The 120,607-nt window shown below is 35.4% G+C and overlaps 7 protein-coding genes across 9 annotated transcripts; 3 read left to right on the forward strand and 4 right to left on the reverse strand.

Moving 5' to 3' along the window:
• Positions 1–3,440: 3,440 nt before the first annotated feature.
• On the reverse strand, positions 3,441–11,933 carry LOC129274652 (major facilitator superfamily domain-containing protein 6-A-like). The gene is made up of 4 exons (XM_064108880.1): positions 11,411–11,933; positions 10,116–10,184; positions 5,561–7,102; positions 3,441–4,654 (listed from the first exon to the last, which is right to left on the reverse strand). The coding sequence occupies exons 1-4, from the start codon at positions 11,739–11,741 to the stop codon at positions 4,488–4,490; spliced, it is 2,109 nt and encodes a 702-aa protein (XP_063964950.1). The 5' UTR covers positions 11,742–11,933; the 3' UTR covers positions 3,441–4,487.
• Positions 11,934–12,622: 689 nt separating this feature from the next.
• LOC129274200 (major facilitator superfamily domain-containing protein 6-like) lies at positions 12,623–20,411 on the reverse strand. The gene is made up of 4 exons (XM_064108569.1): positions 19,870–20,411; positions 18,695–18,763; positions 16,473–18,014; positions 12,623–14,799 (listed from the first exon to the last, which is right to left on the reverse strand). The coding sequence occupies exons 1-4, from the start codon at positions 20,216–20,218 to the stop codon at positions 14,639–14,641; spliced, it is 2,121 nt and encodes a 706-aa protein (XP_063964639.1). The 5' UTR covers positions 20,219–20,411; the 3' UTR covers positions 12,623–14,638.
• Positions 20,412–28,459: 8,048 nt separating this feature from the next.
• On the reverse strand, positions 28,460–40,995 carry LOC129274651 (UDP-glucuronosyltransferase 2C1-like). Of its 2 annotated transcripts, XM_064108571.1 has the most exons (3): positions 40,708–40,995; positions 39,992–40,051; positions 28,460–30,250 (listed from the first exon to the last, which is right to left on the reverse strand). In XM_064108571.1, exon 3 carries the CDS (start codon positions 30,211–30,213, stop codon positions 28,603–28,605), a length of 1,611 nt encoding a protein of 536 aa, XP_063964641.1. In that variant the 5' UTR covers positions 30,214–30,250; positions 39,992–40,051; positions 40,708–40,995; the 3' UTR covers positions 28,460–28,602. The 2 variants fall into 2 exon arrangements, with proteins under 2 accessions (XP_063964641.1, XP_063964640.1); XM_064108570.1 differs by lacking the exon at positions 40,708–40,995 and having other exon boundaries at positions 39,992–40,121.
• A 9,053-nt stretch (positions 40,996–50,048) lies between these two features.
• LOC129274650 (UDP-glucuronosyltransferase 2C1-like) lies at positions 50,049–55,193 on the forward strand. Its single transcript, XM_054911421.2, has 2 exons — positions 50,049–50,139; positions 52,678–55,193. The coding sequence occupies exon 2, from the start codon at positions 52,727–52,729 to the stop codon at positions 54,341–54,343; it is 1,617 nt and encodes a 538-aa protein (XP_054767396.2). The 5' UTR covers positions 50,049–50,139; positions 52,678–52,726; the 3' UTR covers positions 54,344–55,193.
• Positions 55,194–58,377: 3,184 nt separating this feature from the next.
• LOC129275158 (synaptosomal-associated protein 47-like) lies at positions 58,378–65,903 on the forward strand. 2 transcript variants are annotated; one of them, XM_064108507.1, is made up of 4 exons: positions 58,386–58,452; positions 61,722–61,814; positions 61,966–63,004; positions 63,585–65,903. In XM_064108507.1, the coding sequence occupies exons 3-4, from the start codon at positions 62,008–62,010 to the stop codon at positions 63,842–63,844; spliced, it is 1,257 nt and encodes a 418-aa protein (XP_063964577.1). In that variant the 5' UTR covers positions 58,386–58,452; positions 61,722–61,814; positions 61,966–62,007; the 3' UTR covers positions 63,845–65,903. The 2 variants fall into 2 exon arrangements, with proteins under 2 accessions (XP_054767921.2, XP_063964577.1); XM_054911946.2 differs by lacking the exon at positions 61,722–61,814 and having other exon boundaries at positions 58,378–58,452.
• Positions 65,904–67,154: 1,251 nt separating this feature from the next.
• Positions 67,155–104,928, reverse strand: LOC129275157 (serine/threonine-protein kinase Nek10-like). The gene is made up of 33 exons (XM_054911943.2): positions 104,866–104,928; positions 97,515–97,711; positions 95,915–95,972; positions 95,071–95,289; positions 94,657–94,694; positions 93,453–93,579; positions 93,226–93,307; positions 92,703–92,770; positions 91,798–91,877; positions 90,657–90,743; positions 89,741–89,870; positions 88,090–88,181; positions 86,446–86,545; positions 85,775–85,814; positions 85,163–85,311; positions 84,398–84,565; positions 84,027–84,155; positions 83,291–83,474; positions 82,790–82,917; positions 82,397–82,499; positions 81,538–81,616; positions 80,893–81,022; positions 79,982–80,052; positions 79,535–79,684; positions 78,882–79,016; positions 78,240–78,346; positions 77,675–77,746; positions 76,847–76,957; positions 75,797–75,946; positions 74,999–75,216; positions 74,362–74,479; positions 73,819–73,942; positions 67,155–73,542 (listed from the first exon to the last, which is right to left on the reverse strand). Exons 2-33 carry the CDS (start codon positions 97,556–97,558, stop codon positions 73,470–73,472), a joined length of 3,564 nt encoding a protein of 1,187 aa, XP_054767918.2. The 5' UTR covers positions 97,559–97,711; positions 104,866–104,928; the 3' UTR covers positions 67,155–73,469.
• A 9,278-nt stretch (positions 104,929–114,206) lies between these two features.
• On the forward strand, positions 114,207–115,229 carry LOC129274649 (mu-type opioid receptor-like). Its single transcript, XM_054911420.2, has one exon. The coding sequence runs from the start codon at positions 114,207–114,209 to the stop codon at positions 115,227–115,229; it is 1,023 nt and encodes a 340-aa protein (XP_054767395.2).
• Positions 115,230–120,607: the final 5,378 nt, after the last annotated feature.

Raw genomic sequence — 120,607 nt, forward strand, 5'->3', positions numbered from 1 at the left:
GGGTATGGTGTGTGACACCCCCAACATTCATGGCAGTCGGCAAATTCATGTACAAGAAAGAAAGAAAGAAAGAAAGAAAGAAAGAAAGAAAGAAAGAAAGAAAGAAAGAAAGAAAGAAAGAAAGAAAGAAAGAAAGATAGATAGAAAGAAAAGAAAGAAAGAGCATTAAAGCATAGAGGAACTACCTTACAGAATGTAGACTTATACGGGGGCGGATCCAGCTTTTGCCAATAGGGGGTGGGGGTCCCGAAAGATGTTTCACCCATATTTTGCCCGATCGGCCGCGCTTAAAGTTGATTTTTGTTTGTTTCTTTAAAGTCCTAACAGTCATTCCTTAGCTTTATTCTTATAAAACAACATAAATTTATAATCTCATAAGCCCTATTTAAATAGGGCGAGCGCGAAGCGCGGGCAATTTTTTTTATACATTTTATGATTTTGTCCTGAAAATTGAACATTCTGGGCAATGTTTTTGATCCTGAACAAGATGCGTTATAACTAAATAATTACTGCAGAAAGTTTTATTATACTTTTTGGCCTTATCGAAAAGGTACCCATGCATGAAGACGATACATATTTCAACAATCAAATAAATAATACGAGCAGGAGCCGAAAAAAAAATGGACATGCTTTCAGCACATTTTGTTATCATGAACAGGAAAGGTATGAAATTTAGACCAAAAACGGGATACCCTATTCATGTTTTGTAAATAATGAAAAGGATGGGTAATTGGGTATCTTCTAACCTTATTAATATAATATTTTTGATATTCTGATATGAAACTCGATAATTTAAGCACGTCTTAAATCAATAACAAGCTGCATGCGTATCTCAATAAACACGTGCGCGTGTTTTTTTATTTATTTAGTCCTAGAATCTGGGCAGTATAAATATATACTCTATCATAAAAATCAATAATGCGAGCACGAAGCGTGAGCTAAAAATATTTGATTTCCTATCTGAAAAAAGGGTCAATTAAAGCACTATTTCAAGCACAGGAGGAAAATTGTGAAGTGGATAAGGATCGCACTCAATAAATGATGCGATTACCGAAGCGCGAGCTGATCTTTTTATTATTATTATTTTGACCTAGGACCGGGACCCTCTAAGGACATTTTGTCATCATATGAAAATTATAACTTTCTTCCTATTCCTAGGCGCGAGATGAAAGTTGTCGATATTCCATTTTGAATAAGGGACAATTTAGTTATTGGCATTCATGAAAATCTTATTTATTAATCTAATAAGCCTAATGAGAGTGCGAAATCTGTTGATATTAAGACATAAGATTTACATTTTAAACACCTTTGCAATCATTTTTTTCTTTCATCCCCTCCTCCTCTTTGTTTTTTCCTTTTCTTTCCCCCTCTTCCTCTCTCACTCTTTTTAAAAATCTTTCTTTGCCCGTCTTCCTCTTTTTTTCCATTCTCTTCCTTTCCCATCTTCTTTTCTTTTTTCTTCTCTTTCCCCTTTTTTCCTCTTGCTTTCCCCCTCTTCCTCCCTCTTTTTTGAGCGGGGGAGGGGGACAAGGCCCCCTCTGCCCCCATGGATCCGCGCCTGAGGGTGGGGTATGGTTGAGAGAGAAGACGAGGAGGAAGAAATAAGAAGAAAAAGAAGATGATGATGAAGAAGAACTTCAAAAATATAAACACCATGATGAGTGCATGACTGTATGTGCATATAAATTGCCAGTGAAAACGGTCAACAATAATCCGTAAACAATCACAATAGTTTTACAGATTCAAGTCCATCACGGGATTGTCCGGGCAGAAAAACACACACTAGTGGTGTTTATACTTTAATAGACATGTGAAGGAAAGAAGCCCTGTGAAATTGATCTTCACTTCGTGATGAATATTCAATATAAAGCTTTTGATATACATAATTTTCATTTGGATTATCTATAAAAATATGCATGTTATAGACAATTCATTTTTCTAAAATATTCCAATAAAATATGATATAATGATACCTATTATTTGTATTTATATAAAAAAATAACTATACATTGTTAGATGATCGGGAATGGAATGTTTACAAATGTGTAATAAAGTTCATTTTACGTCAGCATTACAAAATAACCCCCAAACAGGTGAAAAGGTACAATATCTTTTTTTTTTCGAATGCACATATCAAACATTTATTTTACTTATAAGCGCTTTGGGACTCTTCACATTTTAAAGACCAATGCATCTGTATTTTAAAGGTCAAGTCCACCCCAGGAAAATGCTGACTTGAATAAATAGAGAAAAATCAAGCTAGCATAGTGCTGAAAATTTCATCAAACTCGGATGTTAAGTAAGAAAGTTATGACATTTTAAAGTTTTGCTTATTTTTCACAAAACAGTGATATGCACAACTAGGTGACTCAGTCGATGATGTCCATCACTCACTATTTCTTTTGTTTTTTATTGTTTGGATTATACAATATTTCATTTTTTAATAGATTTGACAATAAGGACCAACCTGACTGAACCATATAGTATTAAACAATGCTAATTCCACATGTTCAGGGAGGAATTAATCATTGTATCACTTGTTGACAATGAGGAGAAAATTGGAATATTTCATATTTCACATAATAAAATACAAAAGAAATAGTGAGTGGGTGATGTCATCGGTCCCCTCATTTGCATATTAGCCAGGATGTGCATATAACTATTTTGTGAAATCAAGCGAAACTTTAAAATGTGTCATAACTTTTTTATTATACATCCGATTTTGATGAAGTTTTCAGTGTTATGCTTGTTGGATTTTTCTCTTTTTATTCAAATTCAACTTTTTGTTGGGGTGGACTTGTCCTTTAATGATCAGTTTCACATTGGATCAAAACCCGTTTGTTCAATTAAGCCTACCATTAATGAAGCCCCTTTCAATTACAGGCATCAATTTGCAGCATCTAGAGAAAGGTTGTCGCGAGTGGTACTGGACCCAAACTAATGAAACTTGTGTCGTGAAGATGGTGGTTTTACACAGCATTGGCGTAACCACCGTTTCCTTTCATCCACTCTTAAGATCAAACTCTATCAAAGCATGAGAAAAGAAAATCAACAAGCCTGTTGAGATCTGGGAGCCCGCATTGCAAAAAGAGTTGTAATTAAATCAATTGCAAGTCAATAATACGCGCATTTAACTGGTTAAAGATCAAGTTGCGATTGATCGCTGTGGTTTATACAACGGACCCACGATCGAGTATATAGTTTGACTAGGGTTATATTTGTATTCAAGTAGGGCATTGCTTTTGGCTTCTACCACTTGTTTTATTTCTCGTCAGATTTCAATATACCAGTCAAAATTTTCCCGTTATATATGTTTCTTAAACTAATTTACTGAGAACACTTTGTCCTTTCTTGCATCCGAATTTCCTCAGTGCGTCATTCAGGGTTTCTAAAAACTCCATATCCTTGGTCGCAGAGACGTCGATCCTGGGATGGGGGGGGGGGGCAGGGGGGCGATCGCCCCACCAATGCAATATTGGGGGGCAAACATATCGTTTTGCCCCCCCCCCAATAATTCCTCATGTGCAAAAATAAAATAAGATTGTAATGTAACACAGAAATCAGCAAGCGAGATTGAAATACACAACTCGTTCTTTATTTAAAATCGTGCTCAAAATGTCTGCTTTTCAGATTGGAATATGAAAATTTTCAGCTCGCGCTTCGCGCTCGCATAATTTCTGTAGCTAAAACCCATACTTTTCATGATTAAATAGGTGAACAGAATGTCCCGTTTTCAGTTCTAAACCTCAAAAGAACTCCCGCTTCGATTTGCAATAATCTTTTGTTGGGTATATATCTTGTTCTTTATATATATATAATATATATATATATATACATACATATATATGACTCCTGAGAAAGAGACACATATCTGACCAACAAATTATATATATGTATATATATATATATACTTTGTTATATGGAATATATTTAACTTAATGATAATATATTGATGTGCAAGACAAACTTGGATGTTGTATCTCCTTATATTTTTCAGACGCTTCTGACGAAGTCTTATTAAAGACGAATGGTGTCCTGCGTCATCTTTTGAGTTGGCCGTATCACAATATGTTTCATACTCACACCTCAAGAGCGTTTGGTACAAGTAAACTTGTCATCACATTGTATGACATTGTATATATATATATATATATACAGTGCGTCCCAAAAAAAAACTATACACTTTTGAAATGGCTGCCAAATGAAAAAAATAGCACTTTGGGGAAAAACACTTACATGTATGGAAGTCAATTAAGTCAACTCTCAAATCTCTCGACCTTTCTTCTTCGAGTGGTGTAGCGTTCTACAGGCATCGTAGGTAAACCCTAATCTTGCTGCGTAGTATAGGATGTGGCATGTATTGCTAAGGTCTAACATAATATAGTCCTTAAAACAATACACCAAACCATTCTATTTCACATTCTTTGCCAATACAACAAACAAATTGCCTCTTGACTCCTTACTCTTCGTCCCTTCAAAAAGTCAGGTTAATGTTCACAGCTTGTCATGGATCTTTCTCGTTTGTCAAGGATGATGTCAATGGCGTAATACAAGATGAGTGTCACGAAAGACAAAATGGCGGATCCCCTAAATAGATTCCTGGCTCCAAATTTGTCGTAGATGACTCCGCCAAGAATGATTCCGACTCCCTTTCCTGTGGATAAAACATACATTTTTATTGTAACAATGGACAAAGGAATAAAATAGTATTCTCTGTTCTCATCGCCGATCTTTCTGGTATATTAAGCACATTTGGTCCTCGACGGGTCTAGCTTTGCTAACTGAAAATTGTAGTTACATATCGGCGTCAAGAGAGAGTTAGGTTTTGCTCAGCGACGCAAGACGATTCCAAAAACACAGTAAATGTATTGCAAATTCTTCTCAAATGACAATGAACAGTTTGAACAAGATGATTCTGTCAGTGCTTTGACTCCGGGGGGGGGGGGGGGGGAGGGCACTTCCATTGGCGAGTGGATACCATGCGTGAACATGGGGTTTCGAAAAGCACCCTAAACAAGTAATTTCCATATTCTGAAAATGCACCCGCGGCCTTAACAAGTATTGGCTTGGGAAAATCCTTAACAAATATTGGAAACAAATCAGCACTCTTGACAAGTATTCCCTGAAATTGACCCCCTAAGCAAGTACAACGATATTTTAATTGTTATGTCACGGGCGTCGGCTGAACCTTAATCGGGTATAGTAACGCCCCACGTCCCCTAAACACGTATACGTGTTAGGGCAAAACGTGCTCATTGCAAGGCTGTCAAACCAATCGGTTTAATCTACAGAACAAGGTATTTTCACCGAATGGGTCCAATTCAGCAATGATAAACAGGGTCAATCTACCTTGATATAACGGTGCCTATACTCTAGGCGGAGGCTGCAGTTATTGTCTTTGCTGTTATGCAGAACGCGAGACAATAACTGCAGCCTCCGGCTAGATTATAGGCTACACATAACCTGGCAAACCAGGCCAAGGATGAAAGATGACCAGGAAACATCTTGACTGACCTGATCGAGCTGATCAGTTCGGCAGTGGGGACCTGACAATACTTACCTAAACCGAACAAGGTGCTGAACGTGAGTGACTGCATGGTGGCCGCCAGTTCGGGAGGGGAGCTTTGATGGATGAAAAAGACTGCAGCCGGCCACATTAACCCATAGGTGATCCCATGAAGAAGTTCAATTGGTAGGACGGTCCAAGGATTCTGCAGGAGCGAGTAGCCGATAGACCTTAATGTGAAGCCGATGAGAGCAATTCGAAGGACAGTTCGGTGACCAATCCTTTCTCTGATCTTTGATGCATACGTCAAAAAGACAACCTCTGATGCGCAAGAAACTGTCAAGCACAAACCCATAACAATTGCCTCTCCACCTATTTCTGCTAGAAACAAAAATAAATATGTCTCGATAAACGCAAACATGACTCCCATTGAGAGCATGACGGTTAAGAAAACGATCACCTTTGGTTTCAAAAGGACATCTTTCGCGTCCCTGGCCAAAGATTTCGTAGTTCGTTGCTTAACGCGGATTGGGATAAGAGAAACAGTTGCTGCACAGAGAGCAAATAGGGTTACAAAGAGAACAAATGCAGGGAGATACAAGTTGAATGCGTTTGGATGGGTAGCAGTATATGCGGAGACAGCGATACCCGAGAACGGTGCAAGAGCGCCATATGCTATACTTGCAAACATTCGTTGGCGCCCGTACTGAAAATTTTGTCCTGTTTCTTTATATTCGTCGATGAGTGTAATCGTGAATGTATCAATAAGAGTTTCAGCTGATCCTTGAAACATTTTACCAATGACGCATATCAGAAACATAATCACAAAAATGTCATAATTTCCCTTCTGGGAGATTATTTCATAGTTGCCTTGATCTAGCAATTGAGTCGTCCCGTTTATTATCACCATTAGTGCCTTGCCGAATGAATCGTTGCAGTTTACTAATATATATTTATTGCACTCTATTACATGTATATGATATTGGTATTCACATGCCTTTGCTAAGTCATCATGAAACATACATATATCGTCTGGAGCAGCACCATCAATGTTCTCATCTCCCCAATTCTCGCGATTAGAATCTGTATCTGTTGCAGGGCCAGTGAATGAACATTCAAGGATATCCTCCAGAAACGCTGCAGCAGTTGATGTATTTAGAATCTTGATATTTGAGGACTTGCAAGCATTTTCAGCCACAAACTCCTTGAATTCCGAGTACGTTGCGTTCTGGAATTTACAAGTAGGAATCCCTGTTGTCATATCAAGATGCTGGCGATAGAAGACACCAAATAACTGTCCTGTGTTAGATGTCGAGTTGGTCGCGTTTAGTTCGGTATGATGTGAATTTATGCCAGTACTGATTTGGGGTGAAAGAAAGGGCATGAAAACAGAATTCCCGTAAGCTATAGCTGTTCCATAGAGGCACATGAGAAGCATCGCTTTGTGCTTACTGAACTTATCCGATATTGTCCCGCATAGCAAGGACGCCACAACGCCAAAGAAAGGTCCTAGAGTGGTGACTTTACCAATCTCTATCACAGAAAGGCCTAGATATGACATATAGACAGGAAGGAAGGGCATCAAGCTCACCTGACCTGGAAAGGAATAAGAGATGCCGCATATAAGAAGGCATTGCGTACGTCGCTGCCGGGCGGGGTTGGAGAGAGGGGGGGGGGGGGGGAGTTGCCCCTCGGAAAGACCTTCTATGACTAAAAATGTGAATGAATAAATCAATCTGCAGAACAAAGGCAAAGATTTCCATTTCCAATGTTTTATTTTATTACATGAGTAATTAATTGATAAATCAGCCATGAATAGCAACTTATATGGCCTTGAATTCATTTACTCAGTAAAAAAACAACGCCATTCTAAGTTACCATGTCAAATGACGACAAGGAAGTCACTGAAGGTTTTATGTATCATCATTCGTCGGTGTAAATTATATTTTAACCCTATCATCGAGGAGATTTAAACCTGAGGAAACGGAGTTTTCTATCTTTTTCCTTCACTATCAATTATCAAATATGATAACTTATATATATATATATATATATATAGGTATATACAATATATGTGCGGGTGTGTAGGTGTATGTGCGTGTAAAAGGGCCATAATTCTTTCGTGTTTGGGTGCAGGCTAACATATATATATATATATATATATATATATATATATATAAGAGTTGCCAAAGAGTTATATTTAAAAGAGTTGCCAAAGCTGTTGTCCATGTATGATTTCTCACATTTATATATATATTGTTACGATACTGCAACAAATAACAATGAAAAAAAATTAGATTTAAACTTTATTCCAAAGTTATGATCCAGATAAAATCCCAGTTGGCTGGCGAAAATTCCTTAAATTAAAGTTCACAAAGATGGCGATGATGAATCTGATGTTGAAGCACGATGAATAACAAGAGTCACTGTAAGTACAAGTTGAAATATCCGTGAAGACGATGTTGATGATGATTAACAGTAAATTTTAGCAATCCATGGGTTGAAAAGCGTTCATTAAAACAGGTTGATGATCTCGATGAGAACTGAGAATTCCTCTCTCAAAGTAACTGCAAACAGTTCAATGATGGCGTGCAAATAATTCCACAGAAGATAAACGTTGTACACCAGTTGGATATTAAACTATGATCTGACATAAAGTCTGGCGTGAAACTCTTAGTTCTGATCTGATGTGATGTTACTGAAGAGACTACCAGCTTATGTACAAATTATTCACTACTCTGAAAGTTTCTAGTATTCACTATTCTGGAAGCTTCTGGTATTGTCTTTAAAAAAAATTCTCCTTCTTTCAGGAGCAGTTAAATCTAGAATGCTCTTGAACGACCTCGGTTAAATTAACAATGGAGGCAAAATAGCTAATCCTATTGTCCATTTTCCACTGCGGACAGGCTCTATTGTTTGCAAATTCCAGAAATAACAAAGATTATTCAAAGATTACTCATGTCTAGCAAACATTCTGGAACATTCTTAATCATTCTATGCTATTAATATCCTTAAAGAGAAAATAACTAAATAAAATGAATGTAATTGCTTTTACAATTCTTCTTATATATAACAATATATATATATATAAATGTGCGAAACTATACATGTACAACATTTTTTAGCAACTCTTTTATTTAAATATTTTGTGAAAGAAATGGATGAAGAGAACAATGGTAGGTGTAGCTTAAATCAAGGTTCCCCAGAGCTGTCTACTCTTTGGAAAAATTGATGATGCCGAAAAAATGTCTCTGCCGGGAATCGAACCCGGGCCCCCAGCTGTGAACTTTAAACGCCGGTACCTGAACCACTATAGACCACGGAGACGGGTAAGTGGCTAGGGCGATCCCGATCCGGTTGACCGTCAGATATACAGTGCGTTTCAGAAAAAAGGTAATCCAAATCTAGAGGGTTGGTAATCGAATCATATCTAATTTAGTGAAATTATTCTGCACAGATGTAAAAGAGAAAGTCATCAGCTTTCCATTGATACCCTATTTGTACCATTTGTGCCACGCAAGACCGAATTAAGTGATGTTGAAGACAACAGGTGCAGATACCACTTTTTCCAAGTTTTCGAAAACTTGATGAAAGGTCAGATGACGATGTGAATACTTTATCGATGCCTGAGCTGGCAAAAAATCTTGATTGGACCTTTTTCTTCCAACGGAGTGTAAGTGGGCGAATGTTCTTGCAGATGATTAACGAGGAGATCGTACCACAGTCGTTGGACCAACAATTTGAGAGGCAGGAGTGTACCTGCATCTTTCGTGGAGTCAGGACTAGCACTCATGTCCTTCAATCCAACATCGTTCGAGATAGACTCAAAGAACCCATTGGACATCAAAGTGTTGCCCTCAACCATGACGTAGAATTGCCACCAAGATCCCCTGACCTCGCGCCCTGTGATTAATTCCTTTGGGGACACTTGAAATAAGGTATTTGTAATTTTTCCTTAAGATCTTGATGATTTGCAGGGTTTAATTCGACAAGAGGTGGATGCTTTTTGTGCAATGATCCGGCAATGGTCAGACGAGCTCTCCAAGATATCCTTCATTCCTCCACGCTACCGGTTTCGTGTGCAAAGGTAAAGAGGACATGTTTCAGAGGAATGTCTTCTTGACTCTTCTTTCCAAAAGTAACTTTTTTTTATATTTCTATCAATCACACATTTCACCCGCTTTACGAAAACTTGGAAAAAGTGGTACTTGCATCTGTTGTCTTCAACATCAATTAATTCGGTCATGCGTGGCTCAAATGGTCCAAATAGGGTATAAAAGGAAAGCTGACGAGTTTCTCTTTCATATCCATGCAAAATAATTTTACAAAATTGAATAAGATCCGAATATCAGCCCTCTAGATTTGGATTCCATTTTTTTCTGAAACGCACTGTATATAACTATATATATATATATATATATATATATACATATATATATACATATATATATATATATATATATATATATATATATATATATATATATATATATATATATATATATATATATATATATATACATATATATATACATATATATATAGAGAGAGAGAGCTTGCCAAAGTCAAGTTTAAATTGACCAAAGAGAAACAAACGATAAGATCTTACCACCACCAAAGAGGAAATGAGTAACTTTTACAGCTAAGAAGATTCTGGTTCCATTTTTCTTCGGCTGATCTATAATACGAATAAAAGAAAAAAAAATGAAAAGTCGTGTCAATAATAATAATAATGATAACGATAATAATTTATTTTGCAAAAAATTGAATGAATTTATCAGAGCGACCAAAAGGGAATACTGAGACAAATAGAGAGAGAACAGTCAAAGTATTTTCTGTCAAAACAAAATACACTATCTGCAGGGGTAATCTACAATCTCCGTGTAAGATGCGCTGTCTCATTTAGCGCGGCCAATTATGATTGTTTTTATTGTCATTTAGGAAATACTTGTTGTTGACATTTAAAAACAACAAAGCCACTTGTTATATATAAGATGAATTGTAAGAGAAATAACATGTATATTCAGTCATTTAACTCTTCAAGATATGTAAGATGTATTATTTTGTCTCGTTTATTAAGTATAAATAATAAAAAGTAAAAATAATCTAATCAAAATTGTCTTTGTTACTTGTTCGGTATTCAATATAGTAATACACTAGAATATACATACATGGCAAAGAAAAGATACAGGCCTATTGAAAATAATGAATAGTGTGAGAGTAATGTCATACACTTGCATTGGCTGACTGAAGTCAAAATTGATAATATGATTATCATCACAATTATTGCAATCAGCATCTCTGTCAGTATTAGCTATATTGCCGCAATCAGATCCCAATCGTGTACTATTTACATTTGTGTCAATTATAATGTGCGTTAAGGCTACCGCACAAAGTACCACTGGTCTACGATTCGATTTTGGAATGAATCGAATTTGCTAATTTTCTGAAACTTTGAATGAAAAGTATCTCTTTAGTTGAGGTTCAAATTAGCTGTAAGAATACTGATATAACAATGTTTGATGATTGCAAGCCTTTATTTTGGAGTACAGGCCAAATTGGTTTCAAATCCTATACATGTATAGCCAATCATACGATTGCTACATATCATTACGACTAGATAATCAATTCGCCTTTATTCTAATAAAGACGATCGCACCGTGACATATTTTAACCTAAATATTCGTACGATGATTAAAAACTTTGTGTAGATGTTCCATGTCTCAATATTAGATATTTTTTTTATCAAGTTCTAGTCCACAATGGGGTCGCAGACCAAATGTAAAGTGTGCAGTGGTTTATCATCTAGACTCAAAATGAAAAAAACAACAACAACAAATGTCTGGATAAAATGTTTAATATCATCCTTGTGAGATATAGCAGAATATCATACCGTCATCTTACCTTCAGAATGATCTACGCCACCATTTTTGCCTTGGTCGTGTTCGTTGTCGTTATCATTGCAGACATCTTCATGAGTCTCGGCTCGACAGCGCCTTCCATTTAATGGTTGATGTAACGGTTCAAGTTCGATAACCACCGCGCTATTGCTTCCGTGGTCATCGTTTTTGTTGACCTGATCGTGGTCGATGAAGAAGTGATCCTCATCATCACCATCAGACGCCTGGGAGGATAGGCTTACTATTTCCGAGTCACCAAGGGTGTCATCCACCCCCTTCTCGTCAAACTTTTTCGGATTAGTCATTTCAGCAGTATCTTCATCAGGCACTATCATATTTACACAATTTTCCAATTGAGAAAGAAAAATCCTACTCGGACTTTTAAGTTGTATTGCCCAACCTATCAAAACGCACCGTCACTGTGTGTGGTTGCTTTATTATTTCTGTATTCTGGACCCTTCTCTCTCTTCCTTATCCTTCAGGAAACACAATACACCATTCTCTCATCAGATACCATCCATGTCACATCCTCACTCATTTAAGAATAAAATATATACTATTTACAAATCTCTCAAATCGACTGTATCAAAAGCAAATCTCTGATCAAGCCGACACGTAAGAGTTCAAGATCACTTTGAGGTCACTCGACAATGGACACGAATTTGATATAGTACTGTAAACAGTAATAAAATCCTTTCGATGGCCATTGTCATAAATGCCAATCGCTTACCAGAAAACTTAGTCCAATATAACTGACCTTTAAACAAATTAAATAATGTTGACCACCCGCCCAAGATCAGGTGATCATTTATATTTTAGGGTCTAAGGGGGGGGGGAATATCGGAAACTCAATGAAAAATAGCAAGTCTTTTAGCATTTTGTTCTAAGAAATACTTTTGAATAAGAATTTACAAAACTTATCTTTCCCCAAACAATACTCAAATTCAAGGGTTGTTTTTGCTAGCTTTCATCCAAAAACGACTGTGATAAGGGATGTTACTCGGAACGCCTGATGATTTAAATAAATTAAAGATTAATGAAAAAAGAACGTTGAAATAAACGAGGTAAGGAGAGAAGAGAGAAAGAGAGAGGGGAGGGAAATGACAGAGAGATAAGAAGATGAGAGGGGGTATAATCAATCATATTTCATTCGTTTCTCATTTTAACCATTTCTTTCGAGACACAAAGCATATAGAGTTACAAAACAAGTTACATATAAATTTGCAGTAAACATCAGCTATAAGTATTTAATCTTAAATGTAATAAAGATGAAATTTCTCTATCGGGTTTAAGCTCTTTGAACATTTGAATTTGATGAACGTAGAATCTAAATCGCCATTTTACATTTAAAAAGTATCTCATTTTTGAACTCGTACACATTTGAATATATATCAAAAGTTCTTCCTTGCATCTTATACATTATATAGGATTCGTATATTGCATACTGTGCAAATATCATAAGCAAATAAACCAACGTTAACTTGCGATCGTTAATTTTGTATCCAATGAACGTCGTTTCGTTAATAAAAATTGTCATTTTAAACATAAATTGCAAAAAATTCTTTATCTTTATCCAAAAATTGGCGACAGGATTACATTTTAACATAATATGAACAAAAGTTTCTTCTGCTTCACAGAACATACAAGATGTGTCATTGGCTAATTTCCAACGACGTAAATTGGATTTAAAGGGTAATAAATTGTGAAGCATTTTCAAGTTATATTGTCGGATCTTTTCATACTTTAAATACTTTGAAGTTTGAAATTAAAAACACTTTGCCATTCAAAGTTTAGTGGTTATCCTAATTTAGAATGCCAGTATTGTATAATTTGTGGATCAGATTTTTTTTGGGTTACAAATAAAACATGAAAATCTTTGATTTCATGTTCTTTGATTTACAATATCTCCTCCACTAATTAAAAAAAAGATCTTCTGGAAGCTTAAAAGATAAGGTGTCACATTTGTCTGTCCATTCAGCTGGGATAACTCTTTTTAGCTTTGAATATTCATTTCATTCCATTTATTTCCATATTCAATTTAATAAAAAACAATTATCATCAAATCACAAACAAGAATATATACATTCAAACTCGACTAAGAGTGATATACATGCTACTAGTTTCTAAAATTTCTTCAGTAGGTTTCCAGGCATGATTACGTAATAATTGGTGAACAGAAAAGATATTGTGGTCGGACCATCTGTTGAAATATAAAAGGTTTCTTTCAAATTACATAGACTGTTATACCATGAAATTTCGTCTTTTATACTATCAATGTTGTGATATTCAGTAAATCGTTTGTCATACCAAGAGCATAATAGATCTGTATAAAAAGATGGGACTTGCTTTTTCGTACATACAATTAACATGTCTTTTTTTCGAACAATTGAAACGGAGACACCAGGGCATCGGTCCTATCTTTGCTGTCCAAAATTTAAACAAGTATGTCTATGATTGATCATTGTATTTTAAATATTTTGAAATCCATGAAAGTTTTAATGAAGATAATTTTGAATTTAAGTCTTTCATATCTAATCCTCCTTTATGAAATGAATTGATACAAAACATTTCGGGTTTTTTTTTCTTCGAGCCCAAATTAAACGTATACATCATGTTCTCTAATTCACCTACCAGGTTATTTGGCACGTATATTACAGTTGCAGGGTAAACAATTTGTGATATTATCAAAGATTTAACTATTTTGCCATATATAGTTAAGTTTCTCATTTTCCAGATGTTCATTATAGATTAAATTTTAACTAATTTTGTGTCCCAATTCATTCTTTCTTTCTTACGTTTATCTGCACCTACAAAAATACCAAGGTATTTCACTGGATCAGATTTCAATAAACCAGTCAATTTTTTCGTTATATATATATATGTTTCTTAAACTAATCTACTGAGAACAGCTTGTCCCTTCTTGCATCCGGATTTCTTCAGTTCGTCATTCCGGGTTTCTACAAACTCCATTATCCTTGGTCGGATCAGACGTGCGGACAGCAATTCGTCGACGACCTTTCTTCTTCGAGAGATGTAGCCTTCTACAGGCATGATAGGTAAACCCTGATCTTGCGGCGTAGTATAGGATGTGGCATGTATTGCTAAGACCTAACATAATATAGTCCTTAAAACAATACACCAAACCATTCTATTTCACATTCCTTGCCAATACAACAAACAAATTGCCTCTTGACTCCTAACTCTTTGCCTCTTTAAAAAGTCAGGTTAATGTTCACAGCTTATCATGGAATCTTTCTCGTTTGTCAAGGATGATGTCGATGACATAATACAAGACGAGGGTCACGAAAGACAAAATGGCAGATCCCCTAAACAGATTCCTGGCTCCAAAGTTGTCGTAGATGACTCCGCCAAGAATGATTCCGACTCCCTTTCCTGTGGATAAAACATACATTTTTGTTGTAACATGGACAAAGGAATAAAATAGTATTCTCTGTTCTCATCGCCGATCTTTCGGGTATATTAAGCATATTTGGTCCTCGACGGGTGTAGCGCTGCTAAAATATAGTAGTTACATATCGGCGTCAAGAGAGAGTTAGGTTTTGCTCAGCGACGCATGATTTCAAGAACACGCAGTAAATGTATTGCAATTTCCCCTCAAATGACAATGAACAGTTCGGAGGCCTTCGCCGAAAATTTGAGAACAAGAACAACAGTTTCGTCCTAAATTTCGGAGCTGACGAACAAAAATGCGAATATGTCGTTTGTCCAGAGTCCAAGCAAGATAATTCTGTTGCTCTGACTCACCAATTTTCGACTTCTTAGTTGCTCTTTGTTATGAAGAACATTTGACAATACATTTTTCTAGGTTCTTGGAAGCCCTCTGCGTCTCGGTACGAAAACTTTCTATCTTAATCGAAATCACTCAGTCGGAATGAATCGGGATAATGAATAATTAACGTACTGGCTGCCTGCCTGCGCATAAGTTTTGGACATGTTCAACTTGATCAGGACGTTCGTCTACGGCAGACGGATTTACAGGTTGGGGTCCCGGCGAGTAACTGGGTGGTGGGGGAAGTGAGCTTCTCCCTCATTTTCAATAAACATGTGCAAAAATGTAAAAATGACCATATGATTGTATTTTTTGGCATGTCATTCCCCACTTTTGATTGACGCGTCCTCCCAATTCCAAAACCGTCGAGCTACCCTTGATTCACTTCCCAGATTAAACGACAAACCAGCCCGAGGAATAAAGAAATATAGCTTTAAATCGTATTAGAGAAGTGAGAACCTATCTATCAAGAGTCTCACCAGAGCGATGTCGACCATCTTCGAACGATCTTGAACAATGCCATTGGCGCTGAATACCAAGATAACCGTTTCTGAACTAAGACCAGGGGCCCGTTTCAAAGGACTTGCAACTGTTGTAACTTTGCCATTATGGCAACTACCATGGTAACCTTGATTCTGATTGGCTGATGAGCCCTGTTACCATGGTAGTTGCCATAATGGCAAAGTTACAACAGTGGCAAGTCCTTTATTAAACGGGCCCCAGTATGATTGGTTGATAATAAGATTGTTGAATGACTGAATACCATGTTTAACCCAACAGCTCATTGCAAGGCTGTCAAACAAATCGGTTTAATCTACAGAACAAGGTATTTTCACCTAATGGGTCCAATTTTAGCAAGATGAACAGGGTAAATCTACCTTGATATAACGGTGATCAACAACGATCTAATTTCCTACTTAAATAATATATCTGACATGCTCGTAATATTTGGGGCAGGGTGAACAGGCAGCCAGACAAAGTGCCAACAAGATAGTACGACGCCGATTGTGATAGCTCGGCCCCGATCTTCTTGCAGAGTTAAACCAACAAGGCCAAAAATGACCCACATAACCTAGCCTATAATCTAGGCGGAGGCTGCAGTTATGGTCTTTGCTGTTATGCAGAACGCAAGCGAGACAATAACTGCAGCCTCCAGCTAGATTATAGGCTACACATAACCTGGCAAACCAGGCCAAGGATAAAGGATGACCAGGAAACATCTTGACTGACCTGATCGAGCTGATCAGTTCGGCAGTGGGGACCTGACAATACTTACCTAAACCGAAGAAGGTGCTGAACGTGAGTGACTGCATGGTGGCCGCCAGTTCGGGAGGGGAGGTTTGGTGGATGAAGAAGACTGCAGTCGGCCACATTGACCCATGGGTGATCCCATGAAGAAGTTCAATTGGTAGGACGGTCCAAGGATTCTGCAGGAGCGAGTAGCCGATAGACCTTAATGTGAAGCCGATGAGAGCAATTCCAAGGACAGTTCGGTGACCAATTTTTTCTCTGATCTTTGATGCATACGTCATTAAGACCACCTCTGATGCGCAAGAAACTGTCAAGCACAAACCCATAACAGTTGCCTTTCCATCTATTTCTGCTAGAAACAAAAATAAATATGTCTCGAAGAACGCAAACATGATTCCCATTGAGAGCATGACGGTAAAGAAAACGATCACCTTTGGTTTCAAAAGGACATCTTTCGCGTCCCTGGCCAAAGATTTCGTGGTTCGTTGCTTAACGCGGATTGGGATAAGATAAACAGATGCTGCACAGAGTGCAAATAGGGTTACAAAGAGAACAAATGCAGGAAGATACAAGTTGAATGCGTTTGGATGGGCAGCAGTATATGCGGAGACAGCGATACCTGAGAGAGGTGCAAGAGCGCCATATGCTATACTTGCAAACATTCGTTGGCGCCCGTACTGAAAATTTTGTCCTGTTTCTTTATATTCGTCGATGAGTGTAATCGTGAATGTATCAATAAGAGTTTCAGCTGAGCCTTGAAACATTTTACCAATGACGCATATCAGAAACATAATCACAAAAATGTCATAATTTCCCTTCTGGGAGATTATTTCATAGTTGCCTTGATCTAGCAATTGAGTCGTCCCGTTTATTATCACCAGTAGTGCCTTGCCGAATGAATTGTTGCAGTTTACTAATATATATTTATTGCACTCTATTACATGTATATGATATTGGTATTCACATGCCTTTGCTAAGTCATCATGAAACATACATATATCGTCTGGAGCAGCACCATCAATGTTCTCATCTCCCCTATTCTCGCGATCAGAATCTGTATCTGTTGCAAGGCCAGTGAATGAACATTCAAGGATATCCTCCAGAAACGCTGCAGCAGTTGATGTATTTAGAATCTTGATATTTGAGGACTTGCAAGCATTTTCAGCCACAAACTCCTTGAATTCCGAGTATGTTGTGTTCTGGAATTTACAAGTAGGAATCCCTGTTGTCATATTAAGATACTGGCGATAGAAGACACCAAATAACTGTCCTGTGTTAGTTGTCGAGTTGGTCGCGTTTAGTTCGGTATGATGTGAATTTATGCCACTACTGATTTGGGGTGAAAGAAAGGGCATGAAAACAGAATTCCCGTAAGCTATAGCTGTTCCATAGAGGCACATGAGAAGCATTGCTTTGTGCTTACTGAACTTATCCGATATTGTCCCGCATAGCAAGGACGCCACAACGCCAAAGAAAGGTCCAAGAGTGGTGACTGTACCAATCTGTATCACAGAAAGGCCTAGATATGACATATAGACCGGAAGGAAGGGCATCAAGCTCACCTGACCTGGAAAGGAATAAGAGATGCCGTATATAAGAACGCATTGCATATGCTGCTGGGCGGGGTTGGAGAGAGAGGGGGGGGGGGGTTGTCTTTCTGAAAGACCTTCTATGACTAAAAATATGAATGAATAAATTAATCTGCAAAATAAAGGCAAAGATTGCCATTTCCAATGTTTTTTTTATTACATGAGTAATAAACTGATAAATCAGCCATGAATAGCAACTTATATGGCCTTGAATTCATTTACTCAGTCAACAAAATGACGACAAGGAAGTCACTGAAGGTTTTATGTATCATCATTCGTCGGTGTAAATTATATGTCAACCCTATCATCGAGGGGATTTAAACCTGGGAAAAGGAGTTTTCTATCTTTTTCCTTCATTATAAATAATCAAATAATGATAAATTATATATATATATATATGTATATATATATATATGTATATACAATATATGTGCGGGTGCGGGTGTGTATGTGTGTGTAAAAGGGCCATAATTCTTACGTGTTTGGGTGCAGGCTAACATATATATATATACATATATATATATATATATATATATAGATATATATATATATATATATAGAGAGAGAGAGAGAGAGAGAGAGAGAGAGAGAGAGAGAGAGAGAGCTTGCCAAAGTCAAGTTTAAATTGACCAAAGAGAAACAAACGATGAGATCTTACCACCACCAAAGAGGAAATAAGTAGCTTTTACAGCTAAGAAGATTCTGGTTCCATTTTTCTTCGGCTGATCTATAATACGAATAAAAGAAAAAAAGTTGAAAAAAATAGTCGTGTCAAAAATGATAATAATGATAACCATAATAATAAATAACTTTATAAAAAAAAATTTAATTGTAAAAAATTGAATGAATTTATTGTCATTTACGAAATACTTGTTGTTGACATTTAAAAACAACAAAGTCACTTGTTATATATAAGAAGAATTGTAAGAGAAATAACATGTATATTCAGTCATTTAACTCTTCAAGATATGTAAGATGTATTATTTTGTCTCGTTTATTAAGTGTAAATAATTAAAAAGTAAAAATAATCTAATCAAAAATTTTCTTTGTTACTTGTTCGGTATTCAATATCGTAACACACTAGAATATGCATATGTGGCAAAGGAAAGATACAGGCCTATTGAAAATAATGAATAGTGTGAGAGTAATGTCATACACTTGCATTGGCTGACTGAAGTCAAAATTGATAATATTATGATTATCATCACAATAATTGCAATCAGCATCTCTGTCAGTATTAGCTATTGCCGCAATCAGATCCCAATCGTGTACTATTTACATTTGTGTCAATTATAATGTGCGTTAAGGCAAACCACACAAAGTACCACTGGTCTACGATTCGATTTTGATATGAATCGAATTTGTTAATTTTCTGAAACTTTGAATGAAAAGTGTCTCTTTAGTTGAGGTTCAAATTAGCTGTAAGAATACTGATATAACAATTTTTATGATTGCAAGCCTTTATTTTGGAGTACAGGCCAAATTGGTTTCAAATCCTATACATGTATAGCCAATCATACGATTGCTACATATCATTACGACTAGATAATCAATTCGCTTTTATTCTAATAAAGACAATAGCATCGTGACAGATTTGAACATAAATATTCGTACGATGATTAAGAACTTTGTGTAGTAAGAAGTTCCATGTCTCAATATTAGATAATTTTTTTTTATTAAGTTCTAGTCCACAATCGGGTCGCAGACCAATTGTAAGTGGTGCAGTGGTTTATCATCTAGACTCAAAATGAAAAAAAAACAACAACAAATGTCTGGATAAAATGTTAATATCATCCTTGTGAGATATAGCAGAAAATCATACCGTCATCCTACCTTTAGAATGATCTACGCTACCATTTTTGACTCGGTTGTGTTCGTTGTCGGTATCATTGTCGACATCTTCATGAGTCTCGGCTCGACAGCGCCTTCCATTTAATGGTTGATGTAACGGTTCAAGTTCGATAACCACCGCGCTATTGCTTCCGTGGTCATCGTTTTTGTTGACCTGATCGTGGTCGATGAAGAAGTGATCCTCATCATCACCATCAGACGCCCGGGAGGATAGGCTTACTATTTCCGAGTCACCAAGGGTGTCATCAACCCCCTTCTCGTCAATCTTTTTCTGATTAGTCATTTCAGCAGTATCTTCATCAGGCACTATCATATCTACACAATTTTCCATTTGAGAAAGAAAAATCCTACTCTGACCTTTAAGTTCTATTGCCCAACCAATCAAAACGCACCGTCACTGTGTGTGGTTGCTTTATTCTTTCTGTATTCTGGACTCTTCTCTCTGTTCCTTATCCTTCAAGAAACACAATACACCAGTCTCTCATCAGATACCATCCATGTCACATCCTCACTCATTTAAGAATAACATATATACTATTTACAAATCTCTCACAACGACTGTATCAATAGCAAATCTCTTATCAAGCTCAGGGGCGGATCCAGCTTTCGCCAATAGGGGGGGGGGCGATTTTTTTTTTTTTACCGATAGTTGATTTTTATTTGTTTCTTTGAAGGGGTAGTCCTAACAGTCACTTGTTTGCATTATTCTCACAAAACATATATTAACAATAATCTCATATATAAGCCCTAATTGAATAGTACGAGCGCGAAGCGCGAGCTAATTAAGGAACTTTCATGTATTTTGTCCTGAAAATTGAACATTCTGAGCAATGATTGTGACCGTGAACAAGATGTGTATGTGACTTAATAATCACTGCGAGCGCGAATCGCGAGCAGAATTTGTTGATATACGATTGGCCTGATGGGAAAACAAACCTATAAGGACTGTTTGCAGTTACCCATGAAAACGATACATATTTCAACAATAAAATAATGCGAGCGCGAGCTGAATTTTTGATATTTTGACCTAAGAATTTGACATTCTAAGCACTTTTGTAATCATAAACAGGATAGGTATAAAATAAACATTTCATGCGAGCGCGAAGCGCGAGCGAAAAAATGAGATTTAGACCTAAAAATGGGACACACTATTCATGTTCCGTAAATCGCGAAAAGGATTACTAATTGGGTATCTTCCTACATTAATAATGCGAGCACGAAGCGCGAGAAGAATTTTTTTTTGATATTCTGATATGAAACTGAATGATAAATGATGCGAGCGCGAAGAGCGAGCTGATTTTTTAAAATTATTTTTTAGACCAAGCACCCGGGGAAATTGCAAGAACATTTGTCATCATATGAAAATGGATATTTTCCTATTCCTCTTTCTAAGCGCGAGATGAAGCTTGTCGATATCGATACTCCAATCTGAAAAAAGGGACAATTTCATTATTAGGAATTCATGAAACTGTTAACTTATTTATTAACCTAATATTAATGAGAGCTCGAAATCTGTTGAATTTAAGGCCGGAAAACCGGACATTTCAAGCATTTTAAAAATATTGTTTACGGCCTACTTGTACGCATATGGTAATCCTCCTCTGCAGAGTTAATCGGCCGTTGATGGAGTGCAGGAAACCCATGTGCAGGAGAATGTCTTGATGCGCAAGCAGTTGCGGTAGCGTGGTTTGCTTACAATTTTATTGTGAACCAACAGAATGCGGTGCCACTGCGAGTAGGCCTGTGGGGAACGGGCCGGTCGTTACGAGGCCGTAAATTAAACATGGGTATATTACCTTATTCGTACTTTCTGTTTTTCAGCGTTTCTCTCAAGTTAAAAGGACATTTTTTTTTTGGTTGCCAAAAAATAGGGGGGGGGGGCGGGGCCGGCTCGGCCCCCCCTTGGATCTGCGCCTGATTAGCTGACATGTAAGAGTTCAAGATCACTTCGAGGTCACACGATAATGGACACGAATTTGATATAGTACTGTAAACAGTAATAAAATCCTTTCGATTGCCATTGTCATGATTGCCAATCGCTTACCAGAAAACTAAGTCCAATAAAACTGACCTTTAGACAAATTAAATAATGTTCACCACCCGCCCCAGATCAGATGATCATCTATATTTTAGGGTCTTAGGGGGAAAAATATCGGAGAGTCATTGAAAAATTGCGATTCTTTTAGCATTTGTTCTGAGAAATACGTTTGAATAAGAATTTACAAAACTTATCTTTCCCCAAACAATACTCAAATTTAGGGGGTGTTTTTGCTAGCTTTCATCCCAAAACGACTGTAATAAGGGATGTAATCTAGCTGGCTTTCTTTTCAGAAGCCCATAATAGGAGGCGAATACATGCTAGTCGATCTGCTGTGCAAACCCTTCACTCGAATTAAGTGGTCTAAATACGCAGCGTCCAATGACTTATGTAAAGAACTCCCTCTCGCTCACTAGTCTTGCGTGAATCAGGGTAGTGCTTGCAGACTTAAAGGGATGGTCCAGGCTGGAAATATGTATATCTCAATAAATAGAGTAAAATTTACAGAGCAGAATGCTGAAAAAATCATCAAAATCGGATAGCAAATAACGAAATTATTGAATTTTAAAGATTTGCATTATTCCGGTGAAACAGGTCTAGGCATGTCTTTATGAATATTCATTAGGTGGGCTGATGTCATATCCCTACTTGTTCTTTTGTATTTTTTATATGAAATTAAGTTTATTCAAAATTCTTCTGCCAAGAACTAAAACAATGGGATTGACAGCTGAATAAGTGCATTCGTTATTTATTGGCGCAACTTATTTCATCATAATGGAGACACATCATTTACAAATGTATGAAAAAATGATATATTTATGATTTCATGTAATAACATAAGAAAAAGGAAATGTTCTCTAAAAATGTTTGATTGATTGATTGATTTTTATTTGTCAGGTAACTATGAACAAGTACAAGAAAATATGAACAGAAGTGTATACCTTGACAGGATTGCCCACGAAAGCCGAGATGGCTTATTTCCAATGGGGTCCTTACATCAGTAATTGAAGACAATGTACATCTATGAAAAAACACCTATAGAAATCTACAAACTACATCAATTAAGTCTAGACCACTAAATTAACACGATGAATTAGTGTAAAACTTAATACATAAAAAGACAAAAACAAATAAGTTTGTCATGAAAAACATTTACGCAGTCAACAAAATATGATTAAAATAATTGTAAAACAGGTTAGTAAACGATCATTACTTCTAAGTTACATATGAGAATTATACTAATAATCAGTTTTTCAGTTTTTTAGTTTAAAAATGTACTATTAGAAACATAATAATTTTGACGTTTTTGTGATATAATTTTAACATTTTCAAGAGGAACACAACAACATTTTATCTTTTTAATGTTATATCTTCGATGTGAAGCATTTTAAACGCATTGTTAGAATATTATGACAGTAGTAATAAACGTTCTGGGCTCCGTAACACAAAGGTTAGCGATTGATCGCTAAATGAAATGGCCTATCAAGATCATCGTTGCATGCGCATTTTACTCAGTAGACTGACTAGCAACCAATCAGAATTGTTCTTTCAAATTAGCGATTAATCGCTAACCTTTGTGTTACGGAGCCCTGGAAATGATTGATTGATTGATTTGATTGATTTTATTCATATATATATATATATATATATATATATTGGCGAAGAAGCTCAAAAAGCATTGAAGCTAGAGACGTAGCCTGGATTTCTTCAACTTTTATTCGTACAAGCTTTCGGCCATTTAGTTCGGCCTTCTTCAGGTATCTGAAGATGTAAAAGACACAATGGCTTTACATGTACCATGCATATATTTTGATCAATTTACTAAATATAGGTATATCTTAAAAGAAAATGTTTTACATCGGTAATGTTTAATTAGGATATATATATATATACATCATTTTCAACATTACATAACATTTATATTAGTATAATCATTCAGGATGAATGGAAATCAATTGACAATGAACTTAAAACGCTTTCAGGGCTTATCCACCATGATTTGGCTAGTAATGTATTAATCCCTAAAGAAGCTGGAAAGCAATATGTGGACATACTTACTGATTTGTTAGTAGACAGGCCAAATAGCGAGTTTGTGAATGACGATGTATATACAGCAACAGTACGTAGAACATCTTCCCAAAACACTTCAGGAAGCGACTAAAATAACAAATAAACTGAGGAAAAAGGCATACAGTAGAAATGGAACAGATGTAGACAGGAAAGCATTCAGACAGGCTGTCAAAGCACACAGCCAATTGAAGAAAATACAAAGAAAAAAGGAAAACATGTCGAATACTCTGAAGCAAGAAAAAATGTATAGGACAGACTTTTGGAAATTTGCTAAAAAGTGTTCAGAAGGATGTCTCGAAAAGTCACCATGTAAACCAACATTCGGAGTTGAAATGGCTACTGAATACTACAACAGAACCTACACATCATGTAATCCTGTTGATTTAAGTAAACTGAATTGGTTTCCATACATAAGAGTAGATGAATCTTCATTCAACTTTGACCCAATAAGGCCAAAGCATGAGAAGCATTCTCCAGTATAAGAAACCAAATTCAGCACCAGGTGAAGATGGTATCATGTATGGGGTGTTGAAGAAGCTACCAAGCTCTCATTTGTTCTTGGCTACTCTTTTTTCCAAACTTCTACGATCGGCAGACCCTCCAGATGAATGGTCAAGTAGTATTGTTACCTTGATCCATAAAGGTAATAGCACGGAAGATCCAAGGTGCTTTCGAATGATTGCACTGACGTCTTGCATAGGGAAGATCTTCCACCAGATACTAGCTGACAGAGTGGAACAGTTCGCAGTTGACAATGGACTTATTGATCCTGAGATGCAGAAAGCATTCCTTAAAGGCATCAATGGTTGTATAGAAAACAATCAAGTGGTCCACGAACTTTTGAATGACGCAAGGAGTCGGAACAGCACACGCGACCTTTTTTGATCTTCAAGACGCGTTTGGATCCGTGGAACATAACCTCCTTCATCATGTTCTTGAGGTTTACAAGTTTCCTGCAGAACTGAGGACATACGTTAAAAACCTATATGGTAGGCTCCAGGGCCAGGTACGGTCTCCGACTTGGAAAACGGCTAAATTTTCGTTCCGCAAGGGTGTCTCCCAGTGAGATCCATTGTCCCCAATAATCTTCCTACTTGTCTTTAACCCTGTGTTGAATCCTCTGAAATCATTGGAAAGTCGCTTTGGATATGATCTTAACGGAACACAATTCATTAGCGTACCATTCGCGGATGATTTCAACTTGATAACTACCAACCAGCGTTCGCATCTACGACTTATAGATGAAATTACTTCTCTGACCAAAAGTATGCATCTCACGCTTAAACCATCGAAATGTTGGAGCATTTCGGTTAGTGTTGGGAAACCAACGAAAGTGGACTTTTCAATCAATGGCCAATGTCTCCAAACGTTCGAGGAAATTCCACAAAAATACTTAGGTTCAACAATAAATTTTCGCATGATGCCTTCAGAATCTTTCCTGTACATCAAGGAAAGGTTCAAAGTTATCTTGGGAAACATTGATTCTAGTCTCGTGAGGAATGAATATAAGGTCTCTGTTCTTACAAAATATTCACTTCCGTCTTTGCGATACCTTTTGACAGTACATGACCTGACAAACACCCAACTGGCGGAATTGGACAGCATGGTCACAATGCAACTTAAGAAGTGGCTGAAAATACCATCGCATGGCGCTACATCAGCGATACTGTACAGCACGGATGGTTTGCAGTTTCGTACTCCATCACAGTTGTATAAAGAATCGCACGTCCTTGCTCATGCTTCTTCACGTTGGCAAGCAGATCCGAAGGTTCAGGCAGCCCTGGACTCTAAAGTTTCTCGTGAATCAACGTGGGTGCGCAAGATGTCCGTGGCTAACGCTGCCGTTTGCGAGGATATCGTTGATCGTTCAAGTGCATGGTGATAATTGGAAGAAAACTAAGAACAATATCAAAGTAACCCTCTCAGATGAAGTCACTGGTTTTTGGCGTGACCAGGTTTCCCCTTTGGTGTTTCAGGGTGATTTCCTTAAACTGGTTGAATTAGAGAAGAGCGATCTCACCTGGAGATCGCTTATTTTTGACCTTCCCAAAGGTGTACTTAGTTTCATAACAAGAGCAGCAATTAACACATTGCCTTTTTGGGACAACCTAAAAAGATGGGGGAAAAGAATGAACACTAATTGTAAGTTATGTGGGAACCATGAAACACTTTGTCATATCCTGAATGCATGCTCCAAAGCATTAGACAGGGAACGTTTTAATTATAGGCATGATAGTGTGTTAGGGTACATGGTATCCATTATGAAGCCTGTGCAACTCTATGCTGATATTCAAGGATATATGATTTATGGAGGCACAATTCCCGCCAATATTGTAGCAACTATCGAAAGGCCGGACATACTTGTCGTAAACAATGTAAGAAAACATGTAACTTTAGGCGAGCTCACTGTCCCTATTGAACCCGATATAGATGCAGCACGGAAAAGGAAAAATGAAAAGTACGCATTTCTTGTATCCGATATTGAAGATAGGGGTTTTAGATGTTCACTAATTTGCTTCGAGGTTGGGTCGAGAGGTCTGGTAACAAAAGAAAACAAAACTCAAATCTCTAAACTTCTAAGGTCAACTGGTCACTCTGTCAAAATAAAGAACCACATTAGATTGATTTCCAAAATTGCAATACTTACCTCATATGCAATTTACAATGCTAGATCCGAGCCAACCTGGACTAAGACAAACTTACTCCTGCCATAAGATGTTCTATTATAAAACCAATTCTTGCCTATTGCAGGAACGTTATTGATATAAACTACATACTTACCCTTTAAACTTATGTAAATTAATCATACCTCATCTTAATAATGTTAATATGTTACCGTTAGGACTTGAATGTAGAACATCCCCCTCGAATTATGCTACCATTAAGCCTTATTCAGCAGCGAATGTTCCTGCACTTACCTTAATATTAATAGCAGATTAACACGTGAGAGAATGTGTATACTTTTAAGCTTTGCCGTGTTCTTATTCTTACCATCTATCTCTTTCTCTAGTTCTCATTCTTACCATCTCTCTCTTTCTGACGTCCCCTTTATCTTGCTCTTGCTCTCTCAATCGATCTCTCTACCTCTCTCCCCCTCTCTCTCTTTCTATCTCTTTCGGTCATTCATTCTTTACCCTTATCCTTTGTATCTGCCGGATGTCGATTTTAACTGTATAATGCAATATGTATAGATTAAGTTTAGATTTGTGATCATTACTTGTAAAAATGTACTCAAATTTATCTGGCTCACATTTATAATTACTTAATTGAATATCAAAATTGTTCAAATATGCAATGAATTTACAGTTTTCCAACGAGTTTCTTCCTGAATTGCGCACTTCACTCATGTTCTGTTATTTGTACAATGTTTATAATTATGTTTCGTTCATGTATAAGTTACAATGTTATGTTCACACCTATGCCATGTTACCCTGTATCTCGTTCGACAAGAACTGATATCCTGGGTTTATTATGTTTATTACCTTTTTTATATGATTTATCAATAAAGAGGTGATTTATAATATATATATATATATATATATATATATATATATATATATATATATATATATATATATATATATATATGAGTGGAGCATCAAAGGTTCTATGAGCTTGAGAACGATGTTCCAAGAAAAATATATAGATACATAAATTATACATTGGCTAAAAGAATACATTCAATGATGCGAACATCAAATAAGAGGTCAGAGAAGAGCAATAGAGATAGAGTGAGGGTGAGAAACAGAGTGGGAGAGAGAGAGAATTGAATAGAAAGAAACATGAAGAAAGTACTAACAATATATAAAATGCAAGACATCATGTTTTGAGAACGAATACTCGTTGATAAGGTATTTTTGTTTGAATAATAATAATCATGATACTATAATAACGTTATATTTACCCAGGGTAGCCACTTTAGTTCCGAAAACTGTTCTGCCAGCGGGCCCTGCTATTATTATTACCCGGCTAAGCTAGGCTACCTATTCAGGTGCACACAGCTTTTAGAGGAATTACTTCCTGCCGGGTGATTCCCATTTACCTCACTTGGGTCGAGTGCAGCACACTGTGGATGAATTCCTTGCTGAAGGAAATTTCGCCATGGCTGGGATTTGAACCCACGACCCTCTGTTTCAAAGTCCGGAGACTAATCCACTGGGCTATGATGCTCCCCAGCCCCCCCCCGCTTCCGCGGCCCCTGATGTTCAATCTCTAGGGTGTAATTTTAACACCTCAGTGTGTGGTCCTCTATTAACACCAACTGGTGTTAGTTTTAACACCACATTTTTACAGTGTACTCGGAATGCCTGATGGGTGGGTGTCACGTTGAACATGCATTCATTATGATTTAAATGAATAAAAGATTAATAAAAAAATGTAAGTTGAAATAAATGAGGTAGGGTGAGAAGAGAGAGAAAGAGAGGGGGGGGGGGGGATAACAGAGAGATATAAGATGAAAGGGGGTATAATCAATCCTACTTTATTCTTGACTTATACTGGGTGTATAAGCGCGCATAATATAAGCATGATAAAAAATATATACATATATTGTATATGGGGATATATAGCATGTAATAGCATGTATAGTAAGTGATATTTATCTGTAATTAATCAATTTTCTTGTTTTTAGATATATTTCGAAAACGATATATATGGATGCATACTACTGTGGTACATTTGAATAAAAGGTAAATAGAAAATATCATAAACACAGATATGAAAGCTATAACGTCGATAAGATAGTACTGGAAAATATTCAAAGAGTCTACAGGTAACTCAAAATTATCAGTACCATGTTTGATAGCGTGGTCAATCCAAAATGCTGCCCGTTCAGCAGGCTTCATTGGCCGATTCCGAAAATTAGCCGACATCCTTTTGGCTGTTTGCATGTATGTCTTATTAGAAGTCACTTCGTAAAGAGCTTCGTAAATCAAATCTGATGTTACTTCTTCTTTATTTAACTTCAGCCCCAAGCCGAACTGTGTGATTCTATTTGAGACACCAAACTGGTCTGCGAAGATTGGCATGACGACTGCAGGAACGCCATGATAGATAGCTTCATAGTAGCTGTTGTGACCACCGTGAAAGAAAATAGCTTTTGTCTGAGGGTGTCCAAGGACATCATTCTGAGGCAACCATGGGACAATCTTAATACTTGACGGGATCGGAAACGGTGGAGATGTCTTCAAGAGCCAGATGACTCTTTGAGGTAACCTAGCGAAGGCTTCCATAAATATCTTCACCAGTGCCATGTTTGATTCGTCCAGTACCAAAAAGGTCCCAAATGAACAGATGATGATACCATCTCCTTCTGAACCTTGAATAAAGGACTCAATGTCTGATGGGAGTTGCTCAGGATCCTTCGCTGTAAGACCACCGACTGGGATGACATTAGGTGGTAATGCACAAGGATATTCTCCTACAAAATCGCTGTTCACAAACCACATCTTTGTCCTCTTTATAAGTTCATATGGGTCTAGAAGATTATATTGATTTGATAATTCTTTGTAAGGTTTAAACGAGAATTGTATTGCCAAGTTGCGATGCATTACGAAAGAAAATGTATTAACTAGGCGTTCTTTGAAAGACATTATGTGGGAGTAAGAGGTCAACATAGACGGTACAAAAGCTGGATTGAAGCCTGAACCTTCACTTGCTGTGTGGAAGCAAGGACTGGGATAGGGAACGACTGCAAAGTATGGAATATTGAGAACCTCTCCGATTATTGCTCCACATGCCCAGGTAATATCATATAAGAGTGACGAGAAGTTTGCAGATCGAAGTCGAGACATGAGCATTTTATCTTCCAGAATGGTGGCACAGTCATTTTGTCGTGTTGCGAGTATCATGAAACTAACTTCCATTTCATTTCCCCTACCAGGTAATGAAAGAGATCGGCTGAAGTTGTTGAACTGCTCATGGATTTCGTCTGCCGGGATGGAATGCTTGAATATTTCATAATGGAACATCTCACCAAAACGACTCTGTCTGACATGGTCTTCGAAGGCGTTACTGACAAGATAGGTTAGATTATGGCCCCGGGTAAGGAGTTGTTCTCCAATGGCAGCTGAGAGGTAGAAATGACTTCCTTTGCCAATGAGGGGGCTTACCAGTATATTGGATGCCTCACAAGAGATGGCAAGTGTCATCCAGAGACTGATCGCTACAATCTTTGCCCGTTCAAACACTGATGATACTCCGACCTTTAGCATAGTCATCTTTGAGACCTTCTCATTCCTAATTGGTACCTGACCTCTGAAAAGAAAGGAAAGTACGTAACAAAGTAAATGAGGATTGGGTGGAGATAAAAAAAAAATAAGAAGAGGAAGAAGAAGAAGAAGGAGAAGGTGGAGGTGGAGAAAGAAGAGAATTAAGGAGGAGGAGGAACTTTGGAATTCCTTTAGTAAAGAATGAAAAAATGTATCAACTGTGAATTGAACCTTGACTTTGGCTGTGAATTCTAATGCTTTCATAGGGCAAAAAAAAAAGAAGAAATTTGTCGAAATTTATAGTCAATGAGATTGTTTTCCATTGACTGCATATATAATTTGAGATTTACTTTCAAATAAAGTATTTTACTTGATCTTCGATTATATTTGGTCAATAGCAAGTTCTTATTTTTTACACTGAAAATGGAAAATTTATTTCAAATTCATTTTAAAAACACAAGACAAACAGCATGAACAGCGAGTTAAAGACCCAGACCGGAGTTAAAATTGAAATTGACAAATGCGAGCCATGTAAGCTACATATTCAGTACACTAATTTGAGTTTTATGCATATTCACCGCTTGAAATCTGCGTATTTTGCTTAAGAAAAACTCAATTAACGAGTTTGACATTAGATTTTATCTTGTTTATCTCGTTTCTCAACGGCCTGAAGTACGTGACGCCACATTACGTGTCAGGTGGGTTGTGATTCATATACTTTTACGTAGAAAGAGGGATTATTATTTTTTTTCGATTTCCAGATTATGAATTCGATTTTATTCATAATTTTCAGAGGAAATATTCGGTGTTCAAATTAATGGATAGAAACCTACAACTCTTCACTTATGTTAAGTGATTTCTTTGTTTGGCTCATAGTACCATGGACCTAGTAGGACAGATGGGCGTTCATTGGGTACGTGCAGTTAGTGAATTCCTCAACATGTAACAAGTAGCAAGTATACTTGAATACATTACCCAGTTACATAAGTAGTACTCACCTGAAATGTAAATTACATCTAACCAAGTTTTCCACCCATTATTACAATTTAATCAATCCAATATTTGTCTTTTCATGATATTTCCCAAATTGCAAATTTCAGTGAACTCATAAAATGCCTTTCATGTTATTTAAATACTCTGTTATGAATTATTATGTAAGATATATTATGTTTATTGTCATGTTCCAAATGTAGATTTCATTGTTCATGTTAAATTTATACAATTGTTGTCTATAATTTTGCACGGCATGTGAACAAGAAGAATTTACAATTATGGACAATAAATAAATACTTATACTTATAACTGTCATTGTCATTTGAAAATTCTATTTATATTTATCTATTGTGATCATATCATGGTCGCCGTCAATGAGGCCATTAGTTAGCAGATTAGACATTGATAAACAATGCACAAACTGTATGTGCGCAGACGATAATAAAGATCACCAGTCAGGAAAATCAATGTGCCGTTCTGGGCCCCGTCTTACAAAGAGTTATCCAATCAAATTCAACTGTATGGAAATCCATCCCTATCATAATTTTTTTTCTGCAGGAAATTAGCAGAATCTCCCTAGTAAACTAGGAGAATCACACTAAATCTTAAAGAGAACGATGAACGATACGTACCTGTTTCACTAAACAACATGAACAACAATGCGACGCGAAGCGCGAGCTGAAATTGTATATAGTGACCCGAAACTGGGACATTTTAAGGACTATCTTATAGAAAAAAATATACATATCTCACCATAGTCATCCAAGGCGAGCACCAAGCGCGTACTGATTTTTTTTTAGAATTACATCTAAACACACGTAGCACTTTGAACATGAGAAGTATCTCATTATTATAATCAATTAATGCGAGAGCATATGGCCCCCATTCCAGAGAGGGGAGACCTTTGAAGGACTTTTCAAAGACCAACATTCTGGGGGGGGGGGGCACGCAGTATATAATGCATAGTGGGCAGTGGCGTACCGTGGGTCACGGCATTGGGGGGGGGCACCAGCAAAAATTTTGAGCCACTTAGTGAGCGCGCTTCGCGCGCTAAGTTGACAGGTATACTGGCCTAATAGAGACATTTTAAGGACAGTGTCATTAAACGGATATGTATCTCACTGATCAAATAATGCGAGCGCGAAGCGCGAGCTGAACATTTTTGATATTCGGACCTAAAAAGGGACATTATAATCAAATTTTTGTAATCATGATACGTACCTCTCTCACTAAACAATGCGAGCGCGAAGCGCGAGCTGAAATTTTTGTTTATACTGACTTCAAACAGGGAGATTTTTAAGGACTATAATTTAGGAATCCATTAAGAGTATACATATCTCACCATAGTCATCTAATGCAAGTGCCAAGCTCTTGCTGATTTTGTTAGAATTACATCTAAACGCATTAAGCACTTGGAGAAATTGTAATAATCATTATACGCATCTCACTAATCAAATATTGCGAGCGCGAAGCGCGAGCTTAAAATTTAGGAAATTCAATCCTGAAGAGGGGCATTCTAAGGCTTGTTTGTAGGAATTCACTAAGACCATACGTATTTCACTAACCAAATGATGCGAGCGCGAAGCGCGAGCTGAAATTTTTTGATATTCAGATCAGAAAAAGGGACATTTTAAGGACTGATTCTAGGAATTCATGGAGAGCAGACATATCTCACCAATCCACTAATGCGAACATTAGCACGGACAGGAAATGTTTTATATTAAGACCTTAAAATGGGGCAGTCATTAAAAAGAAGCATACTCTTGTACATAAAACAATAATATCTCGAAGTGCGAGGAAATAAATTTGGTGTATATTGACTTGAAAACGGGAGGTTTCAGTACAACAGGATTATATATCTCGTTAAACAGTCAATGCGAGCACCAGGAACAATGAAGACATAGGTCCTGAGTGAATTATGTTTCATAAAGTTATGAAAAAAATATTTATTATGTAATATAATGTAATATAACAACATAATTATAATTTAATATAACATCATAATGAACAATAATTTCTTCTTACCCCAGTACGTTTCTCTTCCTTTCTCCCTCTTTTTCTCCTTTCCCCGTTTTTTTTTTTTTTTTTTGGTCAGCCGATTGGGGGGGGGGGGGGGCACGTGCCCCCCATGCCCCCCCCGTAGTTACGCCACTGATAGTGGGTATGTGCCGAGGAGGGGACCCCCATTTTTACACTCAAATTTCCGTTCCAAGGCATAGCATTTTTGTCTTATTGAGAAAAAGAACAAAGAAAGCCGCTACAAAGCATAGCATTTTCTTCTTTTAGTTCCGAAGCCCGTTCCGAGAACCCTCCTTTTTACAATAAGCCCGCTCCAAGGCCCCCGTTTTTTGTCTCGCCCGCGGCACATACCTACTACTTTTTTGGTCGAGTACCCCCCCCCCCGGGCCAACAATTGGCAAGGTCTTACAGCAGTCTCCAAGATCACTGAAATCTGTCATCTCTGTGAAATTGCTAAGAAAGACCCCTCAAAGAACTCTGGATATTTCTTGTCTTACTGTCTGAGACTTGTCCTATAGAGATCTTTCAATGGTCTTTCAGAGATCTTTTATGCAACAAGTGATCTTTCAGAATTCTTTCCATGGACTTTGCCTGGTCTTTCAATGATCTTTCGGTGATCTTTCAATTTTTTTTTTTTTTTGAAACGTTTTTATTTAGTATAACCATCTCATACACATATTACAAAACGAGTTTAATAACCATAAAAAATAACAATGTACAGTATGGATAGGTTACATTTTGATAAAAAAAATACATACAAAACAAAAACAACAAAGGGAAAAGAAAAGAAACATAGAGAAGCAATACAGGTCTGTTCGTCTACATTACCCAAAATCTAATAAACTCCATTTTTTTTAAAATCTATACATAGTAGAGTCCCTATAAGCAATACACTTTTCTGTTTGGTACACTTGTTTTAATTTACTGGTAAACAAGTCAAAACAAGGAAGGATATTAATATATCTACACAGATATAAAGTTTTCTTTGCTACAATAAGGCAATGATTCAATAACACATCTTGCTTGTTTTTAATTCCGAATAAAATCTCTTCATCCTTTACTTGGATAATTTGTTTTTTAAATTTAGTATGCCACCATCTTAGAAATTCATTCCAAAAATCTCGAGTATGCGAACATTCTACCAACAGGTGTTCAATTGTTTCCTGTTCTTGTTTACAAAAAGAACACATCTCATTATCTACAACTTTCATTTTCTTTAACTTTGCATTTACTAGTAAGCATCTTGTATTTATTTTATATTGAAATATTCTTGTTCTTGTATCTGGAATAACTTTAAAAGGCAACTCGTAAATAAAACTAAAATCATCTTCACTTATATCATACCTTGATCTCCAATATATTTCAGAAGTAGGGGTTTGGTATTTATCTTCTTTTATGATCTTGGTTGACAATTTTGATATAAATATTTTTTTATTACCAAAAACTATACAAATATCTAACTTTTTTAACAGATGTCGCCTCTCGAAACAACGAGCTTTAACTGTCTGTGGAATAGCAGAAACAATTGAACGCCAAAGAAGATAGTTTTTAAAGCCAATTTGTTGCCACTTTATAAAAGGGATTAATTGACCATTTTCATCAAATAAATCTTGTATAAACCAAACACCAATATTGAACAATTCCTTCACAAAACAACTGACACCTGCTATTTTTATTTGTCTATTATTCCAAATAATACTTTCATGAGAAAATGCATCATGGTTACTCAGATCTCTTAACTCAAAATAGGCATATAAGACCTCTTTATAAAAAGAGGGTACAAATCTTAGTTTTAAACAATCTTTTTTATCAAAATTACAATAGAGTAAAAAGTGACCACCATATTTTCTTATAAAATGATTAAAATATATCTTCCATGAAGAAAGTCCTTCATCAAAAAATCTTACTATCCATTTTATTTTGAGTGCCTTAAACATTGAACGAATATCGATCATATTCAGTCCCCCTTTAGAATAAGGGGCAATCAGTGTTGACTTTTTTATATAGTTCTTTTTTCCATTCCATAAAAAGGCATGTATAATTTTCTCAAGTTCTTCCACCACATGTTCAGGGACAGACAAAACTGAGGCACAAAATATGAACTTTGACAATGCAAAAGTTTTTAAGATTTGTATCTTTCCTATCAGAGTAAGATTACGTTTTCGCCAAATATTTAGCAATACCTTTACATCCTTGATACATCTATCAAAATTAAGCTTTAAAGCTAAATCAGTATCATAAGAAAAAAATATTCCAAGACCCTTAATTGGGTTTTCTGGCCACTCAATATCAAAATATTTATCTTGAGATTCTCTAAACGAGCCCAACCACATGGCTTTACACTTATCTCTGTTTGTTTTCAAACCAGAAAAAGAGGAAAATTTATCTATAACTGAAAAAGCTTTCTCTGCAGACTTTTTGTCCGCTAAAATCAATGTCGTGTCATCGGCATATTGGGCAAGTTTAATCATATTTTCATTTATAAGAATACCTTTAATATCATCCCTTTGCCTTATCTCACATGCGAAAGATTCAATACAAAGTATGAACAAATACGGGGACAAGGGGTCTCCCTGTCTAACCCCTCTATTTAAATCAAAATATCCCGATGAATGTCCATTACTACATATGCAGCTACTGATATTTGTATAAAAGGACTGAATGTACTTTATAAATTTCTGACTAAATCCAAATTTGCCAAGGGTAGAGAAAATAAAATTCCATTCTAAAGAGTCAAAGGCTTTTTGATAATCTAAAAATAAAAGCAAACCTGGGATATCATTTTCTTTTGTGTAGAACATAGTATCTATGATAGTTCGAATCGATTCACCTATGTATCGATCTTTCATAAAACCTGTCTGGCATGGATGTATCAATCTAGGTAAAACTTTGCATAGTCTAGTAGCAAAGACTTTGGATAAAATTTTAATATCTGCATTAAGTAGTGAGATCGGTCTCCAGTTTTCTAGATAGCGTTCATCTTTTCCCTCCTTTTTAATCAATGTAATAATTGCTTGTTTTTGCGACGTTGTAAATTCCCCCCTATCCAAACTTAGGCTTACCGCCTCTATATAGATATCTTCTAAAATATTCCAAAAAACTCTATAAAATTCGGCTGGAAGGCCGTCATTCCCAGGGCTTTTGTTTATCGACATACTATATAATGCTTCTTTAATTTCTTTCTTATTTAACGGTTTGTCTATAATAATTCCCTCACTTTCATTTAAAGAAGGCATTTGTAAATTTTGCAAAAAATTCTCCGCCTCCTGGTTTGCGTCGTTTTTTGTTCTTGATTTATACAATGTTTCATAAAACTCCTTTTGTATCTTTAAAATATCTTTTTGATTTGTAATCAATTCCTGTGTATCATCCTTTATAAGAGAATAGCATAATTTTCTTGTTTGGTTTCTTTTTTCCAATCCTAAAAAATAATCGTTGCTTTTTTCTCCCTTTTCATACCATCTACATCTAGCCCTTACCATAACACCTTCCATTTTTTTATTTTCAATTTTAACAATTTCTTCTTTTAATTTGTCTATCTCTTGAATTTTGCTTGTATTGTTCACAGTTGTTAGATCCTTTTCGAGGATTTCTAATCTCTTCCGCAGATCATTTTCAACATTATAAGATTCTTTATTTTTATTTTTTGAGTATTTAATTGTAAATGATTTAATTTGATACTTTATCCAGTCCCATTTTATTTGTGGATCCATATGCATAAAGTCTATTTTCCATTCTTTAATACTTTCTGATAGTGCTTTAACATAATTGTCATCCTGCAATAGGGATGTATTTAGCTTCCAGTATCCCTTTCCTCTGGATATTTCACTCAACTTTATTGACATACATACTGCAGAATGATCTGTTCGTAGGGCAGAAGTTATATCAACTTTCTTAATTTTCTGCCTAAGATCACAATCTACTAAAAAATAATCTAGCCTACACTGGACAAAAGGCCTTTTTTGTCTCCAAGTAAAGCAGGATTTATTTACATTCATACTTCGCCAGATATCTATCAAATTGAAATTAATCATAATATCTTTGATCCGTTCAACAACATTTTTTTTACTAGATTTTGTTCCACCCATTTTATCTATGTTGGGGTTTAAGACGCAATTAAAATATCCTCCAATTACTATGTGTTCGTCACCATTCCATTCCTTTCTAATAACATTCAACAAATCTTTATAGAACTGTATTTGCAAATTTTCTATATTTGGTGCATATATAGTAACTATAAGGAAATGTACCTTTCCACAATCTGCATGGATACATAAAATTCTTCCACAATAGTCTTTGTATATTTGTCTAATGTTTATATCTAATCCATTTCTAAAAAGGAAGGCGACTCCTTTGCTATGCGTCGTTCCATAACAAAATAGTATATTGCCACCCCATTCACTTGCCCAGTAGCTTTCATCCTTTTGGCAACTATGGGTCTCCTGCAACATTACAATATCTACGTTTTGGTTTCGCACCCAATGAAAAATACTCCTCCTTTTAATTGCGTTTTGCATACCTCTCACATTTAATGATAACATATTAAGGACATTATCATTCGTCTCAAAAAGAGATCTGCTTTTTGACATATTTTATAACCTGAAAGTTCAAACACGACAAGTAAAAATTACAAGAGAAAAGATAGAAAGAAAAAAAAAACCCATAGAGTTCGGGCAATGTCTGTTTATATCAGCCTGTCCCTTGTCTTGAATAGAACTTGCATGCATTCTTAAGGCCCAGTCAAAAAAAAAATGATCTGTCACGAGTCTTACTGTAATCTCCGCAAAAATCTTGAGAGACTGCCGAAAGATCATGGAAAGACCATAAAAAGACAATTTTACTGTAAGACCGCTGAAAGACTGTTTTGAACCGTTTGAAAAAGTTTTGGGACTAACGAGGACCACGAAGACCATTGAAAGATCCATTAAGAATCGTGAAAGACCTTGGAGATCTTTGAAAGTTCGTTGAAAGACCCTTCAAAGATCGAGCAAGTTTCATGGTCTTACAGCAGTCTTTCAGAGGTCTTGCTCTCTGTGGAATGTTTTTTTTTTAATTGTTTGTAGGAATTCATTAAAGGTCAAGTCCACCCCAGGAAAATGCTGACTTGAATAAATAGAGAAAAATCAAACTAGCATAGTGCTGAAAATTTTATCAAAATCGGATGTAAAATGAGAGTTATGACATTTTTAAGTTTCGCTTAATTTTTACAAAACAGTGATATGCACAACTAGGTGAGTCAGTCGATGATGTCCATCACTCACTTTTTTTATAAATTGTTTGAATTATACAATATTTCAATTTTTATACATTTGACAATAAGGACCAACGTGACTGAACCCTTTAGTATTAAACAATGCTAATTCCACATGTTCAGGGAGGAATTAATCGTTTTATCGCTTGACAACGAGGAGAGAATTAGAATATTTCATATTTCATATAATAAAATACAAAAGAAATAGTGAGTGGATGACGTCATAGTCTCCTCATTTGCATACCAGCCAGGAAGTGCATATAACTGTTTTGTGAAATTAAGCAAAACTTTAAAATGTCATAACTTTTTTATTTTACATCCGATTTTTATGAAATTGTCAGTGTTATGCTTGTTGGATTTTCTCTTTTTATTCAAATCAACTTTTTGTTGGGGTGGACTTGTCCTATAAGACCATACATACACATATCTCACTAACCAAACGATGCCAGCGCGAAGCGAGAGCTGAAATTTTCTTAAATTCAGAACAGAAAAAAAGAACATTTTAAGGACCGTATTTTCGGAACTCGCGAAGTGCAGACATATCTTACCAATCCATTCATGCGAACGAAAGTATATACGGACTGGAAATGTTTTATTTTATATTCAGACCTTAAAAGAGGCCAATAACTTGAAGTCATGAAAAAAGCATGTGTCACTATATAAAATAACAAAAGCTCGAATTGCGAATAAATATGTTTGGTGTATATTGAATTGAGAACGGGATGATTCAGTAAAATTATGTACGTCATTAAACAGACAATGCGGGCATCAGGAGCGATAAACACAGGCCCTACGCAAATTATGTTTCATAAAGTTATGAACAAATATTTCTTATGTAAATAATTATGATATAATATTTAATATGATATAGTATAATATGATTTATATGATATGATATAATTTCCTCTCCCCCTTTAAATTTCTCTTTATTTCTCCCACTTTCTCTCTTCCCCCCGTTTTTTGCCAGCCAATGGGGGTGGGGGGGGGGGGGCACGTATCCCCCCCGTAGTTACGCCACTGATCTGAATGCAGATAGAATTGGAAAGCTGCTCCAAATAAGCGAGAATTAAAATAGGGCAAAAAACAACATGAGTCCAAATCCCGGGCCCAAATCTGTAGATGGTATCAATTCAAGCTTGCAGAAAAGATATTTATGATATAATGTATATGATAGAAGTGAAGAAAATAATCTTAAGACCAGAAAATCACAGATTTTTTATGTGTATAACCTTACCGGCGGTCTTGAGCCTGCATGATGAAAAGCACAAGAAGGCGAATTTTCGAAGCTCAATAATTAGAGCAAAATATTCAGCTGTACGTAAGAGGTGAAAATGCATAAAGCTTGCATTGCTGCAATAAAAGTTAAACCGTTTAACCTTTCGATTGATATAGGGCTATGATTTGTCTAATTCACTTTTGGTCCGGTCTGGGTGACTAGGCCTATAATGTTGCAGCAAGTAATTTAGTCCCACAACTAATCACAATATAGGAAGAATAAATAGTTAAGTATTTTACAACGCTTACCTTTTTATATCTGCTGAGGCATCACATGTAAGTCATATCGTTTCACTCAATAGAACTGCACTGGGGAAGAGATTTTGACGATATTCGTGTTATGGCGAACGTACTGCGGATATGACCTGTTCTGTTGTTCTCGGGACTATTGTCCCTTTTATTTGACTATAAGCTAGAGCGGGTCTTTTCATCAATATCAAATCACAATGGTGCATGTCGTATGACTATCCGCAGACTGCATGGTAAGTTCTATTGATTGATTGATTATATTTATACCTTGGTCACATTTGCTCTACGGCGGCCGTACGGCGAGTCGAAAACAGCCGTTATATTCATTTTTATTCAAACCACTAGCTGGTACAAAAAATGTAAAAACGGCTGTTTTCGACTCGCCGTACGGCCACCGTAGAGCAAATGTGACTGAGGTCTCAGACAAGTATAAAAAAAGCATGTCTCGGGGAGACAACAAATGTTAAATAACCCGTACAGGTGTTGCTCCCCGGAAAACCATACAAAAATGAATATAACATAGATATTTAAAAATACATAAGTAAAACATCAAAAAAGTAAAGCTCACAGAGTCTACAATATTTTATTATAAGAAGGCATATTTTGATTAGATCAGATCTGAGTTTCGGTCCTTCTCTGATGAATTCTTCATCAACAGTCCTGACGCCAAGTCTGTCAATTTGAACTGGGAATCATTGGAATTTAAATTGACATACCTAAAGGAGAATCCCTAGCAAGATGAGCAGTACCAGATTTAACCTGCCTTACATCACTAGGGAAATTAAGAGCAAGATCAGACAGAAGCGTCGTGTATATAATCGTGATCTCAAAAGTCAATCTCAGGAAGATTGGAGCCTCTTCAGGAAGTTGAGATCCATGCAGGTCCAGAAGTCCCTTCGCTCTGCGAGATGGGAGTACCTTAATGACGTCATTGGTCCGATCGAGTCTAAGAGAAAAAACACAAAGGCAAGACTCTACAGGTATTCAGCAACTTCTTTCTGAAGGATGTCTGAAATCTTGCAGCCAAGAAAAGGCCAACATTCTTAGTCGTCCGTTTGAATGGGGTGTGAACCGGTTTTTACTACCGAACCGGATAATGTACGTCCTTCTTCTTATTAAACTTCCTTCCTTCTCGATATCCATCAATTGAAGATATTTCAGTCCATGTCAATCCGGGATGTCAATGGTGTTGAGAAGCTTCTGAGGGGACTAGACACATCCAAAGCCACTGGTCCGGACAACACCCCAACAATCCTTTTGAAAGAGACGGCCTCAGAAGTAAGTCCTATTCTCACCTTCATCTTTAACCAATCATTGAAATCTGGAGTTCTTTCAAAGGATTGGACGAAAGTGCATAAACATGTAGTTCCGGTCTTCAAGAAGGGCGACAAGACGAATTACCGTCATATCTCTTTAACCATGCAGTATAATCTCCAAGACACTGGAGCACATAGTTGTGTCGTCAGCGACGAAGCACCTTGACTCTCACTCCATTTTGTCCCCCTGCCAACATGGATTTAGAAGAAAACACTCTTGTGAGACGCTATACTGTTGCTAACATCACATGACCTTGCTGAATCGTACAGGGGTAAAAAGCAAGTTGATATGATTATGCTGGACTTTAGCAAAGCCTTTGACAAGGTCCCACATAACCGTCTCATCCTGAAGTTGAGACATTATGGGATCCAAGAACGAATGTCTTTCATAATAGGCTATTTACTTTTACTGCTTGGTTGCGGTGGACTGACATGACTTGCGAAAGCCTGTCTAAATTGACAGTTAAAAGCCTCAGCTTTTTTTAAGATCATCAGTAAAAAAAATATTATCCAATCAACATTGTGCGAAAAATTTCACATTCCTGTAATTTTACTTTCAATAACTCATGCCAGACGCTATCAAATGCTTTAGCGAAATCGAGAAATGTGATACGAGTAATTGAGCCTCCTTCCAAAGAACTTGTCCAGTCGTCAATAACTTCTATTAATTGGGTTTCACATGATCTTTTTCCACGAAAACCATGTTGATTATCACATAAAATTTTGTCACAATTAAAACGTTCAAATATTTTGTTTTGTTTACAATTCCCTTTTAAATTTTACATTTGAATCGGTCTATAATTATTATTGTGTCTTCTTTATCACCCTTTTTATATACTGGATATACGTTAGCTCTTAACCAGTCTTGTGGTAAAGCCCCTGTCGACAGAGATAAGGTTAACAGTTTACAAAGTGATGGGGCTATTATTTTGTTCTGCACCTTAACGCGGAGAGATCTCATCATGTCCATGTGTTTTTGAGGTATCTATGCATTTGAGTAATTTCAAAACTTCTGATTCTGTACAATGAATGTCTTTCATAATAGGATATTTACTTTTACTGCTTGGTTGCGGTGGACTGACATGACTTGCGAAAGCCTATGTCTAAATTGACAGTTAAAAGCCTCAGCTATTTTCAAGATCATCAGTAATTACAGTGCCATTTACCCTTAAACATTCAACAGAAATTCTCTCAGACTTTCTAGATTTGACAAATTTCCAAAATAATTTTGAGTTACCTTTTAGACTCTGTCACTCTTACACATATCATTTTTTTAAGTACACATAATTCGATCTAATTTTCTTTTTACTATTTCGTAATCTGACTATACTTTGGCCAATCCGAGTCCTTAATAGACTTTTTAGCTCTGAAAAATAATTTATTATTTTTAAATCGTTTTCAGAACATCTTTTTCGATACCGTGTGGAAAATTATCATCCCAGATTTTGAAAACATTGTGTTTCCATGATAACCAGTCAGGTTCTATGTCATTTTCATTATTAACATATACGAGAGTTGTACCATTTAAATCATTACGGAACTTTTCATAGTTACCTTTTGAATAAAAATATGTTTTGCCTCTTTTATTTTCTTGTAATATTGGATATGTAGAAACTGTAAAATAAAGTGCCTCATGGTCACCCGGAAATAATTAGACATTTTGCACTTTCGAAGGTTAGGTTGAAAAAATCAAATCCAAAGTATTGCTTGTGAATTTGGCAATCCTAGTAGGAAAATACACATGTTGATATAAAAATATATTATCAATTATAGAAGTAAAACAATCCATTAGATCGGATTTATCGGGGGAGACAAAATATCCATCTTACCAGGAAAGGTTTGGGAAGTTAAAATACCCTGTTAAAATAATATTACGTATAAGCCATTGCTTGTTACAAGAGACAAAGATTTATCCAATTCATATATGATATCTAACTTGCTGCTCGGAGGTTTGTAAAAAACTCCAATTAATAACCACTTTTTACATGTTTTATCTTTACTCAATCACCACCTTATTTCACATTCTGTTTCAAAGTCTGATCTATGAATTATAGAAAACTTGTTATTATAATTCAATTCAATTCAATTCATTTATTTGACATCCTTTAAAAACATACAAACATATGTACAAGTATATGATACAACAACAAAGGAGTAAGAGAATTTAAATCACAGTATAAGCAATAAAAATGGTAGAAATATAAAAGAAATGAAAAGAAAATGTAGCGGATGTAGGAAGTCAGAAAGGCCATTGACCTGTCAAAGACGATTTCCTTGATTACTACATTATATGGTACGATTAAAAACACAAATAGAATAGTGGCAAAAAAATATCAGACACGAAGATATCGACATCAACCCCCCCCCCCCCCTTTAGATAGGCAGTTTGAATTTTATCTTAACTATTAGTAGACAGTTGGTTTTGTTTCAATCTACGTTTCAATGATGAGAATGTAACAGACAATTTTAAAGTATCAGGTAAATTATTCCACAAGTTTGGTCCTTTATAACGAATTGTAGATTTAGAAAGTGTAGAACGAAAGAACGGTATATATGATTTGTTTGAATTTCTCGTTACATAATTATTTATACCATGTATACTGCTATTAAATAAAAAATAAGTATTAAAACGAAATGGAAAAGTAGAATTTAAATTGAAATATTTGTACATAAATAAAATAATTTGCGATTCATAAAGTTCATTTAGCTTTAAAATTTTGAGCTTAAAAATAAAATCTGTGTATGAGCTCTAAAAAAGAAATTTGTTATTACCCTTATTACACGTTTTTTAATCACATATATCCTTTGGAATAAATATGATGCACAGCCACCCCAGATAATCAGACAATAATTCAAATGTGGCAAGATCAAGGTATTATGATTATATTTAGAAGGATGCGTAATCATGGTAATAGGCGATAAGAACACCACTGCCATGTCTGTTCCTATATTTTCTTAACACTTTAGAATTATCGGGGAATATTTTGGAATACAAAATATCATCGCATAGAAATGTCTCAGTAAAAAAAGAAAAGATGTCAGGCTTTTCAGAGTGAATTGGGGTACCAATTTTATCAATTTTGTTCACAACACTTCTGGCATTATAATATACAGGATAAATCGTTTCATCATCATTTGATCCATTGCAAAGACCAGAGGCTCATATTCTTCTTGGCCATCATCCTAGAAGTAGGGGCAGAATCACTGGCGGCATTCATCGGGGAGGGGGGGGGGGGGGACGTAATGAGCAGGGCCCGCTGGTAGAACAGTTTTCGAAACTGAAGTGGCTCCCCTGGGTAAATATACCAACCTATATTATTATTATTATTTTAATGAGACAAAGCGCCACCCCCCCCCCCTAATGAATAAAAAGCGCGAGCGGATCGACGCCAATAGACCAGTTCGTAGTTATTACTTCATGGACAATTTTGGTTAAATGACCTTTCATTCCTGTCATTTTGGTAGGCAGATTTCAAAGCAGGATATTACGTATAAGCATGCCTCACATAGCAGGATGAAGAAATTGAATCCCAATTGAATAGACCAGGTGACTAGATTATCACACCAAGGAACAGGGGCGTCGATCCATTTTTCAGATTGGGGGGGGGGGGGCAAAATCATGAATCAACGTTCCAAAGGCGCTCGATCACACAAAACAAACAAACTCACCTACACACACACACACATAGGCCTATATACATACATATATATATATATATATATGACTTATGATATAGAGACACATATCTCACCAACAAATCAATGTGAGTGCGAAGCACGAGCTGAATTGTTTTAGTATACTGACCTGAAAATAGGAAAAGGGTATACCTGTTTAGGACTGTTTGTAGTAACTCATGAGGAGGATACATATCTCACTACACAGATAATGCGAGTGCCGAGAGCGAGCTGAAATTTATTTATATTCTGACCTGAAAGCTTGATATTCTAAGCATTTTTGGTTTCAATGATTAAGATGGGTATCTAAAAGAACATTGGATGCAAGCGCGAAGCGCGAGCTGAAAATTTTGACATTTTGATCTGAAAAAAAATTGACAGCTAGTTTAATGGACGTTTTTAATAAAGAACAAGATATATATCCAACAAAAGATTATTGCAAATCGAAGCGGGAGTTCTTTTGAAGTTTAGAACTGAAAACGGGACATTCTATTCACCTATTTAATTATAAAAATTATGGGGTTTTGCTACAGAAATGATGCGAGCGCGAAGCGCGAGCTGAAAATTTGTATGTTCCAATCTGAAAAGCGGGCATTTTGAGCGCGATTTTAAATAAAGAAAGAGTTTTGTATCTCAATCTCGCTTGCTGATTTCTGTGTAACATTACAATCTTGTTTTATTTTTGCACATCCGGAATTATTGGGGGGGGGGGGCAAAACGATATGTTTGCCCCCACCCAATATTTTCATTGGTGGGGCAATCGCCCCTCTGCCCCCCCCCCCAGGATCGACGCCTATGCCAGGGAACACTCTATGAACATGATAAAGGTATTTGTTGCATTTCTACTTTGAATGCATAATCAGAGCTTGCTGTACAATGTACTTGGTAAACTGTGAAATACCAGTCGTTCGAGGACGCATTGTTGTTTTTTGTGGATGTAAATGAAACACAATAAGAATATATGATTAATCGAGACATCAAAGTTGGTGCTTATCTCATTAAATTTTAAACCATCATGTCACTTTAGTACAAATGACCTTCCTCTGATCATATGCGCAGAGCCCGGGGGGCCACTTCCATTGACGAGTGAATACCATGCGCGACCATGGGGTCTTGAAAAGCACCCTAAACACGTATTTTCCATATTCTGAAAATGCACCCCTTAACAAGACTTGCGTGTGAAACCCTACCCTTAACAAGTATTGGAAACAAATACTATTGGCAAGTATTCCCAGAACTGAGCCCCTAAACAAGTACAGCAATGTATTTTCCATATTCTGAAAATGCACCCCTTAACCGAGTATTGGAAACAAAACGATACTCTTAGCAAGTATTCCCTGAAATGAACCCCTAAACAAGTACAAATATATTTTATTATTATGTCACGGGTCCATCGGTCGTCGATCGGTTTACCTTTAGCCACCATTATTTTGGTTTAGTACGGCCCCAGTCCACACCTCGCGCAAATCGGACTCTAAACACGTAGTGTTGGGGCAAAAAGGACATCCTTTATAAAACATTTTGATTTTGTTTTATCATCCCCGCATATTTGACCCTAAACACGTATTTTTCCGAGCTAAATAGATACCCTTTTTTCAATATTTTTGTGTTTTTGACACCCATATCACGTTACGTACGTAACGTGCCCTATCTTGAAAAAGACATCCTTTTTACGTGTTTTTTTGGTCGCGCATGGTATCCACTCGTCAATGTAAGTGGCCCCCCCGGGGCGCAGAGTCAGAGTGGAACTACCCTTCGAACTGGCCTTTGCGCACCGCGACATCTTGGTACACTCACTGAGCCCATAACCCGGAAACGTATTAAGACCAAGAATGTAGGTCAGAAAATGGGTGATACAACTGGCCCGCTTCGGTCGGGGTTATCCCCCGGCCAACGCACGCGGGGCCCCCATGCCCCCTCGAAAACGCACCAAAGAAAGGGAATTTTCCTCATTTGCGCCCTTTTTCGACCGACTAGCCTTTCAGCATTTACATTTTTCTCATACTTCGACTACTATCACATCAACATGATCAAGTAACTGTGTTAACGAATGAGTAGCTTTTGTTAATCGACGTATATACACAGTGGCGTAACTACGGGGGGGCATGGGGGGGCACGTGCCCCCCCAATCGGCTGACCAAAAAAAAAAAAAAAAAAAAAACGGGGGAAAGGAGAAAAAAGAGGGAGAAAGGAAGAAGAACGTAGTGGGAAAGAAGAAATTATTATTCGTTATAATGGTATATTATATTATAATCATATTATGTTATATTACATAGAAAATATTTTTTATCCTAACTTTATGAAACATTAATTGCTCAGGGCCTATGTTGTCATTGTTCCTGGTGCTCGCATTGTCTGTTTAAAGAGATACATGTATATAAACCTGTTGTACGAAAAACTCCCGTTTCAAGTCAATATACACCAAATATATTATTGTTTTATGCAGTCACGGTGACATATGCTTCTTTTTCATGACTACTTAAAGTGATTGCCCCATGTTAAGGTTTTAATATAAAATATTTCCTGTCCGTGATTACGTTCGCATCAGTGGATTGGTGATATATGTGTGCTCTCCGTGAATTCCTAAAATCAGTCCTTAAAATGTCCCTTTTTCTGATCTGAATATCAAAAATTTTCAGCTCGCGCTTCGCGCTCGCATCATTTGGTTAGTTAAATACGTATGGTCTTAGTGAATTCCTACAAACAAGCTATAGAATGCCCCTCTTTAGGTCTGAATTTCCTAAATTTTCAGCTCGCGCTTCGCGCTCGCAATATCTGATTAGTGAGATGCGTATGTTATTCATGATTACAATGAGTACAAGTGCTTCATAAGTGTTTAAATGTAATTCTATCAAAATCAGCAAGCGCTTGACATTGGCATTAGATGACTATGGTGAGATATGTATACTATTGAGGGATTATTCCTATGATATAGTCATTAAGATCTCCCTGTTTGGGGTCAATGTATAAAAAAAATTCGGCTCGCGCTTCGCGCTCGCATTGTTTAGCGAGACAGGTACGTATCATGATTACAAAGTCGATTATAATGTCCCTTTTTAGGTCTGAATATCAAAAATTTTAAGCTCGCGCTTCGCGCTCGCATTATTTGACCAGTGAGAGACATATCCGTTTAATGGGACTGTCCTTAAAATGTCTCTATTAGGTCAGTATACCTAGCAACTGGGCGCGCTTCGCGCGCTCACTAAGTGACTCAAAATTTTTGCTGGTGCCCCCCCAATGCCGTGACCCACGGTACGCCACTGTATATACATGTAGAATTGTTTGAGTGTAATAGACATCGGCCTATCGTAGATAGAGAAGGTCATTTAATTAATAACTATTTTCTCACAAAAAGCAGGTAGATGATACTCAACCTTGATATGTTGTAGTTGTTTAAACAATAACATAATTATGACTGACTGAATTTTGTTGTTAAATATTATGAGACCTCAATATTCATAACGCATGTTTGAAGGCGATGATCAATAAATGACAGAATGGAAATGTAAAAGTTTCATTCTGGGGGGCATTTCATGAAAGGACTTGTCGGACGTTTTATCCGACAAGTCCCATTTTATCCGACAGTTACCATAGGAACAGTGCCTCTCAGCCAATCAAAATCATGGAAAGATGTCATGAGATCTGACAACTTGTCGGATGAAAACATTGATGAAACGCTCCCCAGGCCTCCATCGCTGATGTTTGGATTGTGATTGAGGAAAACAAATATTATCGAAAACAAATTTTCGTTCAAACAGAAATAGGCTTAAATTTAATTGTTGAAACACTGATATGTTTATTTTTTTACTATCGACGTATATTATAGTTATGTTTCTTTTTTCTTACTGAGGTTTATTAACATTTTCCTTGTTTTCTAATTGATTGTTAATCTTATTTGATAATCTACAGAAGTACCCTTTTAAAGTGATTTTCAGATACTCCCACCAATTTCTTTTTGTCCCAGTGTGATATTGTTTCAAATATTATGAATTAAAAAAATATTTTGTTCATAATTAAAATTACACAAATCAATAAAAAAAATCATGACTTCAAATTTGGGTGATTCCCCAACAAATTGACAAGCGCCATCCCTGCATTTCATTTTCATTTCATTTATTCTGTCCGTTTAAACGGATGATATTAGTATGTACACTTGTCAATTCTTGCTGTACAAAAATACATTCACAAAGTAATATAATAACAGTAAAATCAAGCGAACATTATATAACATGGCCATAATTATACAGGATGATATAATACATGTAATATATGAATTATAATCACTGGCTTTGCTATAAAGGCATGCATGCACTTATGGCTCGTTTGAACGATTTAAATTTCTATTCACATGGATGGTAGGTTATTCTAACAAAAAATAACGATATACAATAAGATAGATCTATTTGAACTTGGTGAAGTAAAGAAAACAATCATAATGTAAGATTTCTAGGCCAAAAAGTAGCTGTATTTTGGTGGACGCCCTGGTGTATTTTCAAATATATACGATAACACTGGCTTATGTGTTCGGGAAACCGTTGTTAATAACAGTGTTAAGTGAGTTTTTGCAAAGGGATGCAAAACGCTTTCAACAACATAGAAAATATATTGTAAAATACACTTCATGACAAAGAGCAACCAAGAAGTTATTTGTCGATTAAAAACAAATTTAATCAGCAGTGTCGTCCTGTATTCTGGAAAAACGACGTAAAATTAGCAATTTTTCGTCAGCTCCGAACCTTAGGACGAAAATGCTGTTCCATCAGTTCAACAATTTTCAATAAAGACCTCCCAGCTGTTCATTGTGATTTGACGTGCATTTGTTACAATCTTGCTCTGTTCTTGAATCTGTTGTATCTACTAGCGGTGCGAAAACTAGTATATTCAATGTCTCCCATTATAATAGAACCAGCCACCAGGCGCGTACGGAAACTGCCCTGCAGCTATTCTTGTAGATCAATGATCCGAAACTTTGAAATGATTTGGTCCAATGACAGTGACCTAATACATGTATCATAACGCAGAGCTATGTTCTAATAGTTGCACCAGGTGAACTAATCTGTATTTGGATATTTTTCGTTAATAAAAAACCCGGCTGAGATACAACACAACTTATGCCTGCGGTTCAGAGTCTTCCGTTGAGTAGATCACTGGATCTGGGTAGGTATCTTTTATCGTTGAGGCTATGTTATAGATGTTATTATTGTCATGATTGTATAGGCTTACCCTTTCCTGTGGAATTATATTTCTAATGCACAAGGAATCCATACGGTGAGTTAAAGGAGAATGGAACCTTTAGAACAAGATAGCTTGTGTGAAAACAGAAAAATCAAAGAAAGAAATCAACGAAAGTTTGAGAAAAATAGGACAAATAATGAGAAAGTTATGAACATTTGAATATAAATGCGATCACTAATGCTATGGAGATCCTCACATTGGCAATGCGGCAAAGATGTGTGATGTCACTTGTGAACAACTCTCCCCATAACTTTAGTATATATTTCACTTAAATTGTCTCTTTTATCACATCTATCAGTAGATCATTGTGTTCTTTTTATAGGAGGGCATGTAATACAGATCTTTAAAGAATACATCATGGATAAAGATTTTGTATCACCATAAGAAAAATAAAAAGAGACATTTTGGGGGTATTCCATAGTCCATCAAAGGGAAATTTATTCCCATGTGACACCACACATCCTTGTCGCATTGTCAATGGGAGGATCTCCATAGCATTAGTGATTGCAATTAATATTCAAATGCTCATAACTTTCTCATTGTTTGTCCGATTTTTCTCAAACTTTCGTTGATCTGTTTCGTTGATTTTTCTGTTTCGACACAAGCCTACTTATTCCAAAGGTTTCATTCCCCTTTAACGATACAACCCTGTGATAATAAAACCAATCATGATTGGAGACTACCATGTATAGGAGACAATTCTTGAGCATCGGCCTACAGTGCATGCTCCGTGCATGGATACGGAAAATAATATCCTTTTTTCTTCTTCTTGTTTTGTTCAACGGGGGAATGATCCTTGATTATTCTTTTCCTAGGGGTGCAGTGAGACAAACGTACTATATTCATGTTACATGTTTTTCGAAGGGATATGTTCATAACGAAATAGGCATTCACAGGCATTTGATTAGGTCGGCCCCGATAAAAATTCCATGTCGCCGCCCCTGATTATTATTTTTTATATAGAATATCCCATAGCTCCCTTCGTTATCACGCGATAATCTCTATTTTGGACAACAGCCATCCTGTAAACATGTTTTCCTATTATCAAAGCTTATAGGCTATATATATTTTTTTTTTTTTCAATATGTTTTTATTAAGGATTTCATTCAAATGAATTACATAAACTGCAGATGTATATACGTATATATATTTTTTTTTTTCAATATGTTTTTATTAAGGATTTCATTCAAATGAATTACATAAACTGCAGATGAATACAAATCTTCATTTCATATCAACAAGGATATGCAAAAAAGTACATATATATTTACCAAGAACTGAAGCAAATAAGGACGGAATGAAACTCCTTAAAATTATACTTTTATATCTGAAAAAAAAAAATAACTCAACTGAGTCCCCAACCCTCTATGTATTTCAATAATAATTAATGTTAAATGGCTATATAAATGATTTGCAGGAAAACAGAAATCAACCTAAATGTATTATCATTGCATCCCATTTTAAATCAAGCTTCAACATAACTTTACATAATTATACACACATACACACGCACCTTAACACCCATACACACATGCACATACCACGCATACGTAAACAAACATAATATATACAAATCTGCATAATGAACGTTTAACATTTTGGCGCAATAGGATACAGAAAGAAAAAAAAACCCTGCAAATCATATTGATACAAGAGAAGGGGAAATTGAAAAGAACTAGTAAAAAGAAAAAAAAAACATCAACATACACACCAGGATTCACACTCGCACCACACTAGACACATCCCACCTGTTCACATTCAAATCCCTTTTCACCTTCAGTTCATCCCATTTCTGCAAATGTAAACTTAACTTGCCTGACTTCGTTGCCAGGCGTCTTTCTTCTTCTATACAACCCGTTATATATTTGTGTATTTTAATATATATATTTAAAATATATATATATATATATATATATATATATATATAAATATATATATATATATATATATATATATATATATATTTAAAATATATTTTAATGTATATATACGTACACACACACATACACCCACACCCACCAACACACGCACACATACACACACACACACACACACACATATATATATATATATATATATTATGGGGGACTTAAGGCTATATGCCCCCCCCCAAAAAAAAAATAATAATAATAATAACAACCAAAGAGAGAGAGAGCGAGAGAAAGGGAAAGTAAAGGGGGGAATAGTGAAATGTTTTATTTTCTGAATATTATTCTATCCAGAAAAATTGTTTTTTTCGATCAATTTAAATGGTCCAAATTTTTGCTCGCTTGCATCCTTTTTTTTATAAATAGTTTTGCTACATCCGCCAAACCCGGCCCCCTTCAAAACATTTGACTCACTACGCCACTGATAGAATGAGTCAAGGGAAAGAGGATACACTCATACATGTAATATATTTTTGGATTTATCTAATATTTTTCATTATATTATCATAACATTTTATTTCTCATATTCCAGCTATCCGGTACTGGTACTAGGAACATCTTCACAATAGAACCTCCTGAAAATGTTGCGGAACAGGAAAGAAATGCCGGGGTTGACCAGTGTTAGCATCATTAACATGATATTCATTGGCATTTCACTGACACGTTCCATCTCGTGTGAGGCATCCAATATACTGGTAAACCCCCTCATTGGCAAAGGTAGTCATTTCTACCTCTCAGCTGCCATTGGAGAACAACTCCTTACCCGGGGTCATAACCTAACCTATCTCGTCAGTAATGCATTCGAAGACCATGTCAGGCAGAGTTGTTTTGGTGAGATGTTCCACTATGAAGTATTTAAGCATACAATCCCCGTTGAGGACATTCACCAGCTCTTTTATAATCTGAGCAGATCAATTTCTTCAAGAGGTCCAGGCAATGAGTACATGGTGAGTCGGATATTGTTTCAGACACAACAAAATGACTGCAATGCCATAATTGAAGACGAAATCCTCATGACCCGTCTTCGATCTGCCGACTTCTCGTCACTATTGTTCGACTCAACCTGGGTTTGCGGCGCAATAATCGCAGAGGTTCTCAATCTTCCATACTTTGCAGTCGTTCCCTATCCCAGTCCTTGCTTCCACACAGCAAGTGAAGGTTCAGGCTTCAATCCAGCCATAGTACCGTCAATAATGACAGGTTTCTCCAGTGTCATGTCTTTCAAAGAGCGCTTATTCAACTCATTGTCTTTCTTAATTTACCATAACTTGGGTATACAAGTAACATTAAAGCCTTACAGAACCCTATGTGCCAAATATGGTTTACCCGACCCATATGAACTTATAAAGAGGACAAAGATGTGGTTTGTGAACAGCGATTTTGTAGGAGAATATCCTTGTGCATTACCACCTAATGTCATCCCAGTCGGTGGTCTTACAGCGAAGGATCCTGAACAACTCCCATCAGACATAGAGTCCTTTATCCAAGGGTCAGAAGAAGACGGTATCATCATCTGTTCATTTGGCTCAATCCTGATCCTTGACGAATCAAACATGGCACTTATGAAGATGTTTGTGGATGCCTTCGCTAGGTTACCTCAAAGAATCATCTGGCTCTTGAAGACATCTCCATCCTTTCCAATCCCGTCAAGTATTAAGATTGTCCCATGGTTGTCTCAGAATGATATCCTTGGACACCCTCAGACAAAAGCTATTTTCTTTCACGGTGGTCACAACAGCTACTATGAAGCTCTCTATCATGGTGTTCCTGCAGTCGTCATGCCTATCCTCGCAGACCAACATGATGTGTCAAGTAGAATCGTAAACTTTGGATTGGGACTCAAGTTGAATAAAGACATTATAACATCAGATTTTATCTACGAGGCACTACATGAAGTGACTTCTAACAGCGCCTACTATCAAACGGCCAAAATGATGTCGGCAAATTTTCGGAATCGGCCAATGAAGCCTGCTGAACGGGCAGCATTTTGGATTGACCATGCTATCAAACATGGTACTGACAATCTTAAGTTAACTGGAGACTCTTTGAACATTTTCCAATACTACCTCCTCGACGTTATAGTTTTTATATTTATCTTAATATTTTTGTCTTTTTACTTTGCAATCAAATGCATTAAGATGACTTTTAGTAAATTATATTGTTTTGTACATATTCCGACAAAGAAGAAAACTGAATGAAGAACTATCACGTTAATTAATGTTTACAGATATTCAACACTTCTAGAATATTATTACAAGCCTCCTTTGTATATTTTGGTTCATCATCATCATCTGCTGTAATCTTCAAAGGGCTCTGCAGCCTATCTCGAAGATGAATGGATATGTCACAATAATGAAATGTAAAATAGCCTTAAAAACGGACATACTGAAGCTTTTCGACATGCACTCATTGGAGTAAAATCGCATGAATGACTAAAACACGATAGAGCAAAACAATACATAACAGAACCGAAACCAGATAATGGACGCTAAAATGGCGAGCCGTGATTGCATGCTGTCAAGTTAGGTACAAGTTACGCTTGGTATATTGAAATGTGTAAAATGCGCAATATATTAGAGTGTAATCAGTTTGTCATGGATAAACGTTAATTCTTTTTTAAATGCCAACCTTAGAGGCATATTAATTATGATGAATATCTATTCATAAAGTAATAATATCTGTACGGATAGAGCATCACTATAGCGTTCTGGCAAATACATGACTCTTTGGTTGAAAATTTTTCATGTTCACATGAAAACCAAAAGAAATATTCGACGTCACGGACGTACGAGATAGAAATTCTTGTTGAAGCACAAATTTCCAGTTCTTCTTTATTTTAATAAATACAATTTTTTTTCCGACACTCGGCCTGCTGATAAATAGTGCAAATAATTATCCATGTCAGCACTTTCTAGGAAACATAATAATAATGAAGTTTGAATATGAGAAACCACGATTGAGTTTCTATTATGGACTGACAGAATGAGCATGTTAGGGTGACAACAGCTTGTAAAAGGTGATGGGGCAATAAAAAGAGCGACATAACAATATACATGTATTATATTTTAATATTTTTATCGGTCCCCACCCCCTTCTCTCTCTCCCCCTCTCTCTCCCCTTCCCCCTCTCTGATCCCTCGTACCCTCTTTTAAATCGACTTTTAGAATATGGTTGGCTTCTTAAATATTTTGATCACATGCTTTAAGCACAATGGTTTACTGTGAGAAGGGAAATATAAGAATAACATTTGGGGAGGAGAGGCGGCAGAGCACTTCGTAAATGAAGTCACTAAAAACCTTCAAAGGGGTACTACGGCCTGAAAATACTTATATTGAGATAATTAGAACGAAATTTACAAAGCAAAATGCTGAAAATTTCATCAAAATCGGATAAAAACTAAATTATTGAAGTTTAAAGTTAAGCATTATTTTGTGGAAATAGTTATATGAACGTCATCATGAATATTCATTAGGTGGGCTGTTATAAATGAAATTTTTTTTCTTTCACTTTTTTCAACGTGTGAATAATGTGTCTCCTCTATAATGAAATAAGTTGCAGCAATGAATATCTAATGCACTAAATCAGTTATAAATCCAATTCTTTCAGTTCTTGGTAGAAAACATTTGAATAAATTAATTTCATATAATAAACTACAAAAGAACAAGTGGGGATATGACATCATCAATTTGCTCATTGAATATTCATTAAGACATGCCTAGAACTGTTTCACCGGAATAATGCAAATCTTTAAAATGCTATAACTATGCTATTCGTTGTCCGATTGGGATCAAATTTTCAGTTTTTTGTTCGTATGATTTTTCTTTATCTGTTTAAATCATATCATTTTCAGCCAGGAGCATCCCTTTGAAAAAAAGAAAATATTGATATATATCATTCTGTACATTTTCCCAATAATTGAGGGTTCTGAATGACCTCATCAAGAGAGGATAATGAGGGGAGGATGAGGATGCGAGGGGGGAGGACTGGAGGCGATGAGGGGGAGGAGGAGGAAGTGTAGGAGGGGATCGAGAAGGGGATGAGGAAGAAGAACAAGCTTAGGGGGTGAGAGGGATATTATTTTTAATAAAAGCGTGGGGGTGCCACATGAGGCAATATAAACAATAACAATAATGAAAATGAAGAGCTCACTTGCAAAAGGGGTTATAGGTCCATTTTTCATCAAATTTGATTTTCATATCTGAATGTATAGATTTTTAGTAGCTCTATAAGATGATACCAAAGAAAAGTTGAAATTCCTATTAAAAATGGAACTAAAATGGCAAAGAAAAATCCCTTTTTTTCAAAAGAGGTTAGGTCCATTTCAGTTTAGTTGCAAAAGGGGTTAGCTCCACACAGATTTTTTTTGGGAAAAGAATATCTTAAAAAATATAAAGACAGGTAGATTTCTCTCACATACCCAATTTTATGTTCTCATGGTAGGGTATCATGAAAATTCAGTTTCGCATAAGAATATTGCAATATGGGAGAATTAAAAAAATGATATTCTTCAGAGTGGACCTAACCCCTTTTGTAACCAAACTCTTCTGAAGAACTTATTTGTCAAAAGGTGTTAGGTCCATTTTTCATAAATTTTATTTTTTTCTGTCTCTAAACCTCTAAATTCTTAGTCACTCTGATGATACTAAATACAATTTAAATGAAAACGTGAATGAAAGTGGCAAAGAAAAATCACCTTTTTAATCAAAAGAGATTGGAGTCATTTCAGTTTACTTGCAAAAGGGGTTAGGTTCACAATGATAATTTTTTTTTTAATGTATAGAAAAAGAATGAAGACAGGTAGATTTCTTTTATACCCAACTTTATGTTCACATGATGGGGTAGTACATCATGACAATAATAGTTTCTCATAAGAATATTGCAATAAGTGAGAATAAAAAACATTTTTTTCTCGGAATGGTCCAAAGTGGTCCTAATCCCTTTTGCAAATAAACTCTTCAAATATTAATAATAGTAATTATAATAATGATAATAATGATGATAATCATCATCATCATCATCATCATCATAGTGCGTACTTATATATAGTCATGTATAGCGCACAGGTCCACCTTCCGGTGCTCCTGGCGCTTCAAGGCATAAATATACATGCCTACACATGAACAATGATTGAAATAGAAATCTGATTCCCCTGAACACGATACGCTATTAAAATGAGAGAGGAACAAATAAGTTTTCAATTGGGACGTGTATGTTTCTGTTGATGAAAGTAGAAGTATGGATTCCCTCAAATGTGGTTGTGAAATCCCCTACCCATCCTGATGATGAATTTCACTTACTTATATGCGAGGTATAATTAAGTATTATTTGGATCCTAGTATGATGAAGTTGTGTCGTATTTGATAAGTTTTCCGTTATCTTTTAAGTGTTTCTATGTCGTACAATGTTTTGCAAATTTTGTTGTGTTATATTGTACATTATGTTATAACATATTGCTTTTAATTTTTGTAATTCGGCTTTATGCCGAGATTGGAAATTTTGAATGAATGAGTAAAACGGGTATTTCATATCAGTTCAGTTCAATTTTATTTTCTCAGCATAAAAAATGATATATAGGTATACAATATGTACAGGAATGACAAATAATATCAGAGAAAATTGGAAACTACCGAAAAGTTTATAAAAACTCGTGAGTAGTAGTTCCCAGTACATTGAATGACAATAACATTGGATGAAAAAAAAATGCACACACAGCATCAACAAACACCAGCAAACACACAAGGAGGGTGGGGCGGTAAATGTATGACATTTCGGCAAGGAGAAAGGAAACAAATTATTTTGCATATTCATTTATATACATTATTTTAACTTGAGATATATTTTGAGATTTGTTTCACCCCTCCCTTAAATACAATGAAAATTTTATTTCGTATTTCATTTTACAGCTGGAGTATAATATGGGATCCACCCCACCTGACAGCATTACTTACTATTAAAAATATATATTAGGCCCAAGACCCCATTTTTGTCAGTTTTCGATTTTTTTTTTGAGAAACTGAAGGAAAATGGGAAGATGTCCCTAACTTTTGGCGACACTGCTGGGGAAGAAAAGAAGGAAAGAGAGAAGACGAAGAGGGGATACAAAGAGGTGGATAAAAGCTTATTTATCCTCCTCTTTGATGATCGAATCTAGTCATGTTTTATTGACGATCTCTCTGATGTTGTCAGAGTAGTAAATAAATCAATAACTCTGGATATAGCGCCCTCAGTTTTCGAACAACAAAAGTAAACAACTCTCGCATACGCAGTGTCTGGCAGTGGAGGGTTCTCGACGTCTTTTTTTTCTAATGTGAGTAATATTTTACGTTTAAAAGACGAATGATAAAAAACAAAATAGTTTAATTTAAGTTAGGGAACTGCCAGAGGATGAACGTAATTAATTTCCTAGTCATTTTCATGAATTGTTTTTGTTTGTCTGCGTTTGAAAATTCGAGTCGAGTTCGTCCGTATCTCGGTTTCTCGCAACTGCTTCGGCCGGTTAACTTGCCGGTGTCGGGTCGCGCTAGGAGTATTGTGGGTGTGCTATCAATATGAGACGGAGTAGCCAGGGGACCGTTTCTCAATACATGGACCAGTTGTCATATCTTTATCCACCAACCACGGAGTTAGTTCCAATCTTACTAAACCTGTTTCTCGAAAGGCTTCCTAACTAGAAATAGAATACCTTGAGGCTTGATATCAATACTATCGGTAAAACTGTAAAAGAGCAGACGAGACGTAGCCTTAGAGTTAGACTTAGTCACAAAATATCATTATTTTCAAAAAGAAAAATTATGACAAAATTGCAAATATTGTGATGAATTGGGAAATAAATCTTTTCAAAATAATAGCACAGGTGAATTATGCATCATACATACTTAGACCATGAAGACTGGAGCATTAAATTGCATTGAAAATTGAATTATGAATAATTCATTTCATGACTAAGAATCTTAGATAAGAAATCCCTTGTGGACGTTGAGATAGGTACCCCCGGGATATCCAATTTTAATAGTTTACGAAAGTAAACCATAACGGTTTTCTTTGTAAATTGATGAAAATTTTACGGTCTTTTACGATTCCAATTTCCAAATGTCATCAAAATCAAAATTGATACCGAAACATACGATATTTGACAAATTATATCCATAAATTAGAGATAGAATTTATCCAACTGTTAATAGGGGTCTGAAAACAACAAATACGAGTTCAGTTATGGATGGCCTGACGTGGTAGAATCTTTATCGATTAAATCATTTTACTATTTCAAAATGAATGGTTTTGTGGCGTTTTGCCAGCAGTTTTTATAGTTTCTTTGTATTACAATTATCATTGAATGCATTATCCCACTTGCTCTGTGATGTAATTTCAACCTCTATGATTGATTACGTAAGATTATAATTTTAAAATTTCTAGGCACTTTTGCATGTCATAGTCTACCCACGTGATGCCACTATGTCATTAAGAAAGAAGTTATGACAGGTTCGGAGGTGTCATAAATATTTAGTGAGGTTGTTGTACCCGATCTTGGTAAAGAGGGCTTCGTGAAACGGTTAGTGGACAAGTAGCTCACTATCTCCGATTTAGTCAAGAAGTTAGACTTATGACGGTGTTGAGAAACGGGCCCCAGGGGCCTGTTTCTCAACACCTGGACAAGTTAGTCATATCTTTATCCATCAACCACGGAGTTAGTTCCAATCTTACTAAACCCGTTTCACGAAAGGCTTCCTAACTAGAATACCTTGATATCGATACTATCGGTGAAAAGAGCAGACGAGACGTAACCTTACTTAGTCACAAAATATCATATACGGTACCGGTATTTCAATTTTCAAAAATAAAAATTATGACAAAATTTAATTGCAAATATTTTGATGAATTGAGAATATATCTTTTCAAAATAATAGCAGAGGTAAATTATACATCATACATACTTAAACCATTAAGATTAGAACATTCAATTACTGAGAAAATGAAATTATGAATAATTCATTTCATGACTAAAAAATCACATGCGGACGCACTCATTCAATGAACAAGGTTATGATATAACCTTGTTCTCAGTTATATCTCCATGTGTGGCAAAATAAGGATGGCAATGTTTGGCTTATTTTCTCTTTTTCTTTGGGACAAATGCTTGATTTTTTTACACTGACAGTTTCCATTACACCTATTCTTCATACAACTTGGCCCTTAAGTAAATTTGATTCTTTAAATTATTTTTTTCTTAATTAAAAATAGAGATAAAAAAATGAAAATTTTCTTGCCATATTATTTTCCACCAATAGAGGGCGTACACAAAAATATGCCCAAAATTCAAGTTTTTGAGCGCTCTAGTGAATACAAAAATTATTCCCAAGTTACTTATGAAAAATAAATTGCAACTGTATGGAAATTAGTAATTTTGGTCACAAATATGATATTTTAATGATTTTTTTAAGTGTGTGCTCTGTACAGCATTGGCATACCATAGTCCTTCCTGTAGATTCCCCACAGGCAGGGTGGTTGCAGTGAACAAGTGTGCGGACGTTGAGATGGGTACCGGGTATCAAATTTTGATAGTTTATGGAAGTATGGTAGTAAACCATAATGGTTTTCTTTGTATAATGATGATGATTATGCGGTTCTTTATGATTCCAAACATCATAAAAATATAGTTTAACATAAGTTGTTGAAATATTTACATACCGAAACATACGATTTGACAAATTATATGCATAAATTATCGATGTAATTTATCCAAATGTTAATAGGGGTCTGAAAACAACAAATACGAGTCCAGTTATGGATGGCCTGACGTGGTGGAATCTTTATTGATTCAATTATTTTACTTTTTCAAAATGGATGGAATAGTGGCATTTTAACAACAGTTTTTAGTTTATTTTTATTTCAATAATCATCGAATGATCTATCCCACTTGTTTTGCGATGTAATTTCAACTGCTAAGATTGATTATGAAATATGATAATTTTCAAACTTCGAGGCACTTTTGCATGGCATAGTCTACCCACGTGATGCCACTACGTCATTAAGAAAGAAGTTATGACAGGTTCGGAGGTGTCATAAATATTTAGTGAGGTTGTTGAACCTGATCTTGGCAAAGAAGGCTTCGTGAAACGGTTTGCGGACAAGTAGCTCACTATCTCCGATTCAGTCAAGATGTTAGACTTATGATGGTGTTGAGAAACAGGCCCCTGGTTAATCTCCACGGTGCCAGGGACACCAAGCCTTTGCAGTACACCGTCATTTTCCCCACGATTAAACTGAAGCTCCTCAAAATCACAAATTTTCTTTTAGGGTTTTAGCCCAAACTTGTCTTAAATAAATGGGCCACAATATCCTTTTAACCCTTTTGGCCAAAATTTTTATAGTTTAAACACAAAATTACACGTTAAATTTATAAAAACTTTGTAAGAAGATGAGCATTTACTCACAGATGTTATTGTCTGTCTTGATAAATATCAGGAATCTCACCTCGATGCTAAATCCTGCTTCACCTGGTCGTTTAGCGTGCGGGATAAATAGCATCGAGGTGAGATTCATGATATTTATCGGCAAATTCACACATTTTTTATCTAGCACCGCTCATGATTTTGCCACCCTCAAGACGCGTCTGGTATACTGTAGGCTACAATAACAAAGTCAAAGAAGACAAGATGGTGATAATTACATGTGAGTAAATGCTCATCTTCTTACAAAGTTTTTATAAATTCAACATGTAATTTTTTTTTCATGATTGCATCCATATTGTTTTTGACATACTGATTCTACCTTGTGGCATTGAATTTGTTTTGCTATACTTTCTATCTTTTATCATAAATAGGTAGCTGATTATTCTCTTTGAGTATTGGCAGTTGGCACCATCATGGCGTTGAAAGGACTTGGTAATCTTCCAGTGGTACGGCGATGGAATGTTACCTACTTCATGGAAAGTGACAAGAAGTGGCTCAGAGGAGACTTGGTTCTCTCCAACTTAAATCTATCCTTCCAAGAGTTACCTTCTGGAAGAATCCTCCTAACCATAGACCTAGACTCCATTACAGATGTGAAGTTGGAGAGGGCATGGATGGGGTACAAGTCTTTGGTGGTGTTGGCTGGATCAAGGAAGTTCTGGTTCTCATCATTCGCCAACTCACAGTGTGTCCGGAAGGTCCTTTTGCACTTCATCAAAGAAACACTGTTTATTCATCAGAAGACTGGTGGGACTGTACCAACAGGAAATGGAGGAGGGGGTGGTACCAGCAAACTTGGACGGGAGTTGCTGTCCATTGCTCATGACTCTGAGAGAACACTATCTGAAGCAGCATCGCAGCTTGTCAACCAAGGGGAGCAGATTGATGATGGCTTTAAGACAATGGATCTTATCCACAAGGATCTAGGCATTGCAAGGCAGAACATATCTTATCTTGAATCTTGGCTCGGTCACTGGCATGTTTGCCTAGATGACATCCAGCCACAGGCATCTAAGACTCCTAACCAGATGCTACCAATAAACGAGATTCCAGAATATCCAGTTATTTACAAATTAAGAAAAAAGGAAGAGGAATCGGGGTTGCTCAGGGTGTCTCCTGATGGGGTTGCTGTGTGCAACGAACAAAGAACAGTTTTGCAATTCACCTACAGAGAGATAAGCGTTATCAGTGTTTGCACCCCATGGTCGTTCATTATCACAAGGAGGAGGATGGGGGAGCCAGACATCACATGCCAAATCACAAGTGCAAAGGTCATCTCAATATTGAAGGTCATGGGGTCAAAGGTCAAAGAGAAGATAGACTATGATGAACCAGAAAGTGTTGATTTCATTTCTCACCAGGCTGTAGGAGATAGAGTGAACAAAAAGAAAGGACTTCTCTGTAGTCAAGGTGAGGTATTTCTTGTATATTAGACTCAAAATTAATATTGTTTTCACTATAATGAATTTGTATACTTTAAGAGAAAAATCTTTAGCCTTGTAGTTTTCAAAGAATTGAAATTCAGAATAAAGTTTCAAATGTAAGAGCTTCTGTCAGCGAGCTCTTATTTATGAAAAGTTTAAAGTTTAAGATATGGTGCATGGTGGGAGGTGAATTTGGCCACTCTCCTTTAAAAGGAACAAAACTGGATGAAAACTTCAGATTACTGACTCAGTGACTCATTTATGTTTATAAGTCTGTCATTTCATCTGTAAATTGTCGTATGATGATAAATTTGGAACGATGTTTCCAAACTGAAAGTTGACCATTCATTGAAATATTTGAACAGTACTATTGTGGGCACTGTATGATCATACTTGTTATCACCGAAAAGTTAGAAGTACCAAGTTCTTTCAAAGAAAATTTTTATCTCGGGTGGCTGAGAAGAAATTTGTAAAATATGAGTGCCAATTACAAGTTTCTTTGAAATGGAACTCTGTGCTTGGGAAGGCTTTACACATGAAGATTATGTTCCATTTCTTGTATCTAGATTCAAGAGGATCCTCCGATGGTTTCCAAGATGGGGGTGTAATTGAGGGGCAGTCACAATTGACTTGTTCTTCAGACTTGGTCACAGAGAGTGAAGCTGCTGAACTGAACAATGTACTGAAAGATGTCAAGACACTGGCACTGGGCATCAACACCGAGCTAGACGTCCAGAACGAGAAGATTTCACAGCTAACAGACGATGTCAATGATGTCACAGAGGACGTAAGCAAGAACAACAAGAGAATGCAGAAGCTTCTTTAGGTTCATCGTAATGGGGGATTTAAAGAGCAGGTCAACCCTGATCGGAAATTGATCGATATTGAATTTTACAAATAAGACACAAATAACTTGGCTATATTAGCTAGTAATCTAAGTGGCCAGAAAAATCTAATTGGCAAGAGGTACATTTACATATATCTTAAAGGGGAATCCAACCCAAATAAAAACTTGTTTTTATAAGAAAAAGAAAAATCAGACAAGGTGATATGTGAAAGTTTGAACAATATTGGACAAACAACAAGAAAGTTATGAATTTTTCAAAGTTGTAAATATTGGTAATAACTATATTCATGGAGACTTCAAATTGGCCGCATATGGGATGCCATAGTGATGTAAGGCAAGGACTACTCTTCCATGTACTCCACTACATATTATGGCTAAAATGTCATTTTTCCTCAAAGTTTTATTTCAAATTGTATTTTTCTTTCATGAGGACATTAAACAATATACTACCTGGGTTATATTTAGATTACTGCCCCAGGTGAATGGGTACTTAGGAGAAAACCACAAATCCCTGATAATAAAGTACATGGCCTATGGGAAAGTTGTCCTTGCCCCTTGTCATAATTTACTTACCCAGTTGCCAATTTGAAATCTACATACCATTAGTGATCCCAATTTTAAAGCAGCTATAACTTTCTTATTTCCCGTCCGACTTCTTTCAAACTTTCACCATTCTGTTTTATTTATTTTTCTCCTTCCCAACACAACATTTTATAGCCAAGGCTGGATTCCCCTTTAAATGTTTATAGAGCAGAGGTATAAAGACTTTAGTGGTCTATGGGTCGGTATGAAAGTTCTGCAAGCATAGGAGATACATGAGGGCAATGGGCTATTTCGCCCTCATGACAGCCAAAATCGCCCCTAAAATTACCCCAAAATGCATGCTTTGGGGCCACCATTCTTTCCTGAGATGCCCAACATCTGTCACAAACAATATTCAAGAATAATGATATTTGCTTTTTCTGCATAATTGCTTGTTACCCTAAAAAAGTAGCTCTTCTAAACAAATAGCCAGAAACTCAACAATCGCCCCAATGTGGTGAAAACAAGTTAGTCCCTAAAAGAATAATGATTTCCTCAGGGTAGGTGAGTTCTTCATTGTAATGACATACAGTATATGGCACATTTTCAAATCCATCTCGCATTGGATGATAATCGTTCAATTTTGAATTGATATAAATACTGTCTATTTGTAGGAGAACTGACTCAAAATTACAGAATTTTGGCAAGAAAAAAAGTTTAAAAACCCAAGAAACTTTACTTTATATTCAGTTGGTCTTGTAGATTTAATGGTGGTTGGGGCCAAGTGACCACTGTGCCCCCATCATGGTGGTTGGGGCAAAGTGACCACTGTGCCCCCATCATGGTGGTTGGGGCAAAGTGACCACTGTGCCCCCATCATGGTGGTTGGGGCAAAGTGACCACTGTGCCCCCATCATGGTGGTTGGGGCCAAGTGACCACTGTGCCCCCATCATGGTGGTTGGGGCAAAGTGACCACTGTGCCCCCATCATGGTGGTTGGGGCAAAGTGACCACTGTGCCCCATCATCAAAATTGTATGCAAGGAAACTGATCTATCTAGAAATAGTAGTGACATTTGTTGCCTTTGCTGATTATCTTATTTTGTGAAGTGTGAAATATATTGTATTTTGTATCTATAGCAGTGACACATAACCTGATAATTATGGAATTCAAAGATGAAAAGCTCCGGTAATACTTTACACAAAGACGTGACTGCTATCAAGTCTCTCTTATGTCATTCCAAAGTCCAGAAATGTGCTGGCTTCAATTCTTTTCAATCCATTGGCCTGCATCCTTATTACAAACGCCATGCAATTTTATGTTATAAACCTCACTTGATGTAATTGATAATTCTCTGGAAAGGGCACTATATACATCCAGTCGCTTTTTACCTGTAAAAGGTTTATCTGCATTTAAGATTTTATGTTATGCTCAAATGTCAATAAATGAAATAATAAATGCAAGGAGGTGATGTGACACAATCCACGAGGGTTGTACCAATTTCATGTACATTTTAGCAGTAATGTTTTTTGGGGACCTTTCACGATAGTAATACTGATAGTAGTTCTGTAAATAAAATACTGTAATATAATGCGATGATAAGCATTTAAACATGATATTCATCTATTTATAGAGGAAAACACAAAGCAGAGATGTATAGTGATCAGTTTATTGTGTCCCTGAAAGAATGCGAAAGAACCCCAATAGAGAACTTGTGGCAGAACCTTTTGCTTTGCATCAACAATTAAGGTAGCCTAATCATAACATCCTCCCTTTACATACCCATTAGGGTTAAATTGAAGAGAATGAAAAAAAAATTAGAGAGAGGGAGAGGCAGAAAGAATAGGTGATGATAGGGAAAGAGGATAAAAGAAGTAGAATGAAAGAAATTTGAAAAATGGAGAGTGAGAGAGAGAGAGGGGGAGAGAAAGAGAGAGAGGGGGAGAGAGTGAGACCAAGAGAAAGAAAAGAGATGGGAGGGACGTGGATGAAATGGAACAGTATGTGAAAGATGAAGTATTCTATCTCCTGCTTTTTTTCTGAAAATATCATTTTAGTATTCATTTTCAACATCTTGCTTCCCACTAAGTGTCACCTTTCAGTGTATGATCCCTGTCAGTATCAATTCACTCAATTCTTTGTCAAATCATATCAAAATCCTTATATTATTGTACTTGTTTGTCTATTCTCTTCTAATTGTTATCCCATTGACGTTCTTTCTCATTCTTCGATCTGGATTATTTTCTCTTGAATGTCAAACTACCTTTCAGTCTGTCAATCTATTGCAATCCATATGCTTTCCCCTTCATATATCTGCCCATTTACGATTCTCTTTGCCACCATCACAATGTCATTTTGTTCTCTTTATTTCATATTCCTCTGTCAATTTGCGTTTTTTTTTTCATTCTCTTGCCATCTATTTTCTTCTTTACTTCTTGTCTGCATATTTATCTTTCCACCATCTTATCTTTTCACTTTTCTCTATCTTTCCCATTCCTCCTTTCAATTTTTTTTTAATCTGTTGCTCCATATTCTATGTCATCCATCATCTATCCATTATCTTTCTCATCCTTCCATCTGTAGATTTACCTTTCTTTATACCTTTTTCTATCCATACTCTTCCATCTAGCTATTATATTTTTTCAACCATCCTTACAACTGTAAATGTATCCTGTCCTCCTGCTCACCTCACTCTGATTTTAAACATGATTCAAATGCTCAGAATTCACCTACATAATCATCACAACAGATATTTCAAACACGGTAGTGGTATTTCACTTTGTTTTTAATGTTAAAAATCAAGAGGGCACACAAAATGAATTGGGCTTAAAAGTTTACAGACTTGCTGTTAAGGGTACGCCAATGCTTCCATCACAATGAAACACAAGATAAAAGATGTATCCATCAATTAGGGTATTGACACAAGTACATATCTTAAAGGGGAATGAAACCTTTGGAACAAGTTGACTTTTGTGGAAACAGAAAAATCAAAGAATAAGATCAAAGCAAGTTTGAGAAAAATCGGACAAATAATGAGAAAGTTATGAGCATTTGAATATTGCAATCACTAATGCTATGGAGATCCTCTCATTGGCAATGCAACAAATATTTGTGATGTCACATGTGTACAACTTTCCCTTTGATGGACTATATAATACCCAGAAAATGTTTATTTTTGCTCTTTCTTAGGGTGATACAAACTCTATCCATAATGTATTCTTTGAAAATCTGTATTACATGCCCTCCTACAGAAAGAATATATGATCTAATGATAGATGTGATAAAAGAGGCATTTTAAGTGAAATATATAGAAATGTAATGGGAAAGTTGTTCACATGTGACATCACACATCTCTGTCGCATTGCCAATGGGAGGATCTACATTAAGATCATGATCTAAACTTCAAATGCTCATAACTTTCTTATTATTCATTCAATTTTTCTCAAACTTTTGTTTATCCGTTTCTTTGGTTTTTCTGTTTTTGCACTGGCTATCCTGTTTCAAGGGATTAATTTTCCTCAAACTTCTCTTCAAAGTCATCTGAAAATAGATAGAATACCCAATATCATCAAATGAAGTTTATAATGAATGAGCTCAAGAAGTTAATTACGATACTTTCAAGTTTAAATGATCTGTGAATAATGTTAAATCACCACAATGGTAAAGAACTAGAAACAAAGAAATAAATTCCTTTGTAAATGACATAACTACATACATGTATTCTATGTCTTTCATGAATGTGGTTGGTGTTACATGAAGATATTTCAATGACAAAGTTTTGGGGGCTAGATCAGATTCTCAATAACTTGTATTTCTATTAGCTATAGTTGAAAATCAAATCTTTGTAGATTAAAAATCCTGTTGTCGAACAGCTTTCGAATAGGAAGAGAAGGAAGTAATTCCCACTACCGGTATGTTACAAACAGCTTCATGAAACGGCCGAAGGGTCTCTTAACATGAACGTTATTTTAACTGACAAGTTGCCATTCACTGATAATTATATAACTTGTAATGGTGCTTCAAAGTGAATATAAATCAGTGATTTCACTGTGAACCACAACTAACAGTGACAATCTTATTGAAGCAAAATTTAGGATTAGAGCAAAAGGGAAAAAATTACATTTAAATGCCCAGAACAAAATCCCAAATTACATTCAATGTAATGATTTGCCAAATGTTAAATTCATTACACACTTTCATTTTTGTGTTATTTCATTAATTTCTTGCTGTTTGATAAAGGAAATTTTATTTCAATATTCATAGCACTACTTGGAATTTTGATTGTTAAGAGTTTGCAGGTTGGAATATCAATATCAAACGTTATTACAATTTTTTTTCTCCAAAATCAGGTAAAGAACGTACCTAGTTTGCACCAGGCTTTGCTTGTAGATGTTTCAATGCCTGCATATTACAACATCATTACTATACATACAAACAATATTATTTTTATATGATTCACACAAAAATACTTTATATATTTTCTTCTTTTTCTATTAAACAAACCTTACATTTCACACTGTCATAAATATATCTATTATCATCCATACTCTTTCCAGAGTTCTTTACCCGGTTTATTTACAAATGAAAATCTTGTTATTTACATTCACAGAAGTGGTTCACCTGCTTCACTGCAATAGAAAGATGAATTCAGGCTGAATTTATTAAATTTATTAGAATTAAAAACTTGAAAAAGGTATTTTCAACCAAAATTTAGGCTTCATACAAGGCAAAGAGAATTTCTAAAAAGACACAGTTTGTTGTAGGTACCTTATCAATCAAATTTGAAATTCAAAGTTGCAAGGTTTTTTCAACAAGGTGTTCAAATCAGTCATTTAAAGACACAGAAAAAACATTGAAATTCTTAACTGAATAAAAAAATCCCTCCGATATTCGAGCATGTTCAATATAAATATGCTTTCTTTTTACACAATGCATGCAATATTCAGAGATATTATTTACATATGTGCATCTTGATAGTCTATTCAAGAAGGCATAGCTTGCTAAGGACGGAATGGAAGATTAATTATAAAATATTCATTCTATAGTAATACCACAGACAATAATAAAATAACACCAACTCTCCCTGTCTAGTCTTTCTCAAAGTCTGACCATTTATCCATGTCATGCTATCCTCATTCTTAATTTCAAATGTAATTTGGTGGGGTCTGTGTCTAAGCCTAATAAAAGCAGCTACCACAGTGAGTGGGTCAATCACACTAGAATTGACCCCAGACCAAAATACTTATTTCTTGGGCAGCATACAAGTATCAACAGCAAGTGGTGGAAAACAATTTATTTATTTATTTTGGAAGCAAGGCTAGATCAAAGTTAAGCAGTTTTAATCAAGGGTTTCATTATCATTTTCATCTGTTCATCACATTACTAGCACACAGGAAAACCATTCATGATAATTAAAAGTTAAAAAAAAAAATATCATAAAACAATATCACCTGGTATGGTGAAAATAATAAATCAACAAGAAAATTAAAATGTGGAAAATTCCTCAATATTAATGGAAGTATATATTTTAGCTTCAGAGTATGTTATCGGCCATATGGATCAATCTTGTCTATGATTTTGAAAATTGTAACATTTATTTCTACATGGATGAAGTGGCAAACAGGCTAGCAGAATCCCACATCAAGAAAGGCATAAAATCAAATTAAATGTACATTGCCAATAGAATCACTGAAGATGTTATCATTTAACAATTTTCAGATAGAGAATTAGGAAGTGTTAATAATGTATTTTTTACTTAAGAAAATATTATGAGGAAGTGGTCTGGTTATAACAGCTTAACTAAATCCGCTAAAATCAAAATATTTTTGTTCTAAATATCAATAATTAAAGCCATTACTTGATAGTTTTTCTAATCATATAGCATTTATATTATATTCATTGCTTTTTGTGATATATCCCTTACTGTTAACATACTCAGTGTTCTTTTAAATTGCAGCTAAAACAGAGAAAATGAGAGAAAGGGAGGATAAAATCCCTCGTGTTAATTGTTTTATAAGATATTGCTTCCAAAGCAAGTATACATTGTAAAATGCCAATAAAAGTAACATTTATAGACGTATACAGTCATTATCATTTGATAAGTGCACACGATTAATAAAATAAATCCAAGTGATTCACATATCAAGAACATATATCGATGCAATGAACACAAAATTACTTTTATTACCATGTGCACATAATGTACATGTTAAATTGAAGAGTTCTGACCCTTTGAAACATCTATTATTTTTTTTATAAAAGCACCAACACATATTTTTTTCATGCTCGATGAATTACGACACTCAGTGCCAGACTCATTTACAAAATATTTACATATATGAGCCACTCACAATGCAATGGACGGAATTTTGATATCAGATTGTAATGCCAAACACACACACACTAGATATATGCTCTCCTACAAATTATAAAACAAGTAATTCATTTTTATAAGTCAAATTATGAAATTCAGAACCATGCTACAAAAAATAAATATCTGAACTATAACCAAAGACATTGTTTATCATACTAGGCCTCATTGCAGATAGAGATGTGTTTTCAAACGCAACTCAAGATATCAAGCGCGAGTCCTAGATATGCTCGTATGATTGTTAATTTCACTTGCCTAGAAAATAAATATCAATTGTTCCTAAATTACAGATTTGTCAGTTTGTGTCTTTGTAAATCTCCCTTATACATGCAACTCAATGAATTATCTTAAAATATGCTCTAAAATACCTCTTTTTAAACTCTCTACAAAAATAACACAGGCAATCCATGTTTCATTGTACCAATCTCTTTTTAAACACTCTGCTTTATATATCTGATATATATAGCTTTTCATACTCTGTCATATATACAAATATAAGAGTCCACATTCTATCTGTACAGTAGACAACCTGTTTGGAATTGATTTTGTTCATTTTTTTTGAGTGAAGACTTGAGTCTGTGTTAGATTTGACTTTGTGCAAGAAAATAGTTTCTCGTGTAAACAGAAGCAATACTTGGCACTCTATTCTGCAGCAAAATATATTGTTTTTTTTTAAAGATCTGTATAAGCAATATATTTGATATGTCTCTAAAAAAACTCTTCAAACAAAACATAACAATACTGATTGAATTTCTAATACACTCTCTGTCTTCATATCCTTTTTCTCCGCTTGAACGGTTTTCAAGAAAAAATTACCAAGAACACAATGAAAATGAAAATAAAAATGTTTTTGTTTTTGTTACAGATTGTAGGCTCTTACAGCTATCAACAAAGATAGTGAAATTTCATAATTTTGACATGGCATTACATGAAGAACATTATAAACACAGAAATAAATGCAATTGAATCAATTCAGTGAATTTACTCAACTAATGCAGAATTTTTTTGTGTACATCTAAATTAGTAGCAAATTTCTCACAGTTTAAATCAATAAATATATGTACCAGCACACTTCATTTATTAGTTTTATATCAAGGTGATTACTATAGTGCACTTTGAATTCAATAAAATGAAAATCTTTCTATCATGAAATTATCATCAAATAAATTGGTAGACACACACACTCTTAACTAGTAACAGACACAATTGGTGATTATCCATAATGATGGCACAATATTGTACAGTATGTATCTCTTTTGACATGAAATGTACATGTATAGGCAGTTATTAACACATTTAAAGACATTTTGTGTTCCTCTCCATATGCTGTACATGTACATGTATCAAACATGGCTATTTCATTCTGTAAGTGTGTTAGTCCTCAAAGTAAGCCCTCATGAGGGAAAGGCAACAGATCACCTTAGAATCACTGTTGGTAATGGAGATTTTGAGGGTAGCAAGTTATTAAGGTGGGCATCAGAGCCATCTTCATAACCTTGGTCTAAAGCATACCCTGGTGTGTTATACCATTTCAAATTGATCTCTAAGAGTGAGACCTTACACAGAATTCTTCAAACAAATTATTTTTTTAAATCACTTTCAAAGGAGGTATTCTGTGACCTGATAGTGATGCCATTACAGACATTGAATGTCTATGTCTATTGTGATTTTTTATTAATAGTGTTGAGGCAGGATATTCATTCCATACACACTAGGCACTTAAAGGATAGTTTGGCATTGCACATCAAGAATCAAGGTTTTGTCTAAAAAGCCAAACGATCAATATGAATCAACAATCTTGAGTGAGTTTCTGATTTTTTTTTTCCCCAAGTGCAATATTATTTCCAAATACACATTGAAACATCAACGTCTGATCCTGAATGTAAAAAATCTGTCCATTTTTAATTGAACTTTGTAGCTCTTGAAAGCATTCTGGGACTAACAATGCTTCTTGGTTGACCCTCCTGCGGACAGACTCATCTGATAAGAAGGCACTCTCTATCCCAAATCATCAAACTTCTCAAGGTCACCATAAGGACAGGGTTGAATAACCAGGGAACCATCCACAAACTAATGATGAAGAAGCTGTCTGGACTTGAAGATGATATGGAAATCCTCATGGACACTTTCCACTTTGGTTTGGAATGACCACCTACCGTGTTGTCTGTGAAGTGATGTGGTCAAAATAACATCAGCCTAGGTTGTCAAACATCTTGAGGAAACTCTTCTGACGCACAATACGTTGGGACTAAGGAAGCCACTCTCTGTGCAATAGTTGATGATTCTCAGGAATTAGTTGATAAGATGACCTGCTGAAGGAATAAATGTCAATCCTCCTCTACAAGTCATGTGTATATCTGTGAACTTTATGTCAATGACAGTTGACAGCTAGGTCACAACTTAAGCACAAGATATGTGAACGCATGTGCACTATATATATCAATGACGGTTAATAGGTCACGGTTAACTGATGCAGACAGACACAATACACACACAGGATCTCTCAGTGTTTGTCCATCTCGAATTGTTTCTCAAAATCTTCTGTAGCAGCTGCATATTCTTCTAAACCACCTCTAGAAATACTGAGGATACAAGTTCCTCTACTCTTCCATGCCTCTGTACACAATGTGTCCTTGGTGTCTAATACTTTACAGGTGTTCGGTGACAAGGTCACGACTGAAGCAGCATCTAGAAGAATATCGTCACGGATCCTCAGATGTCAAAGGAAGCCATCCTCTGTATCATCAGGGGTGCTCCACCTATGGGTCCAAGGGGTAACTTTCTCCTGCACACAAGAGAAAATAAAACAGTAGGTTTTAATTATCAGAAAAAATTTAATGCAACTTAGAGTAAAAAGTGTTTTTTTTTTTTTTTTAACATTTTTGGTGCAATTTAGGTGACATAAAGATCTGTAAATGTTCAGCCTGTTTATCATTTAACAATTTTCTGAAATTATGAACTCAATTTGTGCCATGCACAACACTCATGAGCATTCTGTATAAAACCCATGCTTATGCTTTAACCAACAAAGGAAACATTGTCTAAGATGGGACACACTTACCTTGCATGTGGTGACATACTGTAGTATCCACATTCTGCTAATACACTCTCAATGAAGTTCTGCATCTGTTCATACGTGATCCCTATGTCTGAGTCATGTGGATCTACAGGCAAGTTCACATGAGCTGCAACAAAAAATGGAAAATGCAATTACAGTCAAATAACTTTGTATCACTGGTCCTGTATGGATGTTTCACAGACAATGTGACATTGAGGGTAACTGGATTGAATATTCTCCCAGGGAGTGGAAAAGTAAAAATATATACAGTGTGCAGGCAAGCCTTTGGGATCTGATTATTTTGGTGCATGTAATAATAAATCTGCAAAGAGCCCAATATCTAGAACACTTCATAAAAGCAGATTTACTTCATGTTTATAGCAAAGTGAAAATCAATTGATAATTCTTTTGGTGAGGAAAAATTCATAGACACAAGGAAAAGTAGGCCTTAGATAATGAACATTGATGGCAAAGGTATTGTGAATCATAAACTGAAGGGGTATCATATAAAAAAAAGCCAAGGTGAATTTGTCTGATTGATTTTACCTGGTGCTTCTCCTGTGACCTGATAGCATGCTTCTTCTTGATTAGCTTGTCTGAGTAGAAGGGCCGCTTCACCTACACCTAGGTTCAAGTCTATTAACTCCTTAGATCCCAATATGACCTGAAAAACAAAACAGTTGTCAAAATTTTGTCATGCAGTTTTGTCCTTATGCTAATTTCTTCTGGGATCAGTTTCATTAAGGACTACTTCCATGGTAACATTGCTCAGATGCCAGGTAAAGCAAAAGTTATGGTAGTTACCATAATGTCAAACTTGCCATAACAGTAAGTCTTTGTAATGGACCATCGGTCTCAGGAATAATTATGCAACTAATGGAGATCTCTATATACCCTCTTCACTTGACTACAGCAATTTATTAGATGTTACAAAGGAGAAGAAACTCTATCCCATTGTAATCCAATATTTTACAACTATATGAAATTTATTTCCAGAGGTTTCCTCTTTTTTCTTTAAATTTACAGGAACAGACATTTACCTTGATTTTGATTAACTGAAAATAAGCACAGGTGTCTATTAATGAGATAAATATCAGATAAAACAACCTTCATCAACGTTTCATTCAACGTTGAAATCAAACTCCCAAGACCTTTAGATAAACAAGAGAAGATCATGTATTACCTTTTTGAGCTCGCCTTTGAGATTGACTGAATTAGACTGCGGAGAAAAGAGCGCCCTCTTGAATCGTTCTATGACCTTACGACGAGGGTTAGGGGCAAGTGTTGGCGGTAGCTGGCATATGAAGATAAGCTTGTGGATAAGGTGAAGGATCTTTAGGACGGGATCACTGATCTGACGGACTTTGCGAGGAGAGATGGTCAACGTAGCTGCAGCTGACGCTGTGGGTATGAAAGCATAAAGAGATATGAAAGTTGGTAAAGTATTGTCTTACATCAATATGCAATTGATCAAAGGAAATCATCATAATTTGACTTTTTCCTTATATCTCTTTTTGTATGAAAATTCAAATACGGAATTTATGAATATTATCTTCTTTTTAAAAGGGGACTATTATTCATAATTCAAGAACAAATTAGATAAAAAGAATGAAAACAGAGTGGAGAAGATAATATTAAAAAAACAATACATAAAATGATGAGCTGAGAGATCTATGGAGAAAATGAAGTAAATAAGTGGGGCAGAGAGAGAGAGAGAGAGAGCGAGCTATGAGCTGAGGAGAAATAACACATTCATGTCTAAGCTTGTAGATTTGGGTCTCACATAAAGTGAACATTTGTAACCTATTCTACAGACTCTCAATTCGTATGAAAACCTGTATTACATACCCATATTAAAAAAACAACTCCAACTCAACAATGCAAAATATGAAATTAGGATTGGATTGAGCTCAACCCCCCAAATCTCAATGAAAACAGTTCATCTTAGAGAAGAATGTATCAAAAAAGAAAGTAGACTTACGAGGACGCATTCTCTGATTAGCAGATGAGGTTTGTCGTTTAAGAGTCTCTAATGATGATCCACTGAATGCTCTATGTAGTGTAGTACCTGATGGACGATGGGTTAATGACCCGGACGGTACCTCACTCGGTGATAGCAGGCCTTTTGTTGCTATGGTAATCAATGTTGGGAAGAAATAGTTGAAATACAATTATTTTGGGGGGAGTTGAGATTCTATGAAATAAGACTACCTTTTTTTGACATCCAACCCTCATTTTCATTTCACTTCACTACATGAACTACGCAAGATATGATAATATGAAAGAATTATAAAATTTCTTACAATGAAAAAAAATGGAAATGAATCATTTCATTATGTCCAACATAAAGGGGGTTGGATGTAAATACTTTAGGGAAGTGGTCTTTGGTAGCATGTGGCCTAATACATTCAAAATATTAGTTCTAAAATACCTGTAGCCAGGAAGCTACGTTTATAAGCCTGCTAACCTGAAATCTTTGGTTTCTGTTTCCCCTAGTACAAGAATTAGAATGTCAATTAAATAACAGTCACATTCACCATACTACACGTGTACACAATATTACGCAGATCAATGCCATCATATCAAACAAAATATTTGTCACAACAACCAGAAGTCTATGTCAACTCCTATACCTAATGGTTGCAATGAAAAAAAAATTTCAAGATAACAGGAATAAAGTTTTAGAATGCAGGCTACTGTCTAACTTACTTCTAGCTTTCAACCAAAAATGCTAAATGCAAAAGATCTGCTTCTAAAGCTTATTTCAGCAGGAGGCCGGCTTTACAAAAGTATTCTACAATGTATTCCATATGAACTTATGAACTATGGGTGATTTCAAGTTTGGATCTCGTGTTGGTGTCGGAGGCAGTTTCAGAGCTCCAACAGCTATTTGATAACTTCACACTAAATAAGACTTGTCCAATAACTGTTTGGTAATGTGCTGATGTGAACGTCATCACTCAACACCAAACATGAAATCACCTTATGTATTTATTGGTAGATGAAGAGTTTGTGAAAGGGGGTAACAAACCTGGTGATTCAGCAGTGAATGGTCTCTTGATGATGATCGGAACGGAGGGGCGGGGTGAGTTTGGGGGGCGGGGCACTGCATGATGACTAGTGGTAGAATTAAGACTAGAGCCTACATACAGCAAACCAGGGTGTGAGTGTGTATAAACAGCATAAGAAATGGAGGAGAGTTTCATGCAGGGTAATTTTGTGAGAGGGCAGAGACAGAAAAAAGAGAAAGAGAAGATAAAGAGGGTTGTCAATGGGAGTGTGATAATAAAAAGAGGGATTATGATAAAGAGGATGAGATTAAGGAAATATTCCCAGAGAGAAGAGAGAAATAATGAGAAATACAGTTACAAAGAGAGAGAGAGATAAAGGAAGGAAATGTGATAGATGATGGGGAACAATGTACACAAAAATGGTGAGAAAGGAATGGGTAGAAAGAAAGATGAAAACAAATGTAAATAAGAAGAAAAGGGCAAGAAGAAAGATGAGAAAAAAAAGACACACAAATACATTGTATCATGTTAAAAACCACATCAAATTATGTATGATAATCTTATTCTCAATAAACTCACGTGAACCAACAATTTAGTATCATGCATATAAATATAAAAAGTACATACAATGAGTGAGGCACTGCAAAATATATAAAGCAATGATTTAAATTGAATTTAAAACATTATAGCAGTATATTCAGTGTATAAAATCACCCCTAGTGCATAACATTTCTGATTTTTTTATTTGATTAAGTACAAATGAAAAACACAGCAAAATGTATCAACTGTTAAAAGTTATCATGTAGAGATCATGCAAGTTTTAAGAAGACTGGTGTACAAACACTCACCAAGTACTGAGCTTCCTGAGCTACTATCAAGACTATCACAGGTTGTGGGATCATCTTCCTCTATACCACTCTCTATAATAATTGAACAGACACCAGTGGATACATACATAATTCAAATCAATTAAAATAAAGTCAATCTAGTTCAATTCAATTAAAATCAATCCAATTCAATACTATTCAAATAAATTCAATAATTTCATTTTCATACATACGGTAAACAAACAATCAAATCAATGAAAATCGAAATAACATTACATTTTGAATACATTTCAACTAACAGTAAAGATGAGGAAACATGACTCAATGTCCAATAAAAAAATGAGTTAAACAGTCAAATGAGTAAAGCAATTGAATTCATTTCATCCAGTTTAATATCAATCAAATGAATCCAATCTCATTTCAATCTGAATAGGGGTTAAATGACTAAATGACTTACTTGAAGTCAATTCAATTTATTTCAATTTGATTTGAATCAATTTTTTGAATTCCTATTAGGAATAAAATAAAACCTACTAGGAATTTTAATTTGAAATATAGCATATTGATTGTACTGAATGGATCTTACCTGCACTCTTATCTGTATCAACTGAGATGTGTTTAGGTCTTATTGGACCAAGGTCTATCTGACTACCAGCTGTACTAGATAACTCATCACAAGACTCAAATACATCACTAAAAAGGAAGAAAAAACGAGAGTGAAAATAAGGATGTTGGTAGAATTACCTAGAAAGTAATCATGCTTTCTTAATTTATTTTGGTGAAAATGAGATTTTGTGAAGAAATTATAACTTCTTTTGTCAAAAGCTCATTTAATGATGAAGATGGATTCCCCTTTTGCAGAAAGATTACAAGCAGAAATAGTAACAGCAACAAGGCGCGGATCTAACCAGATTAAACACAATATTTTAAAAGAGCCCTACCATTGTCCATATGATTATTTAAGCAGGCCTGAAATTGTACTGGATCCAACTTGGCTGAAAAGAGTATCCATTTTTTCATGCAAAGCTGTACATGTATAACTCCTTCAATCAACAAATCACTAGTGCAGAAACACATATACTATATGCAAGTGTGAAATTAAGTGCAATTTTTAGTCAGACACAAATCTTCGTGAAAGACACAGAAGTTTTATGAAAATTACAACTTATGAATATGCCGACTATGATTTTGTCCAAACAAATCAGATAAGATTGAATTCAACTCTTACTTGATCTCAGAATCACTCTTGATGCTAACTGCTCCTCCACTACCCGACAGGTTGGCTAGACGATCTATCTTCTCTTGGGAAGCCAAGAACAACCGATGATAGTTCTGCATATTCCGTGTTGCCTCATGGTAGTGCCTAAACAAAACATAGAACATTCAACTATTAATAAATTCAATATTCATAATATGCAGACAGTATATCCAAGGTACAAAGTGCTTAAGGCAATATTTGGCCCCCCTTTAACATTTTTCGAAATAAATCTGCCGTGACTAATTCTTCACTAATCCTTTACTAACTAGTATTTGCATTGTCAAACATCTTTGCTCCAATGATTTTTCAGGCTGCAAACTGGCAACAAATCGTGTAATAATAGACTAATGTGCATGTGAAGGTTGTAAGAAGTGCAAAAATAGTTGTATTTTGCCTTTTTATAAACCGTTGCCTAAAGGTACCAAGTGATCCCTGTACAAATGGGAAGTAGAGAATTCTGTATGCTGAATCACTTCCAAAACAAGATTTTATTCAAACACTTTATGAAATTAATGCAAAAATATTTCTGGCTTGCACATACTTAATGATATGGCATGCTAGATCTGGGTCATTAGAGAGTTAGAAATCCTGGAAGTAGAAGGAAAGTTCCTGTTTTAATATACCTTTGAGTTCTCTTCCGTTCTCTTTCTAGTTTCTTCTCAAGGGAGATCTGTGTGGTCCGAAGCCCATCCATGTGACGCATTATCATGTCTGCTATTAGGCCTGCCACGCCTACAATGTCAGGTCGCTGCTCGGGGTCAGCGGTTAAACATCTAGAGAGAGAGAGAGACAAAGAGAGAAGGTAAAAGAGGGAGAAAGAGGTGAGACACACAAACACACAGAGTATTAAGACATAACAAGGAGATGGATGTGAGGATAAAGGATAAGTATGTTTCACTCACTGCATAAAGACTAATTGTTATCATAACAACTGTACAATTTCTATAACAAATTTACTATCAGCTAATCAGATCGATTGATTTCAGTAACTTGTTACAAATGTGTCATTCAGTTTTATAAAATAAGACCAAGACAGTTGAATTGAGTAAGGTTCGTGATGATTGTTTTACCTTCTAATGGTGGTACTGACAAGGTCAGAGTACTGATCAGCAGGGAGTGGTTCATAGTCAGCTTCTACTATCTGAAAGAAACAAAAAAGAACAAATATTTATGAAACGATGAAAATCAGTGTACTCTATCCTATAATAAAATGGTTGAATTAATAAATATAAAAATCAAAGGAAAAATTCAGCTATCAGTTTGTATTCTTTTCTTCTTTCTGTCATGTGTCTTGAGCACTTGAAGAATTGATTTGGTCATAACGGGGTCATAAATAATAGTTATTATTATGATTATTATTATCAATATTATTATTCAGAAAAATACACAATGAAGTTTAAACTGATAAATTGTAAAAGATACAATACATGAATATATGATACAAAATAGATATCAAATGGTAAACTATTTAAAGTTGACTCTAAATCACATAATACTAACTTACAGGATGGATATATTTACATAGAACTTGGGGATTATGCTTCTCGAAAGCTGTTACCTTTACCTACATACAATTGATTTCCTTCCTAACATTATGTGCCAAAAGTGTGAAAACGGCTGCACCCCGTTTAGGTTTGAGATTTTAAGAGATTACCCCTACAAGGATGGAAATTTTTTAGGTTTATGATCCCCTATTGCAGGTATTTGGAAGGAAAGCATATTATTCCCTAGATAGCACACACAGGGAAGCTTTGCTAACTACCCCTAATAAAAACAATTTCTACAAAAAAGTGCTGAAAGATCAACTACTTAAGTGATTGTTACAGACTTTTCTGTAAAACCCCACCCCCCCAAAAAAAAAAAAACACACACACACACACATGCAGTAAAGATAAACACAGTGTACAAATTCTTTAAAAATCTGGAAAAAATATGCAAGATTAAATTCAATCTGTTTGAGAATATGGCAATATTTTCTTACCTTGCTGGCGAGGGCAAGCATATTTGAGCTGTAGAACGGTGGTGTTAATGTACACATCTGATAGAGAATACAACCAGCGGCCCAAACATCAGCCTTCTCTCCATACGGAGTGGATTGTACAATCTCAGGACTGAAGTAAAAATAGACAGAACAGGAAATATGGGAAATATTAGGAATCATCAACATAATAGGAACTACAAGTTTAAGAAAAAACACATTCATTAAGTCATGGGTATTATATTGAAATATTGTGGTTGAGTAAATAGCTGATTCTTGGTCAGTCTAACTTTTCCAAATCAGGCAAATTGTCACTTGGTCCACATCCACTTGTTTCATGGCATATGTTATAATCCTTGTTCAACTACAACCTTTCAATCTAATAACCATTTGGTCTAGTTGGCATTTAGCACATTTCTAATTTTTGTCCAATTTCCAATGAGGCTAGAATTTTTTTGTATAATATACACTTACTCTTCATAAATTAGATGAACTGTTCATGAACCAAATTTGAGACTACATGTAGATTAGACTGAGACCATGGGTAAACTACACTGGGGAAACTAAATTTGTTGTCTTTATGGACAGGAAGACCTTCTATATAGGTGGTTGCTAAAGCAGGTATGGCCAGGTTTGTATGTCACTCACCAATTATAGAGTATGGTTCCTACTACTGATGTCATCTTGCTGGCATCAGGTTGCCTGGCTCTGGCTAAACCAAAATCAGCTGTAACATCAAACATAAAGTCATATTTTAGCCAAGAAAATTATATGATTTGGTTTGGGTTACCTATACTTTTGAAAATATGGATGATTATCAATCATGATAATCTGTAAAGCGATATGTACACTTGGTGCTATATAGTAAAGCATTATTATAATCACCATCACATTTCTTCTCCTATGTATAATATCAAATATGCAATTACAGGCCTCATGCTTTTGTTTCCCCTTGTATGGCCTTTTTATAGAGAATTAATGCCTTACTGAAAGATATTATGATTGAAACAACATGATGTTGATTTGGTTTTGTTCAAGAGTGACAGTCTCATTTTAATCTTATTTTGCAAGTCTGGAAGCAAACTTTCGAAGATGATGAATACAGTGCAAGATTTGGAAACTTGTATTGCATCTATCAAAGTCACAGTAAAAGCATCCTTGGGCCCCTTTACAAGATTCCTGTCATTAATGGCAAGTTAAGTCATTATTATAAGCTCCTGAAATTGTACAATTTGATGGGAGTAACTTTGACATAAAATTCATCATGGAGTAAGTTCAATACGCCGAGGAGCGATAAAGGGCAAGTTTTAAGAAGGGGTTTTGAGTTCAAGGAGGGGACATCTTAAGAAGACATGGAAGGAAGGGAGAAGCACTGAATTGTACAAACTGGGAGGGGGAGGGTTGGATATCACAAGTGTGAGGTGAATCTGTCCAACCCCATTCAACAAAGACAGAAGAGCATTTTAAAATAGGACTTCTGAAAGAAGTAAATAATGATGATACTCACTGATCGTAACTCTATCCCTCTCTCCAAGCATGATATTATTAGGTGTAAGATCTCTATGTACGATCTTCTTCTCTTTGTGAAGATATCTCAATGCAAGAACAATCTGTGGGTCAAAATGAATGAAAATAACAAAAATAATTTCATTATTTGGCTTTCGAAACAAATATTTCTAATATTCAAATTTTCATAATTATTACTCCCAATCAGTCCTTCATACAAAATCACCACTCGTAATCTTAACTATGATCAGTAATGCATATAAAGCAGAAACATTTAAGCTTTATGGGATGCATTTAGCAAAATATAGCTCTTTTAATAGTCAGAAGCCACTCAAAATAAAATTGAGTACAATTTTTTTTTTTACAAAATTGGTATTCTTATTATCGTACTCACTTGAATGAATATGTGCCATATTCTCTCCTCAGAGAAGAGCTCATTTTTTTCTTTTAGTGAGTTGAAATGTTCGTAGAGTGGGGCTCCCTCTATCAGCTCCATTACAATATACATCTTCTCTGCTTGAGCTGTAAGGGAAAAAACAAAATATTATTTCCATTTTCAGTGATATCATTTACAGATTAACTACTTGATTATACAGACACAAAGGGATTATCCCATAAAAACAACCAACTTCTCTGTATGTCTAACCCCCACTTGATGGAAGAAAGGTTTGTTTACACTCACGCACTGTCAACGTTCTGTAGTAGCATACATGATTCCAATAAATTTCATTACAATATTACAACACTAAAGGCCTTTTTTACAAAAATACTTCACAAGGACTGTACAAGAAGGAAGTAAAGTTGTGTTTACACTCATGCTCTGTAAACGTTTTGTAGTAGTATACATATTTCAATAATTACAACATTACCATAGTGAAAGTTATTTTACACTCACGCTCTGTAAACGTCCTGTAGTAGCGTACAACATTTGGATGTCTCATATGTTCTTTGACGATACTGAGTTCACTAATAATACTTTCAATACTCTTCTCCTTCTCTTTGGCTGTTCTACCCACGGCTGGATTGTTATATGAGATCTCCTTCAGGGCCAAGAAATTGCCACCGGCATTCTTCTTCACCTGAAAAATGATTGAGTAATAGAAGTTAAGAGAGGGATACAAATGCACTACCTGCACACTGAAGCTAAGACACTGTATATAGTGCACCAAGAATACCACCACAGGATCATCACATCACCTGAAGCACTGGCAGCACCTGACACAGCACAACCCTCCCAGAACAACTTAAACACTTTTTTGGAGAGTGCTTCAAGATTCCAGTTTATTAACAACACTTGCATCAAACAGGATGAAGTTAGATGTTAACATATCCTTTCTCTCAAATAATTCACGTAATCATTTTCCAGTAAAGCCCAAGTTCAAAATAACTAAATAATATTGAAATTCAAAATCTGGAGGAATACAATACAAGCAATACAAGCAAAGCTTTCAAGGACAGGTCCTGCACAATCTTTAATTTGGATGAGGACTTTCTGACTTTTTTAATACTGTTGTCATTTATTTTGTTTTGTGTCCGAAGATTTATTTATCATTCTATGCCAAAAGAGGGTCTAATTAGGAGCCCAACTGCTCAAACAAATCAATACGTTTGGCGTAATATAATAAGTTCACCTTGTAGACACTACCAAAGGCACCAGTTCCTAGATGTTCATAGACTAGATATCCTGAGACGGACTGGGTTGGTTCCTTGTTCTGGTTCGTCTCCTCAAAATTAACCTTGATAGTGTCTAAGAGATCAGCCTGATATAAAAATATAAAGAGAACAAAATTCAAATATGTTTACATCAGGTATGGAAATGTAGTTCACACATTAGAACCTATGCCTATAGCATTTCCATTTATTTCAGAATAAGATAAAACATCAATGTTGATTACATGCCCTGCTCAAGGGCATAGGTGCTGTGGCCAGGGATCAAAACATACATTTTGAAAAATTATTAAAATTCATCATCATCATCATCCATTAGTATACTAGTACTTACTGGTAAAGAAGAGAGTGCTTCTACAAGGTTGTTATAAGCACTGATGTCTCTTTGGTAGTGACCAACGTCAATAAACTTCTCAAAAAGATCTGGTGGAAAGAGACGTTTAAAAAGACGACGATTCCTCTCCATACTGAACAGAAACCTTAGCGTTCGGAAAGAATTTCTCTGTGAATATGAAGAGAAATGAAAAATGCATAAAATATTTTTTTTATAAACAGGATTGTGTTAGATTTCATTGCTCTTCAATATCTTAGCATTAAAAATATGCCAATATTAGTAGCTAAAGACAGAGAAATAAATCCATGAATGCAGAAATGATTCTATCCAGGATCCCTACATTTAGAAATAAATGCTTGGATGGTTCTTATTGTCGGCAGTACACTCGCCATTACAAGGTGGAGATTTGAGACTCCTATGGTGAACAACTGACAGGTTTGCCCATGACTTTCACTGACTAGTTTACTCTAAGCCAATAATAATGATAATAATATATAGCATTTATGAGGCGCCGATTTATCTAGTTTCCTATTCAATGGTGCACTATATATTACTCTATAGATTCAGATGCAAGGACTTGCAGTAGCTTATAGCATATCTGTCAGCAAAAACCATTGAAAAAAACCTTCATAAAATGCTCCCAAAGATGTGGTACATACACATACCAATTAGAACTTCAAAGCTTATTAGAGACTAAAAGCCGTCTTTACAGTTAGGGTGTTGTTCACACTAGATAAAATAAACTACATTTAATCTCAGACTTACTTGTAAAGTCTGAACAGCCTCGCTTTCAGCTTTCTTAGAAGTCTTCTGAGGAAAGATAAGCATACCCACGCTATAGATACCATTGTTCTGTACGATCTGCTGAGCATTGGTGTCATTGTGTACAAGTTCAGTCAAAGCTGCACAACATGCTATTTGAAGAAATTCAAGAGAAAATTCAGATAAATTACATTGCTAATAACATCAACAAATGATTGCTCTCATCTATCACACATCATATTAGAAATGAACTTCCTGTAATAGTTCTAAAATACTTTCACTATTCATATTCCACCTTTAGTTTGTTGGCAATATGCAGCAGTCTGTGCACTGAAAACTGAATCCTAACAGGAATGCTCTTACTACACAAGGGTCAAGTGCGGCAAATGCAGATAAATGTCTTACCAAATGGAATATCAACAACAAATATATCATCACCCACTTTACAAAATGTAATCTCATTAAGATAATGTAATGAAGTTCATACACATATAATTTATGAAAGAAAATATTATGACAATGAATTATATATGGACTTTTCATTTGATCTGAAAAGAGTACCAATATAATGTTAAGATACAGTTTTAGATACGTGGTTGTATACAATCAACTGACCTGATTTGAGAGATAATATATGCTCCAGTTGAATGTCTCCCTGTAAAATAAAGATGAAATGGGAAAATTATGAATTTTGAAGTTGTAAAAAAAAATCACTTACAAACTAGGACTATCTGTGAAATCCAGTATGCTACCTTTACATACATGTATGATGTATTGTGTGCATATATATGAATCTCACTCTCAGTTGATGATTACAAAACTCTAATACTAAAAGCATCAGAGCTATATTACTGCAATAATCATATAGATACATGTACTGCATTAATTTTGACAGTACATTTAATTTTGCTCACAGGCTTCAAAGTCAATGTTATAAAGGAACCATAGTTCTTACTTTCCCACATTTTTAAAATGACCCAACATTTAATGATCATGTTAGATGTATCCATGCAGTGTTCATTTGCATAATTAAATAACAAATATTCTCATTAACAATCGTAAATCTTATCTGCATGCAGGGCTGATCAAATCAAGGAAAACAATTTTTAAATAATTTTTCAGGAGATATTGACAATCTAGATGATTTACGTTACTTCTGAATGTTTCTGAATGAATCAATGTAGAGGATTCACAGTACACTATGTATTATTTTGTGGTCTTGTTTGGTCCTGAAAAGTTCTAACCAAACTCAACGTCTTGAGGAGAACTTGTTTAATTTGACTTACATTATCATGAAGAGGGAATGGTAGTGAGTGATGTCTGCCTGATGAACTAGCACTGGCCAAGGCATGGGATGAACCCCTATCAGAACTGAATTCACGATCACTGAAAAACAATAGAAATACAGATTATGCAATTAATTATAACAAGAAAGCTGCAATGTGTTGAAAGATAGGAATGAGTTTAAAATGCTCGTGCATAGTTTAAACTACACAACGATTGAAAGAATTATATTGGCAAAGCATTTAACATGTATTCTCATTGTTCTACTTTTTTAAAATCCAATAAAGAAACTACAAGGATTTGATATGCTTAGGGTTGGGTATTCATCTAGAATCTATATACACATTCCAATATAAAAGGTTCTTCATGAAAACTTATAGGAAATATAGTATGAAAATAGAGATGGGGTAATGAATGTAATTATTCTTAATTATTCCAAACAAGTGGAATGCCTCTGGCCGTCTCACCTGCATCACGCGATTCAATATAGCAGCAGTGCTGATTTTGAAAACTACTATAACTCGCACAAGATGTTCAGTGATACTTGGTTACTCTTATTTCCACGTTTTATGAACTAGACCAATACACTTATAGAGATATGATGGCAATTCAACAAATACCCCCAACGTGGCCAAAGTTCTTTGACCTTACATGACCTTTGACCTTGATCATGTGACCTGAAACTCGCACAGGATGTTCAGTGATACTTGATTACTATTATGTCCAAGTTTTATGAACTAGACCAACACACTTTCAAATTTATGGCTGTAATTCAACAAATACCCCAATTTGGCCAAAGTTCATTGACCCTAAATGACCTTTGACCTTGATCATGTGACCTGAAACTTGCACAGGATGTTCAGTAATACTTGATTACTATTATGTCCAAGTTTCATGAATCAGATCCATAAACTCTTAAAGTTATGATGGTAATTCAACAGATACCCCCAATTCGGCCAAAGTTCATTGACCCTAAATGACCTTTGACCTTGGTCATGTGACGTGAAACTCATGCAGGATGTTCAGTGATACTTGATTAACCTTATGTATAAGTTTCATGAACTAGGTCCATATATTTTCTAAGTTATGATGACATTTCAAAAACTTAACCTTAGGTTAAGATTTTGATGTTGATTCCCCCAACATGGTCTAAGTTCATTGACCCTAAATGACCTTTGACCTTGGTCATGTGACATGAAACTCAGGCAGGATGTTCAGTAATACTTGATTAACCTTATGGCCAAGTTTCATGAACTAGGTCCATATACTTTCTAAGTTATGCTGTCATTTCAAAAACTTAACCTCAGGTTAAGATTTGGTGTTGACGCCGCCGCCGCCGCCGTCGCCGCCGCTGTCGCCGCCGCCGTCGGAAAAGCGGCGCCTATAGTCTCACTCTGCTATGCAGGTGAGACAATAAAAACTGTTTAGGAATAGGGAAATGCTTTTCAAATATCTGCTATGAAATATATATACACAATATGTGTGCCCCATATCAAATGAGAAAATCATTAATCTCAACTTTTGACAATACATACATGTACATACATTTATGGTAATGTTTACTAGAAACAATGTATGTTGAAACAATTCTCGACATTAACATTGTTTTGCATACAAAATTGGATAGGTTATCATACAATACTTACTGTAAGAGTGCCAGAAGAAGGGGTATTCCCCCCATACTTCTGACATCATTGCTAGCATCCTGGTCTTGAGATAGCTGTACTATACACCAAACCTTTCAAAACAAACGGAAAAACTAGATTTTAATCAACAAGATAAAGAACACATTCATCTTTATATTGCAACAGTCACTCCAATAAAACAGACTCCTCACCGACCAACGGTAAGTCATTGGTACAAATAATGCAGTAGCTTTTGACAGTCTGGAGTCAGTTTTGTAAATAATTTCACAAAATCAAAGCCTAAAAAATCAAGTAAAATAGTCATCAGTGATTAAAAAACTTATGATATATTCTCTTGTAGAATCTAACTTATGAACTACTTTATGAAGACAGAGTAGGAGGGGAGAAAGAGACACACATGCACTTTAAATATATAGAGGGGAGAGGGTGGAAGGGGAGGAGGAAGAGAAGGATCACTTGTTTTCAAAAGTACAAATTCATGCACAATGAACTTTGCAAATAATGACCAGTCAACACAATTTATTTTAGCAAACACAAACTTCTTGTGTACACACAAGACCTTTAGACAGGCATTAATGAGTCACTCTTTCGTGTCCTTTCTTTTTTTGTTCTGTTCAAGGCCAAAGTTAATGAAAACATGTCTGAACATGAATATAGACTACATAAGTCAGTATCTCCTGATCCTGGGCAAATGTGTATTTGACAGAGAGTGGGAGAGTTATCTGAAAAAAAAAGACGTTAACGATTATTGGTAGACTTTGGTAACAGGATGCACAAAGGTCTATTCAGCTCCATCAGATAATCAGATTACTGTTTTTTATTTTCAAGACAAAGGATGTTCTATAGTAAATAAGAGGATAAAGTTCTATTTTATCTCCAGTGTTATCTGTGTAGAATACAGATTGTATTTATAAGGAAGTGAGAGTAAATAAACCTGATCTATTTTGGTCAACCAACTTTCAAACATAAAAAAAAGATTCTTTATTCTATAATCCTTTAATAGTAAGTACAGATTTTATTTAAAAAGTATCTATTTAAAATAGCATCATGCCTAATAATAATACAGCGATAAAACTTTTTTGTTTATGTTGAAAGACTACCATCTTGAGACATTTTATCCCACCATCACCCCTTCTCGTTCCTCCTTCTAATACTGATTCTTATTAAGATTTTAATTCTGATTCTAATTCTGATTTTAATTCTGTTTCTAATTCTGATGCTTATTCTGTTTCAGGCTTTAATTCTCATTCTATTTTTAATCTAATCTTATATCTAATCCTAACTCTAATTATTATCTATTTATCCTTCTCCTCGGCTTGGCAAGGTCACATAACAGGATGGAATTGACAAGCATCCTAAAGATATGTGTATTGAAGATTATATAACATGAATATTCCTTCAGGTAGATATATCATGATAAATACAACTCAAAATTTGACCTGGGATCCAGGGCCCTGTTGTATAAAAGCTACGAGATAATTTATTGTAACTTTGCCATCCATTAGTGACTTCTATAGGCTCCTTGATGTTGATTGGCTGAACATCATTAACATAGTAATTACCATTGGATGGCAAAGTTACCATAATAGTCACTTTCATGCAACTAGACCCTGTTCTATCATATACAAAGCCTTGAGTATGAGTTACATACCACATTCCAGAGTAGACTGATGTTGTCTGAATGGAGAATACTCAGAAGAATTGGCATGCCATCAAATATTTTCACCTGCTCTCTCACTTGTTCTTCAATACATAATACCTTCAGCAGACTGGCAGCAAGTCTAAACAAAAAGAGAGAAAACAATTATACATTAATACTATTTTTTATCCTGGTAATCCGAAATCATTGGGTGCTGCTTACTATCAAACTAAAAACTGTCGATAAAGACCATCCAGGGAAATTAGAAAAGTTGTCTTTATTTGAAAGTAGTTGGTTATTATGAACCTGTGTATATCATATACAGTATATATTTCAATGGGATACATAATTCTATGAAAACAGAAAAAGTGTTTTTTGAGGACAGCTGGTCATTCTATGAGTGCTAAGTTTTTTACTATTTATATCTTATCCCTCTGTATCAAATATCAAAATGTAAAGAGTTTCCTGGAAATATTGCAAACTAGTCATATTTTAGAGCAAACTAAGTGACAGTGACTGTATAACCTCAGGTAGGAATACTGTCTTATTATACAATTACAGTAAGAACTTTTCACAATCAATCAATCAAATAAATAAATAAATAAATACATAAATAAATAAATAAATAAATAAATAAATAAATAAATAAATAAATAAATAAATAAATAAATACATAAATAAATAAATAAATAAATAAATGAATGAATAAATAAATAAATAAATAGAAATAAAATAAATACAAGAAAGTAGGTTTAATTTTACTCATTTGAGAACAAAAATATATACTTTCTTAAATGATTGGGAACATACTTTTTTTGAAAGAATATCACAATCTTAAAAGTAGGAATATCAAAAGGAATATGGTCAAATTTGTGCAATCACATTCAGAAGAATATAAGAATATCACAAAAATTGCTTTGGAACTTACTTTTTAGAAAGGATATCATAATCTTGTAATATCCTGAGAAGAGTTTCTACACAGTATAGCTCTCCTATCACTGCTCTAGGATCAGGGCTAAACAGGGTTAAGAGATCATCAAGAACATATCAAGATTAATACTCTATACAAATAACATATTTTCAATTGATTTATAAAAGTATGTTTGAATGACAAATATTAGATTGTATTTTAGAACTTTCACGCAGAAAAGGAGAGATGACATTAAAATCATGTATAACACCCCCCCCAAAAAAAAAATATATATCAGTACAGTTCAGTTCAATTTATTCATAACAGAAAAGGCATACTATCTTTGAAATAAATACTATCCCTACCCCCTATTTAACAAAATCATTTTCCCTTTTTTTAGCTTGGATAATAAAACATCTGTCTGAACTGTTGTCTGAAAGGCAATGTGTCAATTATTTTATTCACCAATCTATTTCAGAAAAGTCTCAGGAGAGAGGAGCAAATATATCACATTTTTTGGAATAGAACAGGATAGATTCCATCATTACATCAACATCCAGTGACATAATTCAAAATCTGAGATCTAAATAGCTGTAGTTTTCACACATTTCAAGCATGTACACTATGCTCCAGCTTTGTCCCTAGTTTTGCCCCATTAATTGGACTGACCTTGACGAGGATCAGGACCTTGTATTACAAAGACCTGCAATAGATTCAAGTTAGACTCAAATTGCATTTGAGAGAAAATTCACTACATAAACACAATGGCCCATATTCTGAAGTCAGGTTTAACTTAGACCATGGTCTAACTCTGTGCTAAAATTATGGGAAGCCAAAAGTGTCAAAACTTTTATTAAGTTGTATGTTTCTTATATTTACTGTGCTCTTTCCTCATTCATCAATGGTGAAGACAATCATCTATACTTCCTAGACAATAATGAATGATTTGGGAGCCAAATTAGCTGGAATATTATATCTCTACTGGTGGTGATTTAGGAAACAATTGGCTATCCATACTTAAACCACAACTTTAAACCTGAGTTTAAGTTAAACCCGACTTTAGAATACGGGCCAATCAATCTCAATTTGAGATTGAATGGATAATCTATTGCAACTCTTTGTTAGACAGTACCATTCAAACACTTTAGTAAAGGCTTACCTCTGTGCCATGCCTATGAGAGCATACAGAGAACAGTGTAGGACCATGACATCACTAGCTGATAGTAACATTACTAAAGGCTGAATAACACAAGAAAATACAAAACATACACAAAAATATCAAATCATGTAATCGTTTTATTCATCAACCTATTTAACTGTGGTAATAAAAATAATGATGGAGGATTTGTATAGCGCATGTGTTCACCTTGCTAGGTGCTCCTATGTTGCCCCTGCAAAGCTAGTCTACCACTTTCGGTTCCTGCAACTTTTTCAGGAATTACTTCCTGCCAGTACCCATGTAAGTAATGCAGAGTCATAAGAGTGTAGCAGTTTGTTACAACATTATCAACGAAGCAATTACAGTATAAAATTTTCTCTTGCTCATTGATGATTACTACCTTGAATGTTAACATTCATATCTTATCACAAAAGTTTACTTAATTCTACTATTTGTTTGTGTCATACCATGCTTGTTTACAAAGCATATGCTTCAAAATATATTTTGAAATTCTAACTAATTCAATGTAAAACAAAGTTGTACCACATTATTACTTTGTAAATATCTAATTCTCTAACATTAGAATGAATAAAAACAAAAAGGAATAAAAAAAAGAATAGCTGGATTTATTAAGTGCTTTTAGCCTGAGGATACAAAGTGAGGCTATTATTACACCTTTAGCTGTGCTGCCATGTAGGCGCTGAAGCATCAAGGAATTTCTTCCTACCACGTACCCATTCACTTCACCTGGGTTTAGTGCAGTACAATGTGGGTAAATTTCTTGCTGAAGGAAAACACGCCATGGCTGGGAATCAAATCCAAGTCCCTTAGATTGAAAGACGAGTCATAACCACCAGACCACGACGCCCCCCCCCCCCAAATCTGAATGAGTAATATAGACTTACCCTATGTGCTCCACATGCTATTAACCAATCCCTTTGCTTCACATCGCCAGACAACTTTTGAAAAATATCTGAAATAAAAGGGAAAACTTAGATCATCCAGTCCAACAGAGAAAAAACAAACAAACAATTATTTTATCTAAAAATGAGTGAATACAGTAATAAAAGAATACAGTAATAAAAAATTACATAAAATCATTTGAATTTTACAATACATTTTGTCAATTCAACAGGGATGTTTTCAATCCACTCCGTTTTACATTTTAGTCTATATAGTTAGATTAGCTCTTTAAGAACTAAATTTTTATATGACAAAGTGCAAAATAATAAGTCAACAGATTGGAAGTCAGACCATCTGTGCATTAAACTAAATGAGAGACCAAGTGCTGGTTGAAAAAAAAAAAACAGAAAAAAAATTGAACCAAATTAAGGGTATACCAAGTTACCTAATCCATGATGGTGTTAGATGATCTGCGAATTAGACCATCTGCTATTAGACCAAGTGGATATAAACCAATGAACTTACTTGACATTTCCTTGAGTATATCCACCATGAATGGTTCAGAATCACCTCTGTTCAGATAATTCTCCGTCGCTGTCAGTAATTTCTATTACAAGATTGATAAGAGATATGACATAATTATATGTTTTGTCAGAAACAAAAATAATAATGATGATAACAATAATAATACTTATAATAATTATAAAAAAACATCAACAATTACAACAAAAGTAAATGATAAAATACTGTACCTGGGAAAGTACTTTGACCCCTCCTAGTTCAAACAGTGTTTTCTGGTACGACTGGTCTCGTAGGAATAGTCTCAAGACAATCAGAACTCTGACAATGTGCTCTGTAGGTATTCGCTCTACCCATTCTCTGTGAATGGAAACAATTATGAGAGGATTTTATGAACATTGCAACTCTGATTATGGAGAAGTACAGAAGAAAAAAGAAAAAGCCTGGTGACAGTTCGAGCTAATTAATATTTAAAAAAAAATAATAAAAGATTATGAATTATGAAAATAAATAACTTGCCTTAATTGGGGGGCTTTCAAGTTGATTTGAAATTCCCCACAACAGAAAAAAATATTTGTTTCCCTAAAACAACTGTATTCATTTAGGGACATGTATAATCAAAATTCTATTTTGAAGATTTTGACAACATCTATCACATATTAATAATTCATTCCATTTTAATGATATCCATCATTAAAATGTTTGCCAAATATAATGAATTAAATATGACTGTGCATCAGCCATCCTTCCCCCCCCCCCCCTCCTTCTTGACCTGAACCAATAATATTGCTTGTCATATTCCACTTTAAGCAAATCCAATATGTAAATTCACTTTATAGGAAAAATTCTTTCACAAAATCCTCACCTCAAACCCTAAATTGAAAATTAAATCCAAACCAAATTCTTCATTTTATATGTTAGGATGGGCTAGAATGATTCAGATCCATGAATGGACCACTGAATTGACCCATTTTCATCTTTTATTTAACAAAAGGGATACACGAAGGAAACTAATTCCAACAAGAAATCAAACTGTAATACAAGTCAGTGATAAATCATTATACCACTGAACGCTGTTATCTTATTATGCCTTTTAATCCTTTGGGAAATTATAGAAGTGGAATTAATCTCTTCCCAACATTGTTAAGCAAAAACTCTAAAATCATGCATGAATAGTACATGTATGTACATACAAACACTAGAGTATAATGCATATTTACACACAAAAGAATTGGGATATAAAATGATCGTAAATTTGTAGCTCAAGAAATGCAACTAGAGAAATGAAACCTTTCTTTTCATTTCTTTACACACCCAATTTGTTATTTGCATCAAATACTCATTAATTTTTTGGCAGTTATGAGCTATAAGGTGGTCAATTGTATATTCATGATAAAATAATTAAAATGATGGTTGGTAAACCATATCAATACTTACGAGCAGCATAATCTGTGCTTGACTATTGCTGAGAAAATCTGAGGAAATTAACAGACACAGAAATATGCGTAAAAATAAGGATTCTGTTATATACCACACTGGGTACAATAAATGATTGTTATGAATATACATGTATGGACCAGTTGACTACAATTAATGCACTTTCAAATCGACATATACAGTGAAAATTCAAAATGGAGGTTGAAAAAAACTAATGTTTGTAAACTCCACAAGCATAGAAAAAAAAGACAATAAGCATACATGGCCAAAGTATGGAGTCAATAAAGATGAACTTATTTGGGTTTTCAAAAACAGACCTTATAAATAAGTTTTCCCCATTTTGCTTTTTCAATGCTCTTTTCATTCAAATGAACTAAACCTAACTCTGGAGTATTCATTTATTCATAGACTAACCTGATCAAATTGCTTGCTGAAAACATGACCACTGAAGTTCCTCTCTGTCTGATACTTGGAGCTAAAGTTCTCCAAGGCTGATGCTTCAGATATCTGATGCTGTTGACTGTTACCATTAGGAGGAGAGTTGGGAACCATGGAGGCCGAGCCAAGGAGTTTGCCATCGGGAATGTTGTTGTTATTGTTGTTATTACTAGCATCAAAGTCTAAGGGAGGTAGCTGTATCAGTGAAGTATTCAATCAGAAAATAGGAACAACTTTATACAAATCTTTATTAAAACAAACTCACTTCTTAATGAATAATTCATGTTACATGTATAAACTAGAATGAGTGCACAGTATACTATTTTTCTATATCCTTGTTAGATAAAATTTTTGGTCTAAAAGTCTTTCTTTTAATTTTCTTTTATAGAAGGGGTGGGTGAATGACTACTTACATGTTCATTTAGACACAGACATTGAGACTGACATCATAAAATATACCCAAAATTGCCTACATGTATAGTAATTCAAAACCATTCCCATTTCAAAATATAATTTCCCTTCAGAATAATTAATTATTTTCCCAACTTTATGAAAGGGTGGAAAAACAACCATTAACGGTTTCAAATCAGGATCTTACTTGCCTCAACTTTAACCACAATGACATGCCACTATACAGATTAATTCAGGGTTTTTTTCCTTTATTACTGAGTATTTGAAATACAGTTTGAAATACTTGAAATAACTATTATTTGAGTACTCGTATTTTTCTTTGTACTCAAAATTTCAATAGAGTTCTGATGCTTGAGAGTACTATTATATAGGGCACTTAAAATGATGAAGATTACCATCTACACCATACCTGCTGTTTGTTTGTTGGTGTACTAAGAAGCCGTAGAAGCTTATCCAACTCCTTGTCCCTGGAAAAACAATAAACAGTAGATATCACTTTCCTAGCTTAAATGGAGAATGTAGAGAAAGGATTATTCTGAAATCACATGGTTTCATAATAACAGGAATATTTAGAAGGGAAAATTATGTGCATACATCTAGGCCTACATGTATTTAACTCAATTTAAAGTAGTTATTGCAAGTAGGATATATGACGAAAAAATAATGCCATCCTTCTCACGTGTACAACCCTCTAATACCTTGCAAATTATGAAATACCCGATATGAATATTATGAACCAAATACATATAGACAGGATGAGATTTTCAATGAAAAGTGGAGAAAGGTATAAAAATGCCTTTGATATAGAGAGTGGGGAGTGAGAAAGAGAGAGAATTAAGATGGAGAGAATGTGAAAAGGGTGGAAAAGATAAGAGGGTTAGAGAAACAGAATAGATATGTGGTGTTAGAAAGATCTATCTGCATTTCTATCTACATGTATAAGACATTTAATCAATTTAGGAGCGGTATCTATCTCCTGAAAATGCAGCAGAAAGCTTGGCTGCCAAGATCAACAGAAACAGATATTGTAATTCTTGCATTCCAGTAAAAGTAGCACTTTACATGTACGTTCACATCTTGGCACAAGCATAAATTATATGACTAATCTTGTAATATGTACAAGTCACTTTTGATTATATTAGAATGATCTGGCCGTGACATATTTATTGAGAATAAAATTGTAGAGTTAAGAGCATAGTAGGTAAAGTGCAATTATACTGGGGCAGGGAGCAATAAAACATATTAAAGTTTACAAATCAAATTGCAGTTCTTGAATTTGATTACAAGCACTTCCACAAAGACGGAGAAAAGTGTCAAAAGATCAGGTATGATTCATCAATTTCACAGAAAAGAAATTTTATAACGGAACATTTTACAATCTACATGTATGTACATTATGTCTGATCAAAAATCCAACTCCAAGTACAAATGCATGCCTCCTTCATAAAATGATTGAAAAATACAATAAAATGTGTATTTTTTTCCCCAGTTATTACCCCTAACATGAATAAAGTTTTTTTTCTAATTTACATATATATCCTGGGTATATGTGTCAAATGATTATTAATAGTCAGAGGTTACACTTATGCAGATAATTTTTTCTGGAATTGTTAATAACATTTCCAGTTTAGCATATATGGTGCCCTTCCTAAAAGCTGTATTTTAACTTTGCAGTAAATATCACACACCATTTTAGCAACAAGATGAAAATAACAAAATACTGTGAAGGGCTTGCATGCCTCTGGGCAACAAAATTGATTTTTTTCTTTTGCAAGACCTGGCCCACTTTACTCTCTTCTTCTCTGTCATTGTCATATTTTTTTTCTTCAAAACTATTCAAATTGTTTTTGTATATTGTACTGTACTTTTTAAAAATGTTTGAAGAAGGCTGTGTACTTCTATTGTTTTTTTGACATATAACCTATATCAGACTACAGAGGACCTCAGATTTTGTGAGGTAGACCTCCTGCAAATTTAGGAAAAGAGAGTATTCAATAGATGACCCTTACCTCTTGACCTCTGTGTGTCGGTGCTTCTTGTCTCCACTGGGCATCTTGACCAATGAGTCACATGCCAGGGATCCAACCGTTGAGGGCAGGCTTCACATTAGAGCCGCTTAGATCCGATGTGTGAAATCAAGAGTTAGCAGAGCTGGAGTATTAAAGTCATGGTCATTAGGAGCAGCCTCTAAATGTCTAAAAGAGTCCTGAAAAGAAAATTAGGAAAATAGGAATAATCAAAATTGTTAATCACATTTTATTCCTATATCATTTTTTTCACAAGCATTTGATTTGATCAGTTTATCCTGTGTCTAATTTTGCATTCTCATAGATCAATGTTTCTAAACACTAACTTTCATTAGAAATAACAAAAATAACATACATGTATGAAAAACAATGACAAATACAGATGATCAATTATTTGTCTAATAATTTGTGGGGGCATCATGGTCTAGTGGTTAAGACACTCGTCTTTCAATCTGAAGGACATGGGTTCGATTTCAAGCCATGGCATGTTTTTTGTTCAGCAAGAAATTTACCCACATTGTGCCGCACTCAACTAAGATGAAGTAAATGGGTACCGGAAGTAATTCTTCCAAAAGCTGTGTGCACTGGCATCAGTAGACAAGCTAAGCGGGGTAATATAGGAGCACCTTGAGCACCTAGCAAGGTGGATACGTGCGCGATATAAATCTATATATCATTTATTAATAATTATATTACACATTATTGTACAGGTACAGTACAAAGGTAAGAGAGAGGGAGTGGAGACTGGAGAGAAAGAGAGAAAATGAAAAATAAGGGAAAAATATAGTGAAAGAGAGAGAGAGGGAGGGAGAGAGAGAGAAAGACGGACAGAGAGATAGAGGAGGCAGATAGGAAAACTGTCAGGTGTTGGTGAATAAAGGCAGGTGGAAGTGTAGAAAAAAAAATCAATAAGGACCTTTACAACAAGAGAAGGGGGAAAATGCGTAGTTTGCAGAAGGAGAAACCAAATTGTACATAGGCGGAGCTTCCTTTGGTAGATTACGGACATATTTCAAGAAACCTATTTTTGTGCATGAGTCATTGGGTGGATATAATCTTCACATATTACATGAATCAGTAAATTTGTACAATGGAAGTACACCTGCTGCACACTGTATCTACATCTACAAAGTAGGCTTACATGTATAACTACTAACAAATCTAAACCTTTCATTATGTTCACCCGCTCTTCATATATTTTTATCCTATTTTCAAGCCTGATTTTCATTAGAATATGGAAAGAAAAAAAAAGAACATACGGTACCAAAAATCGTAATTTGGCAATTTTCAAAAATCCTACTAGTATTTATTGCCACTTTCACTTTAAAAATAAAAAAAATAGGATAAAACCCTAAAATTAGCAGCTCTGATGAAGTCTTAATAGATCACAAACTAGTCATCAATCATTTTCTCTACTGAAGATGCGGAACCACAAATAAGAGTCTTGAAAGCATAGACTAGTAATACAGCATGTTTTGCTATTGGATGTGGAACCACTCAGCATAAAGACCATACTGTTTAGATTGATGGCCTCAATTACAAATCAGAAGTGACAGCCTTTGCAGAGGGAGTTCAAGGCCTAATTGCAAGGTGTATGCTTTGTAAATTGAATGGGGGTTCTTCAATCATTAGTGTCAAGTGATTACTGACTGTGTATAGTTCTTTAAATTGCAATCAGTGACTAAATGCATGACTTTTAAACATCAGGGGTGCCTTTCATAAAGACTTTGACAATAGTACATGTAACTTTGACGTTGTGACTGGCTGCTACGTTTAATTCCGAGGGTAATTAATGGCTACATTATCTCAGTTGTATTAACTATTAAATGTGTACAGTAGTCAGAAGATGCAATGAATGAGACTGAGGTCTTGTTGTTGATAATTAAGAACTAGCACATCGATGATGTGGAGCTCATCCGGCATCTCGCAATGAAATTTAACACAATTTTAATTTCAGCCCAGTTGACACTGTAGTGAATTATATTGGTGACATAAATTGAGGATATAGAATTGAAATTGATGAAGAAATGACATAGAAGCATTTTTTGTGATCTATGAATAAATTTCATATAAATTAAGCATAAATAATTTTCTTGTCAAAATTTCTTAACTCTGTGTAGAACCTTGGTGAACCACATGTAGCTCTCAGATGGAACAAAAATAATCAAAATCAATCAACAAATAAATAAGTATTATTGTGAGTTTTGAAAATATATGAATAAATCAGCATATCTAATGAGTTTCAAAATTCTGTTTTGAAATTTTGTATCACCACTTCGAGCTATCATATAAAGCAAACAAAACTGAAATTGATCCACAAATGAAGAAATTTTTTTTTTGTGATTTATAAAAAAATTTGCATAAATTAGCATAAATAATTTTCTATACAAAATTAAGAAATTTTGTGTACAAGTTTGGTGAACCTCATGCAGCTCTACCAGATGGAAGAAAAAAAATCAAAATCGGTCAACAAATAAAGAAGAAGAGGCATTTTCTGTGATTTATGAATAAATTTCACATAAATTAGCATAAATAATTTTCTACTGAAAATTTCAAAATTCTGTGTAGAAGTTTGGTGAACCTCATGAAGTTCTACCAGATGGAAGAAAAAAAAATCAAAATCGGTGAACAATTAAAGAAGAAGCATTTTATGTGTATTTTTAAAAATACGCATAAACTACATGTACATGTAGCATATTTAATGAGTTTCAAAAATTTGTGTAGAAGTTTTGAATCCCCTACCTAATGCTATCATATAAAGCAAACAGAATTGAAATCAGACTTGAAATGAAGAAGAAGCATTTTGAAATTCAGTCAACAAATAAAGAAGAGGCATTTTCTGTGATTTGTGAATTTCGCACAAATTAGCATAAATATTTTTCTACTCCAAATTTAAAAATTTCTGTGTACAAATTTGTTGAACCTCATGAAGCTCTACCAGATGGAAGGAAAAAAATAAAAATAGGTCAACAAATAAAGTAGAAGCATTTTATGTGAATTTTTAAAAATATGCATAAATTCATTTTGCATAAATCAGCATAAAAACTGTTCTAGCCAAAATTTCAAATTTCTGTGTAGAAGTTTGGTGAACCTCATGAAGCTCTACCAGATGGAAGCAAAAAATTCAAAATCGGTCCACAAATAAAGAAGAAGAAGCATTTTTTGTGAATTTTGAAAAATGCACATAAATTAGCATATTTTTAATGAATTTCAAACTTCTGTGTAGAAGTTTTGAATCCCCCACCTAGTGCTATCATAAAGCAAACAGAATTGAAATCGGACTTGAAATGGAGAAGAAGAAGCATTTTGAAATTGTGGACGGACGCCACGCCACGGCATAAGCTCATGTGGCCCTTCGGGCCGGATAAGCTAAAAAAGGAAACTATGTGTAGCAATTGATTATCGAACTGATATAAATTCAATTGTAGAGTCAATATAAAAGCAAATTACATGTATGTTTACTTTGAATACATTTTTTTTTACTAAACAGCACTGCCGAAAAATACAGTCAAAGTAATATTGGTTTATACAGAGAGGAACATGTAGTTACTTCTTTAATTAAAATTGTCATCTGTAATTCAGCATCCAATAATAGGATATTCATGCAGTGGTGGAAAAAAAATCTCCCTCGACTCATCTCAATTGAATTTTTGAATTGAAAATTTAGCATACTACATGTATGCAATTCTATCTTGACTCACTTTGTACAACACATCCTAAAGTTGTGTAGAGTGAAGTTAAGTAAAAAAAAAATCATAAATTTTAAATGATCATTTGGAAGATAATAAGTAAAAACATGTACATGTAAGTAATCTTCTAAAAGAAATATTTAATCAAGGATGAAAAACATTGTTACAAATTCATTACATCCTACATGTAGCAATATTCAATTGGGGTATAGATCTGGATTACACTACATGTATATTTTTAAGCCATGTACCTCTCATTCACTGTACATGTACACAGTTTAAGAACAAAAATAATTAATTCCCTTGCTGGGTGTTGTTTCTCAGCATCTAGCGATCTCTTTGTGATTCACGCATTGCCATGGAAACCATGGTTTACAGAGCAAACTCTGCGCTGCAAGTATTGATTAGAATATATGTTCACTTTCTGGTTTCTTGTTATGTATGTAAAACAATGAGAAAGAAGACTTTACCATCCACACTGTAAAAACTGTGGTTAATACTTTCACCAGTTGGTGTTAATAAAGGATGACGACCTGAGGTGTTAAAATTACACCCTAGAGATTGAATACAACATCAAAGAGTGTAAATGTAACAACCAAAGGTGTTGTAATAAACCATATAGGTATTAAACTAACACTGTCAATTTAACACCAGTGTAAAATAACTGGTGTGGTCCTCTATGTACACTGGTTAACTCCAGTTTTTACTGTGCATTTTCACATATGAAATTGGTTTTCTTGGCATCTATTGTACGTGTATATTACAGAAAATAACTACACCATTAAAATTGCAAAAATAGGCTCCAAAAGTTTATAACAAAAAAAATGATTACAGGTCTACACACCTTGTACTTTTACCCAAGTCTGATGCTATGGCCTTCTTTGCAACAAGTATAAAATATGTTCTGATAACTCAGCTTTACTTTTTCCAAATGGAACTACAAGCAGTGAAATTGATTTGTTCCTCAAAAGAAATTAAAAGAAATCAGTGTACACATGATGAATTCACTTCACATCAACTAGAAACTCCAACTGGAGCTGCATTTATCACAAATAGATGGATGGATACATGTATCCAATTGCAAGTATAATTCCTTAAATGTTCCTTGATACAAGTCATGTCCTCCACTGAGCAAGGGTCTGGAGCAAATGTGAGAAGGCACATGAAGGGCTTATATATATATGGATAATAGAAATGGGATTTCTCTGAACAGGATGTTGTTATCTATAGATGCTCTATAAAATAAACCTTGAATAAACTATACACAATGAACCAGGATGTCAAAGGGTCACTGTCTCCTTTTTATTAAGAACTTTACTCTTTGGTCTTCTTATGATCATCCCAACAAAAGAGGTAGACCTGTATGAAGGTAAAATGAATTGTTCATCAAATTAATGAAGCTAAAAGAGGATACATGTGTCTTCTCTATTCTTTGATAGGTGAATAGTATCTTAAAGAAATCAAGCAAGAATTGTTAGGCCTACCAATCTTTGGATGTAAGTACCTGTCAAATGTGAAGACAATATATTGGGATTTGGATTTCATTCAACGCAGAGTACCCAGGTGAGGTGCAAGTTCATATTAAAGTGAATTCTGAAATCCTTGATAAATAAATACCAACATGCTTATATAGCACATATCACTGCCAAATGCGTCCCTATGCGCTTCCTTGGATATTATTACCCTGGCTTTAGCCCCGCAGCCTTTTACAGCGCGGTGGCATTTCAAGGAATAAATTCCTGCCAGGTACCCATTTACCTCACCTGGGTCGAGTGCAGCACAATGTGGACAAATTTCTTGCCGAAGGAAATTACGCCATGGCTGGGATTCGAACCCACGACCCTCTGTTTCAAAGTCCGAAGACTAATCCACTGGGCCACAACGCTCCACATGAATAGAGTAGAGGTGCACTTTTAATCCCCCTTGATCATGGATTAAAATATCCCCCTTCTGTATATGAATGAATGAAATAAGTTACCCTATTGCGATGGAATAGATACATGTGTACAGAGTATTTTTTATTTAAAATATCACCCATGAGGCATGAGTGAATGGAGGAGGTACACTACACCAATATTGATCATAGACCCATAGAGTGAGTGTCAGGTGTAAGAGGCACATATATGTACTTCTGATTACTATAGTGTACTGATCCTCTTTAAGATGTCAAGTTCAAGAGGCTTAGCCCCTCTCTACTATCATGAATGAATAGAAAAGGGGTATATCCTTTACCCCCATAGGAGTGGGTCTCCTGAAAAGGGTTACTGAATGTAATAACCATTCATTGAAGAATTACCTGTTGATCCCCTACAATGTCAATTTTAAGAAGCTTATCCCTTTCACTTTAATATTGATGGTGAATGATAGAGGATGTCAATATCCACTGCTTCAAGAAGAAAAAGAGGGGGGGGGGGTCTAATATCATCCTGGTTCATGTACTGTAGAAGCATTCAGAGGTGGTTTTGAGTTTATTTCAGATTATTCTTGATGAGTAATGGGAAATATTCACTGGCTGACCACACAAGCTGGTAAATGCAAATGATGAGGTTAGATCATGAAAATACAAACATGAGTCTGCTAGTAATGTTCTCTGCTAGGTTATGAATACATGATGTCTTGTACATATCAACACTACATGTACAACAGCATAACACAAACATCAGTTTTCTGAGAGAATGAACCACAATACAGGACACAAAATACACCATGGAATTTGAACATTATGTATTACACACTGGCATAAGGAAGCTTTTTACATGTCTTCATGTACATGAAATTGACACTGGTGGTGCAATTTAAAAATCATTGTTTTTGCTATTCAATAACCCATCCCCCAAATATCTATCATTGTTCATTTCCAATTTCTACACTGTAATTCTATATACTGCTCTTTTATTAAATCATAAAGAAATGATATTCAGCTCTGAGTCCCCATAGTATTATGATTTTATCTCTGAAAGATCAGACCTACAAACAGGAATTTTTTTTTAAAGTCATAATTTCAATTTTGATTTGGGTGTGTCTGGGTCAACATGATATTGACCAAGGAACTGGCAACTGAAATCCTACAACTTACGGGTATAGGCTATATGTTGTAGTCCTTCATAATTTAATTGAAAGGTAAACCTTTATACTAAACAAAGAGGAAGGGGGTGGCATACTGTATTAATAAACACAGGAGTGAACCCACAATGCAGTTGAGTGCTGAAAAAAATGAAACCTTACTCATGCATCATAAAAAAATATTGAAATAAAGAACCAACACATCATTCTTTAAGTTCTGAATAATGGCATCAGAAGTGAATCTTTGTAGTCACACATCCTTGACTCGTTACTAATCACAGTCAATTATTGTCATTATAGGTCACTTGGGAGTGATTCCATCAAAACACACAAATTTACTGGAGGCTAAACATCCAAGAATAAAGATGATTTCTACTCTTTATAATTTGTAACATGCACAGGTACATGAGTACATAAATAATGTAGAGTAAAAGTTAAAATTGAGTGAGAATAAATGTATACATGATGCGTTGAGGTGTTATAGTCTTGATCATACAGTACAAGTAGGCAATGAAGAATCCTGAATCCAAAGTTCTACAGTGTACAATGAACCAAAAATCATGATAAAGAAGAGGCAGTACCCTGTACTGACTCACTGGAAAGATAGCTCAATATCTCTTCCAACATGTACATACAAGTATACTGGTGAAGTATGGGAGTTGAAAGAGACAATCGATCCCCCACAATGGATTCTTTGAATACAAATGGACCCCTCAGAGTCTTCATTCATTCAGTGCCATACAATGAGGAGACAGTCAGCCTCAACAAAACATCCCTTCTTTGATCAATGCCCTTGCCTCAGTCAACCCTATTACACAAAAACACTTGGCCACTGATATCAAGTATAAACAGTCTAGGAAATAACCCAGGAGAGTAGACAATTTTTCCCAATTACAGCCCATTTGATTTCAGATATATCCCTAAAAACCGTTATGCTAGATTTGTAAAACATTAATTAACAAATTGTTTTGTGTGGTGGAGTGCAACCCAAAAGAGTAGCCCCCAAGTTTGAAAGAATAACCCCAAAAGAAAAGAAAAATTGTTCCTACCCTGTCTGACCTGTATGTCACATACATGTATACCAGTATTAAAAAACACAAACATCAGAATCGGAAATGAGTAATATTTGATCTGTTACTTTATAGACTGCAGAAAATTTGTAATTTTTGTCATGAGCTCATATAGGCTACAATATAAATAAACACATGTTACAATGTACACATGTACCTGAGCTATTACATTGCAAAAGCTCAAGATAAAATGGAAAATAAATACTACACTACAGTCAAATTTGTAATATGTGTAGCTCCCACCCAAAACCAAATAACCAGCAAAAAATAACATTATTTGCAGACTACTTCTAGCTTTTTAATACAGTTTGTAGGCCTACATGTTGTGCACACTTACGTTAACTACCCTCATTCTCACTAAATAAAATATGAGTCATAATGCACTTGATTAAAATTGAACAATATCAATCAACCAAATACCCTCCCTGAAATTCAATTAAAATAAAACCCCAGCCTCCTTCAAAAGCTTCAATACAGCCTCATGCACCCAAGCACTCACTTATGGCCCAATAGCGTTCATAACCATGACAACCCCTTTTCATCACCATAGCAACGGGGGAAGCTTAATTTGCCTCACTGCTATTTACACCCAGATAGCGAACCATGATAGAAGCCATATACACTGTGTGTATTTTGTTTGTTCACTCACTGTCTGACATGAATATATAGCAGATCAAAGGGCAGTTCTTAATATCTTCTCAAAGGGGATAAGTACCCTTGAACTATCTGAGACAAATACTAGTCAAATTCAAATTCCATTATGCCAGTGGTTTGTCAAAGTAAATAAAGGGATAATCAGGGCTGAAAATATTTGTATCTGAATAAATAGATTAAAATTCACAGAGTAAAAGGATGAAAATTTCATCAAAATTGGATAACAAATAATGAAGTTATTGAATTCTAAACTTCAGCAATATTTTTAGTAAAAACAGTTATATGCACGTCATGAATATTCATTAGGTGGGCTCATGTCACATCCCACTTTCCTTTTTCTTATGTTATTTAATAATACTGGTTTATTTTTTATACATGTGTGAATGATATGTCTCCATTATATTGAAATAAGTTGCAGCAATGAATATCTAATGCACTTTATATCAGTTGTCAATCCAATTTTTTAGTTCTTGGTAGAAAAAAAAATGATTAAAACCTAATTTCATTTAATAAAATATAAAAGAACAAGTGGGGATATGACATCATTAGTTTGCTCATTGAATATTCATGAAGACATGACTGGAACTGTTTCAATTGAATAATGCAAATCTTTAAAATGCCATAGCTTTGTTATTCCTTGTCAGATTTTCAGTGTTTTGTTTGTCTGATTTTTCTTTCTGTTCAAATCATATATACTTTCAGCCTGGAGTATCCCTTCAAGCAAGAAAGTTACATTACATAAAGAGCAGAATTAGCAAATTATTTTAAATCTGGGATAAAGAGGAGGTGATGTTGCATTGAACCTCAATATCAACATTTGACAAAATACAATCTAGATAACAACAATTCAAATTCTATGATTCATTCCAAATAAATTCAATTCAATACAATAAAATACAACACAATTCAATTGAATTTAAATACATGTATTCCAATTCAATCTAATCAAATGCAATTCAATATAATTCAACTTCAATTCAATCCAATGATATTTTTGATCCATTTCAACAGATAAAAAAAAAAAAAAAACTAGATTATACTGTAGGCCTGCCTAGGGTATGTAAATGTATTGTAGATCAAATTAGGTTGGGAGCCCTGAAACTTTTTCTTTCTTTTTTTATTACTCTTTCAATTAACAGGTCATCATTGTCATTTTACTATTTTTTGTTTTGCAGAGTATTGTGAGTGTTCGAATTTGACGCTATGGGCTTTGATGATGTCTCTAGAGTCTACAGAAAATCATACATGTAGGAAGGACCAAACATCATTGAGGCACAGACTGAGGCAAGCAGGCATACACTCAACATAGCCAAGTATTGAACCTGAAGGGAGAGATGTGTTGATGACAGTCAGGTCATGAGACATCTCATATTACACAGGACTTCACAGTATGAGGGCATGGTACAAGCCTTACATTCCCAAGATCATTATCCAAAGAAGACTTGTGAGGTATTCACAGAACAGATCCAATGTCATCATGGATTAAATATAGAAGACCACATATGAACATTGTTGTGTGTCTTGCTTTATAGGCCTATATCTTTCAATGCAGATTTGTCCCCGGGGGGGGCACTCGACCAAAAAAGTGGTAGGGGTGTGCCGCGGGCGAGACAAAAAACGGGGGCCTTGGAGCGGGCTAAATGTAAAAAGGAGGGTCCTCGGAACGGGCTTCGGAACTACAAATGTTTGTGAAAACGGGGGTCCTTGGAACGGGTCGCCTGTGTGCGAGTGCGTATGCATCCCTATGGAACGTACATGCGGCTAGCCCGGCGGCACGACTAACGTGCGCGCTAGCGCAGAGACGATGGTCGGACAGCGAGCTGCGGCCGGTTTTCACCAAAATTGCTACCGGAACGGCGTAACGGAAAATATGCGAAGCCCTGGAGCGGATTTTTTTCTTCTTTTTTTCTCGAGAAGAAGAAAATGCTATGCTCTGGAGCGGCTTTCTTTGTTCTTTTTCTCAATAAGACAAAAATGCTATGCCTCGGAACGGAAATTTGAGTGTAAAAATGGGGGTCCCCTCCGCGGCACATACCCACTATGCATTATATGTTGAGTGCCCCCCCCGGGGATTTGTCCAGAGATGATCATATGGACTAAAAAATACATGGTAGGACTTAACAATTGATGTAAAATCAATATTACGTTTTACAAGGCCCGAATCAAACCAGGAATATATTGCACCCTACATACATGTATGTACATGTAGGGTCCTAATCAAACTGGGGTATTGTCATCCTTGATCTACATTATATAATCACTATCAGACATGGACTTTGGCAAAATCACTGTATCAAGCCTTCCAAGTAATTTTCAATATACATGTAGGCCTACATATACATGTACATGAATGTAAACTATAAATGTGTTAATGTTCAGTTCTCAAATCACCTCGAGCCTTAAACTTTGTTGTTGTTGAGGTATTTTTGTTTTAATATAGTTCAGATAAGAGGAGGTACATGTACATGCACCCACTTTATATAACCTTGACATTCATAAAACTTGATTAAACGTTCATTTCATTTTTCATGAATTCTGAAGTGAACCACAAAATAAATAAAATTATGAATAAAAACAACAACACCTGAACAAAGACCCCCATATAATGATAGGACAAAAAACTCACAATATTTTAAAGGAAATTCAGAGGTGAATTTGTTATATATCAAAATAACTAATAGCCATCAATATTATTAATAAAAGCTATGAAGACAACAATGTATAGCAGACAATCCTCACACTCAAAGTGGTTAGCCCCCCACTGAGCATCAATGACCTCAACCAGAGGGTCAAAGAAAAGAGGGGATGACTGCACCCTTTTATCACAAGGCTGAATTATTAAATCCGTTTAGACTACAACCAAATATTCGCCGAGAAATATACATGTACACTGATATACGGTATATCAACTTAGACATAAACATGGCCTATGGGCAGTTATTAAAACTTCAGATACTGTCAAGCAAAATTATTGTAGCAAGACATAAGGTAAAAAAAAGAAATAAGGAATAGAGTGATCAGTATTGAACATAATGAACATCCATAACACCTCCCTAAAGCACTGTTGATCTGGCTCGATCGCAATAAACACAGATTCGAGAAGAAAAAATCTATTAAAATAACAATCAAACAGAAAATAATATAATACTAAAGTGTTTCAATGAGATTAAAAAAGAAGATACTGTACATGTGCATGACATGTGTCCATTTTTTTTGGCACCCAAATGCTCTTCACAGACTTTTTGAGTAGAAATGTAGGGCAAAATTTAACAAACATGTGTAACTGAAACAGGCCATGCAGAACAAATGCAAAACATCAAGACTTTCAGCTCTCTTAAAACGGGAAAGTTCCCCTTTTAATATAGAAAAATTAACAAGTAAAAAGCTGGGAAGTTTCACAGAATCATACAAAGAATCATAAAATAATAGGCCTATTCAAAATGTTGCTAATTTATCACAAAAAGTTATCTGAAAGAGTCAATGATATCACTCGCTCACTATGCTTTCTTTTTTCATTTCCTCTTTTTTTCTTTTTACAGATTCGGTATATAAATAAGGAGACCCTTCATATAATCACAATACCCAGTAGGTTGCACAAATTGAAGTTTCACATGATCAGGGAGAAATAAAACTTTGTTCACCATACTTATACAGAAGAAAAAGTTTAAGTCTGAATGGGATGGCAGAATAGTGTAAATATGCAAGGGTCAAGAAAGGTCACATTCATATCTGGGTCAAAATGGTCTCATTCTCAAGGGGAGGTGAATCAATCTTTAGAAGCACACTTTAAGACAAAAGTGGTTTTACCTGTACCCTATTAAAATGGACTTTCTACTTCTCTTTTCCTTCTCTCGCTCTCTTAATTCATAGTCTGGTCTGAACAAGTTTTTCCTTTTCTTTTTCATCTCATCCCCCCCCCCCCCTCTCTCTCTTTAATTTCAAAATATTATCATGCCAGACACCAAATACATGTATTACCATTTTATTTCAACTTTCAAGAATAATGAAAATCAAGAATGATAACATATTATTGCTCCAGGATATGGGTGGTTGAACTAACCCACTGTATTCTCATATTTAACTTAGTTTTTGGTGAATCTAAAGTCATGCTGTTCAGATTTTCTTGAAACAGATGCAAAGTATGACAAACTATGCAGAAGTTTTGCCAAATATTTTCAAAAATTAGACCTAGCTAGGATGGGAGGGGGGGGGGGGGTTAGGGGAGCAGTCAAATATATTGCGGTACACATGCGTGACCAAAAAACTGTGTTTAAAGGGGTGTTATTTTCAGTTTTGGATGCGGGCCGGACTTGCACTAGTTAAGGGTATCAAAAACATAGATTAAAAAAAAAGGTTTTGAAAGACTGGTCAAACGTACTATTAAGGGTATTTTTTTCCATGAAGCTTTTTTTTAATAAAGACTAGCCAAACGTTTTTAGGGTGTGTTTTTTCCTTATCATTTCTGAAAAGTGTTCGGGTTCTTCCCAATTGTAAGCAACGACCCTGAGAACGGGCCTGGGAAATGGGAAAACGGTTATTAGCAAGTAGACAAAACTTTCTTTAGGGGTCATATTCTGGCGACAACTTGTTTAAGGGCCAAAGTGTGTAAATGAAGCCCGCAAAAAACTTGTTTAGGGGGATATTTTGCACACAGAGAAAAACTTGTTTAGGGGGTGTTTAGAATTAGAAATAATTTGGTCACGCATGTGGACAGCAATACATTTGACTAATGGATACAGTATAGTAGTCACAGAAAAAAAACTTGAAGAAAGAAAGAAGATGCAGAGGGGAAAATAAGTCTTCTATACTTTGCCCAACATCAAGGTAAATCAAGGTAAATTTAAATTACTTCACAAAACTGGAACCACTTCCATGATTATGGTACCATGATGATTAACAGTTAGACAGGAATAACCATCGTTTCTGGGGATTTATTTTACAATTTCTGACTGACGGTGGAGCCCACGAGTTCAGCGGAACTAAAAAAAAAGAGACTGAAGCTTAATTGGCATGATTGGTCTACATGATGATGATGACTTCAGTAAACATCCTACAATTCATTCCCATGTCCGTTATTCTAAACAAAATAACCACTCACTAGACCCTACAAGAATTTGTGAAATTCACCACAGCCACAGGCCAGGCTCAGCATACTCAAAAGTTCTGGCATTCAAATCAAACACGCACACACCGGGTTTAATACGTTCAGAATTTATTCAGAGCAAAGTACAAATTGTCAATGCGACCAGGGAAACGTTTACCGTAACCATACATACCGTAAACAATTTCCTCAGATCAGAAAAGGAAGCCGGTTTTCCGCAAGATGCGTAGATCACACGGCGGCAAACAAACTGTACCAGTGTTAGGTTATAATTTCCGGGCTACGGGGTCTATTAATTATGAAGTTAAAAAAAGATGACACTTGTGTCGTGACAAGTCGAAGATCTCGCTTACGCTGGGTCCGGACCTAGTCTTAGGTCATTGTTTTGAATTGGGTGACTGACATAGATTGTGGAGTCCGATTTGTGTACCGCGTATTCTCGATCATGGAGTTCTCGCTCGACGACGACACGACGGCGACTAGATATTTTTATGTACGATCATGTTGAAACTTAGTCGCATGAGGGCGCTCGACTAGTTGCTTCAAGGTGGTGAAGGGGTTGCTTAAAGTTGCATAGTTGTACAAAAAAGATGGAGAAAAGAACTCCGACCAAGGAGCGGATCCAGGATTTTCCAAAGGGGGGGGGGGGGGGGCACATTGTCCCGAGGAAAATTTGACAAGAAAAAAAAAGGTCTTCACTTAAAAAAAGAGGGGGGGGGCACACTTCTGTTTTAATAATTGTGCTTCTCAAAAGGGATGGGGGCACGGGCCGGCTTTGCCCCCCTGGATCCGCCAGTGCTCCGTCCTTTAACGTTAATCACCTTTTTTTACTAGAGACAGGGGCGACAGAGTGAAGTTGAAAATGGGGGGGGGGGCATCTTAATACAAAGAAAAAATTACTTATTTACAGTGGCGTTATGGGGCAAAAATTTTGAGGGGGCTAAATATGTCATATCACATAAACTTATAAGCTGCAAGCGAGTGAAGCGAGCGAGCACATATATTGACATTTTTATGACGAAAATTAAATTCTGTGATAGATTTTGACAAAATAATATTCAAAAAATAATTTCACATTTCACCCTTCTCTCTTTCTTTTTCTCTTTTTTTTCTTGGTCGTGAACAATTTGGGGAGGGGGTAAAAGCCCCCCTCCCTCTGTATTTTCTCTTCTCACATCATACTCATGAACAGATGAAGGTTAAGGCACGTAGGATTATCCTTACCAGTTTTGTAGTAACATACTGTATAAAAATGAGAATTGTTTTCTTGTTTCAAAGGGGCACTCGTTAACACGTAAAATGGGTCCTTCTATACGTGAAAGGGGCACAGAACACGTTCGTGTGGGGCACTTTTCTGGGTAAAAAGAGGGACTGATTCGAAAAAGGTTACAACAAGGCAAGGGGGACTTGCTCACACATAAAACGGGTCCTTCTCAGGTGAAAGGGGCACAGAACACGTTCGTGAGGGGGCATTTTCAGGTAAAAAATTGGCAAAGATTCGAGAAATGGCACTTTCCAACACCGTAAATTGGGTCCTTCTCAGGTGAAAGGGACACAGAACACGTTCGTGAGGGGCACCTTTCTTGGGTAAAAGGGACACTGATTCGAAAAAGGGCACTTGCTCACACATAATACGGGTCCTCCCCAGGTGATAGGGGCACAGTACACCCGTACATGTTCGTGAGGGGGCATTTTTCTTGCGTAAAAAGGGCACCTTTTCAGTGATTCAAAAAGTGGGGGGGGGGGGGGGGAGGGGCCACTGTGCCCCCGGCCCCCAGGATCGCCGCCCATGACTAGACATTCGGGTCATTTGTGAATAGATTCTATTCTTTCTCTCTCTCTCTGTTCTCATTCCTCCGCTTGGTTCGGATCTCGTCGGGTCTAACCCGTATGTGAAGTAAATCATTTTGAACAAAATTCATTGTATCCATTTACAAGTATGACCAAGGAATTCAATTTAGTCAATGTCCTTAGCATTTTTTTTACTAGACCAGGTGTGGTGTATATATCCTTCCACATTTGAGTGCAGAATTATGGAGCATACATTATTACCCACATTTTCAAGAAATAATTAAGAATTTTTAAAGCAGTAATTTTTTGTTGATTTTAGTATTACTACATGTATCTATAAGAAGTGAAAAAAAAAACATATACACGGACAAAATTAATATTTGAACTGGGGCTTTATATTGTCTGAAATAATTGCTGGAAACGTCAAAGGTAATAAGATCTGTCTCTGAAGTTAATACTTGAAATCAGTGAGCCAAAGCAAGATTCTTTACAAGATTCGTTTCCACCTAATGAGGATGATTTCCGTACACCTTTGAGTTAAATCAGATTGAATTTATTTTTACAAGTCGGAGTAATTACCGGTGCCTCATGCATGCTGTTATTATGATTTCTCCTCTTTTCTTTGCTCACTAATGATTCATATTTCATAGTTCTTGGACCAGATGATAAAACAAAGTATACCCCCCCCCCTTCTTTCCCTGACAAGCCTGAGGCATCACTAAAATCCGAAGGGGTGCCAAAAAAACCCTACCCCCATCATTTACACCAAAGTGTGTAATGAATTTCATAATCAAGAAAAATATATCCCAAAATTGTTTGTATATATATATATTTTTTTTTTTTGGGGGGGGATAGGGGGTAGGCCTACATGTTTTCCTGTATTTATTTTTACACTTAAACCCGGCGTCCTGTCAAGTTTACATGTAGACTTTGACCAGTTATATACAATAATAGCTGGAGTAAATGTAATCGCAATCAAGAAATTCGATACTCTTTAGGGTCATTATGATTCACATTCAACGAGGACGAAATAATTGAGATCATATTTAATTTATTACTCTCAGGTTTTGAGTGCCGCTCTTATGACCGTTTCACATGATCAATATTCTCAATATCAATTTTCGCTTATTAAGTCTGGGAGAAGGTATATTGCTTCCATTTCAGATCAGAACATTTCAATAGAGGGAAATAGTTTGATTGAAAACACACTTTTCTTATATAAATCTCATACGGGAAATTTTATCGTGGTCTTATAAAAATCGTATATGTTACATGACTGCGAATCTTGAATACTTCTTATTTGACGATGAGTGCTGATCAAGGAAACAACGCAAGTGGTGTCACTGAATGGATTTGGATCCCTGTGGAGTGGCACTGGTGGGAAGTCCTCCAGACGATCCTTGCCATCACAGGCATCATCGGTAACTTCTTAGTAATGTTGGTACTCTTTCGGGTTAGGCGGAAACTTTGTTCCACCGATACTCTGATCGCTGGCTTGGCTCTGGCTGACTTCTTAACCTCGATCTTCATTATCCCTCATCCTAGAGTGAAGAAGCTTCCTGATACCATAGCTTCAGAGATCTACTGTCGGATTGCTCATTCTTCAGTACTCATGTGGATATCCATTTGCGCTTCCATCTTCACCCTAACCGCCATCTCTATAGAGAGACTGACTGCTGTCATTCGTCCGGTTCAATTCAAGAACATATTCACCCCTAAAAGATCGCTCGTAATGATAGGATACATTTGGTTTGCAGCCCTTCTTGTTAACATCGTAGTCATGTTCGTGGTCTACTACGATGACGGTGCTTGTGTGTTCAGCTTCCCCTCGGTATGGTTCCACATATTTACCGGTGTGATGGTGTTTCTGATTGAGTATCTCATTCCAGCAACCACCATGGTCGTGGCACACACTTTCATGATCTGGACTCTTTGGAAACGTCTCCGCAAAAATGATAAACAGAGAGAAGCAAATCGCCGCATCACGTTGATGCTTCTCGTTGTCGTAGTCGTATTCGTTATTTGCTGGACTCCTGATCAGATCTTTTATTTTGCTCTCAACATCGGCCTCATCGACGTAACCTATCTCTATAGTCCACAGTACCGTTTCTACGTTGTCCTTGCCTTCGTCAATTCCTGCGCGAATCCTATTATCTATGCCACTCGGAACCCGAACTTCAGAAAGGCCCTTCGAGAACTTTGCGGATCTACAAGACGTGTTGGCCGCATCCAAAACATATTCGTTGATATCGAGACCAGAAGAAGTCAGACGGTCGACCGAACAACAACAGGAACAAAGATTGACCTATCATCAAGTAATATGCTCTAAAAAATAAAAACCATTTCATCGCGCTTTCAACGGTTCTGACTCTATTCGAATTGCCCTCCACCCAGATATGTTACATGTACATCATCGTCCTCATACTCGCCGTCTCCGTCGTCATCATCATCAGAATCATCACAATCATTATCTCCATCATATGTTACTGTTAAAATATTAATTTTACAGAAAGTAAAGTTAATGGGTAAAAGACGCATTCTCATATATAGGAATAAAGATACCCGTTTCTGATGAAATTGATATATACAATTTAAATTTCGATGATTAAATACAAGAGGCTGGTAATTTACTAAAAGTATGGAATATGAGAATGTTATCATAAGCTGGAAAGATAACTGTCATTAAATCTTTGATAATTCCTAAATTTGTGTATCTATTTAGTATTATCCTAAATCCGCCGGAACAGTTTTTGATTGTCTTCAAAATAAACTTTTAAAAAAAATTTGTTTGGAGTAATAAGAAAGATCGCATGGCACGAAAAACATTATACAATGATATCTGTGACGATGGCTTAAAAATGATTGAAACATGCAGAAACTTTTTGTCAATCACTGAAAATAGCATGGGTTAAGCAAAAACTGGACAAAGAAAATGATGGTAACGGGAACATATTTTATTTAAACATGAATAAATTAGGCGGTAATTATGTTTTGCAATGTAACTTTACAAGTAAAGACCAGGATAGACGCATGAATGATTTTTGGAAAGACCTCTTGGTCTCATTACAGATACTTTAACCCAGTTAAATATAAGGTTATTTAAATCAATTACTATGGAATAATGGTCATATAAAAATAGATGGTTAAACGATTCTTTATATAACAATGGTTTAAAGCAAATATTTTTTATGTAAAATATATAATACAGAATAATAAAATGTTTTAAACATTCATGAACTTCATGATGACTTTAAATTACCTTTCATTGATTTCTTGCATAAATAAAGAATGGAAAAATACTTTAAGAGCAAGTGATGTAAATACTAAATCTGATGATGTAGCTAAAGATATTTATGTGTTGTAAAAAGGTGACTAAATAGCTGCTATTCAATATTTATTATTTTTTTATAGATTTATCAGAAACTTATCAGTGTGAAAAATCAGTATTTTGATTCAGTGGCAAAATAGATTTTTACTATTTATTGGGTTACTTGGGATTCCAACAAACAGAATGTTGCAATATAAGTTTATTCACAGTCGCATATCGGGGTAAATATACCGTTATTATTATTATTAACAAATGAATATTTATTTAAGATAGGTTTAAAGAATTCACCAATGTGTAACTTCTGTAAGACTGAACCGCAAACTTTGATGGATTTTTGTTAATGCCCTATTGTATTTAAATTTTGGACAGATGTAAATAATTAGTTGCATTTTCACAATGTAAGTTCCCACAAATTAACAAATATTGATATATGTTTTGGTTTTTCAAGCAAGCAACAACATCTTTTAAATAAAATTGTTTTATTTGCAAAATATTTCATTTTCAAAACAAAACGTTAAGAAGGAAAACTTTCGTTCAATTTATTTTTGAATAAGTTGAAATATGTTGAAAGAGTTAAAATTTTATCACATTTAAAGAGGGCCAAGAGATCTTGCATCATATAGAAATGGAGGAATACAATAATCTACCAATTTTGAACTAAATTGAGACTTGTTTTTAGTTATTTATGTATTCTATGAATTATTTATCTTATTATGCCGATTTTTTTTATAAATGTATTTTGATGTATCTTGATGTACACGATTGATAGTGGTACATAATTTTTGCTTTGTTGAAGCAATTAAGATTAAAAAAAATCTCATTGGTAGATACTACTACAAGTCTTCCTTTCTCTCTTTCTTCAAATTGTAAGTTACCAAATCGTTTACCATTATACACAATATTCCGTTCTGTTCACCACCCTTTTTTTTAGTTACCCTTCTGTTCAGTACTTTTTGTTACCTTTCCGTTATTTTGTTTTTGTTATCATGAACTTATTTGCATATGTTTGTTCTGTTTTTTTTTTGTATGAATATAGGCCTGATTAAGGCTCGATGAACGGCCAAAAGCTTGCCGAATAAAATCCGATCTGAAAAAAATTATAACCATCATCATCATCATCACCACCACCACCACCACCACCATCATCATTATCATCATCATTATCATCATTATCATCGCCTTCGTCATCATCATCATCACCACCTCATCATCATCATCATCATCCTCCTCCTCATCATCATTCTCATCAACCTCATCCTCATCATTATCATCATCATCCTCATCATCGTCACCTCATCACCATCATCATCGTCATCATCATCATCATTATCATCATCACCATGATCATCATCCTCATCATTATCATCATCATCGTCACCTCATCACCATCATCATCGTCATCATCATCATCAGTGGCGGACCGTGACCCGGAGGAGCCTTTGGGGGGGGGGCACTGTATTGTTTGTGAACAATGCTGTGCCCCTCCAAATCTTTGTCTCCTCCGGGTCACGGTCCGCCACTGATCATCATCATCATCATCGTCCCATACTCTGCAATCTTTTGGTGAAGTGTTACACAGAAACCATTTTTTTTAAAGTAACCGTAGATCGCTTGTATAAAATGACTGGATTTAAGATCATCGGGGATCATAATATCAATTATCAAATTATATTGCACGTATTATGTATGTTTAGTTTATTTTTGAATTGATCAACCTCACGTCAATTGTATATTTAAATCTGAATATTACCAATATCGGCTATTATTACACCCATTGCATTTGGGAAATGATACGCCTTTTTCAGACCAGGGGACCGTTTCATAAAGTTACAATTATTGTCACTTTACCATAATGGCAGCTACCATAATATTAACCAGTAACTAATCACAATCAAGGCTTCAATTGTATCTACGTACAATAATAATTGCAACATTACTAAAGTTGCAAGTTTTTATGAAAGAGGCCCGTAAAGGCCATAACTGTCCATGACACTGTATGTTATCCTGTATCCAGGGGCGTCGATCCATTTTTCAGATTGGGGGGGGGGGGCAAAATCATGAATCAACGTTCCGAAGGCGCTCGATCACACAAAACAAACAAACTCACCCACTCACAGACACACCCAGGCCTATGTATGTATATATATATTATATATATATGTATACATATATATATGACTCATGAGAAAAAGACACATATCTCACCAACAAATGAATGCGAGCGCGAAGAGCGAGCTCAATTTTTTTTTAGTTTACTGACCTGAAAACAGGAAAAAGGTACCGTCCTGTGTGTAGCAACTGAATGAGGAGGATACATATCTCACTATATACACAGATAATACGAGTGCCGAGAGCGAGCTGAAATTTCTTTATATTCTGACCTGAGAGCTTGATATTCTAAGCATTTTTGGTACCAATGATTAAGATGGGTATTTAAAAGAACAATAGATGCGAGCGCGAACTGAAAATTTTGATATTTCGATCTGAAAAAAAATGACAGTTTAAGGGACGTTTTTAATTAAGAACAAGATATATATCCAGCAAAAGATTATTGCAAATCGAAGCGGGAGTCCTTTGAGGTTTAGAACTGAAAACGGGACATTCTATTCACCTATTTAATCATGAAAAGTATGGGGTTTTGCTACAGAAATGATGCGAGCGCGAAGCGCGAGCTGAAATTTTTTCATATTCCTATCTGAAAAGCGGACATTTTGAGCACGATTTTAAATAAAGAACGAGTTGTGTATCTCAATCTCACTTGCTGATTTTTGTGTAACATTACAGTCTTATTTTATTTTTGCACATGCGGAATTGTGGGGGGGGGGGGCAAAACGATATGTTTGCCCCCCCCCATATTTTCATCGGTGGGGCGATCGCCCCCCAGGATCGACGCCTCTGCCTGTATCTATATAAAAGGGGCTGGTGTATGAAAGGAATAACATTTTGTCGATTATACTCTGAATTATATTCCTGTTGTGTTTTGAATTACAAATTGATATAAAGAATTATTTCCGTTGTTCTTACGTGATATGTAGAATGTAGAGCTATTTGAATTAGTTTAAAATGAGAAAGTTATGAAAGTTTATAAGGCATCAATATGGTGATCTTCTAATGGAGTGTTGTTTTAGAGTAAAAGTTATGATGACTTATGCACGATGGTATATATATAGGTAATACACGTACAGACGAAAGGGCGCTAATGACTAGAGTTGTTTGACACGTTAGTACTTCAAAATTTACGAACAATTTTATTAGAATATACTGAGTATACTGTATATAGAAGATGAATCTAAAGACGAAACACTATACATTTAATAATCCAATTATAAACATATATTAATATGTAAAAGTCACTTAGTTGGTAATAAGCACAGGGAGCACTTTGGGCACGTAAAAAAACACAAGGGCGTTGTTCGGGTATATGTCGGGCAATAGATCTTTCCCTCTAATAGATACTAGGAGTGTTAATGAATTCAATGGCCTATACGTCTCTTTATGAAAGTTTTCTACCCCTTTGTTTCCTATTTCCATAATATTTGAAAAGTCGTAGGGGTGTTGTCCTCTACTCTTTCTTTAGGGTCGCCATGAAATCACGGAAATACATGGGAAAATATTTCTCAGTATTTGATAGTACAGGTTTCGAAATAAAATGAAAGTATCTTAGTTTCGAATCAATTTCAAACTCACTTTAGAGATTTTAAATAAAACATTTATTGGTATCAGGGACGAAAGAAATAATAAAAAAAGATCATTTCTATTAACTAAAAAATGGATTTGTATAATTTGATGTGTATGAAAACATTATATTTGTATATCGATTCCGAAAAAAAAAATCACTATACTTTTATTTTGTTTTTGTATTTATATTTAAAAGAATTATCATTAAATTATTTTATATTTTTATTTTTTTATTATTATCTTCAGATTCAATTTGACTACCATCGTATTATATAACATAAAAATATATGTCTTGTACAAATCTGAATTCATTTCAATTAAAAATATTTTAGATTGCTCAATTACTCGTACCTATTTATGTTTGCAGCATTGGAAACATTATAAATTAGAATGAAGGCCTACATACTATGGAACTTTTAACATGGCTAATTTCATACAAACAAATTAAGACATGGTCAATATAAAATGCGATATCACATCATTAAGGAAAATCGTATAACCTTTCAGTATAAATGATGATCAAGATATCTGTGTATAGGTTCACTCTATAAGAACACGAAGAAGGTGTTTGTGGTGTACCGTATGCAGGTGTATGTTAATGGTCAACGGGAGGTGCAAAGTTACACCTATTCTGCTCCAAGACCAAGAAGATGCAAGGAAGTTTTGTTCTTGTTCTTACACTGTGAAAAAAATGAAGTGCT

Source organism: Lytechinus pictus, chromosome 13 (genome assembly GCF_037042905.1).
Source record: "Lytechinus pictus isolate F3 Inbred chromosome 13, Lp3.0, whole genome shotgun sequence".
Taxonomy (NCBI): Eukaryota; Metazoa; Echinodermata; class Echinoidea; order Temnopleuroida; family Toxopneustidae; genus Lytechinus; species Lytechinus pictus.

Bases quoted from the DNA above. Each gene is read 5' to 3' on its own strand.
- LOC129274652 (XM_064108880.1), bottom strand. From the start codon at position 11,741: ATGATAGTGCCTGATGAAGATACTGCTGAAATGACTAATCCGAAAAAG. The intron at 10,185-11,410 runs GTAAGATGACGG...TTCGTATTATAG, and splicing joins TGGCGTAGATCATTCTGAAG to ATCAGCCGAAGAAAAATGGA. The intron at 4,655-5,560 runs GTAAGTATTGTC...TTTTATCCACAG, and splicing joins CAGCACCTTGTTCGGTTTAG to GAAAGGGAGTCGGAATCATT.
- LOC129274200 (XM_064108569.1), bottom strand. From the start codon at position 20,218: ATGGAAAATTGTGTAGATATGATAGTGCCTGATGAAGATACTGCTGAA. The intron at 18,015-18,694 runs GTAAGATCTCAT...ATTCCTTTCCAG, and splicing joins TTATTTCCTCTTTGGTGGTG to GTCAGGTGAGCTTGATGCCC. The intron at 14,800-16,472 runs GTAAGTATTGTC...TTTTATCCACAG, and splicing joins CAGCACCTTCTTCGGTTTAG to GAAAGGGAGTCGGAATCATT.
- LOC129274651 (XM_064108571.1), bottom strand. From the start codon at position 30,213: ATGACTATGCTAAAGGTCGGAGTATCATCAGTGTTTGAACGGGCAAAG.
- LOC129274650 (XM_054911421.2), top strand. From the start codon at position 52,727: ATGTTGCGGAACAGGAAAGAAATGCCGGGGTTGACCAGTGTTAGCATC.
- LOC129275158 (XM_054911946.2), top strand. From the start codon at position 62,008: ATGGCGTTGAAAGGACTTGGTAATCTTCCAGTGGTACGGCGATGGAAT. The intron at 63,005-63,584 runs GTGAGGTATTTC...TCTTGTATCTAG, and splicing joins AGGACTTCTCTGTAGTCAAG to ATTCAAGAGGATCCTCCGAT.
- LOC129275157 (XM_054911943.2), bottom strand. From the start codon at position 97,558: ATGCCCAGTGGAGACAAGAAGCACCGACACACAGAGGTCAAGAG. The intron at 92,771-93,225 runs GTAAGTTCATTG...CTTTTATTTCAG, and splicing joins TATACTCAAGGAAATGTCAA to ATATTTTTCAAAAGTTGTCT. The intron at 84,156-84,397 runs GTAAGTACTAGT...TTTTTATATCAG, and splicing joins AAGCACTCTCTTCTTTACCA to GCTGATCTCTTAGACACTAT.
- LOC129274649 (XM_054911420.2), top strand. From the start codon at position 114,207: ATGAGTGCTGATCAAGGAAACAACGCAAGTGGTGTCACTGAATGGATT.